The following is a 141,706-nucleotide window of genomic DNA, read 5'->3' on the forward strand; positions in this document are numbered from 1 at the left end:
TAACTGGCGGTGGGTCCGGGGTTCACCACTGGTCTCTTAGACCTCTCCTTGAATGGTATCCCCCCTTCTCCTTCTCTGCACCCTCTCTGGCGACAGCGCCCAGTGCCCTGTGGGTTCAGACACCAGATCCCCAGACCTAAGAACTGTTTGTTAAACAAACCATCAACGTGGGGCTTTGATCCAAGGGGTGGGAGCAAAGTGCTGGGAGGGCCTTCTGTTATTTGCCTGGTGCCTGCCTCTGTTTTGGGCCGCCTCTCTACTCGGTGCATTTGGAATTTTCAAAATCCACTTGGCCAACCCCCCGGATTACAGCCCACCAGCTCTGGGGGAGATGCTGGTGATGTTTGCGAAGATGCTTCCCGGGTGATCCTGATGTTCCTGTCGAGCTGAGAACTGCTGGTCAACCTCTGCATAACCAGGCCCTGCCTCTGCCCAGAAGCCAGAATTTAAAATTCAGTCAGCTCTCACCACCTACCCTCTTTCTCCCCATAGCCTCTTCAGACAAAACCCCTCGACTTCAGAAAGAGTTTTCCAAACCACACAATGCTTCATAGACCAAAATAGAGATTTTTATTTCCAAACATAAAGCAGATACATTCTTAAACACAAAAAGCAACAACAAAAACATCACGCCAGTCTTTGAGAACACAGCTCCTTCCAACTTGAACAACAGAAAGGGGCTGAGGACGTCAGTGGGACTTTGAAACACAATACTGAGAAGAGACTAGAAGAGGCCACGCGTCCCTCCCTCCTGAGCAGGGCAGGCTCTAGGCTGGTTGTGGACTTGATGTGAACCGAGATAAAGCACACATGTTTCAGGACACTCGCTTGGCTCCGATACTGCTTGCCTTCCCAGAAAGCTTAATTTATTGCAAATGCGTGTTTTACAATCACAAATAATATGATGAGAGTGGATATGGTCCCCGTGAATACTGTCTACATAATAGAACATTTTAAACAGTGAAGTTAGCTTGCTTTTCATGCCAAAACCCACTTACATGGCGTGCACGCGCACACACACACACCCATTCCACCAAGGCCATTCGCCTGGTCCACACTGCATTAACCAGACCAATCCAGCACTGTAAACAGCCAGTCAATGTCACGTTGCAAAGATGGGGCAGCTGAGGATCTGTCTGAGGATTTGTCTGAGGGTAGAGAGACTGCAGGGATGTGGCTGATGCCTCCAGGTGGGGCTCTGCAGAGGCCTGGACCCTTCCTTGGGAGAGGAGACAAGACACGCTAACGAATCCATCAAGTTTGGAACAAGGGGCTTGGTCTTTTGGACTTGAAATGACGGGAGAAAGCATTCATTCCTCCAAAGCCGGTACTGGAACCTTGCCATTTTTCCTGCCCCTGGCACCTTATGAACACCCGTGGCTTCTAAAACACAAAGACACAGACAGACACACAGAGTAAGAGAGACGTGGGTGAATCTAGGACCCCTCGAGCTAACTCCTCTTTCACAAGCTGTCCCAAGAGAAAGAGAGAGCATCACTTCCAGACCAGCTTAAGGAAATTTCCAGATGGCAGAGAATCTCAGGGGTCAACTGACATTGCCCTTTGTGTGGAGAATGACAGGGGACAAACAGCTGCTCCAGAAGAAGTATAAAATGCTATTATCTGAGGAAATGTCCTGGGTCCAGCACGGTCATCCTGAGGTTGCCAGAGACCATGGTGTGTCTGTTTTCCAGAAGCCCAGGGCTGGGAATCAGGCTGCCCCATCTGCTTCTGAGCAGATGTGTGTATAGTATATACACATCACATTCACACACACACACACCTGCCTCTGTCCACTTCTTCCTTACCTATAAAACTTCTAGACCATGCATGGCCCCAAGAGAGAAAACGCCTCTTTTTTTCTCTAGTAGAAGAAATCAGAGCAGCTTTTCGGGCAGTGATGTCACAAAGCCCACTCTGGTCCCCCCTCCGTGCCCCCCATCCCCACCCTGTGAGAGGCAGCCTGTCTCCGTTCTTCCAGGGGACACAAGCACCTGTCCCCAGCCTCTGGCACTCATCGCGGTGGTACCTGTTCCCGATGTCAGTGGGAGGTGAAGAATTCCCTGGAGGGAGTGGGCCTGGGGCAAAGCCCTGCAGCCCCTGCTCCGGGTCACCCTCTACTCGGTAACCGGCTGCCAAAGCAGCAGCCCATGGCCACCAAGAGCAGAAAGGCAGCTGAGGCTGGAGTTCCACGGAGAGGCCTGGAGCCCATCATCCCTGGGTTCAAGTCCCAAACGGGCCACTCACGGACTCTCTGGTTGCTTTTCGGCAAGCTGCTAACCCTCCCTGGGCTCTGCTTTCCACAGGATTGTGACCCATAACACAGGCTTTTCGAAGGAGTCAGGGCCCTCTTGTAGGCCCTCAATGGAGGTTTCTTCCCTCTTCTTCTCAGAACAGGCAGGGGGGCTGCGGGCCGGGGGCCTGATTGCTGACCTTAAGGGTCCGCATCCCTGGAAGGAAGCCCGGACCCTTTGGGGAAACAGATCCCTCTGTAGGCTCACTGTCCCATCTGGACAAGGTGGTTGGGTACCAACCAGTGAGCATGGGTATGTTACCATGACAACCAGCAGGCGGGCACAGGGTGGGTGGGGGATGCTCAACTGGCTGACTGTTCTCTAAGGCTCTGGGTGCGCTGCTGTGAGTTTTGTTTTTTAAATTCCCTTTTAAAAACAAGTTCCTCCTGGGGCAGCTGGGTGGCTCAGATGGTTAAGCGTCTGCCTTTGGCTCAGGTCATGATCCCAGGGTCCTGGGATCGAGCCCCGCATCGGGCTCCTGGCTCGGCGGGGAGCCTGCTTCTCCCTCTCCCTCTGCCTCTGCCTCTCTCCCTGCTCATGCTCTCTCTCTCTCTCTCTCTCTCAAAAAAAAAAAAAAAAAAACAAAAAACCCAAGTTCCTCCTTCTCACCTGGACAGACAGAAGGCATTTCTCTTGTCATTGAAACCGAGGGAGAACTGATGGCTGGTGTCAGTCCTTTGAATCTGGCCCTCTGCCAGAGGTGCCCATGGCCACCTGTGGATGTGTCCCCGTGATTTCCCTTCCCCTCTGCTAGAAAGTGGGGGGCTGGCCTGGAAAAGCTCAGAGAGCGCCTCTTTCCAGGATTTGCACCCGGGAGTAATTCATGTTCCAGAAGCAATGAAAGCAAATATGAATTTCCTGGGCTCCTTCCAAACACAAAGCTGTTCTCAAAAGCTTAGCCCCGGGTGACAGGGCCGGGACTGGGGAGGAGCACAGCCTGGGCAAGCAGGGGCACGTGATGCATCGGCCTGTCCCCAGGTCTTAAAAAAGGTGGGCCTGGAAGCACCCCGAGTGGGGAAGGAATGCCCAAAACACCTTGGGGAGGATAAGGACCCAACGGACCCAGAGAGCCCTGCCAACCGGTGGTGCAGGGGGTAGGCAGTGGCGCGACCTGTTCTCTCCTGTGACCAGGAGGCCTCCGAGCTCTCTGGTGGAGCACGAGACAGAGACACAGAGGATCCAGCTACCCACTCATCCACCTAAGGGCCACCTGAACCCACTCTACCCTCTGTCTTGCTGAGATGCCCGCTTCGCCGGGGGGCGTGTTCCTGGGTTCCTTGCAGGTGTCCAGGAACCATGTGACACAGTCTGACCAATGGAGGACAGAAGTCTCTGGGTGGAGCTTCCGGGAAGGAGGGCAGGTTCAGCTTGTTCATCTTCCCTCTTCCTACCTGGAACCCAGATGAAAAATCGGAGGTAGGGCAAGCACCTAGGGCCATGAGGTAACCACGAAGAAAGGAAAGAGAGCTATAGAATCCTTGGCTCTGACATCCCTGAGCTGAGCAAAGGATGCCAACAACTACCCGGCTAGATTTCTCAGGATGAGGGAAAAGCAAAGTCCCTGGTTGTTTAAGTCAAAGCTGGTGGGAGGAGGGATTCTGAGATTCTGGACTGAATCTAGGGATTTCCCACCACCATCTTCTGAGAATATCTAACATCTCAAGCAGGACAGGGGGTTCCAGGGCTAACTTCCCCTTTTATGGTTGCAGGGACCGTGAGAGGGTGCTCACCCAAGGTCACCCAGCTGTTAACGGCAGAGCTCCGTCTGCACCCTGTCCAGCACTGAGCACTGTCACTCTGTTATCTGATGCGGTGAGACCTGTCTCCAGCTCTGGACCTAACTCCCTGAGTCACTGGGTGGACAGGAGCTGCTGGGACCTCAGTTTGCTCCCCTGCAAAATGGGCACAGGTTGGAACAAGACAGTCTATAAAAGCCCTCCCACCTCTGACCACTAGAAAAACCAGGTAATTTAGCATTTCCTACTCCATTTTGCTTCCCTTGAAAGTTCGATCTGGTAATTCATCCCATTATCTGCTTTCTGGGCTTAGCTTGCATCACGCATGTACTAAACTGAGGAAAGTAATTTTTGATTGGGAACATCCTAATTAAAAAAAAAAAAAAAAAGGAGGCCAAAATTGAGTTTTCTGAGGGGATGGGTATCAGGTGCAAGGAGGTCAAACAGGTTTTTCTCGAATGACCAATGGATTGATTGGCAGCAGCTGCCTGGAGTGTTTTTTTTTTTTTTTTTAAGATTTTATTTATTTATCTGACAGAGAGAGACACAGCGAGAGAGGGAACACAAGCAGGGGGAGAGGGAGAGGGAGAAGCAGGCTTCCCGCGGAGCAGAGAGCCGGATGCGGGGCTTGATCCCAGGACCCTGAGATCAAGACCTGAGCCAAAGGCAGATGCTTGACGACTGAGCCACCCTGGCACCCCATGCCTGGAGTGGTTTTGAGAAGGACTCTGAGGTCCATTTGGGCTGGAGAGGGGGAGGGGAAGGTCTCAGTAATCTATTATCAGTGTCTGCCCTGGATGCCGTAAGAGCAGTAAGTATTTAGTGCTGGGCCTGTGCTGAGCTCCTAGTTCACGGCCTCACCACCTCTCCTGTACTGCCCCAGACTGGTGACAGTCAGACTGGCTGAGAAGAGTGGGGTGGGGGGAGGCCCGCTGGAGTAGCTGAGTTCCCATGAGAGAGGGAATTAGGGCACAATCCTGCCTGGGCCAGGGACCCAAGAGGCTTACTGGACATCCCTTTGCTGCCACCAGTGTGAGCCGCTCCTCAGGATTTACAGAACACCCTGGACCCCTCACCCCCGTCCCCCCCAGGCACAGCCTCCCTTCCTCCCTCGGGGGTCCCTCAGTGCCCCTGCTCTGGGGACTAACAGTGGGCAGGAGGTGGGGAGAGGCAAGAGCTTATCCTAATTCTTGGCCAAATCGATCACTAGAATGTTTATTTCCAACTCAGAAGATCTCCAGTGGGGAAAAGTGGGCTTCTCAGTTTGGTATTTCCAACCACAAATTCCTACCATGACCCATGGCTGCAGATGAATAATTGCGCCAGGAATAGAAGTGACAATAAACATGTAGCATTTGAGGGCTTACACATCCAGAGTAAAGAGCACCTACCAAGGGGCCGGGCACCTGCAAGCACCAAATGGAAGGCACTCTTGTTTTGGATGTCATTGTCCCCTCTGCTCCGAAGTGGAGCTCCTCTTGAGTCTCCCCTGCCGTCCGCACCCGCACATCCCACCCCTCACCCTCGGGTCCTGCATGGGACTTGCCCCGTGAGTTCAGACTAAGAGAACGGGCACGGTGGGGGGCAGCTGAGGAGGGGACCGGCACCTTTGATCATATTCACTGTTTTCCTCTCCCCCCTCCTCCCTTCCCCCCTCCTCCTTTGCCTTCCCTCTTCTCCCCTCCTCCTCTTCCTGCCCCCTCCATATTCCCCCTCCCCTCCTCTGCTTCCCCCTCCCATACTCGCCCCTCCTCCTCTGCCCTCCCCCTTCTCTCCTCCTCCTATCCCCTCCATACTCCCCCCTCTTCCCCTCTCCCTCTGCTTCCCACTCCCATACTCCCCCCTCTTCCTCTTCTTCCTTCTCCCCCTCTTTCCTTCTGTCTCACACACACACACACACACACAAACACACAGAGCTGGGCTGTGCCATGATATTCACATTTCTTTCCACGACTCTCACTCTAGGGACAGAGGAAAAATAAACACACAAGGTCCCACTGGGTCACCTTTCTCAAATGGCACTTGAAAGCTCTTTGCGGTTGTTGTTCAGGAAGCTGGAAAGTCATAAAAATCATAACTGTCTGCATCCACTTTAAGCAGAAGAGATTACACTTGACAAGCACCAGCAAGTGAGCTATTATTTCACAACTGTATTTATAGGAAAGTAATGAAAATATCAATTCTCTTTTAAAAAAGTTATGCAAACAAGCAGGCTCTATGGCCTCCTTATCAAAGTTTAAAAAATATGCAGAGACATTCTCCACTCCCGCCCCTCCCGGCCAACAGCCTGCACAGTGCAGATCCCCCCTTCCCGACGTGGGCCACAGGGGACACAGCAGCCTTCGCCTGCAGCACCTGCTCCTTGATGGAGCTCCTGACATGGGGGTTCCCGCTACAGTGAGCCTGGGGGTGGGGGTGCCTGGCTCTGTCTGGCCTTCCTGCCTCTCGCTGTGTGGCCATGGCTAAGTTCCTCCCCTCTCTGGGCCTCAGCCTCCCTGCCTGCAAAGTGGGAGCGTGGGAATGGAGATTGCTCGTAGGCCCTGCCATAGTCTGACCTTCCAGCACCAGACCCACACGGCCCAGTGAGCACCTGAGCTTGGCCAGCTGGGCCCAAGGCCTTGGCTCACTCAGCCCTGATTTTCCACGGCAGTGGTCCCTGGAGAATGGTCTTGTGGCTCGGTTTCCTAGTATCTGGAGAAAAGTGTGAGTGTGAACCAAGACCTCTCTGGGCAGTACCATTTCCCTGCCTGTGAATGTCCAGCTCCTCTGAGTTTCAGGGAAGCCTGGGTTCCGGCCCTCCTCGGCTGCTGGAGAGGGAGGAGCCGAGTGTGGGGGAGTGCTGTGGGGAGGGGCTTGGTGCCGACAGTCAGGACCCTCCTGGATCCTCCGTTTCCCTCCCTTTACAGGGCCTTTCTGGGTCTGGGCACTTTGTGACCCCAAAGGCCTGCAGGACCCCGTCTTGGTCTCCTACAGACGAAATCAGTTTGTAAAGAATGGGCACTAGGCGTTTTCTGAAAGGACACTTGGTGTTGATTGAGGAAAACCCCGATCCAGTTATAATGCACTTAGGAGCCATTCAAAATTCCCTGGGGAGGAAGGGACATGTTTCTGGCCTCAGGGCCCAGCACAGGGCCCCTCCCTAGAGGCTGCAGGGAGATTAACAGCCTTGCCCTGCCCAGAGGGAGCCTCCTTTGGGGTTTGGGGCGACCTGGGCCATGGCCCCTGGTGAGGCCATGTGTGGGACACTCGGGGCCCAGAAGACCCGCCTCTCTCTGAAGTCCCTTCTCGGGGGAGGAAGAGGCAGAGCCCCGCAGACAGGCTCAGCTCCAAGGTCCATCTCTGATCTCTGTCCTGGACCCTCGATCCCTGGTGCCTGGCCTCCCAGCTGCTCCCCTTCTGGCCCTTCGGCTTGAGTCGCAGACCGTGAAAAAGCAGAGAGCAACAGAAGGGACGCATCTTCCTGGGGGTGCTGCACACAGCGCGCTCCCCATTCTGCATGAAGACTCCCGCGACTAAGTTACTCTCCTTCCCTTCTCCTTGCACACAGCACGTGGGGCCCCAGCTCAGCGTGCCTTCCGATCAGTGTCATGGCCGCGGACCTCCACTGTCACTCTGTGCTATCGGAGGCTGGGGGGGGGGCGGGGGGTTGTGGTTAACGCTCCCGCCCCCCCCCGCCCACGGAGCCCCCTGCTGTGTGCTGTTTCATTGCTCTGGGTCTGCTCGCTATAGCTCTTCTTTTCCTTCCACTCTATTGTCACTTGTCACTTGTCAGTGCTGTCACCAGGTCCGCCTTCGATAATCACCGCTTCTGCTTCCAACCCACAGAGTCTAAGCTGCTGTCCTTTGTCCTCACTGTGCCTAAAGCAAGAGTAACCGGGCGCCGAGGGAGGGCCTGCGTGGCTCTTCCACGTCCGCAGCTCAGGGGTCTTCTCACTAACAGCTGGGCTCGGGGCTTGGCTTCCGGGCAAGCGGTGGCCATAAGTGACATGTTATTTGCTCCTGCTTTTCAGGGCGGGGGAGGAGGGGGACTGCAGACCAAGGCAAAATGCCACCCAATCCCACTGGACCCACAAAGTGCTAGGAATCCGCCCCCCACAAAGAGACATCATATATGAAACGATAAAGACTGAGCATCTACATACAGAGGCTATAAAAATTCTATCCAGTATCCCCTAGTCACACACAGGACAGCTTCTGTATAAATAGACTAAGACGACACCGTATAAAAAGTGGTTTTCTTTGGAGAACGTCAGTAGAGTGTCCGTCGGCCGCCTGCCTCCGCAGCCCCCAAGCAGTGCTGGGCAGGGCGGAGGGATGGAGAGGGGCCGCCTGGGGTCAGGTGGGCGGCGGGCCGCTGTAGCGGAGCATGAGCCTGAAGGAGCGGGCGAAGTTGTTGACCATGGAGCAGCTGCGGCTGTCCTCCCCGACGGGCAGCAGGAAGAGCAGCAAGAGCAAGAACAGGAGCTGCAGGGGGAGCGCCACGCGGCACACCTTCGGGAAGAGGGAGCGGAGTCCTCGCCACCGCGCCGGCCACCGCAGACTCTGCAGAACAAAGGCAGGTGTGAGTGGGCGCAGGGGCCCTGAGTGGGAGGGGAGGGCGAGGGGGACGCTAGGCAAGCAGAGTCCCTGGGCTGACTGACTGTCTGACCGCGCGGGTCTCAGTTTGCCTGACTGTGAAGTGGGGCTAATGTCAATTTTGCCTGAAACAAAGATCTCCGGTTTTCTCAAATCATTCAAGGTATGAAAGGTACCACCATGTTTATCATCATGCTCTTCAGCATCACTTTCTCCTCCTTCTTCATCACTACCTTCACCGTCAACACCACCAATATCACCCGAAGGCCAGGCACGCAGGTGCAAATGCCTAATGAACTTCCTTGCGGCAACATCCATGAAAGTGGCCAAAAGACATTTCCTAAAATCTAGAGGGACTGGTTGGGTTGTGGCCTCATGGGATGTCCTCACTGCCAAAGAGTACAGGCCCAAGAGCTGGGGACTCAGGGAAGTAGAGGTCCCGTGGCCAAAATACAGCATGGTGCAGGGCAGAGGCCTACCTCTTAGGAACCTGGCTGACTAGGTTCCAACATAGACTCTGTCACACAGTATCTACGTGACCTTGGGAGAGTCAATAACCTCTCTGAGCCGTTTCCTTCTCTGCAAGATGGGGATAAAACACCTACCCCCATTTGTCAGGCTGTAGAGAAGACTCAAAGTATATTTATGTACCAATTTAAAAGTATATAAGCTTTTATTAGTAGGACTATTATTGTAGAATATATCTTTTGGCCCCTGAAGAAACAAAGGGTCACCCTCCAGGAATCCAAAGCTACAGTCAAGTGATGGTGATGGTGGTGAGGAAAATGATGATGGTGAAGGTGACGATGGTGGTGGTGATGGTGAAGATGATGATGGTGGTAGTGATGATGGTGGATATGATAATGGTGGTGGTGGTGATGGTGACAGCATGAGGATGATGATGGTGGTGGTGATGGTGATGGTGAAGATGATGAGGATGGTGATGGTGAAGATGATGACGGTGGTAGTGATGATGGTGGATATGATAATGGTGGTGGTGGTGATGGTGAGGAGGATAACAATGATGATGGTGAGGATGGTGATGAGGATGGTGATGATGAAGGTGATGATGGTGGTGGTGATGGTGATAGCATGATGATGATGGTGACGATGATGGTGGTGATGGCAATGATAGTGAGGATGGTGAGGATGGTGAGGATGATGATAATGCGGTGGTGATGATTATGATGGTGAGGATAACAATGATGATGATGGTGAGGACGGTGGCAGTGATGGTGATATGAAGGTGATGATGGTGGTGGTGATGGTAATGATGGTGAGGATGATGACGATGGTTGTGGTGGTGATGGTGATAAGGTGATGATGATGGCGAGGATGATGATGGCAATGGCAGTGCTGATGTGATGAGGAAGCATGGCTGAATGGGGGTGTTCCTGGGGGGGTTCTGACCTGGGCACTGCTGACTCTCTAGCTCTCACACCTGAGTCACCTCACCTCCTGCCCCAACGATCTCCTCCAGGTTGATAACACTTGACCCTATGCCTCCAGCCTCAAGTGTTCTCACTCACCGAAGCCCTTCGACACTGATTTTGCAAAACCAGACTTCTTACAACCCACACGGTGGAGAGGCCCTCCTGGCTGCACTGGTATCAGCAGGGACTCTAGGAGTGGGGGAAGGTAAGTCACCTGAGCAGCTGAGTGAGCATGAGTTCCCACAGCTGCCGGGCAGGGTCAGACCTAGTTGGCCTGTGCTCTGTTCCCTGGCACCTGCCTGGTTCATGTGCGGTTGCCTCAGCCTGTGTGGACTCTAACTTGACTCCTGGACATGTCAATTGACTCTATCTGATTCCAAATCTCTGACCCACCCAGGAGAAAGGAAAAGAGAACAACATGCTGCAGGCCCACGCTAGCCTGGCATTACACTAAACTAAAACCCTATAATTAATGGTCTCCCAAATGCAAAATCTGTTTACAGTGTCCTGTTTGTTTACACCTGCATTCGCAGAGCTAGCATTCTGCTTATTTAAGTGAGGAACAGTGCCTTGGCCAGGATCCTCTGGAGAAAACATCTCTGAAGGTCCTAAGTGTGTTTGCATTGACAAGTGTTGACAAGGGGTGGTCTTTTTTCAAAAGACTCCCAGTGGCTGTTCACTTAGAGCTCACATTTTCACTTTGAGGGACCTGAATTCTGAAATGCTCTTTGAAATAAGAGATACATTTTAAAATGACCCTCAGATGTTTAGAAAACACACACACACACACACACACAAACACACAGAGGCATGAACTACCTTTCTAGAAGCCAACAAAGAAGTTGACAATCTCAGCTCTTCCCAGATCTGGAGCTGCTCTGTGCCTCAGTTTCCCCAGAGAAAGTACTACCTGTGTTCCACCCAGTTAGAACTATCCGAAAGAGAAGGGGCTTCCTCTGGAAGCAATACACTCCCAATCCCTTAGGGTATGGAAGCAGGGGGTCGACAGCACATGGTGGGGGGGAGGAAATAGGGTAGGGTAACTAAATGCTTGGAAGTCCTTCAAGATCTCACACAGACCTGAGACTCGAGAGTTTTGAGGAGTTCAGGCAAGACGAGTTTATCATAGTAAATGTGACCTAATCTTCTACCTTGGATGAAAGGTGACGTGGGGGGAAAGAAAAGGTATCAAGTTCTGGGTTCTACCCTGGCTCTGGCACTTCCTAGCTGTATAACCTAGGACAGGTCATTCAGTCTCTCTGAGCCACAGTTCCTTCATGTGTTGGGGAAAAGGGAGGGATGATGCCTGCCTACCAAAGTTAGAAGGATAAATGAGACAATGCATGCTATGCTCAGTAAATGCTCACTCCCTTCCTCCTCTAACTGGTGGATACTGGGGCAGATAAGCTGCTCCTACAGCCCCACAAGCTTCCCCCTCTACCTGGTGGTGCCAGGGATCAGGCACCACCAATCTCCTCAGGCCCATCAGAGAGAAAAGCACCACCTTCCTTAAATGCCATCTCTTGTCCCCTCAAAGGCCCTCATGTCCTCCCGCCACTGGGCCTTTGCACAGGCTATCCCTTCTGTCTGGAATACTAATCTCCCTCCTTTTCCCAATGCACCTAATTAGTTCCTACTGATGACTCTAGTTTCAGCTTGTGAGTGGCTTCCTCAGGGGCACCTCCCCTGCTGTAAACCAAAAACTAGCCCCATTATACATTTTCACAGCCCTGATACCTTCCCTTTGGATGACTGATTAAAGTCCATGGTCCCCTTGACTCTTCGGAGGCAGGGTCCACATTCATTTGCTCAACAAATATGTGCTGAATGAATGAAATAGGGAATGAAAGAGTCCTTCCCTTCCTGCATGTCTGACTGTCTGCTCCTCCCTTGGTGTCCATGGGGTAACCACACAGATCCTCGCTGACCCCTGGCTGTGGCTCTTCCCACTGTCCAGATGCTCTGCCATTGATGAACACCCTGGACACAGCCCCCAGGTCCAGCAGCTTTCAGTTCTCCCTGCCCCGCCCATTCCCCAGAGGAAGGAGCTGAGGCAACGGGAAAGGAACCAGGCCAAGGTCACACAGACAGCCTCCCTCACCACATCGTTCCACGCCCAGGCTCTGCCCACCATCCCACATGGTGTTCTCACAAGAAACAACTCAGCCACAACACCAACAACGAGAGTCACCCCAGGCCCGAGGTGTCAGTCAGGCTACATCTGTTGAATCTGGTCCCACCCCGAGCTGGGGCCCCCAGTGTGGAAGTCACGCTGCGTCAGCACCGGGGCCTTCAGGGCTTTCCTGGGTGGGGTTTCACCACCACAGAGATGCTTCCAGGCCAGCACCAAGAGGGACGGGTAGGGGCCAGCTTTCGCCCGGCAATTCAAGACGGCCACCACGAAGCCGTCACTAGCAATTTCTCCAGTCCCTGAAGGCACCACATGCTGGCTGGCTTCCTCTCCCTGGGTTTCCCTCAGAAGGGGGCCGTGTCTGGGGCCCACTGCATTTCCCCAACTGCGCCGGTGAGTCTTGGGGTGGCCAGGGTTTCCTGGGCCAGGGCCTGCTCGCCATGCCTGTGATAATGTCTTCACTGACTGCTCGCTGCCAAAGCACCGAGTTACAGCCCCAGATTCACTTCCCGTGAGACCTCAGGGGTTCTGGACAGTTCCACGCAGGGACAGGACGGCAGTGGCTGGGGTGGGGCTGGGTTCATTTTATCTCCTTCCTGAGTGGCTCTGCACATGATGGTCAGGCCACAGACTGTATCTTTCCAGAACCTTGAGTTGGTTTTGGAGAGAGATGGGAGATGACATCATCTGAGCTGGCCTTTTGGAGGTGGTTTAGTTAGTTGGTGGGAAGGACCTCTGGATCGACGACCGGAGTGAGGAGAGATTTTGTCATTACTCAAGTAAGGATGCGAGCCTCATTTGGGAGCAGATGTACGGGCATATGGCTCCCTTCCCTTCCCTTCCTTCCTTCATCATTCCTCATCTGAGATCTATCCATGACCAGGCTCTGAGCTTAGGACCAGAACCAAGGTTGGTGAGGGTCTGGGATGACCCGGAGGCATCCAGCTTGGGAAAGTGGGTGGTCATGATGTTTTTCACTGATATGGGGACTGGGGCTTGGTTGGGTGGGGGGAATACAATGAGGCTATCTCTGGACATGCTGAGTCTGAGGGTCTGTGGGACTCCCAAGTAGATGTCCAGCAGGTGGGTGGGCCTTTGGGACTGAAGTCAGAAAGGAGACCTGGACTGGAGAGATGGACCCAAGAGAGTGGGAGGCCTGGAGTCAGGAAACAAAGCCACGGCAGCAGAAGGAACTGCCCAGATGGCTGCAGAAAACCCCATAGATACAACCACTGAAGAAAGAGGTGCTGTACGTCCAGTGTCTCTCGCAGCCGCAGAGATGACTTATTAATTACAAAAGAAAGGACAGCACTGTATGGGGGAGAAGGCTGGCAGGCACCCCCTTAATCACGCGGTCAGACTTAGCATCAGCGATGTTGGGGCCACAGCGACACCGTGGGTCTCCCAGTAAGATGCGCCAAGAACATAGCATCCCTTCTGCAACATTCCTGCCAGAAATGCACAGCCCGATTGCAATCACAAGGAAATACCAGGGAAATGTGCCTTGAGGGACATCCTAGAAAATCTCTGACCTGGACTCAAGGTCAAGGTCAAGAAAAACGGAAGACTAGTTCTAGCCTAGAGGAAACCAAAGAGATGTACAAAGTGAATGCACTGGGTGACCCTGGACTGGATCCAGCATGGAGGAAAGAGGTCTATAAAAAAGACCAGAAGTGGAATATTAGTACGACAGAATATGACTCGGTACAAAAAGAAATGAGCTATCAAGCAACCCCAAAACCAGGCAGGAAACTTAAATGCATATTATCAAATGAAAGAAGCCAATCTGAGAAGGCTCCATACTGTCTGATTTCAACTCTATGATGTCTGGAAAAGACATAACTATGGAGACAGTAGAACAATCCGTTGTTGCCAGGGGCTGGGTGGGGGAGGGATGAGTAGGTGGCGCAGAAGGCAAGTGGGCTGGGTGACGGGAGGTTGAGGAAATAGAGCACATAGAGATGAACTTGTCTGGATTTCTGAAGTCAAAGACAAGTTTCAAAAACTTGATGTCCGAAGGGTTAGCATAGACTCTTTCCTACATTGGCAGTAGCTCGTTGCTTCTGGGCTTGGTGGACGGATGGACAGACAGGGCCCTGGGATAACACAGCACATGGGTGGAGGCCCGTCCGGGGCTCTCTCCTTTTCAAGGTCAGAGACTGCATGGTCCCATCCAAGCCCAGCCCTTTGACCAAGGAAGAGCCAAATTTAGCCCCCAAAGTTGCACAGTGAATCACACGGGGACAAAGCCAAGTGACATCTCCTCTGTCCCCATCTGAACTGGGCCCTTTGTCACATATGGAGAAGGGGCCAAGAGGCCACGCTCCTCCCACTAAAAAAAAGGTGGTTTTGAGTGGCAAAGGCCAGGCACGTGTGTGTTCCAGCATAGCACACAGGAGAGATTTTTAAAAAATCATACTTACCGAGAGAGAAAGTTACCATCTAACATGGAGAACTCACAAAGGCTTCCTTAGATTTAGTATCTGAGTTTTTCATCTGATCTGGGATGCCAATTGTGAGGTGTGTCATTATTTTACAAACCACTCAGGAAGGACAGAACCAACCAAGATGGGGCACCTGACGAGAGACTCCACCTAAAGCTGGGGCACCGAGGGGCCGTGCCTTCCCTTTCAGGGGAAACGAGGAGTAATCCCACCTCCCAGAAAGGGGAAGCAAGGAAATATGAGGTATGATCTTGGCACTGGGTGAAGCGAGGGGAATTCTTCTTCCCTGCGAATGTGAGCCATAGGCTGGAGCTCCCAGAGGCCGGGTGCCTGAGTTTACACAATCAGTGTGAGCCAAAGGAAAACAAAACAGGACACCACCTGCAAGCAAAGATTTTCCATTTAGAGAAATCTCAGGTGGAGAGCGTCCTGGGTGGCGGAGGGAAGCAAGCCCAAATCCTCGCTGAGAGGAGTAGACCATAGTAAGTCGCCCAAATTCCAGAAATGTGAAAATGTGAAAACTCACTAGTCTTAAGACCTACACAATATGATCAAGGAAATAAAATGCAACTTTGGGTCGCTCAGCATCTGGGGCTGCACCAGGGTCCACAGCGTGCACGGGAGGCGTTTGCTCTCCACTCCTGCAAAACGGGGCACTGGCCCTGCTCCAGCTGACCCAAGCCACCAGAAACCCTTGCAAATCTGCTCTTCAACGCAAAGTTTGTCACAAGAAGGACTGCACCCCACTTCCCCGGGGCCAATGCAGAAATTCAGGCGACTCGCGGCCCAGTTGCAATTTAAAAAGCAATTACATTTCATGTGTCTGAAGGCTGCAGGCACGCGGATCCGGTGGCATTGAGCTGGCAAGTGTGTAGGAAGCTGCAAATTTAATAAATCTTAATTATTGTGTTTATACAAACAAGCAGGCTGAAGCCATTGACGTCGCTGGAGCTTTCAATGACTCGGTGCACGCAGAGAAAGAAAAAAAGTGTGGAGAACCAACTGCTCATAAATAATTAGCTTTGGGGCAGGTTTTTTTTCTTTCTTTTGGATTAAAAATCACATATGAAATGTTTTTAGGTTGGCAAGATTACAACGCCTGAAGACAGAGTCTGTTTTCTGCCTGTCAGGCCTGCGTGCGTGCGTGTGTGTGTGTTTGTGCATAGTGCACGCACGCACATGCCCACACACCGACCACAAGAACCAAACCGAAGGGAAGAATCCCCCCACCCTCAGAAGCGTCACTGCTCCCTTGGTTTGCAGAAAGATAAGCAGGTGCGGTGTCCAAAGAAGTCTTTGGGGCCTCATTTACATGGCAATTAAGAACCTACTGGGCGCAGTTGTTACAAGAACTCTGCCTCCTCTTAGCTCGGTGGACCCTCATTCTGTTCTGTGCAAAACGGGCTGAGGGATTCGTCAACAGGAACACACACTAACGGTGGGTCCTAGATTCAGATCCAGGGCGTGGAGCTGTGGTTCTCTCAGAGTAGAGACTCAGCGCCAGTGAATCAAACACCCGGGGTGGGACCCAGAAATCTGTGCTTAAGCTGTCACATAAGTGATCCCAAGATGGCCTCTGCACACTGGCTTGTAGGCTGCTTACTTCTCTGCAGCAGGCTTCACAAAAGCCAGCCAGCAAGCACCGAACTCAAATTTTCACACACCCAATTATTTTACCCAGAGCCCGAATAAGCACATTTTTTCTTAGCCATGTAGAACCTGCCTGTTTTCCAGACCCTACAAAACTGTGCCCAACCTCTGCTGGTCACGGATAAGACAACACCTGTTATAAAGACCCGAATCCGCCGTTGCCCTTTGGGGCCCCTGCCCCAGAGACACACCGCTGTGCGGAGCACCACCAGCTAGACGTGTGAACCCTTCCTCCCAGGCACCCTCCACCCAGCTGGGACACGCAGTCCACTGGGGTGGGTCTCTGCTCTTGTGCTCACTGATGGATCCCAAGTGCCCGAATCAGTGCTTGGCACAAAGTCGGTGCTCAGTAAATCCTTGTGGAATGAGTGAATGAATGAATGAATGACAGACAGCAAATGAACACAAGGCTGTGGACACTCCACATTCAGCCAATCACAGGCTGCCAGGAAACTGAGCCTGCTCTAGAGGCCTGGTGCCCCCAGCCATGTGAAACATTCAGTGAGCACTCACCGTGTGCAAGGCATCAGGGGACCCAGACATGACTCCCACTGATTCCACCCAGGAGCTCCAGATCAGATGGGGGCTCCCCAGGGAGGGGCTTAAAGTGTGGAGGCCACCAGGAGCCACGAGGCTAGACTGTGGGACCCACCCCATCCTTCCTGATGCTCTTCCCCATTTCTTGGGGGAGGCTCTGTGTTATTCTAAATTGGGGGGAAAACCAGGCCTCTAGTCTCTCTGAAGAATTCTACAAACAACCGTTCACATGATCTTCCACATTCATACATGAAGGAAGGAAAGTCAGCATTGATAATTCCATTTTCCAGATGGGGAACGTAAGCCCCGAGAGGCAAAGCAACTTGCCCAAAGCCACAAGGCTAGTTGACGCCGGGTCCAAAGCATAGCGTTGGTCTTGTGACGGCCCCACCCAGTCCAGGGGACACCCACTGCCCTGCAGATGTGAGACGTGAACCCCAGCTGGAGACCAAGAAGAAATCCTGGTGTGCAAAGCACCTGGAAACAGATTCCATGGCATTAGGGATCTTGAGGAACCCAGAGCTCTTTGGAGCAGAGCACGCCGAAGGCTCACTTCCTTACGGGCCAGGGCTTGGCAAGGAAACAAGTGTGTTCTCTTGGAAAAGGTGACTTCAACTTACACTGGGTTTTCCCTGAGGCAGGGATACCCCCCAGGCCCCCAGGATGCCGTCTCCAAGGCACAGTGTGGAAAGTCAAGATGTGGGCTCTGGAGCCAGAGGCCAGAGACCACCCAGAAGCCGCACGCCTGGGCCGAACGAGGGATTCCAATCCTGTCGTGGCTCCGTTTCCTCGTGCTTAAGCGGAGGGAGTAACACCTCTTGAGCGTTGATGGGACAGTTAAATGAGATGCCCTGACCATGATTTAGCACGGTTCCTGGCACAGAGTGGACGGGCACTACCTGGCATCTCGAGTAATAATAATTGTTACTCATTAGCATTATTAATGCTGTTACCGTGACTGCTTTGGCCTGCAAGCACCACGGGAGTGGCTCTGAGCACTTCTCAGCGGGCCCGAGTGCAAACACCTGCTGGTAGGACAGGAAAGGCACAACTCCCTCTTCCTCTTCTGTCCCCCCCGCCGCCATGCCCCAGACGCCCGTCACCACTCAGGGGGCCGCACGATCCAGTGTGCCCGGAATGGTCCGGGTTTCCTGGGACAGTCCTGGTGTACACCCATTGTCACCACATAACCGTCCATTCCCCACCGTGTCCTGGTTTTGCATGAAAAACTCCAGGGTCCCTCCTCTATCATGGGAGTGTCACAGCTGAGTACATTCTGCACCCTCCTGGGGCTTCCCAAGGGCCCCGGGGCCCAGCACAGGGCAGCCCAGAACTCACTGCCCATAAAATGTGCCTCGGACCTCATGGAACCTTCCAGAAAGCCCAGGAATCTGGCTTCAGCATCGCAGGCCTACCAGCCTCCAGACGCCCTGCCCTCTAGCGTGTGCAGCAGATGGCAGACACGGTACCTTCTGGAATCCAGTCGGCTCCCCTGGAGAACTCTGTGTCTGTTATTTTCGGGAAGGAGAGGAAAAGGGGAAAAAAAGACGTTAAGTGAGTGAAACTCAAATCCCAACAGAGCCTGTAATGGAATATTCATTCTGTCAGGGGAGTGTTTCTTTAAAACTTCTGGTCATCTGGATAGGCTGAACCAGCAGGTGATTCGATTTAATGAGCTTTTTAACGCACTTCAGGCCCAGGTGGGATTCCGTCTGGGAAGGCCTGGGCGGGCGGCCACCAGGCCGGGGCTGCACTGACACCTAGTGGCCAGCATGGCTGTTGCAGGGACCGCGGAGCTGGAGCGCCAAAGCTTGGCGTCTGGGGAGGCCATCTCAACGGCCCCCCATCTGGGGCTAACCCTTGTGCCTCAGTTTCCCCGTCGCTTCTCGGGGAATAACAACAGCATCTCCTTTATAGGGCTGTTACGAGGACATCGCACTTCATAAAGGCTCTCATGACTATTACTATTGTTTTGTGCAAAGGGACACGGGGACCCCAGGGCCATGCTCCCCTCTATCACGCCTTCCCCAGCGGGGCATTCTGAATGCTGGCTTTGCTGCTTCCCAGCTCCATGACTCCAGGAGTTCCAATTCTCAGAGTCTCAGCCATCACCACCCCCCCGCCAGCCCTTTGGAGACTGGAGACAGGACTGAATGGGGTCCTGAAGGTTTCAGCTCAGAAGGCAGCAAAGCGCTCCTGAAACATTAACCGGGACGGCTCCTGCCATCGTTCCTGGAGCGCCAGCCACATGGGGTGGCAGGACGGCCACGTGACATCTTAAAGCCAAGCACTAGGACCCGTGAGCATGGCCCAGCTCTGTCTCCCCACATGAACCTGGGCTCAGCCGGAGTCCCATCCCCGGGGCCTGGGGCCCGCGCTTCCTTAGCACCTACCAGCAGGTAGCCAGAGTCCTTGAGCTTGGACTTGTACAGCATCCACTGGTAACGCAAGTCCTCCAGCTCGTTGGAGGTCCCCCTTGCTGGCCCGAGATGGAGGAGGTTCTCGAAGAGATGCTGACCTTCTGGCACCCGAGCCTCCAGCTCCTGTGGGGGAAAAGCAGTGTCACATGTGCCCTCCAGATGGCCCAGACGGCCCCACCGGGACGGTCAGCAGGAGCCTGTCAAATTTCACTTGAGAGGAGGCTGGCAGAGCCTGTAAAGTGAGAATCCCATCGTGCAAATCCACGGGCAGTCGCTTTCTGGAACAATACAGAATGACCTCCACGGTCACTTCCATCTCTGATGTTCTAGAACCAAGTCCTCTGGAGGGCTTGACATAAGAGTTGCCATCATTATAAAAAGCTATGACTTTTCTGTTGGCATGGTTAAGCCTGGGCATGTGCTATTGGGATTGGGCAGATTATCTTCAGGACTCCTGAGCCGTAGTGATGTGGGGGTAAGAGTGGGGCTCTAAATCGGAGTGCATGGGTCTAAATTCTGGCTTTGTAGCCCTGCTTTCACCCCATCCTGCTCGTAGTGTGATACGGGCAGTTTGCTTAGCTTCTCAGAACCCACTAGAATGAGAGCTGTACAAGAGTAAGGAGGCTTAACCTGGGGCAATTGCAAGTCGTCTCTGATACGGCTGGAGTTGGGCAGTGATGGCGAGAAATGAGTCGTGGCCAAATGTGAGGTAGGAGGTCTGCGGGAAGGACTCCCTGCTCATAATCCCCTAGGTGATTGGACCAAACCTCTCGAGAGGACAAAGTATTAAAAACACTTAAAAGGCATCAAAGAGTTGGCAAGAGGGCGAGGCACATCAGGCTAAAATCTGGGAAGTGATGAAGCCCAGAGAAGTAAGCCCAGTGTTCAGGCCTGCTTTTGCCTGCAGGACACCTGCCGTTCTGGAAGAAACATTTGTGAAACAGATCATGCTTTTGGCAGCCTCATGGGGCTATGGAGACAAAGGTCAAGGTCTGGGCTCTGTAGGGGTGGAGACTCTCATAACCTGCTCCCCCTGTGGCTGAGGCTCCTAAAGGTGAATCCGAAATAAACTCACACCCTGTGTGGACCGAAGCCCACTCCAAGTCACCAGGAGCGCAGGGAGCCTCCAACATTGAACTTCGATTCCCTGGCTTCAGAACAAGAAAGCCCTCCTTGCCTGGAAGCCACAAACAAAATCCCCTCTGGAGAAGAGATGATCCTCAACCTCAAATGACCCCCATAATACCTCTATCACACATAATCAAAGCAGCCCCAGGGCGCCTGGGTGGCTCAGTTGGTTAAAGCAACTGCCTTCGGCTCAGGTCATGATCCTGGAGTCCCGGGATCGAGTCCCGCATCGGGCTCCCTGCTCAGCGAGGAGCCTGCTTCTCCCTCTGACCCTCTCCCCTCTCATGTACTCTCTCTCATTCTCGCTCTCTCAAATAAATAAATAAATCTTTAAAAAAAAAAAAAGGCAGCCCCATACATGCAAGACACCGACAACAAGAACAGGCAGAAACAACACGCAGAAAAAACGTTCCTAAAATGACTTAAGATATTAGAATTATTAGACACACTCGTTATTAGACACACTCGGTAAAACAGGTCTCTTTACTAGGCTCAAAGAATTAAAAGCCAGGCTTAAAAAGTTCAGCAGGGATCTGGAAGCTACGAAAAGTGACAGAGTGGTATTTCAAGAGAACTGGGTAGAAATTCTAGAACTGGGGAATATAGTATCAATAGTTGAAGGCATAACAGACATGTGTAATAGTGAATGAGACACAGCTAAAGAGAGAATTAGTAAACCGGAAGGTAGGGTAGAAAAACTCTCCAGAATGCAACAGGAAGAGACTGGAGGATGAACAAGACACAAGAGAAGGGAGGAGACATAGAACCCACAGTGAGAAGGAATACCATGTTTCAGCAGCAACACAGAAGGAGAGGGGAAGGGAAACAAGGCGATATGTTAAGAGGCAATAAGTTAAGAAAGTATCAGAGAATTTTCCAGAAAGACTCTAGACCACAGATTCCAGAATCCAGGTGAATTCCAAATAAGAGAACTGAAAAGAAATCCAAACCCTAACATATCATAGTAGAACTGCTGAGAAATTAGGAAAAAGAGAGGTAGGCTGGGGCTTGGTTGAGAATGACCTCATGTGATATGCTTAAGGTGGGGGTGGGGTTGGACTCTATACTGAAAGGTTCTCGTCAAGGGAAGAACAAAGCCAGATTTATGATGCTGAAGGTCACTCTGGCTGCAGAATTGAGCTGTGACCTGGATGGGGGCCCAAAAGGAAGGAAGGAGGCCAGCTGAGAACCTACTGCCATAAATCAAGGTTAGAAATGGTAAGTACCTAGATTAACATAGTGGTAGCAAGAGGGTGCAGAACAAAACACACCCAGGAGGTGGAATCCAGGAGGGGTGGGGGACTATTTAGATGTGGGAGTGGAGTAGAAAGAAGACTGGTGGTAGAAGGATGGCAAAAATGACAACGATGCTCCCATCCCACCTCCCCCCGCCATATCCATTCCCTTTGTACTATGACCTCGAGTCCTTCCCTTCAAGAGGTGGAGTCTGTTTTCCCTCCGCATGAATCTGGCTTGGCCTTGTGATTTTCTTTGTCCAACAGAATACAGGGCAGGTAATGCGGCAGTTCCTACTCTAGGCCCCAGAAGCCTTGGGTGCTCCCACTCGCCCTTGGACAATGCCTCTGCTACTAGAAGCCTGGGCTGCCCCACAAGAGGAGAAGAGATGTGTGGTCCATCTCATGCTCATCTCCAGCAGCCTGCCAACCCCCAGAGTAGAGCCACCCAGCCAACCTATAACTGACAGCAATCAGGGAGCCCCACAAAACCAGAAGCATTGCCCCGATGGGCCTAGCCTAGAAGCCCATGCTTCTGAATCATGAGTTAAATGAGCATGTGCTGTCTGAAGTCACAAATGGTTGGGATGATTTGTTACACAGCAACAGCTAACTGATTTCAGAGTCGTGATTAGTAGTGATATTTTCCAAGTTGGGGAAATACAGACATAGGCTGAATGAACGAATGGTTCTTCTAAAATACGTGAACCAAAAAAGTTTAAGAACTGTTATTTATACACAAGTAAAAATGGCTCACAAGCCATGTGTGTGCTCTTTTTTTTTTTGAAGAACTCCCTGGTGGCAAACACATCCACGGGGGCAAACCCTGTGGACAGAGGGCCTTTCCGTGGGAACAAACCTGTAGCTTTGTTTCCCTGGTCTTCAGATCCTTGGCGGTGGCCGTTCTCATCGCGATGATTCTAACCAGCTTGGCATTTTCCACCTCTAACCACAGCTCGAAGTCCCTCAGGAGCTGGGAGAAACCTTCATGGCTGCCGTCTTCCTGGAGCGGGTTTGCCTGAAGGAACACGCAGCAGCACGACCAATGCATCAGAGGTGAAACAGCCCCCTGGGCCCGCATCCTGGGGGTCTCCTCTGAGGCAGAGGGTGGGGATGAGGATGCCCAAAGGTAAGGAGAGAGGCCTGGGTGGGAGGGGGCACGTCTCTCCATTCAGTGTGGCCACGTTAGGAGTTTAATTCTGATTCAGGTCCGGGGGTCCTGTGGGGTTGGGGTGGCCCAGGGGGTCAGTGTGGGCTGGTGCTCAGGGCGCCCTGGGCCCCCCGGGGCTGTGCCGCAGGACCTCGTGGATGGGTGCCCGCAGACCGCGCAGGATCACTGCACTTTCAGCCCCGAGCTGCTGGAGCTGTGACAGTGGGTCATCGTGGTCACCTGCTGTCTCCTAGTGGCAGCCACCACCATTCCTTGCCAGGATGGCTATAACGGTGGTCACCCTTGCACAAACCTGTCCCTCTCCGGGCTCTGCAGCCAGAGGGAGCCGTCTAAAATGCAAGCCCGTCCAGCAAGGCTGTCGGTGTGGCCCTCTGAGAGCCTCAGTCCTGGCTCTGCTGGACCCCATGCCGCCAACCACCTTCCCGCCAACACCCCCACCCCTGGAGCCCGAGCCCCAGACACCTCTTGACCCCTGGCACTTGTGCTCTCTCCCTCTGTGTGTCTCACACCGTCTCCTCTGCATGGGACACACCCCTCCTCTCCTCTCCCGGACTCCCGCTGGGCCATGAGGATTCCCCTACATTTTCCCAGGAGGCCTTTGCTGTCTCTGAGCTGGGTCCCTGTCTCTCTGCATCAGCTCCTACAGCTTCTGCCCTCTGCCCCAGCCCACTGCCCTTACTTAACTGCCTGTGGTTCCCACTTCCTCGCTCCTCAAAATGCGCTCCGAGGCCTAGCAGCCCGGGCGTCCCCCTCCAGCTTCAAGAAATGCAGAGTCCTGGGCCCTGCCGAAGCAGGATCTGCGTTTTCCTACGCGGGGAGCACACTGCAGTGTTAAGAGGCTCTGCCCTGGGGTCTGCGTTCCTGCGGGTCAGAAGCGCCTCCGCTTCGCCCACAGCTGGCCCCGGCCCCGAGCGCAGGCCTCCGGGGACAGCCACGCTCCGCAGGTGACTCGGGAAGGGGCAGTACAAGAATACAGGGGAGACTGAGAGCTGGCGTGTGGCTTCTGAAGAACGAGGAGGGAACGTCTTTTCAATGCGGTTCCTTGTTTTAAAAGCCGTCAAGAGAAGGGATGGACGACACTAGGTCATTAGGCTAGATCTTTTGGACAAAATACAGCTTATGGCACAAAAAAGGGACCCAGCCTGCATGACGCTCTCAGCCCTGTAGGGCCGGCTGGCTACGTCTTCTCCGAGGGGTGAGGACCTGTCTGCCCGAGGGACGCTTCTGACCTTCCCTGTGGCCTGGGTCTGGGGTCTCCGGGTCCCTCTGTGCCGTGGCACAAGGAGCAGGGACAGGTTCACCCAGGATGGGACGTGGCCGAGTCCTGAGCTGAGCGTGTGGCCCCTGGAGGGGAGGGGGCTTTGTTGAAGACCACCCCCCGCATCCCTGACTCCGGCCCCAGCCTCCCAGGGCCCAGGGAGCCCCACTAGGCAGACGCACCTGACGGGGACGCCTGGAAACAGGATCCATGGGATCGATGAGAAACCCAGCCTTTGGGATGTTGTTGGTGAAAATCATTTTCTTCCCTGAATCCACTTCCGTCTTTTGCAGCTGCCGGTTTCTGATGAGGCTGAAGAGACGAACGAACGGCCCAGTCACTGCGGTGATGCAATGGGGACTCACCAGGTCACCGGGGCATCACGTGGCAGGAGCCGATCTTTCGGGTCGACTATCCTTCAGGTTTGTCAGAACGTTCCCCAGGCACGTGCATTCCCAGTTTCCCACTGGAGACCCACCTTATGCTGTCATTAAAGTGCCTATACCCATCGATGCAGGCGAGGCCCAAGCCAGCACGGGCTGGAGGCTCACCCCCCACCGCCGCCCCGCTGGGGCGCTCCCCGGCTTCTACTGCTCCCACTAGAACTGTCCTTGGGCCAGAGCGGAGATGCACGGAGGCACCTGGCGCCATGCTCGGCACCCAGCCGAACCCCAGCCTCCTGTTCTAAGGGCACCACTGAGCTCTCCCCTGCATGGAAAGGGGGTGTTGCCTGAGACCAGGCTCAGAGCCGGGGACCCCCTCACATCAGCAGGCTTTCCTCCAGCTGCCTCAGGGCCTGCCACGACTCCATCAGCTCCTCTAGCTCCTCCTGGATCACGGCAGCCCCTTCTGGAGAAGACTTCTTCATCACCAGCTGGCCGTGCGCTTCGACCAGGGGCAGCTGGGCCTCCTTCTCCGGGAATTCAGCCAGCAGCCTCTAAAGGACACACATGCGAACACGCAGCCCCCACAGTGAGCTCTCGGGGCAGGGGTCTCTGCTCCCCCGTGTGGAATCTTTGGCCTCCCAACCTGCCTTCTGGGAGGCAAGTGAGGGAACTGGGACAGCCACCTTACCTCGACTTTGACCTCTTGGGACTGGGCGTCCCATGGGCCCGCATCCTCCTGGTGTGATTCCAGCTTCTGAGTGACCATGGCAATCCACTGTCGCAGCTCCAGCAGCTCGTGGTGGAAGGTGCAGTGTTCCCGCACACTCTGCTGGCTCCTGTCCGTGAGATCCTGTAGCACAGCCCCGGGGGGCCCAGGGCGCTCTGAGCGCTGGCGGCCACTGGGACTCCGGGCCCCTCCATTCTGCAGGACCCCCGGACCTGCCCTGGGGCAAGATGCCCGCCCCCGCCAGGGCTCCCCACCCAGCAGGAACACAAGAGGTGAGTCCTCCCTTCTGCCCAGGACAGGGAATTTATTCTGGAAAAACCAACTCTGGTTTAAAGTATCTCTAAGCCTGTCTTAACTTTTATAGACGGTACCATGTCTGGATGAGGGTGTGGGCAATCGGAGCTCCTGCCCACCGCTAGTGTGGGTATCAGTCATACCCCACTGGGGGAAACCCTAGGTCAGTATCTACTACAACTGAACACAGGCATCCCTATGACCCAACCGTTTCACCCTGGGTGTCTACATAACAGATACAAATATATTTTCACCAAAAGGCATGCATGTGGTGTTGCTTCTGATAGCCCCAAACTGGAAACTACCCAAGTGGCCATCAACAGAAGTATGGATACGTATGTTGAGGTCGCTTCAGGCAGTGGAATATTTTACAGCAGCATGAATGAGCAATCTACGCAACAATCTAATACATTATGAATGAGTGGACAGCTAGAAGCCAGAGACAAAAGAAAACGTTTCTGATTCAATGAAAATAACGTATAAAATCAGGCAAACCCAATCCATGGCGTTCCAAGTTGAAAGTCAGGTGCCAGGAGTGGTGGGCAGTGACCGTGGGGGGCATGAGGGGCTTTGGGGGCTGGATGAAGCCACTCTTATTCTGTGATTCTGTGTCGTGATCTGGGTACTGGTAATGTGGGCAGTTTTAAAAAATTCATCAAACTACACACTTAGATGTTTGCTTTTCTATATCTGATTATACTCTGATAATTTTTGAAAATGGTCTTGCTTCCCCCCCCTGCCTCCTCTGGGTCAGCCACTCTCAGCTCTCTGAGGCTGGGGCCTTGTTCTTCTGTCTTCAGGGAAGGAGGGCCCCTGTCCTCCTGGTCACCCAACCTGGGGCCCTCTGAGCCCTCCCTCTCAGCCCACTGCAGAGCACTCAGACCCCAGGGTCTCCTGTGATCCCTGGCAGTGGCCATCATGGGCCCTGCCCTCCTGCATTCCAGATGCTGGCTGACACCATTGGACGCCAGGCCCACTAGAGCTGGGGATGCAGAGACAGTGCATCCCATCTTCCTGCAACAAACCAGTGACCAGAGCCTGAAGAGTCACCTAAGACTCCACTTCTCCACAATGTTGCCACCACCACCACCCCTCCTGTCCCCTGCTCACCAGCTCAGACCCCATGCTTTCAATAGCCTCGGGTCGCTTAGGGGGGTAGGTGCCCCCCAGGGGGAGACAGGAGGATCACCTGGGCTGTGGGGGAAGGACTTATTAGCACTTATTAGATTTAAAAAGCCATGAGTACCACAGTAATAAAAGGGGGGCACGACTTCTTTGAAGAAGTATGTAGACAATAAATGAAGAGCCACGAGAGCGTTGGAGTATCAGCATTCCGCCAGCATTAGTTCATCTAGACCTTAGGCATCACTTAGATCAATGGGCATCTACAGGTGAAGCCGTGTTTCCTGGAAGCTCATGGGGCGGGGCGGAGGGGGAGGGGGGTTTGATTGTTGTGACAGTGATGGGGCAGGGATGACACCTGCAGATACAGTAAGAGCGACAGGTGTTGCCATCCTGCTGCCCCACGGCCTGCAAGGTTTCCTCGTGCCCTGCCTGAATCCACAGTGCTGAAAACCCTGCCCATCATGACCCGAGCTCGGACACTTTCCCCAGATGAGGGACAAACACAGAGGTTTCTGCAGTTCTAATAAACACGCTGATTTTTCCAGGAATGCCTCTATTTCGTCAACTGATGGAAGACTGTGCTTTGGTGTGACTGAAACTTCACCAAAGGTTGTTCACATTTTCAGAGAATCTCATAAAGTAGAGGCATTTCGGCTGTCACCCAGGCGGGGCGCATCTTCCTGTGACCACCTTCAGCGCTTACATGAAAGACAAGCATTTTATTCTAACTTGCCCTTTTTCTTTCCTATTACAGGAAGGGCATTACATGCCATTCTTAAATTGTGTGGGTCACTTATACTCTCTCTGAGTTTCGGGATGGCATGGGATGTTGGGAACATTTGTTATTAAAATAGGCTGGGTCCGGTAGAGTGGAGAAGCCCACCTTAGACCAAGTTCTCTTGAGGCATGGCTGCCTGACAGCCAGCTCCACAATCCCCAGGGTACTCGTGACAAAGGCAGACCCAGGCCCCCATCTGAATCAGCCGCTGAAACTTGTCCTCAGGCCAGTTTTGAAGAAGCCTGCACCCCATTCCATTCCCAGGGCTCAAGGGGCCATCAGAAATGTGCGTACCCCACGGAGCCCCAGGCGGCCGCTAGAGGGCACTGCAGAGGAGGCTCCACGCAGCCGCCGTACAACGTTCAGTTGCCCTTAACACAGCCAATGCCCACTGCACCCCAGGGCTGCTGTGGGGAGCAGAGCAGCCTGTTCTGTTCCTTGGCCTCCTGGCACGCCTGGATTTGTATCTGAACCTGCTGTTTTGCTGACTCATGGTCCATCTACCCACTAGAATATAACCCCCCAGGGAGCAGGGGCTTTGGCTGTCTGGCTGGCGCCCAGAACACTGCCTGGCATACAGGAGGCGCTCAATAATCATCTGCTGAATGAATGAGGAAGAGAAGAAAGGAAGGGAAAAAGAAAAATGGAAAGGTTTGAAGGGAAAAGGAAGAAAAGGCAGAGAAAGACCCCTGGAGTGTAGGATCCCAGGTGCCCAGGTTTACCTCCAGAGACCTCTGCAGGGCCTGGTAGTCGGTAGAAATCTGGTCCATTTTGTGCTGGTGGCCGGGGTTCCCTTGGACGAGAGGCCTCATGGCCTCCATCTGTGCCCCCAGGTCCAGCGCCTCTTCCTGCAGCCCCTGCAGGAAAAGCAGCAAGTGTGGCTGTCCTGTTTGCCTCTTGTCATGGGAGCTGATCAGGGTGGGGGCCGCCTCTGAGTGGGGGGAGCTTGGGAGGGTCCTGGCATGATGGGGCTACCCCACCCCGAGAGCTGCACCATATGGCCATCTGATGGGCCTCCTCTCAGAGCTGGTGAGATTTTTAAAAGGAGACAAAAATATTCTGGGACGGGGCGCCTGGGTGGCTCAGTCTGTTAAGTGTCTGCCTTTGGCTCAGGTCATGATCCCAGGGTCCTGGGATCAAGCCCTACGTCATGCTCTCTGCTCACCGGAGAGTCTGCTTCTCCCTCTCCCTCTGCCTGCCACTCCCCCTGCTCGAGCTGTCTCTCTCTCGTTCTGTCAAATAAATAAACAAAATCTTAAAAAAAAAAAAAAAAATTCTGGGACACCAGCCTGGAAGGCATCTCTGGGGAGCAAACTCCCATCTGAACTCTTACTTGATGACCACCTCTCTTTGTGAAGAATCACACCCCAACTTGAGTTTCAAAGCCCCCGAATGCACCATTTTTAATGTCTTCCCAAGAACCCTCTTAATGTATGCATGAGCTATGCTGGAGTTTTAAAATAATTGTATCGCACGCATTTAAAATCTTGCAACTCCTTATCAAGCCGATAATTATCAACAGTCAGCCTGTGTGCAGTCTGCATGTGTTTTAAAACATTTATTCTTACTTTCAAAATCCGATTATTTAACTGGACCTCTGTACTCATGAGGAACACTTAGCAAAGCAATTTAAAGAAAAATGAATACACATGTTAGACTTTGGAATCACAGAGTAAACATCATTTTGTTGGGCTCCAGAATCAGCAGCTGCAGGTACTAAAGGTCTCTCAGAGGCCAGAAACCACCAGATAAATCAGCAGCGATTCAGACGAAAGGTCAGCTCAGGTGAAGGGGCTCGGTGGTGGCTGTTTGGCCAGTTATTGCTGCCGGAGGGGAGCTGCTTCTGGGCGCAGCGGAGAACCCGAGCCAGGCCACTCGGGCCCCACCAAGCCCTTACCTGCAACCTTGAAAGGTGGGCCTGTTTCCCAGGAAGGTCCTGCTGAAGCCCATTCTCAGCTTGGACCCTGCCATGGAGGTCTGAGAGCTTCTTCTGGAGGGGCTTAAAAGCAGCCCCAAAATCTTTGTGTTGGGCCAGCAAGCTCTGCGGAGACACACAACGGGCAGCACAGAAGTTAAGAAATTTCCTCACAGGCACCTTGTACAACCTGCCACTCACAACAATACGCTCTTTCTTCAGCCTTCTCCTGGCTGCCTCATACCCACTCAGGCATCACCCCCTCCAGGAAGCCTTCCTGGAGCCCTTGCGGGGGTTGGACGCCCTCCTTGGAATCACCGTGGGGTCCTCACATGACGGCTGTTCTGCTTTCTAGTACAGAACTACATCTCGTAACACATCCACACCAGGTCCCACCAGAGGCCTGTTTTTGGAAATAAAGTTTTATTGGGACACAGCCATGCCCACTCCTTTACAGCTGCTCTCCAGCTCCAAGGGCAGAGCTGGACGAGCTGCCGCAGAGACCCTCTGCCCCACTGACCCTCAGATGTGGGCTGAATGTTGACTCCTTGGGTGAGACGGATCCCAGATGTGAAAGAAGCTCCCGGCGAGTGCCCGGCCCCTCTCAGAGCCCCGTGAGCAGCTCACGCTCAGCTCATGTCTGTTATGTGAAAGAATACACTCCCCATCACCCGCCACCTTACACCTTAACTTCGGGGTCGTCATTCAGAAATGTGTTCCTAATAATATTGGTGTTCAGCTCTATGGTGGTTTAATTTTACAGGCGATTTTCTCTGCGTTTTCTCCTTTGACACCCGCCCCACCCTTCTGGGGAAGCCAGTTCTGTGTGACACGGTGTAGAGGGCGGCTTGGAGGGGGGCAGAGGTGGGGGCGGCAGGTGCCTAGGACACCAGTGAGAAGGCTCGCTCGTTCACTGCACCCGGTGTACGGCCGAGGAGCTGAGGCCGTGGGGACAGAGGGAGAGGGCAGGCCACCCAGCGGCCAGTGGTGCAGCTGAGGCAGGAATGCAGGTCGCCCCCCTCCCTCCCAGGAAGGCCCGGGACACCCACCTGCAGCTTGCTTTTCCTCTGCAGAAGGCTGTTGTGCAGCAGGTCCCGGTCCCGCACGGAGCTCACCACCTGCTCCAAGAGGGCCGCCGCTCTGTCCTGGCCGAAGATGCTCCTCAGCAAGTCTTTCTTCAGCTGCAGCACTGTCAGCTGCTCCTTCAGGCGGGAGCTTTCGGCCAGGGCCGCCTACGGCAGACAAGGCGTCCGGTGAGCCCAGGGCCCCGGCAGGGCAGGCCCGGGCTGGGAAGCTGTCCAGGAGCGCATCTGTCCTGCTGCATGTGCCCCGCGGGACGCACGCCTTTGTGCCGGGGGTGGAGGCGGCGGCAGGGTGCATCAGGGAGGCCCTGCATTTCAGGGTCAACGCGATTGCTCTCTCGCCCCCCACTTCCATCTTATCACCAAAGCCTGGGCAAGAACTCCACCTCCTCCCTAGCCACCCCACTGCCACTGTCCGGTGATCCTTTCCTCAGTGACCCCCCCCCCATATCGCTGACAGCAGTGGGACTACCCCTGGGAGTGCTGTTGAGGACATTCTGAAGGGGCTGGGGGCCCAGGGGAGCATGGTCAGTGGGAATTCAGGAAGGCCCCCCAGAGGAGGTGACACGTGCGTGGAATCGTGATGTGTAGGAGCTCGCCAGGTGAAGGAAGGACCTAAAGGAGACTTATGTGATGAGTAGCTGGCTCCCACGCAGCCGGAACTCAGCACAGCCCAGGTCCCACCTCCTCCAGGAAGGCTGCCCTGACCACATCCCCAGCCTACACTCCCTCTTCCCGCCCCAAAGCCCTGGGCCGAGCCTCGGGTTCCTGCTGCTTAATTCGCTGCTTGGGGTAAGCACGTCTTGCTGCTCTGAGGGCCCAGGGGCCCGGAGGCCAAGGGTCTTGTCTTTAGCTGGCCAGAGTCCTTCCATTTTATACATGTGATGTTGCTGAGATACTGAGCTAGCTACAGAGCTGGGAAGGAAGAACAAAGACCCCCAGCCAGGTAGGTAACTATAATTCAGGGCACAAAGTGATCATTTCCCTTAAAGTTTCGACGGAGCCCTATGGGTGTTCAAGGCAGAGCGGAACTCTCCTGGTTGGGGAAATCTGAGAAGGCTCCCTAGAGGAGGCAATTTTGCCAGCAGCCCTGGGAGGGCAGAGAGAGTCCCCGGAGGAAGGGCAGCACAAACATGGCAGACACAACTGAATTGGTTTAACCTTCCCACGAAGGCATGTGGCTTGTGATCAGCCAGAGAGAGGACAAGCCTCTTTAGGGAGAAGGTGCCCTGCACTCCCTTTTCAGCAAACCTGGACACAGGAGTTAAGAATTCGGCCTGGCCATCGTGAGTGTGAATTCCGTACTAGCTGGGAGGCCTTGGGTAGTTCTGAGACTCAGTCTCCTTATCTGCAAAAAACAGGCGTAGTCACACCCAACTCATGGGGCTGTATGAGGCTGACATGAGGGGAGGCCTAGACAGCATTTAACATGGTGCACATCCCACAGCGAGCACACACTAACAGACGGCCCTTCTCTGCTAGGGTCATTACACCAGCTCTTACGGGATGAACTGTGTCCCCTGCAAAAAGATATGAAGTCTTAGCCATCATCCCCCACAACTACCTCTGAATGTGCCTTTATTTGGAGATAGGGTCTTCACTGAGGTAACCAAGCTGAAATGAGGTCACTAGGGTGGACCCGAATCCAATGTGACCCATGTGCTTATTAAAAGGGGAAATCTGGACCCAGACACACACACGTGGAGGGAAGAGAAGGGGAGAAGCTGTCCATGTGACCACAGAGGCCGAGACTGGAGGGATGGGTCTACAGGCCAGTGAACACCAACAACCACCAGCAAACACCAGGAGCTAGTGGAAGCAGGGAAGGCTTCTCCCCTAGAGGCTTCAGAGACAGCATGGCCCTCCCGACACCCTGATTGTGGCCTTGCCGTCTCTGGAACCATGAGAGAATGAGGTTCTGTTGCTCTAAGCCACTGAGTTTGGGCACTTTGTTACAGTCACCTCTGGAAACGAATATTTCAGCCACGTCCAACGTTGGGACCTAGTGTCTCAGTTCTGGAGGAACTTTGCAAGTCCATAGGCTACCCTGAGGCTAGGTGTAGGAGCTGAGCCAAGACGTGTAGAAGCTGAGCCAAGACGTATCGGGCTGGCAGCTTGAGCTTAGCCCCTGAAAGCCATCCTTCCTGGGAAAGCCTGGTGAGCATAATCCAAGACATGATCCCAGCAGCAAACAGCATTTAAACATGGACAAACCCAGTCCTGCCCACTTTTCCAAAACACTGCTCTGCGAAACTCCTGTCCTGGGAGTCCTGAGTCACATTCTAGGAAGACAGTACCTCTCCCTCCTGCCTGGTACAGGTCCTGGTTAGCTTTCTGCTCCAGTGAGAAGGACAGGACGGAAATGCAATTGTGATCCAGCGGGAAAAGCACCTGCCGCCAAGTCAAACAGACCGGGGTCAAAGCCAGCCCTGACACTCAGTTGCTGTGTGACCTTGAGCAAGTGCCTTCCCCTTTCTGGGACACGGTTTCCTTAACAGTCAAAGGATAATAATAAAATTGTCTTGCCTTGCCTGCTTCATAAACCTGTTCCCAGGACCCAGTGTGAAAGCAGGAATAAGAATATAAGAGGAGAGGCTAGAACCCACCATTCTGGCCTCAGCTCTGCCTCTCAAGTGGCCTGACCTTGAACAAACGCTCTAACTTCTCCCTGGCTCCGGTCCCTCATCAGCAACATGAGGAGGAAAATGATGGAAATGGAGATCAAAATCTGTGTACACAGGTATTCAACATATACAACTGATGACAAGGAAAACTGGAAACAACCTAAATATTGTAAGAATGGAAAGCATATTATGCAGCCATTTAGAGTGATGACTTTTTGGAAACATTTTATCTTTTTTCCTTAAATTTGTAGTTGAAGTATAATAGACATATAACATTATATTGGTTTGAGATGCACAACATAACGAGTCGATATTTGTATATGCTGCAAAAATGATCACCACAATAAATCTAGTACCATCCGTCACCATAGAAAGTTAGAATTATTTTTTCCTAATGACAATGAGAACTTTTAAGATTTACTCTTTGGGCAATTTTCACTATGCATTACAATATTGACAATAGTCACCATGCTGGACCTGACATTCCCATGACTTATTTATTCTATAACTGCAAGTTTGTACCCCTTGGACCCCCTTCACTCATTTTGCCTACCCCCGACACCCCGCCCCATTGGCCACCATCATTCTGTTCTCTGTGTCTACGAGTTTTGTTTTGTTTGTTTTTTGAGATTCCACATAGAGGTGGGATCGTGTGGTATTTGTCTTTCTCTGCTTGACTTATTTCACTTAATATAATGCCCCCAAGATCCATCCATGTTACTGTAAGTGGTAAGATTTCATTCTTTTTTATGGTTGAGTAGCATTCCATTATATATGAGATATACATATATATCACATCTTCTTTCATCCATTCATCCATCAGTGGACACTTTGGTTGTTTTCAGGCCTTCACTATTGTAAATAATGATGCAATGAACATGGAGGTGCAGATACCTTTTCGAATTAGTGTTTTTTGTTTTCTTTAGATAAATACCCAGAAGTGGAATTGCTGAATCATAGGGTAGTTCTACTTCTAATTTTTTGAGGAACTTTCATACTGTTTTCCACAGTGGCTGCATCACTTTATATCCCCACCAACAGTGCACGAGGGTTCCCTTTTCTCCATATCCTCATTAACACTTGTTATTTCTTATCTTTCTTATCTTTTTGATACTAGCCATTCTGACAGGTGTGAGGTGATATCTCATTGTGGTTTTGCATTTCCCAGATGATGAGTGATGTTGAGCGCCTTTTCATATGCCTGTTGGCCACCTGTATGTTTTCTTTGGAAAAGTGCCTATTCAGACCCTCTGCCCAGTTTCTGCTGAAAAATCTGCCTATAGTCTCCTGAAGGTTCCCTTGTATGTAACACATTATTTTTCTCTTGCTACTTTTAAGATTCTTTAAGTTTCGACATTTTAATTATCGTGTGTCTCGGTATGGGTCACTTGGGGTTCATCTTATTTGGAACTCTCTGAGCTTCCTGGGCCTGGATGTTTGTTTCCTTCCCCAGGTTAGGGAAGTTTTCAGTCTTTACTTCTTCAAGTAAGTTTTCTGCCCCCTTTATCTCTCTTCTCCTTCTGGGACATCTATAATGCAAATGTTATTCTGTCTGATGTTGTCTCCGAGGTCCCTTAAGTTATTTGCACTTTTTAAAATTCTTTTTTTCTTTTTGCTGCTCTGAATGTGCTCCAGTACCCTGTCTTCTAGATCACAGATCCCTTCCTCTGCCGCGTCTCGTCTGCTCCCGAACCTTCTAGTGTATTTTTCAGTTCAGTCACTGTATTCTTCGGTTCTATGACTTCTGTTTGGTACTTTCTTGTATTTTATTTTATTTATTTTTGTTGAAGTTCTCGTTGTGTTCACCCATTCTTCTCCCAAGATCAGTGAGCATCTTTATGACCATGACTTTGGACGCTTTATCAGGTATACTACTTATTTCCATTTCATTAGGGCATTTTTTTTTTTTCCTGAGGTTTTATCTTGCTCTTTCATTTGGAACATATTCCTTGTTTCCTCATTTTGCTTAGCAATCAATGTTTGTTTCTATGTATTAGGCAAAGAAGCCACCTCTCCCAGTCTTGAAGGAGTGGCCTTGTATAGGATATTAAACTTATTGCTCAACCTTGCCCTAGCTCTTGGTTGTCTCTGAAACTTTTGTGCTTGTCTGAGCAGCCTGTTTTTGTTTTTTTTTTTAACATAAGCTTTATGCTCAACATGGGGCTCGAACTCATGACCCTGAGCTCAAGAGTGGCATGCTCTACCGAATGAGCCAGCCAGGCACCACCAGCCTAATTTATTTCTAATAGCTCCCATTGTTGAGGGAGTACCAAGACCTGCCAGTGTGTGGGAAAAAGGAATCAATCAACATCCAGTTTCAGGCTGATTAGAAGCCAGACTCTCAGGCAACAGCTCTTACGTGAATATATATAGTTCTGTGGGACCACAATTGTAAACCTTGCTGGTCTCCAGGCCAGGTGATCTGGAGGTGTCTGTCCCCTGTGCCAAGAAAAAGCTCAGATGTGCCAACTAAAAATCTCAAAATATACAACTATATAACATGATCCCAAATATGCGAAAATTGTCATGAATTATTTAAGGCTTCTGTCTGCTGGTGACCATATTGCATAGAAATGGCTAGATGGATTTTCATCAGATATAAAGGGTATGGTATTACTTGGGATTGTCTGAGCTAAAATTGATTTTTCTGACACATGTAAAATCCTCAGGGCTCCCCAAAGTGAATTTTACATGTGTTGAAGGGCCTCCCCAGAAATACCAGGTTGGATAGAAAATGTGATGTTGTGTCCCTCCACATGTTAACAGTGGTCCTAAGGGCTTGTGGGATTTTGGGCGTTTTTTGTTTCCTTCTTCATAAATCTTTACATCTCCAAGCAGGCACGACTTTCATAACCAGAATGAAAATTAATATAAAATGAGGCTTATAATCTGATACTCTTTTGTGTCTCCTCCCACTCAGTATGTCTTAGACTCGCTGGACCTGAAAGTATTTTATGGACGTCAGAGCTCCACAGGATACCATCAGGCAGTGTTGACAGGCTAATCAGAGCCTGCCTGTTGATGGGCAGTTGTGGTAGATGCCACCGTCTCCTCACCCAACATTCATTCCTCCTTCTTGCTCACCTAACAATGAGCAGTGTGTCCAGATGGCAAAGTGCCCAGTCACAGGTGTCGAAATAAATTTCTAGGGTCAAGATGGGGCTGCTTCCACCCTGGATGCCAAGCAACAAGTGAAACTTCCAGGTAAGTTTTGAGTTCTCGTAAATGCTCTGCTTGGCCAGAAATGCATTATATCTAGTCTGCGATCCCCAAACATCAAGCCAACTCTCGGCCTTCTCAACCCAAACAAGGCTGGCCATTGGCCAATCAGATATTTTCTATCTGTTTTTTCCTTGTTCTTTATTCCGTATCCTATGAAACCTTTTGGCCGTCTGCCCCATTTTGCAGTTCTCCAAAAGGAGGCTGTCCACTTCATGAAGTGTTAAATAAAGTTTGTTCGTATCATCTAAATTGTCTTCTTTGATCACATTTTAACACAGGGTTATGTCTATAATCCATATAAGCTGGTCCTGGCAATCCCATCATTCTCAGCCAGTGATTGGCCGAGGGACAGTCATGTTACCTGGCCAACACTAGGTAAGGAATCTGCTTGGGCTTCTGGGAAGGAGGGTTTGCCTCCCTGTTCAAAATGGTGAATAGAGAAAGCCCTTTTTGCCCCCTTGCTGTTCCTTCTTGAACAAGATGTTGTTCACGTGAAGATGCAAGCTTGCTGTGGTGGCAGCCATCTTGGGGCCATGAAGGGAGATGTGGCTTGGAGCTAGAAAGAGCCTGGGTCCTAGAAGATACTGCTGAGCTATGAAGCCAGCCCTGAACCACCTGGAAGCCTCTGGATTTTAAGCTGCCATTGGTCAGAATTTCTGTCACTTGTCACATGATCCTTCTGTCACTTGTCACATGCATCCTTTACACATGCAGTAAAGGTAATGGCCTCACATGTTCTCCCTTAGAATTGCTCATGCTTCCCCCAGAGGACCATCTGCAGGAGGATCCTGGAGGGAAAGGGTGTGGGAGGGTCAGTACAAAGTCCTGTGGTCCACCCAAGAATTGAGGATGACCTTTGTCACTGATAACATTTCCTGTGCCAACTCAGGACTTGCCAGGCAGGTGCAGCGAACTCTACCCAGATTCCTGGAGCACCCAGGAACACGCCTGTCCCTGGAAGTCGGGCTACAGTGTCATGTCTGGCTGGGGGCCTTCCTCCTCCCCCCGCCCCCACACTGGTCAGCCCTCCTGGCGGGACCTGGTTACCTCGATCTGGGGCAGGAAGGTGTGAATGGAGGGCAGGTCTGGCAGGCTGGCGGTAACATCCAGGAGCCTCTGGGCCAGGGCCCTCCACAGCTGCAGATCCTGCAGAGGCCGCTGGAAACGCTGCCACAGCTCCAGCCCTGTGGCATTGCGAAGCTTGGTGCTCTTCCCCTTCATGCTGCAAGGGGGAGAGAGGGGTCAGTTCAGAACTGAGGCCTCTACCGGGACCCCGAGGGAGCCCAGCGCACACTATCCCCATGGTGGGCTCTCCCCCATCCACAGGCTGCTGGGAGTGGCCATGGGGCCTCAGAGGTCTCCCCCTCTGGATTAACGTGCACTGGAAGTAAGCCAGTTCTCAGACAGACTTGCAGCCCAGCCTCATGACCAGAGAATCTCAAACGTCGAAGAGGAATCATGGACCCCCTAGCCCGGTACTGCCTATCCCCAGGCACCTCGCAGGAGCTAAAGCAAAATCGAAGAGACCATCACCCTGGGCCTCAATAATTTCTGGAAATAATCTCTCAACTACAACTTCCAGTCATGGGGAGCCAGCACATAAAACCTCAACAAGAGAAGCTGGATCCGGGCCCCTGCTCCGAGGTATAGACACACAGCAAGGGGGAGCCCCCCAAGTTCATTTGGAAGGAAGCTCTGTATCAGGCGGAAGGACGCAAGGTGCTCTGGATACGTGGACAGTTGCGCTGTGTTCACAACACCTCTGAGGCTCATGGAGCAAAAATAGCTACAGGTTGCAAATTTACACTGTGCTCAGCTCCAGCGCGGGTGGATCTTTGATCTGCTGGTGTTTGCTGAGCTAGACCACTGGAGCCCCGGCTCTGCCTGAGCCCAGGGGCCGAGGCGGAGGTAGAGGCTGGTCTGAAGACAGGCTCGGATGCTGAGTCAGCACCATCTGCAGGCAGCGGGGTGGTGTTTGGCTCCTGAAGAGCCCTCCCTTTGGGCCATTACGTGGTGGACGCCTCCCCATTGTGATGCTACACAGAGACGGGATGGAAGTCGGTGAATGAGCCACGCCGCATGGAACAAAGCTAAGTCCAGTCCTCCTTCTGGGAACAAAATGCCAGGGGTTGAGGGCGCCAGAATTATGTTAGAGTTACCAGGTGTGATGGCCTTCGATGAGGTCAGAAGACCCTTTGAGCGTGAGGTTCAAGGCACAGCCCGAGTCCCACCTCCCTCAGCCCGGATACCTCTGGAACTCCTGGAGGGCAGCGACCACGCTGTCGGAGAGAGGCTGCGGGTTACGGGAGAGGGCGATGAGCTCCTTCAGCTGGGCCTGCAGCCGGGCCACCCGGGGCTCTTCAGCCACCAGCGCTGTCCGCGTTGTCTACGACACAGGGACAAAACCAGAGGGGCGTGGGAGAGTCAGTGACCGGGGGACGAGTGTGGCAGGTGGGAGTGGGCTAGCCTGGGAGAAGCCCGTCACCCAGGGCAGGGACTGGGGTCTCCGGAAGCTCAGCCCTGCTCTCCCGCTCTGTGCCCTGACCTTGGCATTTGCTCTCACCAAGCTGGTTTTTCTTTTATCACTGACCTCAGTGTTGTCCTGAGGGCCCGCACCTAATAATACAAAGAACGAGTATCTTGGGAACACTGCACCACGCTGAGTGCTCTGGGTGTCCCATTCACTGAAGCTGGGCAAAGACCCTAGGAAGTAATTCTCCGTGTCCCCATTGTATACCCAAGGGAACTCTGGCTGAGAGTTTCCTGACGGTTGCAGGGCAAGTAGACAGTGGACCTGACATGGGAGCTGGGCCCTCTGGCTCTTAGACTCTGCGGCACTAAAGGAAAAAAACAATCTAAGGTGCTTTGTGAATCTGGTTCGTGTATTGGCAGGCCGAGAGGATATTTCCCCTGAGCACTCTCGAACCACTCCACTCGCTGGACTGCATTCTGACACCAGACACAGCCCTTTCCTGCTGTCCTAGGAAGTGCGGAATTTGACCTTGACCTTGACGCTTGCTGGGCCCGTGCTCAGTAGGAGGTGAGATGGGGTAGTGGAAAGGGCTGGGCTTTGGCATGACACAGGCTGTCCGGGAAACTCCCTCGACCCCTTCCTAGCTGGGCAACCCCGGGCTGTTCCCTCATTGGTAAAATGGGGCCACCCCCTTGACCAGGCACTGGGTACAGAGCAGGAGCCTAAGTTGTGCCCCTCCCCAGCTACCCCCACGCAACCTTGAGCCTTGGTCCAGATCCTCCACTCACAGGGACTAGTGAACCAGCCAGCCTCAGTCTTGGGCGAACCACAAGTGAACTGGGACCAGCGTGGAGCTCAAGGGCGCAAGCTCAGATGGATGGGAGGCAGCCGCTAGGGGCAGGAGGGAACACCGTATGGGCAGCGGGATGCGGAATCTGTCCACATTCAATCATGAAGCAAATGTAATGAAATCCGTACAAGTTTTCATAGAAGAGGAAGACACAACTGGTGTGTGTGAACTCGCAGTTTCCAAACCATTCAAAAGTAAGCCCCGCACACCCGCTCCCAGGAAGGCTGGCCACGCTGTGGACAAGAGACACTTGGCCTTCTGCACCCATGATGTGGGCATCTTGAGTTTCTGGATTGCTGGGACGCCCGGGAGGGGGGCCGTGTGAGGCAGCTGTGGTCGACGCTGCGTTAGTCACAAAACCGCTCTGATTTCAACCTCAGGCACAAAAAGTCTCCCTGAAGCCGATGAATGGTCCTGCCTGGTCTGCAGGGGGATGCCACAGATCACTCCCTGGCCCTGTTCTCTGTGGGGGAGGGTCTCGGGACTGGGACCGAGAGATCAGGACATCACGGCCAGCCTGAGCTCCGATGTCCTCGCTCCCGGTCCTTGCTTCTCACTGTGCTAATTTGCTAAAGCTGGGAGTCTGAGCTGTTACAGTGGGTTAGAAGCATGTGCTCTAGAGTTAGACTGTCTAGGTTCAAGTTCAAATCCCTGCCTCCACCTGTAGGGTCATAACCACAGGCACGTCTTCAACTCATGAGTGCCTCAGTTTCCCCATCTATAAAAGGGGATCATGGCAGTGCCCCCCCCACCCCCCGGCAGAGGTTTGTCCAGCACTCAGCACATTGCATGCCAGGTAAATAATAACCGGACTGTGTCGGTTTGAAGGTGAACACGTGGCTCTTTCACCTGGGGTCCCGACACTACCACCTTCTCTGAAGTAGGCCTGTTTCTCAAAAGAGGGAACAGTCCACATTTCCTTCTTGGTGCAAGATGGGATACATGCCCTCTACCTTTCCCCTGCTCTGCTGGGCCACGGCTGCTCCCGGCCGAACCAGGTGGGTTTCGTGGGCCTCGTCCCAGGGCACCCTGCCACTCCGAGGGCTGGGTTGGAGGAGGTCAGCTATGTGTATGCCTGCTTCCTCCTACAGAACGCATAGTAAGTGCAAACAACAACCATGTGAATGCTCCCCTATGAACAAAAGTCAGAAATTCCACACTTCCTTTCATTGATTGCGGTTAGTCCCAGCTTGACTGTAATTGAGAAGACACTGGAACCAGGTGGGGCAGAGTTCGTAGGGAGGTGATCAGCCCCCTGCCTCAGGACAGGCTTCCTGACACACAGCCGGGCGCAGGCAAGGAGCTCTCATGATGGGACAGAGGCAGGGCTTTCTAGGCTTTCCCTCCCGACTTTGTCCTCTTTGAGAACCGGCTTTGGCAGGTGCTATGCCAAGCACTTGTTAAGCTTTCATGGGTTCATTCCTGTTCTGCATACAACTGAGGTTTAAAGCACCTCTCCCAGGACCACGCAGTTAGCAAGGAGAGAATGCTGGACCTGCGCCCAGGCAGTCTGACCCGAAAGCCCCCGCCCTTGACCCCTGTGCTCTCCACCTCCACCTGCGCTGAGGCGGACAGTCCTAAAGAGGAAGCACGTTCCCTCTGGGCAAAGGTGGTTGCTGCAGTGGAATCTGGGCTGCTACGAGGCTCAGTGAGCCCTAAACACTATGTGCCTTGTTTCTACCCACACAAAAATATTTTTGCAGATGGGCAAGCATTAGAAGGAAGAGAAAAAACAGAACAACAATGCAGACTGGAGGTGGGATCTGGGTAGTTTTTCTTTTAGACATTTCCCCTAATGGCGCTAATGTGGAGCTAACCCAGTGAGTTAGTAAGTAAAGATAGGAGTGGGGGAGGATGTGAATCCTTATTTAGAAATCTCTCTGTCCATAAGTCAGACCTCCTGAGTGTGTACACGGGTGGGAGGAAGGCAAATGCACTCTGCACGCTGTGTCTGGGTGGGAAGCCACCCCACCCTCCCAGGATGCGCATTGTCTGCTGGGTCTCCCCCGAACCCCATCATCTCTACACTGAAGAACTTTCCCTCTGACCTAACTCTCCCTGCTCTGGGCTCAGGAAGTCCACCCCACGTCCCACCACTGGGCAAGGGAATGGCAAACTCAAAGCCAATCCACCTCTGGTCTTATTTACCCTCTGACTCATCGTTTGATCCTGGGGATGTTGGGGGTGGGGGGAGTGAAATCTCTCCAGGCCTCAGTTTCCTCATCTGGAAAATGGGTACAAACACCTAACTTGCGTATTACACCCAGGGAACTCAGGTTACCAAAGATCCAGGGAAACCAAAGTGAGTGTACTTAAGGCTTAGCTTGATTCACGCCCCCTGCCTCCCCAGGCAAGGGAGCTCCAAGTGGTGAGGCCCCGAGGCACACAGGGCCCCTGGACGGTCCATGTCTCAGCCAAACGCTGCTTACCGAGTAGAGTCTCCAGCGGGCCACCAGCTCGTCCTCGGTCCCCGCCTTTGCTGCGGGCTCCAGGGCCTCCTTGGCCAGCCTCTGGAGGTCCTTCCTGAACTCTCCCAGCTCGGCCTCCAGCTGCTGCCACTGCTGCTCACAGGCCCCCATGGACCTGAGCAGGCCCTGCAGCCGCTCCTCCTCCTCCTTCCAGAGGACGCACAGCTTCTCCAGAACTCTGCGCATGTCCTCCAGTCCCTCGGTGATCCTCTCTGCACCCAGAGGAGAGGTGTTCTGGATGATGCCCACAGCCTGTTCCTCCAGCCTCCTCAAGGACTTCTCACCCTGGGGAAAATCATCGGCGATGTCCTAAAGGGGGCAGGGGGGTGGGGCGGAGACGGAGAAATGCATGAGGGGAGAGAGAAAAGATCTGCTGCATTTTCCCGAGTCCCGGGGAAGGTCATGCTAAACACCCATCCCTGATTCCCAGGTTAGAGTCCAGGGCGCCTTTCCAAGGAGTGGACTGTCTGCCTTCGTTAGCATTGACTCGCAAGGTGAGGACAGAATTCCCTTCCGGTGTCTTTTATAGCCATTTGATTAAGTCAAGGAGAAAATCTCTGTTGGGTCTATCTTTAACCCTCTCTGATGTTTGTTGATCTTCCTTTTTAACGAGGACGGAGGCAGCCTCAGGCCCGGAGCCTTCGGCTGGCAAAAGGATGGAGCCAAAGAGAGCCTAGTGACCCCATTTGGTTTCATTATATTTATTTTATGGTTCTCTACAAATTAGGAGTGAGTGCTGGTTTTCCATTCATGACAATGATGTAAATTTTCCCTTCAAATAAAATATTCATCCACTTTTAATTTAAAAAATTTATATAAACACCTTTAAATCTATTTTGTTTGAAAGTGCCTTCAAAATATTTCACTTTTTTATTGAACTGTCAACACATGGAGTCAAGTATATAGATCCTAAGCACTACTGTTCAGATGGTTTTGAGAAATATTCACACCCGTGTAGTCCACACTGTGATCAAAATGTAGAGCATTTCTAATATCCCAAAAGCTTCTAGAACTCCACATATCTGAAATCATAGAATATATTAGCTTTGGAAACTGGCTTCTTTCAGCAAAATGCCCTTTAGATTCTTCCATGTTGTTGTATATATTAGTACTTTATTTTTTTATTGTGAGTAGTATTCATATATATATATATCTCCTGTTCACATATATATATATTCATCTATATCTATATCTATATATATATATCTCCTGTTCCACGATATGTTTATCCAGTACTCTGCTGATTAAAATCTGAGTTTGCTTTCAGTTTGGGACTATGACAAATACAGTCTGATGAACATTCTCATACTAGTCATGTAAGATGTTTTTGGGTCATTGTTCACTGGTTTTTTTAAAAAAGAGTCACCTTAAGTACAAATATGAAATAAATGGTACAGGGGCTGTATATCTATGGCAAAACTTATAATGTGGTCCTTGAACTACTGACAGTAACTAACACTTCCTTTACAGAGGACGTCAGAAGCTCATTCAAGGTCACAGCCATTCAGGAAGGCCAGAGTGGACCAAGCCTCTCACCACCGCAGGCCTGATGCCTACACCAGGGTTCCTTACCCGAGGCATTCTGACACCTGCAGTGGGGTCACTCCATTGTGGGGGCTGCTCTGTGCATCACAAGATGCGTCGCAGCATCTCGGGCCTCCACCCACTAGATGCCATTAGCATCTCCACCCCCTGCTGTAACCACCAAAAGGTATCTCCAGACATCGCTGGAATGTCCCCTATTTGAGACCCACTGGTCCAGACCATGCTGCCCCCGCCTTGGGTTTCCAAATGCCCTGCTGGCTCAGAGATTTCCAGAAAGCAGCAGAGGCCCCAAACATATCGCACTAGATTCCACGCTTCTCATGTGGGGTCTGTGTGCCTTGGATTTTGTATCTCGTGGCCCCCAGCACACCCTATTAAACAAACGACAACACAGAGCCCCCATATCTGAGCGTTTCCTCAGTGGCCCCCTCTGACAGAGACACAGCCCAGTTTACCTGCAGCTTGGAGAGACGGTGCTGGGTGGACAGTCTGCAGCTCCGTCCCACGCAGCTGCTCACCTTTTCCACCACCGCCTTCAGCCACAGCTGGAACTCGTCCACATCTGCCTGGAAATGCTCATGCTCCCGGGTCATCTGCTCCAGCAGACTCACTCTGTCCTGTGGGAGGGGAGGAGAGTCACCACCTAGGAAGGTCCCCAGCCCAGAGCGCCCCTGGCCTTCAAGGCCTGCCTCTGTGTGTGTGTGTGTGTGTGTGTGATGCACTCAACCGTCCGTCCTTTTGCCGAAGATACAGACATCCCCAGATGCTCTTCTCTACCTTATTAGAGTCAACCAAGAGACTCTTGGTCAAAGCATGTCCACACTGGGCCTGTCAACGACATGTTTTCCTGCCATGTCCTGGGGGTAGCACGCAAGACGGGGGCATTGTAACAACTCCTGCTACACAAAGTGATCACTGGAGCACTCGCCAAGGTGCCAGGACCGCTTGAGGAACTTGAGGTGCATTACCATCCCATTGAGCTCTCCTGCCCACGCCATCAGCTGACACTATTATTATTATCCTGGTTTGACAGATGGGGAAACTGAGGCATGGAGCGATGCCTCAGAGAGCACTTGCCCCAGGTCACCTGGGTAGGAAAGCACCAAGATTCAAACCCAGAAGGCAAGACTGGGCCAATGGCATTTGTGGCCCGAGCCAGCCGTGTCTGCAGGGCATGCAAATAAGCAGCAGGCTGCCCCCATTTCCTCACAGGTACGGTGATGTTGCTAGCATGAGCTGGAGTCACCTCGCTTTGCAGACAATCCCACTCTCGCTCTCACCACTCAGGGACAAGATGGTGTCCTGAGGGCGGCTGTCATGGGGAAACAGCAGTGTCCCTGTTATAAGACCTGCACCCCCAGGGACTCTGTTTCTCAAACATATCCCTGATCACACAGCCTCATTTCTCTAAAGCCCTCCATGGCTCCCCACTGCCCACAGGCCCAGATCTCAGTGCTGCAGCCTACAGGTCAAGGGCAGGGCCCTGCGGTCAACACCCTGGGCTCGGGAGCCCACTGCCCACAGCTTGAACCCTGGCCTGCCTCGTGCCTCAGTCTCCGCACCTGTACCTACGGTTAATAATAACAGTCCCCCACCTCATTGGGGTGCAGTGGGATTAAATGCAGAGCTCACACAACCCCAGAATCACGCTGGGCAGCTAGTCAGCACCTAATACCTGTGAGCCTTTGATTCCTGTCACTTGCTGTCCCCTGTTCTCTCGTCACACGAGCGGGAGTGGGCAGGTGAGCAGCTCCACCCAGATACACTGACCTCCAGGCCCCACCTCCTCCAACTTGGCCCGCTGCCCCCAGGCTCAGTGAGCAGCCTTCCCTCTGTCCTGTGCTTTCCTCCTGGCCTTGCCCACGCCTTGTCATCCGCGGGGGGAGCCAAGGGCTCCCGACGCACCGGGCTCTGGTTGACTTCCTCCCCAGGCCCCGCGCAAGGTGGCTCTGTGAATGAACGCTTCCCTAAAGGCAGGGAGAAATCAACACGGAGTGTGGCCAGCAGAGAGAAGTTTTCAAGGAGAGCCAAGAAGAGCGAAAGAGGGGACTTCCTTTTCATAAGCACACGCTATGTGCCTAGAACCCTGGAACATGGCAAGCACGATCTTAATTTTCCCAATGATGCCAAGCCCGCCCATTATGCAGATGTCCAGGCTGATGTTGGGAGGTCACGTAACTCTTGAAGGGCCTTCTAGACAAGATTTCAAGTGGCCAGTGCCCAATTCCAAAATCACGGCTCCGATCCAGAGGTGGGCTGACTAGACAGTGGGTGTTTCTGGCTTTATCCGCCCTGTGGTGTCTTGTGCAGCCAGTTAAGGTGCTAGGTTGTGGCTCACAAGCTGCCAGAGGCAAACCCGTAAAGCAAGCTGTATTCCCATAAAACTCAAATGTGGACACTGGAATGTGAATTTCGTATCATTTTCACATGTCCTGAAAGATTCTGCTTTTTATTTTCCTCCCTTTAAGGAGGTAAAAGCCATTTTCAGCTCGCGGGCCGTACAAAATCAGGAGATGGGGCAAATTTGGCCCACAGGCCCTTGTTTGCTGGCTTTAGCTCTTACTTAGCCGGGGAGCCGGCTGTGTCCAGGAGGGCGCTGACCCCCTCCAAAATGGAGTCAAAAGTTCTCGAATGGGAAGTGTGGACAGACATGTGGATTCAGAAAACTTCCTTGCCCTTTGAGAAAGTCCTCACCACACCTGAAAATATGAATATTAATTCATTTAGACCTTTGCAACAACCAGGACAGGGAGGAGAAAATATCCCCATTTTAGAGATGGGGAAACCAAGGCACAGGACCAAGTCCTTCAGTGAAGAGCTGGGAGCCTCCCACGAACAGACTGAGCCTCAGAGCATCACCAGCAGCGCACAGCGGCTGCCTGAATTCCAAACGTGGACCAAGAGACCATGGCCCTCTCCATCACGCCTCCCGTGCTGGCTCCCTCTTCCCACAGGATTGTCTGCATCCATCAAAACCCTTCCAGAGCTGCCCCTGTCCCCGGGAAAGCCTCATTTCTGAAAGTGGGTCAGGAATAACAAGCAGAGAATAAATGCGGGGCCCCTGGTTGACGATGATGGTGATAAATGTTGTAGCAAAGCGAAGTCTCCCCCGGAAAGTGCTGGCCGGAGGCCCTGCATATGAGCAATGAGGTGCTGGCTGGCGCTTGGGAAACGCAGAGTAAATAAAAGCCTCCATGAGAGTGAGCAGACGCTCGGAGCCCAGCACGGCCGAGCGGGGCAGGCGTCCAGACCCGCTCTGTGCCAGGCAGAACGATCACAGAGCACAATTCAGCCTCGGCCAGGCCGGCTCCGCTGCAGGATGACAGGGGTGACAAATGGGGGAGTCCTCAACCTTCCCTCATCAGACTGAGCAATTAAAACATCGGTGGCAGGCAGAGTTGTCAGGAATGTCAAAACCCAACCAATTAACAAGGGCAGCGTGGATTGATGCCTCTGCAAGCCTGCGCCAACCGCTTTGATTCATGGCCCAGATGCCAGACGGCCACGCCCCCTTCGAGAGCCGCCTCGGGAAGCGGGGGCGGCGGGGTGGGGATGCTGCTGGGCGCCTGGCCCTTTCACAAAATGTAATTGGTGGATTAAAAATAAAACTCACAATAAACAAGCAGGACCCCACTGGCAACCAGGCTGCTCTATTCTTGACTCTTGAGGTCTGGGGTTAACAATATGCCATTGCTCACCCCAGAGCGTGGCCAGCAGATCGAGTCCTGGGACCTCCCTCCAGGGGTTGGCCGCAAAGGCCACAGTCCAGAGGTGGCCCCCACAGTGCCTCTGTGCTCCTGTCCCCCGCAACACCAGTGGCTTTGCTAATGAACATATTGGAAGTCAAACATGGATTTTCAGGGGGTGAAAACTATGACCTGCTAACTAGCTTGAGAAATGCTGAAATGGACTCTTCGTTGGGGAAAGGCAAGGGACTAATACAAAGCATGTCCGCTACAGACTGAGTTGTGACCCCCCGATTCATAGGTTGAAGCCCTAACCCCCAACGTGTTGGCATTTGGAGGTGGGGCCGTTGAGATTAGGATCACTTGAGGTCATGAGGGTGGGGTCCCCAGGATGGGATCGGTGCCCTTATAAGAAGAGACAGCAAAAGCTTACTGTCCCCCTCTCTCTGCCATGAGACCAAGAAGGCAGCCATCTACAAACCAAGAAAAGGCCCCTCACCAGGGGCTGAATCTGCCAATACCTTGATTTGGGACTTCACAGCCTACAAAACCATGAGAAATACATTTGTGCTGTGGTGTTCTGTTATGGCAGCCTGAGCGGACTAGGACAACGCCACGGAGACCCACCCTGAGCACAGGCCTGGGTCCCTGGGGATTCTGACACGGCCCTTGACCTGTCCCTGGGCTAGGAGCGTTTCAGCTGCCTGCCCTGGGACGGTTTTCTTATCTGCCTTGGGAAAGCCTTCCATGCAAGGTGAGGCCTTTGTCCAATGTCCAAGGCAGGTGCCCAGGAGGTATCTGGACTACGAAGGATCTTCAGGGACCCCAGGACATGCAGCGTTCCCCACCTTGCTTAGGATAGAGCTCGGGTATTTTCCTGTTGTCTAGGGCTGGAAGGCTGGGCTGTGTCCCAGGGGGTTGGTGTGTGTTGGGGGGCTATATCCCATTTCACTAATGAGGACCATGGGGTTGGACGTTAAATCTCTTACTAAGGACAGTGCCAAAGTTTGATTTGCTCAGTAAATTCTGTCTTTGGAAGCTCATGCCCCCCTCTAGAATCTGAAGGAAGCTGTAGTTTTTCTCCCCAGCAAAAGGCACTCATACAGGTTTGCATATGACTTCAGAGGGCTCGGAGGGGCCTGCCCCGGCCCCTCCCTAGCCGGCACCTCTGGTCTGCTATGGCCCAGTCCGGGGGAGACAAGCAGCAGCTCGGTGGCTCACCAGCCCCTCCCCGTCCATGGGCTGACAGGGCCCCCCATGAGTAAGAACAGAGCTCCCAAGGCTCTGGTGGCCAGGAAGAGAAAATCCAGTGTCTGTGAGCTTCAGCCAACAGCTGGAAAAGCCAAACTGAATTTACTTCTCCACGCAGGATCAGGTCACCCTGCAAACACGGGCACCCCCACGCTCCTGCCCCGCAGACCCTGCTAGCTGGTCTCTGCCTCCTGGGAACCCCAGGAAGCACAGTGCTCCCTCCTCCAGGGGCTCTAAACCTCCCACTCACTGCTGCCTTCCACTTTCTCAGCGTGACCCTCCCTGATGGGCACGGGGCCAGGACCTGAGGCACTGCTGAGGGTAGAGCTTACCCTGAGCGTCGCCTAGAACCTTCTGAGTCTTCCTAGTGGGACAGTGGGGCCTGCCACTTAGATGTTTGTTTAAGTCTGCAAAATGGGCCCAGTCAAACCTGCTCTATCTACCATACGAGAAGGCTGGGAGGACCAAATGAGCCCAAAGACATGAAGAGACTTAGAAAAGATAGACGCCGCCAAGAAGAATCGTGCTTTATGAGCTTTTGGATCCAGTGAGGGGAGGGTCCCCCGGAGGGACCTTGAGGATCTCTGAGGTGATCATTTCCCCACGTGGGCCAGGACTGGTGCTCACGAGGGGCCCCCGGCACGCCCCCTCCACACATGCGCATGCACACACACCCACAAGCCTAACTACTTTCCATTTCCTGTCCTCTGCATGCTGCAAAGGCTCTCTGCTGATTGACAGGAGCACCTGTTTCCTATAAAGTCACAACAAGGAGGCCACGGGGGCAGGCACCTTCTCTGCCTGGGCCCCAGGGGCAGACCTGGAGAATCATGATCCTTGCCACCACTCAGGACTTGGGGAGGGCCAACTGGCTATACATATGAGAGCCAGGCTCCCTACCCACGTTGCCCCTCCATTCTGGCCCGGACATAGCTGCCCCACAACCTCCTGTCCCTTCCCTCCGGGCCTTGGGAACTGTGCACCACCAAGCTGAAGGGCGGGGCTCTCATTCATTCAACAAACAGCTCCGGGCACCTGCTGTGTCTCAAGCTCCATGGTGGTTGCTATTTATTCTCATTGCTATTGAGGGTAGAGGTAAATTTCTACTGGGAGGCCATCTGGCAGTTTTCAAAGGGCTCACTTGTGAACTCATTCAGTCCTCAGCCTGGTTGCAGGTAGGGCGAGCTGCCCCGAGGCCATGCAGCTGGGAAGCAGCAGAGCCTGGCTTGAACCCAGGTCCCTTCCCAAGCAATCAGGGACCTCAGTCCTGTTCTTGTTAGTGCATTCCAGGATCCCTGTTTGTTATAGGCCTGTTGCCCTTAAACTGTAATCAGGAAGGACCCAGCAATATGGTGGGCTAGAAAGCCTGAATACCCTTCCACGACCGACAGCCAAAACTACTGCACAAAATTTAACAAGCGTTGTTTAAACGTAGGCCTGTGTGTGCACACATCAAGGGAAGAGACATGGAGTGGACCACAAGCAAAGATTAGAGATTGCTAAACTCACAGGTGTGCTTGAGGTTTTCCTGGGTTTAGTGCTCAGGCTCGTGGAGGAAGTAAGACTTTGGGCCCAGAGGAGGCAATGCCAAATGTCAGAACCCTTAAGGGAGAACTAGAAAAATCTCCCCATATGCAAAACACAAGAAAGAAGTCTGGGTTTCAGCTTGGGCTCTGGGATAAAAATAAAACCAAAACAAATGAGAAAAACAATCACCTTTCAGAGTACAGAGCCAGGGGCCTCTCACAGAATTTTGGCTTGGGGTTCAAGTTTAGAAACAGGAACTCCCCAGCGAACACACTGATATGAACAGAGGACTCATGAAGGTGAATTCCTGGGGAAGCCTGGCTGAAGCAAACACAGGCCACTTGGAGGGTCAGGCCCCAGCCACAGAGATCTACAGATAGTCCTGCTCGGCACAAGCTCAAGCTCAAAACTACAAAGGCCCCAAGGAAATCATTCATCCCATCAGGAGACCCAGTGGACATCAGGTCAGGCTCTGGACTTCAGCTACCTGAACAATCTGATGGAGATTGCAAACTATGTATACTTAGAATGCTTACAGATGGAGCCCCTATCTGGAAGGAGGGCAAAATTTATACAATGAGAGAAAGAACAATGGAGGTAATTAAAAAAAGAAAAATTAGAATTTCTTTAAAAAATACTCGTAATGGAAATTGATAACTCAACGGACTGGTTAAAAATCAAAGATATATGGGCCCGTTGGACTCCGTGCTCAGAGGGAAGTCTGCTTGAGATTCTCTCTCTTCCTCTCCCTCTGCCCCTCCTCCTGCTTGCACACTTCCAATAACTAACTAACTAACTAAATAAATAAGATCTGTAAAAAAAATAGTCAAGGATATAATGAGGTGTGGGTATGGGGACAAAGAATGGGCAGAAGGATTGGGGGAAGGTCAAAATCGAGCAGAGAAGGAAGGGCTGGAGGGTGGTAGAAGGGAAGGAGGGGTGGGGGAAGAGGAGAGAAGCTGGGCAAAGGCGAGCATCACACCATCAGTCAGTGCACACGTGCTAAGCACCACATGTGTACTCAGCACTAGGCGGCACCAGGTGTATGGATGGTACACCATATAGGCTGACGGGTGGGTGAAGGCGGAGGGGTGGGTGGGTGAGTAGATGGAAGGCAGATGTGTGGTAGTGAGGGGGAGGGTGGGCGAGTGCATGGACAGTGGGTGAATACGAGCTTGGTTAGGCTGATGGGAGATGGCTGGATGAGTAACAGATGGCTGGGAGGGTGGGTACAGAGAGATGGTTGGGGGGTATGGGGATGGGTAGTGGGTGGGGGGATAGCGAATGGCAGATTGGGTAGTTCAGTGGGGAGACAGATGGGGAGTGGGTAGGAGGGCGAGCAGGTGGATGCATGGTGGTGGCCGGTGGGTGACTGGGTATTGGGTGGATGAACAGTAGATGGCGAGTACGGGGCGGGGGTAGATGTTTAGGGAGCGAACGTGTAGCTGCATGGGTAAACAGTGGCGGATAACTGGATGCAGGGGCGAAGCTAGAGCCCACCCCACCTCACGCACCTGGGCTTTGGCCTTCACCGCACTGTACTCTGCCTTCATCTTCTTCTGGGCATCTTCATCCACACTGGGGTCTCCGATCCTGTTGAACAGGGAGGCCGCCTCCTCCAGCAGCCGGTCCAGGAGCACGGCCTGGTTGCCCACGTTGTGCAGCAGCACCTGGGCGTGGCTCAGCTGCCACTGCTTCTCCTTCAGGCCCACCTGCAGCTCCACGGGGGCCTCCAGCACCACCATCATCTTCTGGAACCAGCGGTAGAACTCATCTCGAGCCAGCAGGTACTCGCTCCAGTGTAGCCACACCCACTCGATGCGGCTGCAGACAGAGAGCATGGGGCCATGATCCCCCGTGTCTAATAGTGTCCAGAGCGCAGGAGTATCTGGGGGCTTGTCCCCGGCTCAGAGGGGCAGAAGGCTGGGGGCCTGTGTGTGGGTTCCAGAGGTGCCATGAGCTCGCTGCCTCTCCCTGCCTCCTCGCCCACCTCAGTTTCCCCGTCTGTAACATGGAGATGGCCCTGCCTATCCAGCCCACATCAAACCACTTTGGAATTCTAGCAGACACCACTGGGCCAAGTCACCCCAGCCCTCAACATTCTGGTTTCATAAAGATGAAGGGGACGCTGGCGGCTCCCGTGTACTGAGGGCCTACTGTGCCTTGCCCTTGACATTTGTTATCCTCTTCCATCTTCTCGACCACCTTCAAGGAACACTTGATGACACCCCTTATCCAGATGAGGAGCCTGGCGCTCAGAGAGGTCAAGTAACTTTCCCAAGATCGCACAGCAAGTAGCCAGCACAGCAAGGGGCAATCTCAGGTCTGTCTAACCCCCATCCCTCCTTGGCTCCCAGGTCTAGGCAGAGATCTAGGCTGAATTGCTGGCAAGGCAATTTTCACTCCAGAGCCACTCTGCCATTCTGCTGGAGGACGAACACATGGCAAGTTACTAAGAACTAATTGTTGGCAAAACACGAGGGGGCTCCCACTGCCTATTATCATCATTAAGCTTGATTATAATTAGAAAGAGGCAGGCGGCGCTGGCCAAAATCCCAAGAGAACATCCTGTTCCCGGCGATCCCAGGACTGGAGAAATGTCCCTTGGGCGGAGGCCCCAGGACAGTGTGGCGGCCAAGGAGGGTCCCCAGCAGCTGCAAAGGCCTGCCAGGGTCCCCAGCCACCCTACCTGTGACAGTGAGTCATGTAGGTGACCGTCTCCTCCCATTGGGCTTTGATGTCCTTCAGCTGGGCCAGGATCTCGGGCTTCTGGTCCTCACGGCAACACGCCAGGAGGGTTTCGGCCACCCGCAGCACCAGGTCCACCTTCACGCGCCCCTCCGGCTCTAGCTGGCATAGTTTCTGTCGTGGACACAAAAGCCAGTTTCCAGGGGTCAGACAAAACACAAGCGGGCAGAGCCTTGGCAAGACAGTGGCATGTTGGCAAGAGCCAGGACTTGGAGGCCAGAGGGGCTGGGGTTCTCATCGGGGCCCCTGCATCCTTCTCCCGTGACTGTGGGTAGCCAGCTAACGGCCCTGAGGTTGGAAGCAGGGGGCCTCGGAGACGAGCGCACCACCACAGAGCTGATGATGTAACTTCCTTCCCTTCCCTACTTGGCCACTTCCAGCTCTGTGAACTCAGACAGGTTGCATTATTAGCAGCCTGGCACCCTGGACTTGGTTTTCTCATTTGTAAAATGGGATCATTCACAGTACCTAGCTCCCAGATTTTTTTTTTTTTTTCAGTATGAAATGAGAAAATGCAAGGTGCACGTCACGGTGTGGGGCTGTGAGAATCTGCCTCGCAGGTCTACTGACGGGAGTGGGCTTGACCCAGGGCCCCTCGACTGCTCCCTCTAGTGACCAAGCAGAAACACCAAGGCAGACCTGTTCCTATGGGCTTTTGGGCTCCTCTGACGGGTGACTGGTCCAGGAGGCTCCACGGCCTGGCCAGACTCCCTTAGAACCAACCCTAGTCCCAGACACTCCCTGATCTCCTAGACTGGGGGGTCGGACCTGTATCAGACTGACCTCAACCCCCCAGCCTCATGGGGCTCCCAAATCATTTTCTCTCACAGACGTTTCCCTATCAAACATCTTGAGATTTTTAAAAAAAAATTTTTTTAAGTTAAATTCAACTTAAGGAACATATAGTGTATTATTAGTTTCAAAGGTAGAGTTTAGTGATTCATCAGTTGCATATAACACCTAGTGCTCATTGCATCACGTGCCCTCCTAAATGCCCATCACCCGGTTACCCCATCCCCCCACCCACCTCCCCTCCCGCAACCCTCAGTTTGTTTCCTATGATTAAGAGTCGCTCATGGTTTGTCTCCCTCTGTTTTCTTCTTATTTTATTTTTCCTTCCCTTCCCCTATGTTCACCTGTTTTGTTTCTTAAATTCCACATATGAGTGAGATCATATGATAATTGCCTTTCTCTGATTGACTTATTTCGCTTAGCAAATACCCTCTAGTTCCATCCACGTTGTTGCAAATGGCAAGATTTCATTTTTCTGATGGCTGAGTAATATTCCATTGTATATATATACCACATCTTTTTTATCCATTCATCTGTCGATGGACACTGGGCTCTTTCCATAGTTCGGCTATTGTGGACATTGCTGCTATAAACATTGGGGTGTACGTACCCCTTCTGATCACTACATTTGTATCTTTGGGGTAAATACCTAGTAGTGCAATTGCTGGGTGGTAGGGTAGCTCTATTTTTGACTTTCTGAGGAACCTCCATACTGTTTTCCAGAGTGGCTGCACCAGCTTGCATTCCCACCAACAGTGTAAGAGGCTTCCCCTTTCTCTGCATCCCTGCCAACATGTGTCGTTTCCTGACTTGCTCATTTTAGCCATTCTGACAGGTTTGAGGTGGTATCTCACTGTGGTTTTGATTTGTATTTCCCTGATGCCAAGTGATGTTGAGCATTTTTTCATGTGTCTGTTGGCCGTTTGTATGTCTTCTTTGGAGAAGTGTCTGGGCATGTCTTCTGCCCATTTCTTGACTGGATTTTCTGTTTTTTTGGGTGCTGAGTTTGTTAAGTTCTTTTAGATTTTGGATACCAGCCCTTTATCTGATAAGACATTTGCAAATATCTTCTCTTATTCTGTAGGTTGTCTTTTAGTCTTGTTGACTGTTTCCTTTGCTGTGCAGAAGATTTTTATCTTGATGAAGTCCCAATAGTTCAGTTCTGCCTTTGTTTCTCTTGCCTCTGGAGACGTGTCTGGCAAGAAGTTGAGCGGCTGAGGTCGAAGAGGTTGCTGCCTGTGTTCTCCTTTAGGATTTTGATGGATTCCTGTCTCACATTTAGGTCTTTCATCCATTTTGAGTCTGTTTTTGTATGTGGTGTAAGGAAATGGTCCAGTTTCATTCTTCTGCATGTGGCTGTCCAATTTTCCCAGCACCATTTATTGAAGAGACTGTCTTTCTTCCATTGGACATTCTTTCCTGCTTTGTCGAAGATTAGTTGACCATAGAGTTGAGGGTCCATTTCCAGGCTCTCTGTTCTGTTCCATTGATCTATGTGTCTGTTTTTGTGCCAGTACCATGCTGTCTTCATGATTACAGCTTTGTAATAGAGCTGGAAGTCCGGAATTGTGATGCCGCCGGCTTTGCTTTTCTTTTTCAACATTCCTCTGGCTATTTGGGGTCTTTTCTTGTCCCATACACCTTTTAGGATTGTTTGTTCCAGCTCTGTGAAAAAATGATGATGGTATTTTGATAGGGATTGCCTTGGTAGCATCGACATTTTAACAATATTTATTCTTCCAACCATGAGCATGGAATGTTTTTCTATTTCTTTGTGTCTTCCTCAATTTCTTTCATAAGTGTTCTATAGGTTTTTAGAGTACACATCCTTTACCTCTTTGGTTAGGCTTATTCCTAGGTATCTTATGGTTTTTGGTGCATTGCATGTAATGGGATCCATATAATTTGGTGCAATGCATATAAATGGGATCAATTCCTTGATTTCTCTTTCTTCTGCTTCATTGTTAGTATATAGAAATGCAACCGACTTCTGTGCATTGATTTTATATCTTGCAACTTTGCTGAATTCCTATAGCAGTTCTAGCAATTTTTTTGCTGGAGGCTTTTGGGTTTTCTACATAGAGTATCATGTCATCTGCAAAGAGTGAAAGAGTGATTTCTTCTTTGCCAATTTGGCGCCTTTTGTTTCTTTTTGTTGTCTGATGCTGAGGCTAGGACTTCCAGTACTAAAACATCTTGAGCTTTTCATCTCATCTTGGCACCGGCCTCTTGGAGGACCCAGACTAATACACCATGTTTAGCAATTAGTACGCCTCTGATTAACATCAGCTCTTCTCCTTATTGATTGGTATTATTTACTTCTTTGGCCACTAAAGCGTGGTCTCTGCAGTAAAAGTACAACTGGATTCCAATGCCAAAGCCACTCCTTCCTACCTGCGTGACCTTCATCATGGTACTTAGATTCTCCGGGCCCGTGAAATGTGGGCCTTACGCCACCCAGGGTCATGGTCACATTCCCTGACGCAGGGAGAGCCCCGTGGCACACCGCCTGGCCACGTTCCACTGTCAGCCACTAAGTAACTGTCCACTGTTAGTACTGTCTTTTCCCACCTTTGATCCCTGTTCACTGACAGCACATTTGCTTACAGCTCAAGCTCTGTTGCCCAGCCTGTCTCCCTGGGGGCTGGCAGCCAGCCTTCTCAGTATGAAATCCCAGGGGGCTGGCCGTCTCTGACCCTTCTCTGTGGTTGGCACCGGGACCGGCTGGGGGGAGCCAAACGGTTGAGCTACGATGTAGATCCTTTTCCAACATGTGCAAATGGGCGGTGGTGCCAATCCTTGTCACCTCACAGGAGAATGGTTACCGACGATGGTGGTGATGATGATGATAGAGAGGGGCTTCCCCTCCTCCCTGTGTTATCAAAGAGAGACATTAAACAAGCTCCTTCCACAGGCTGTCTCTGTGGTCGATGAGTGTGGGGGTGGGGGGACGGGGAGAGTGGAGCGCAGGGAGCTACCCCAAGATGGGGAGAGAGGTTTTGTTTCCTTTTGGGCCTGGCCAAGCAGTGGGAGAGAGCAGGGCCCCAGAGGGTCATGGCTGCAGCAAGAACCCAACAGAGACACCGAGTCCCGCTCGGCAGCAGGGAGTGATGTGGAAGACAAAGATACTCTAGTGATTAGCGTGGACCAAAGATCCAAGGGCCCCTGCGGAATGTTCTGGCCGAGCAAGACTACCCACCCCCTGCACAGAACATTTCACATCACTCAGGAGCAGGGGTCCCACAGTGAGGCTCGGGATTTCTTACCATCCCATGAGCTTTAATCTGATGAAGGACCTGAGATTTCTGACCCCCGGCGTCGAGGAGTAGACAGAACGTGCACACCCCAAGCTCACAAGAGAGGTGCCACGGTAACCACAGTTTTATAGAAGAGGGCACTGGGAACCCACAGAAACCTGGAGCTTTGGGGGACAGTTCTCTGCAGCGGTTGGAGCGGTCTTCTCATACCTGCTGCCCAAATGAGGCTCCGTCAGAATCTAGCTCCATAAACCCAGGGAGCCAACAGCTGTGGGGGAAGACGCTGAGCTCAGTCTCTCCGTCACCCCCAGAGACAGCAAACCAGCCAGGCCTGGAAAGTCCCCTTGAGGACAACGGCCCTTTTCCCACAGCCTAGTGTCCTGACTGTGTGACCTCCTCTAGGCCTCTGGCCCTTTGCTTTCCTGCCTCCCCTGCTCAGACAGGTGCAGGCTGGATAGAGGGGACATGGCAGACCCCCTGATCCACTACCCTTTGCAGGGGAGTGAGTCTGTGGCTTCCCTACCAAAGAGAGGAGGGCCAGGCCCAAAGGCGGACAGAACACCAAGCCCCTCCTGGCCCAAAGCAGAAACCTCTGCCCCCAAACCAAAATACCAACCAATGGGATATTCGCTGTCGGCCTGGGGCCAGGAGGCTGGGCCTAAGCTTTTAAGAAGAAAATTCCACTTTTCTTCACTGCTGTCATGATTACGCTCTCTCGCTGTGCGAGGTTCTTTTATAGCTGATGGAGGGCAAGATCCAGGAGTGCTTGGCAAGAGGGACTAGCCAGCTGGGAAGGGGTACTTGACCTGCAGCCACAGAATGATCCTGCTTGGAAGGAGCCAGTGAGGGCCACATTCAGGTGGGGGTTGGATGGAGGGAAAACCGCAGGGGAGAGAAGAACAACTAAATCAGGAAGGCTGGAGGAATGGGGTTAGTCAGAGCTTTCCCCAGTGCAGCCAAGATGAGGCAGGAACTGTGCTGGGTACTATGCTCAGTACTATGCTGGGCACTATGTGCAGTACTGTGCTGGGTACTGAGTTGGGCACTGTGCTGGGTACTATACTGGGCATTGTGCTGGGCACTGTGTTGAGTACTATGTTTGGTATTGAGCTGGGCACCGTGCTGGGTGTATGCTCAGTACTGTGCTGAGTACTATGTGCAGTACTGTGCTGGGTATTATGCTGTGCACTGTAGTGGGTACTATGCTGGACAGTGTGTTGAGTACTATGGTACTGAGTTGGGCACCGTGCTGGGTACTATGCTCAGTACTATGCAGGGTGTGGAATTGAGCACAGTGCTGGGTACTGTGCTGTACTATTCTGCGTACAATGCTAGGTACCATACGGGGTACTATTCTCAGTACTCTGCTGGGGACTGTGTTGGGCCCTGGGGTCCAGGATGAACAAGTAAGGCCTGGCGCTTGCAGGCTGTGGTGGGGTCTGCAGCCGAGAGCACAGAGGACTGCAAACGGGCCACAGACACCGCAAAGTAATGATTGGAGCCCCAAGGAGGAATGTGGGGAAACCCAGGGAGGCTTTGTGAGGAGGTGGCGCTGGCACCAACTCTCAGCGACGTGGCAGCATCTGCGACGGGGGCTTGAGCAGAGGCAGAGAAGCACGATGTGTCCGGCACTTGGAAGCCAAGTCCTAGGAAATGCAGCCTGTCTCGGACCACAGAGGGGGCGCCTGGAAGCCAGCTAGGAAGCAGCCCGGTGGAGGCAAGGCCCCGAGTGCAGGGCCACGGAGGCTGGGAACCAGAGGGCAAAGAGATGAGGTGCCGGGACCTGGGGGACCAGCTCCTGGAGACTCGGGCACAGGCGGGGAGGGTCGGCATGCACCTATCCCTGCATCGAAACCACGAGAAACCACCCCAGCCACTGGGCCAGCTCTGCCAGGGGGGCCTGCAGTTGGCCAAGGGCCCCAGTAAGTCATTCGCCTCCACGTTCCGTCCCTCCCGCTGGGTGGCTACCTCCACGCCCACCTCCAGCCCAACAAGCTGAAGCTCCAGGTGCTCCAGAAACTCTCCCGAGGCGCCACGGCCACGCGGGAATTCGAACCCCAGCCTGCCAGAGCCCTATTTCCCAGAGCAACACTCTCTCCAGTCTCCCTTCCCAGAAGGCTTCCACTACCCTGAGGGTCCTTGAGCTGCACAAGGGGGGAGAGGGCTCTTCCCGCACTTTGCAGGAGGGCGCAGGACTTGCTCCTGGCCACACAGCTATGAGGCATCCCAGCTGGATTGGAACTCACGTCCTGGCTGCTCTAGCAAACAATTACCAGGAACGCACATCACTGAGCTGGTGGGGCGGGGGGCGCCCACAAGGGAGACCCCCAGGCCCCAGAGAGGGGTCCCATGGATTGGAGAGGTGGAAAAGTCCCTAGCTGCTCCCTTCACCAGATGGCAAGAGCGAAAGGTTTTCTTTCTTATTGCGAAACTGGTTTTGAAATGTCAAAGCCCAGAAAAGAGCATGCCTGAGCCCTGTGGGAGAGCCAGCAGTGAAGGACCCAGGACAGGATGCCTCCGCCTAGGCTCCAAGTCAAGTCCCTGGGCCGGGCAAGGGCTCTTCCTAAGGACCACCCTCGCCTCGGAGGAGGGTAATGACCTGCTGGTGTAAGGGTCCGAGGTCCAAAGGCCCTGAGAGAGTGAGTACATATGCAGGGCTATGGTGCTCTGAGACGGAGAGCATCAGGAGCTGGGGCACGGTGAGGGGCGGGGGGCGGTGCTCCATTTCACAAGCACACCCACACCCACACTCAGTAAAGGGCATTCCAAGTAGAGGCAAGAGCATAGGCCAGAGGCCTGCTGAGAGGACAGCTAGGCCATCTGCCAACAGGAGAGGACTTGTGCTTGCTGGTGGCGGGGGCGGGGGGGACAGTGCTGGAACAGCTGAGGCCAGAAAACAGGGTTGTGCAGGGTGTGGCAGACTTTGATACCAGGTGAAGTTTGGTTTTGCTTTGGTGGGCAATGGGGAGCCATAGAAGGTTTTAGAGGAGGAGAATAACATCGATAACATCAGGACACCCTTGTGTGCTGTGGATTATGTGCATACCTGTCCCCCTTTATGTAGTGAGCCCTGGAGTAAGGTGGACCTTGCCTGCCTCCACTGCCCCGGCCCCCGCGTGGGGATGGCCAGTGATGCTCTGGACTCAGCCCTGGGTTCAAGCCCTGACAAGATCAATTTCTGGAGTTTTGGCTCATCACTGTGTCTAGGAATCACATTTTGTTACTGAAAAGTAGGGACAATAAAACCACATTCACAGGGCTTTTGTAAAATTAAACATGAAAGCGGAAAGGGCAGCGCCGAGCACGTAACAGGTGTCGAATGAACGTCGGGTCCCCTCTTTCGGTGATCTGGGAGGACTAATCATTGCATAAATGCCTCCTGGTGGCAATAATAATGCTGCTGATGAGAAAGGCCAAGTCTGACATGGGAAGGGGCTTCGGGCTGCCAACTCCTCTCCAATGGGAGAATCCTTTAACTCCTGACCATCCGAATTTCCAATCCATCATCCCCCTGTTGCAGAACAGATGTCCAAGCCCCCTGGCTTGCTGTTCCAGGCTGTCACCCTCTGACCCCTAACCACCTCTCTGGCCCTGCCCCCTGCTTCTGCCTGATGCTCGGTGCTACCCCATCACTAGCCTTGTTGGGGCTCCAACCATGTGCTTTGGGCTCTGCCCACCTCCAGGCCTTTCCTACACTGCTCCCTCTGCCTGGAGGCCCCTCCTCCCCACCCTCACCCCTGCATCCCCCCATCTGACTACCTCCTCTGTATTTGAGCTTCAACAGTAAAGTCACTTGTCCCCAGAGGCCTCCCTTGGTCTCCCAGGCTGGGGGACGTGACCTCCTCGGGGTTCTCCAAGAGCCCTGGGTTCTCTGCTCACTTCACTGTCCAATTGGGAAGCCTCTGATCACATGACTTAAAAGTCTTCCCGCCTTTCTGCTATGATGGTCACTTGGTGGGGGGACTTTAACCAGCCCCATCAAGCACTTGTTCTTGGTTGTCCTAGGAGGACACATGGCCCAGGATGGTGAGTGCTCAGATGGCGCTCCACCAGGAGGCAGGCAACATTCGCCACTGGGAGAGGCAGGGCCCTCCACGCCTACCTTGCAGGAGCAGGGCTGTATTTAATTAAGGTGTGTGTCGGGAGCAACCTGAGGGCAGGGGACAGGAACGAACCGATTACCTGGGGGTCCCAAGGTCATGGTCCGAGGCCTGACACAGGGGAGGCTAGTGAAAAATGTGATTCCACCAGAGTGGAGGCATGAGAAGCACCATTCTGAGATAATTAGCAGCATCCCCTTCTAGAAGGGAAGTAAATGGAAGACCAACAGGGTCAAATGACTTGCAGGGACTCACACAGCCAGCAAGAAGCAGAGCTGGGATTTGAACCCAAGATGTCCAGACTCCATAGCCTGTCCTCACTCAAATCCAGTGAGCTGTTCTATTAAACAGAATGTCCAAGAAACCAGAACACATGCTCTCTGCCCCGCCAGGCACAGTTTTATTGTGAATACCTGTCTCTGGTCATTGAGGAGCACATGACCCTGTAGGGAAGCAGAAAGCTCATCTGACAAGGACTCAGAAGATTCAAATTCCAGGAACATCCCAATGGATGTGACCCAAGAAATGCATCAGTCCTGGCTTTGCTCACAGATGGGAAACAGAGGCCCAGAAAGGGGTAGGGACTTGGCCAAGGTCACACAGCACTTTAGCATCCTCATGGAGACTATAACCCAGGTCTCTGATTCATGCCCGGGTTCTTCCCCCTTGTCCCCTGGCCTGGAACAGATGTCCTTGGATGGGGGCCCCATAACGCCAGGCCCTGGGCACCAGCTCTTCTAGTAGGCCTAGCACCACAGGCCCTGAGCCCTGCCTTAGGGGGAGCAAGGCCAGACCCTGGCCCTGGGGTCACTTCTCACTGGGCAGAACCCCTTCTCCACCCTCCTGAAGGCCGAACTGGACCCACCCCGACCTGGCAGGGACCTTAGGGTCAGGGACGCAGGGAAGCAGGAAGACACTGGGGACCCACCTGGCCACATGGTGCCTCTGCCGGGACAGAAGAACCAGACGGCCACTGAGAAAGTGTGGTCCTAGGACCAGCAGCAGGGCGTCACCCGGAGCATGTTAGCGATGCCATGATGCGGCCCACTCTGACCTCCTGGATCAGAATCTGCACTCAAACCCAAATCCGCAGGAGATGCCAACACATCAAAGTTTGAGACACACCCCTTCCATTTAACAGCCTGGAAACCTGAGGCCTGAAGGGGGAGCGACATGGCCGAGGCCACGGAGCTACGGAAGCCACGGAAGCCATGGAAGCCATGGAAGCCACGGCCTCTGCATACCTCGGTCTCCCGCAGCCTGGCCTCCAGGGCCGCCCGGGGCCCCTGGGTGTTGTCGTTGACCTGCAGTCGCTCCTGCACAGCCTTCATCCACGCCCGGGCGTCCTCCACGCTCCTGTCGAAGCCCTCCTGGGGTGGCTGAGTCATGGCAGCTGCAGGGGCTGAAGGTAGGACCACATGAGATCAGGCCGGCAGGCGAGAACGTAGGGCAGCGTGGGGGGTGGGGGAGGCGGGGACCGACGCTGGGGACAGACCCACACCCCACCAGTGCCCCTCCTGGTGCTCCCACTCGGCTACACTGTCCTCCAAAGGACCACGGAGAACAGGTCTCTCCTGTGGCTGAGCAGGGAGAGCTGGTCCAGGGCGCTGGGCTGGCAAGGATTCTCTCCGGCCTCTCAGCTTCCCTGCTTCCCACTCACCCTACCTGGGGACTCAGGACCAACCCTCTTCTGTCTGTGTGGGTTGAAGCGCCTCCAAAAGAGAATCCCAAAACACATACAATCTGAGATGTCCGTGATGCATAATGATTCATGATCTGAATGGATCAAGAAGCCTCAACTGAAGAAATAATTTTTGGCATCAGCCATGCGGAGTCCAGCCCCAGAACCTCACCTGAATATTACGATCTCAGGGCTGTGGACGGCCAGGTTAGCAGCAGTCTTGTTGCTAGTTTGCCACCAACTTGGGTCCACAGCGGACAATCACTGGTGTCTTCCACTGAGCCACAGACCACCTAGCTTGCGGCAGCCATGGACAATCAACTGACCTTGCACTTGAGATAAGCCCCACTTGCTCTGCCACCTTCGGGGAAGCCCTCCTGCTGGCCTGGATCCCCCAGAGAAACCAGCCCTCCTCTATGCTGCCCTCCACTCCCTCGCCCTTACCTTTTAGCCGCAGGCACAGTGGCTCAGATTTTCGCCCATAACTTTCTTAGAATCCCATTAAGCCCAGGCAGAACTATTCTGTATTCCAGTTCTAGTTGTCTCCTTATAGCAGTGATAACCGACTTTGGATTAAAGTTATTTATATCTGCATCTTATGTGAAGGGATTGTGTATAGCTTATCCTCAACCTCCCATAACGCCTTGCCCAGAGTCAGCCCTCCGCTGTGGAAACATCCCAGAATTGCTATAAAGTTTAATGCACCAAAAAACGAATGTAGCATTGGTTAAAATGGCAAACAAAGCAAAACTAGAAACAACCAAAATGCCCAATGGTGGGAGATTAGTTAAGGGAAGTATGGTACACTGCATTTCGGGATATTATGCAGCCCACAAAAAGTATGCTTAAAATGAGTGGGTGATGGAGAATTCTTATAATGATACCAAAAAATTAGGCAAAATTGTATATTTAGTAGTTACAACTCTACACTAAAAGCAAACAAAACCACAAAAAACTACACTCCTAGGGAAAAGTTGGGCAGTCTTGCCCTGACATGTCCACTTGACTGACTGCAGGGGGCGTGGCCCGAAGTGGCTCGAGCCACATCCCACGTGACCTCAGGCTGCTCTTCCTGGCACAGTGGCCTTGGAGGCCACTTGGTTAAAGATGATTTGCCTGTGGATGGTGGAAACACACAGTCGGAAGCTTTCGTTTCCTTATTTTTCCACAGGCTCTCTGGGAATTTTCTAGGAAGAGCAACCATCACTTTAAAAATAAAAATTAAATTAAAAAAAAAAACTGGTTTGTTGGCCCTTTCTTCTTTTTCTTTTTTTAAAGATTTTATTTATTTATTTGACAGAGAGAGACACAGTGAGAGAAGGAACACAAGCAGGGGGAGTGGGAGAGGGAGAAGCAGGGTTCCTGTGGAGCAGGGAGCCCGATGCGGGGCTCGATCCCAGGACCCTGGGACCATGACATGAACGGAAGGCAGACGCTTAACGACTGAGCCTCCCAGGCGCCCCAGGCCCTTTCTTCTTGATCATCAGCTGGTGGTTCAACAAGCATTGACTGAGGACCTGGGGCTCTGAGGCCCCCACCAGGGCCGGCACAGGGTGGGCTCTGCCCCCAGATTGCAGGGGACGGATGCTGTCTGCAAGGGGGACCTGGGCCTGCAAATCAGAGCTCAGTCGCCCACCCTGTTGTTTTCCTTTCAGAGCTGTTTTGATTTTTTTTTTTTTTAAGATTTTTTTCTTTATTTGACAGAGAGAGAGAGAGAGAGACATGGCGAGAGACGGAACACAAGCAGGGGGGAGTGGGAGAGGGAGAAGCAGGCCTCCCGCTGAGCAGAGACCCGATGCGGGGCTCGATCCCAGGACCCTGGGATCATGACCTGAGCCGAAGGCAGATGCCCAATGACTGAGCCACCCAGGCAATTTTTTTTTTTCTAACAATTTAATATGTTCCCCGAAGCCACTCCCTGTCTTTGAGTGCTCCGTTTGTAAAGCTCATTAGAATGTGCGGGCGTTTAAATTGGTTCATTGTGTCTTTAATCTCCCGTCTAGTGTGGGACTTGATTGGCTTCCAAAAGCAAGGCATGGGAGGGACAGAAAGGAGTCTCCCAGAGTTTCTGAAGGCAGGACAGCGAGGAAGCACTGTCTTAATCGCCAAAAGGCCAAGAGAGGCTTGGGAGAGCCCTCCTGGCGGCAAATGCCCAAGGCCTGTGAGGCAGGGTGGTCTGCAGACCCCGAGGTACACTAAATGGGACATGTGGGGTCCAGCGGGGTGGGGCAGGGCTCCGCCAAGGGGTCTCACTAAGCTGGGCTCAGTGAGCCTGCAGGCAGAGTCCAGGAGACCGGGGCAGCAAGGCCCGTTCTGCCAACCATTTCGTTCCCAGTCAGTGCCACACACGCTCCCAGCTAGGCCTGTCTCAAGAAGCTCACAGGAGAGGGGCACCTGGGTGGCTCAGTGGGTTAAGCGGCTGCCTTCGGCTCAGGTCATGATCTCAGGGTCCTGGGATCGAGCCCCACGTCAGGCTCCCTGCTCAGTGGGGAGCCTGCTTTTCCCTCTTCCCCCCTGCTTGTGCTCGCTTGCTCTCTCTCTCAAATAAACTTAAAAAAAAAATTTTTTTTTTAATTAAAAAAGAAGCTCACGGGAGAGAAGCTGAACCCTGAACACGCGTGGGCCGCAGATGGATGAGCTCATGCCAGGGTGGGGGTTTTGAGGGAAGCGGGACAGCTTTTAACTTCTGTGGACTTTCTCTGAATAAAGGCTTGAAATGCCAACAATAAAATGCAAAGAATTACAAAGGAAACCAATCATATGAAAACATAGTTATCGGGGGACCTGGGTGGCTCAGTCAGCTGAATGTCTGCCTCTTGGTTTCAGCTCAGGTCATGATCTCAGGGTCGTGAGATCGAACCCCGAGTCGGGCTCTGTGCTCAGAGGAGAGCGTGCCTGAGATTCTCTCTCTTCCTCTCCCTCTGCCCCTCCCCCTGCTCTTGCTCTCTAAATAAATAAATAGATAAATAAATAAATCTTTAAAAAAGCCAGTTATCAAAAGACTAAATTAATGAGATACACAGGCACGCACACACACTTTTTTATTAACACATTAAATCACAAGAGCTAACAATGGGGCTGATCACTCTCTTAATTTTGAAGCAGTGACGGGCAGGAAGGACATTTCAAGATACCTACAACCGCAATGCAGCACAAAAATATCGGTGACAAAGTTACCAGCGCTGGTAACGGAGAGGGGGCTTTGCTTTGGTTCTGCCTCCGGCATGAAGTGCAGGAACCGCCACCCGCTAGAGGTTAGCAGCAATAAGACTCCAGTTTCCCATCCAAGTTTTGGCCCCTAAATGCCCCCAGGAGCTCCCTCTCAGTACCCAGACCTTGGGGGGTGGGGGGGTCTTCCTGCTCTACACCTTCTCACAGCCAGCAGGAAGGAGAGCCTGTTTTGTGATGCAAGGTTGAGAGTTTTTAGTTAAAAATCCAATGGGCAGCTCAAGAAAAGCCCATCCACCCTTGATTTAAGGACCAGGAAGGCATCCCTCACTGCAAGCTTAGTGGGAAGCTCATGGACTTCCCTTTGTGGAAGCCAGGGGCAGAGGTGCAGCTCTGGAGTGGGGAGGGGGTAGGGACAGACCCACGTGAGCTTTAAGAGGCAATGGCCATAGGGCCGCAAAGGAGGGCTTGTCACCTGATCTGGAGCAGGTGGGCTGGGTGGGAGGTGCTGCTCCCTGAGGGCAGTGGGGAGGCTCTTGCAGGGAGGGGGCGGGGGGATGGTGAGGCTGGAGCATGGGAACAGGGAGGAGGTGACCAGAGGAAGCTGGGCTGGGGGCAGGGGTGGAGGGTAGGGGGTGGGGTGCAAGGGCCAAATCAGAGGCTCCGGAGCCATGTCCAGGCCCTTGGGGGACAACAGCCAGCAAGGGTTCATGTGGGGGGGACACGACCATTTCTGAGCTTCCGGCAGGTGACCCTGGCCAGGGAGGGTAGAGGGGGGACGCCCTCACAGGGGGTGGGCGGAGGCTGGGGGTCAGGGCGGAGAGGGGCAGCTGCAGGAGGGCCCCTGAGGGAAGTCTGCCTGCCGGAGGAAAGAGAGCGAAAGCAAACTGCCCTGGCTTCCAGCGTCCTGAGTGGTTACAAACGACGGCTGGAAGAGAAATGACATTTTGGCCTTGACGATACACAAGCCGGGCCAGGGCGTGGGAATAAAGCCGAGTCAGGACAGATCATGTGCTCAGATGGAACTCGGGGCAAAAGCCGTAAGTCTGGGAGGCCAACACATTTGGAGGAGACTGGCAAGACTTGTGGGATCAAAAGGGGGGAGCGTAACTAGAGCTGAGGGGGCAGGCACAGGGCAAAGCGAGGGGCCGAAACATGGTCAGTAAGTGTGCGGTGGGTAGAGCTTGCTGGAAACGGGATGTAGCCCAAAGGGAAGAGAAGGGCACGAACAGGGCTGCCATGATAAACGGCCTACACCACGCTAGGCACTTGGCCTCGAGGCCCCAGGGGCCCCCCGACCTGAGAGGGAGGTGACACAGGGGGTGGCAGAGGTAGAAGCCCGGCTTCCCCTCGTGCTATGCACTGCGGCTGCTGGGTGGTGGGGGGAGCTCAGCCCAGCCTCCTCCTCTCCACCAGCACCTTCCTCTTAGAACATTGTGGGGACTCATCAGGAAAGCAGGGGCTCAGAGGCCAGGGCTGCCCCCACCTTCTCCACTCGCAGATAAGAACACTGAGACTAGGACGTCTGGGGAGCTCAGTTGGTGAAGCGTCTGCCTTCAGCTCAGGTCAAGATCCCAGGGTCCTGGGATTGAGTCCTGCATCGGGCTCCCTGCTCATCGGGGAGTCTCCTTCTCCCTCTGCTGCTCCCCCTGCTTGTGCTCTCTCTCTCTCTGACAAATAAATAAAATCTTTGGGGAAAAAAAAAAAAAAACAAACAAACACGGAGACTAGACACAGACCCACGGCTTCGGCACTGAGATTTGAACCTCCTTCTGTCAGATTCCGTAGTCTATGCTTGTCTCACGGACCACACCACCTCCAAAACCCAGTCCAACTCCCTGCCCCCTGGGGCATCTGACAGAAGTGACCCAGGGCAGGCAGTGACCCCATATTGGACAGGATCCAACCAGGTGGGCCGAATCCACTCAGTCCAGCCGCAAACCTCGGGGGCCTGCCAATGCAGGGGTGCGGCAACCGAGAAGCTGCCAGGAGACAAGAGGGAGCCTGGAGATCGGCCACTTTTGCCACTAAACTGGAGGGACGAAGGGCTGGGAGCCACTGAGCAGCAGAAGCCGGGTACTGCACCAATAAAACTGCCTGATACTGACTGTCCACCGGGGCTCAAAACCCTATCTTCTGAAGGGTCAGTGGGCCCAGACCCCTCCTTCCCCTTCCTGGGACCCGCAGAGCTGAGGCTGTAGGGAGGAGGCCCCGACTAGGCTCTGTGGTGCCACGGGTAAGGGGCAGACACCGTAAGGACCAGGCTGGGACAGTCCCCTGCCTCAATCCCTCCAACACGTTCTCTGGGAATGCGCAAACACTAGAATACAGCTTGCCATTTGGTGATCCAGACGCCGTAAGCATCCTGCTTCGGACCTAACCAGATTCCATTAGGGAACACCGTACAACATGACACCCAACGAACCCCTCCCATGCAGAGAGAGGGGCAAAGTCAGGTTCACAGAGTGGCTGTTATGTGGCTGGACTTATTAGATAGAGACAGACTCAGAAAGGCAAATAAGCCTGCCAAAGGTGTGGCGGATGCAGGATTAAGTATAATAATCGTAATAGGCAACAAGTATCTGCCACTCTGTGTGTGCCTGACTCTAGGATGAAGGGCTTATGGCTATTAACTCATTTATCCTACAAAGCCCCGGTGAGAGACTTGTTATTACCCCTACGTTATTGCTGAGAAAACTGAGGATCAGTGATACTAAGAACGTTGCCCAAAGTCAGAGGGATGTTAAGTAGAAGGTGCAGGACTTGCCTTTGCTCTTTAAACACCATGGTTCTATGCAGCTTCCACGCCCTTGCCTGTGTCCCCTGAAGCCCCACTGAGGGCTGCCCACGCAGTGCAGGGAGCCTGGGGCAACCAGCCCTCTGCGGATCATCTCTGATGAACATCTAAGCTCCAAGAAGGCCACTCCAGGGGGAAATCCGGGCCTCTGCTCAGAGATCTGGCCCCTGCTGCCAGGCAGCCTTGGTCAAGCAGTGCCTGGCCACTGGCATTCCTTCTGGAGCCTAGAAGCCTTCAGCATGCAGACCTGAGTAACCCCTGGCCCCTGTGGCAGGCCCTGCAGGCAGGGACAGCCCACGCCTGCTCCACGGGCCTGGCCAGGGGCCCCCGCCGCACGCTGACCCAGAGCCCGGGGAACGGGGTGCGCGCCCCTTCTGTGACTCGCCTGGCTTCCCCGTGACTCATTCCTGCCCTGCCACAGTTTCCATCCTTACTCATTCCCCGCTGCTCTGTGGACGCAGATGGAATTTCAGGAACGGAGCAGGCAGCTGGTTTTAATCCCAAAGCTTATTTCAAGTGGATTCTGGGAACACACTCTTTTGTTTACGTCCAGCCGACAATGATGTGGCCCGGCCACCGTTCAGGGCGTCGTTCAGAGCCCCGGGATGTCCCTGGGGGGTTCTCTCCTGCCTGGCGTGCGCAGAAGGTGATTCTGAGAGCAAAGCGTGAAGAGCGGGGACAGAAGTGTTACACCGTCTTATTTCATCTTTCAACAGCCTCCAAGGGGGCTGAATCCAGAGCTGGGAACCTATGCTGGGCTTTATCCCGTCTCAGAGGGAAGCACAGGCTCAGAGAGGCGAAGGGACGGCCCCAAAGCCACACAGACGACAGGCCGCCGCAACCCACCCTCTGCCCGCCGCCTCGAAAATGCTGACACCGGAAACCCCGGATCGTGCCAGGGTCGTGGGGTCCACTTTACAATTCCAGCCACAAAGGGGACGGGCCAGCGACGGCCTTCACAGCAAGGACTCTGAGAGCGATTCTCAAACGGCCGCCCATCACGGATCAATGGTAGCTGGCGGTGAACACCGTTCTCTGGCCCAGCTCCCGCCCCAGACACTGACTCTAAAACAGCATTTCCGAGTCCTCTCAACGGACTAAAGCCAAGCTCTCCATCAGATGGCACGGCCCGGAGGACGTCAAGATTTCTGCCCACGGTCTAAGCATGGTCAAAGGTCAAATGCAAATATCTGGGAGGGGAGAGAATGCACGGGGCAACTCAGAACTGGGGGGGGGGGGGGGGGAAGGGGGTGTGGGCAGAATGCATCCCTGGGGCAGGGCAGGTGGCTCAGGGTGTGGGGCCACAGCTCCTGGGCACAGGTGTGCTTGGCTCCGGCTGCCGGGGGAGGGGGGGGTACCAATCAGAGGCCTCGAAGGGGAGGGCTCCTTGTAGGGATCTTGAGGGTGGGCGGTCCTGACAGGCACCCTGTCCCCAGCGTCATGGTCAGCTGCTGGCGGTGTGGGCAGGGCGGTCAGAAGACAAGCAGGCAGGGACTGGCCATCAGATGCAGGTCAGAGAGCGCTGGGCAGTGCGTCCAAGTACCAGTCCGACCTGGCTGGGACACAGAGCCTCAGACCACAGGCACGAGGTCGCTCGGGCCAGTCAACGTGGTCCTCGTGGCTTCTGATTCAGAAGAGAGCGTTAGGTGGGAGTTGGCTTTTCACACCGCAGGCCGTGACTCAATCCCATGCTCCGGCGGTAAAAACACCACTCACGCTCCCAAGAACCCCATGGATGACATCTCCCAAGGCTCTGACCCAGGAGGACAGTGCTCCTTCTGGCCTGCAGCAAGGCCAGCCCCAGGTGCTGCCCCAGCCTCCAAGGCCCCTGCCTGAGAAGAGCTGGCCCAACGGGATGGAAGCCAGGATAGGATGTCAGCCCTTTGTCCCTGCACCTGCCCTGACTTCCCTTCCCAAGGGATCTGTGACAGCCTTGCCGTGACAGATGTCCCCATGCTCCTCCTCCAGGCCTCTTACTGGCCCTGCAAAGCCGAGGCGCAAGTCAGGTCCCCAGGGCCTCACGCCTTCTCTCAGGAAGGAATCTTCCCCGGAGAGGGGCAATTCCCACAGTCATCCCCGAACCCACCAGACCTGCCTGACCTTCTGCAGCACCTCCCCCAGAACTGGCACCCCCTCCCTGCACTGTCTGGACTGATAACACCGTACGTAGCCCATGGGAGGAAGTCTGGCCACAGCGACGACGCATGCCTTGCCCCCCACTTCTGGCAGCTCCCTGATGGAATAAGGTGATGGCAAACCTCTAAAGGAAAAATCATAGCTGCATATAACACAGTCTCAGAACCCACTCTTAGCAACATGGACTTTAGAAATGAGAGCTTTCTGCTAGGTGAAAATTTCGTCTCTCAATTTGAAAGCATGGCCCCACATGTACAGTTTTAACTTTTAATTTGTTTTTATTAGACAAAAATTATAAAACTTCTCATACAACTTGTGGCCCCCAGAAAAATCTTCCTCAGGTCCCAATTTGAGAAACCCTGGACTGGCGGATGAAGCCAGTGCTCCTCGCGACCCTCAAGGATGGAGCTCCCACCTTGTTGCACCACACTGTCGGGGTTTCCAGGAGCTTCGAGTCTGGGTGCTGCCCCCTCCTCCAGCTTAGTTCTGGCTGGTAAGTCCCTTCCTACTACACCCCTCCACACCTCCTTCCCACAGACTCTCCCCTGTTCTCCTTTCCAATATCCACTTATAGCCACTGAGAGGTGGGGACCTTCCCAGCTTCCTCCTTCCCTGCACAATGACCCCCTCCCTTCCTTGGGTGCCTGTGGACCCTGTGCATGCTTTGCTTTTATTACAGGTTTACTAAGCACTTTCTGTGGATTTCCCCATGTTCTCCTCCCGACCTAGGAGGGAGTTAGGATCACTGGTTCCACCTCACGGAAAGAAAATTGGGGGCTTGGGGGGCACGGCATGGTTAGTAAGCCATGGACCCAGTATGGGACTCCGCAGCTGGACCACGCTGTTCCTGTTTTACTGCTCATATGTGTTGAGGAGTTTGCCGAAGGAGGGCAGGGTCAGACTCATCTTATTGATTAACTGACTGGAGATGGGGTTGCCTTCATTTTTAACAGCTTTCCTGGGAGTCTAATCGATGAATAAACGCATCGTTAAACGGTACAATTTGTAGGTTTTGATATGCACACCCATAAAACCATCACCCCACTCAAGACAAAGACACATCCATCACCCCCCAGGTTCCTGATCCCATTTCTGATCCCTCCCTTCTGCCCACACGCTGTCCCAGGCAACCGCTGATGGGCGCACTGTCGCTGGAGATGACCTGGTATTTTTCTGGAGGATTTCACATAAATCGAATGATGCCCTATGTATGTATTTATTTCTTTTTGGCCTGGCTTCTTTCACGGGGCACAACTACTTTGAGATACCTCCATGCTGATGCCCATATTGACGGCTCATTCCTTTCTGCCTTGAGTAATAGCCCCCAGTCTGCGCAGACCCCACGGGTGGACAGTTTTCAGCTTTTATGAATAAAGCGGCTCTGAACACTTGTGTGCAGATATTTGCTTTCATTTCTCCTGCAGAAATACCTAGGAGTGGAGAGCCCAGCTCATATGGTAGGTGTGATGTTTACATTTTTTCGAAACTGCCAGGCTGTTTTCCAAAGCGGCCTCACCCCAGTCCATTCCCACCAGCGCCGTGTGAGCGTTCTGGTTCCCGTGCATCCTTCCACGGCCAGCTTCTCAATCTTAGCCTCTTCTAATTGGTGGGCAGGGATAGTTTATTATGGTTTTAATCTGCAGTCCCCAAAGGCCAACCACCTGATGGACTTGCATCTGTACTTGGGGTGCCCTTACTAAGCTCTCCGGCTCTGAAGAGCGCTTCCCAGGCCCCTCCTCCTTTAAGGCTCTCGATGGCTCAGCTCCCAGCCTGGCCCGCGGGCTGAAGGCCAGAGGAGTAAGGAGCTGAGTGACAGGGGGACACGCAGCCAACAGGAATCCGCTCCAATTCCAAGGGCTGTGCCAGCCGACTCCTTGAACCGGTGGTTCTGAGGCCCAAACCCTGAACCAACAGCCAAAAGCATGTAATGTGCGACGGTCTCTCTGAGCTCTGAAACAGGGGTTCTGGGGGGGGCCCTATTCTGTGCTCCTGGAGCTCCCAGACGGGCTGGGCTCCAAAGGGACCTGGATGCCTGCACACAACTCAGCTCACTCAGTGGCTGCCACAGGATGAAAATCAACAACTTCCCCAACAGCACTGAGCTCTCCGCCCATTCTCCTTTGAACGTGAACTTGCATATCTGAGCCTGGCCCTTGCCTGTCTTGATCACTGCTCTCTTGATCAAGGTACCTGGGATAGACATCGACACACAGCAGGTGCTACGAATATTTGTGAACAGATAGGTAAATCTGGAAATTATAAAGAATAATATTTACTCCCACTGGCACTTAGCAGGTACTTGATAATTATTAGCTCAGTTCTTTTTTCGCTAAAAGGAAGAAGTATGGAACCAGAAGGAGCATCTCTCTGGCTGTACTGGTCCTTGATGGACACATGCTGCAGGTTCAGGGAAAATTGGAGAAAGGCAGGGATGTGGGAGGCGGGACATCAGCGACTCTGCTAACCCAGTATCAGAGCCTTCTCTTGGGCCACGTGGGCCCCAGAATGGGATTAGGAGACCCAGGTTCCTGTGCAGACTGCCACCAACCAGCTCCCAAACTCAGTCTCCTTGTTGGTAAAGTGGAAGCAATAGTCGCCACCTGACTTCCATCCTCTCTGGGCTTTAAACTAGAAGGTTGTCACGAAGGGAAAGGGCACATCCGATTCACCTTGGGACTTTTTCCAACAGAATCACTCTTAGTAAGGGAATTATCTGTGGCCAAGAAGCCCCGCTCTATCCAAATGCACAGGACTATAATGATCATCTTCTGTGCTGGAGACGGAAAGGCTAATTTTACTTTGTTGCCAGGTCACAACATGCAAGAGCCGTGGGTTATAACAAGCCATTGTGAGGCCCGCCTAGCTTGCGGGAGCAAATGCTACATTGTTCCAACCCACAACTCCAACCTGTCAGAGCTGGAGACCTTCCTCAGAGCTAGCTCTCTGCACTGTACCCTACAAAGGAGATGCTATTATCAGCCCCCTGTTATAGATAAGGAAACAAAGCACAGAGATCTTAAATAACTTTTCCCAAAGCATGCAAAGCTGGAAATGGAACTTTGACAGTTTGGCTGACTGGCTCCAGAGGCTTCTTCCCCTTAACCAGAGCACTTTACCTGTGGACAAGTGGTCCGTACTACCTGGCTGGCGTGTTAGGGAAGGTTGGAAAGCCAAAGGTGTCAGTAAAGTAACAGCCGCAGCTAGGTGGTGGATGAAAGACCGTGAATGTCCTGTACAGCTCAACCTAACATTCTCCAGATACTTCTTAGCGCGAGTATTGGCATTTGGGCCAGGCCCACGGCCTTACCAGCTGCCCCTCGCACCTGCAGCCCCCGGTACACAGCACCCACCAGCTCGCCCCACTGGCTCCATGATTGTTGTTGATGCGCCTACCTTCCCATTACCCTGTCGCCCTCGAGGGTGGAGGCCATGTCTCATCTGCTCAGTACACACAGGCCTGGAGCATCGCTGGCACGGAGGATGGCAGTGCTGCTTACTAACTGAGCAGAACATCGATGTTCTCAGGAAGGCAGGCTGGCTTTCATGGGGCCAACCTGGGCCAGGGAGTCACTGAAACTGCCCTCAGATTTGAGACTGGCTCCAGATCTCAGGCTGCAGGGCCGAGCTCACAGGATGATGGGTTACCCCAAGGAGCCAATGAAAGATTCTGCAGAGACCTCCCTGAGTCTCAGTATGTAACAACTGGACCACTTTTTAGGAATCCTCTTAGCTAGCTGGGCCATTCTATAGATGAGGAGACTGAGGCTTATAGCTAGAAAGAGACCCACCCAAGATCCCGCTCAATGGCAGAGCTATGGCCAGGATTTATCTTGGTATAAACACCTTCTATGTAATGCACATTTCTTCAAATTGACCCACTGATAAAGAAACAATTAGCTATCATAGTTACAGTTAATTTTCAACAGGGGTGTCAAGACAATTCAATGAGAAGAGAAGAGTCTTTTCAACAAATGGTGTTGGGACAACTTGATATCTACATGCAAAAGATAGAACTTGGATCCCTACCTCACACCACAGACAAAAAGTAACTCAAAATAGATCAAAGGTCAAATTGCAAAAAGCCAGATTATAAAACTCTTAGAAGGAAACATAAGCATAAATCTTCCTGGCCTAGGACTAGGCATGTTATCTTAGATGTGACACCAAAAGCACAAGCAACAAAAGAAAATTAGATAAATTGGACTTTATCAAAATTATAAACTTTTGTGCCTCAAAGGACACCATCAAGAAAGCGAAGAGAAAACCCCACAGAATGAAAGAAATTTTGCAAATTATTTATCCGATTAAGGGACTTATATCTAGAAAGACAAAAACCCAATTATAAAATGGGCAACAGATCTGAATGACATTTCTTCAAAGAAGATGTATATACAAATAGCCAATAAGCACACTGAAAGATGTTCAACATCATTAGCGATCAGGGAAATGCAAATTAAAACCAAAATGAGAAACCACTTCCCACTCATTAGGATGCTTAGAATCAAAAAGATAAATAATAACAAAGTATGGGGCGCCTGGGTGGCTCAGATGGTTAAGCATCTGCCTTCGGCTCAGGTCATGATCCCAGGGTCCTGGGATCGAGTCCCGCATCGGGCTCCCTGCTAGGCGGGGAGCCTACTTCTCCCTCTGCCTCTGCCTCTCTCTCTCTCTCTGACTTTCATGAATAAATAAATAAATTAATTAATTAAAAAAAAATAATAACAAAGTATGTTCGAAGATGTGGAAAAAGTGGAACCCTCATACATTGCTGGTGAGGATATACAATGGTGCAACCACTTTGAAAAACAACGTGGCGGTTCCTTAAATGATTGAACACATAGTTACCAGAGGACCCAGCAATCCCTAGATATCTACCCAAGAGAAATTACAACATGTCCCCACATGAAAACGTGCACACAAAAGTTGGGAGATAAGGAGTCAAATCCAAGATCATCTGACTTCCAAAAAAGCAGAAACAACCAATACGCCCATCAACTTATGAATGGGTAAATAAAATGTGTTATATCCATACCATGGAATATTATTCAGCAAGAAAAAGGAACGAAGCAATCATGAAGCCGTAATATAAATGCCCCTTGAAAACATGATGCTATGAAAGAAACCAATCACAAAGGACCACATACCACATGATTCCACTTATATGAAATGTTTAGAACAGGCAAATCTATAGACATGGAGGAGGATGCGGGTGGTGCAGGTTTCCTCTTAGGGTAATAAAAATGTTCTAAAAATGATCGCAGTAATGTTTGTACAGCTCTGTGAATGTACTAAAAGTCATCAAATCGTATACTTTAAGTGGGTGAGCTGTATATTGTGAATTTTATCTCAATAAAGCTGTTTTGTTAAGAAACAGCATCCAAAAACTAAGAGGGCCAATCAAAAAGACCTTGATTATGCACCCATTTTTGCTTGAATTTTCTTAAAAATATGCCCATCAAAAGGCCTCCAAGACCCTTGCACACCTCCAGTGATGGGTGGCTCACTACCTATTCCAGGCAGCCCATCCTCTTTTTACATAGCTCAGGGGAGAAGAAAGTTCTTCCCTCCAGGGATCCAAACCCTGCACCTTACCAGTGGTATGCCCATATGGGAGGAGCTAAGGGGCTGCTGGAGATCTTTTTCAAAATGGTGAACCTGTACCTTCCATCCACTGAGCCCACATTAGGTGCCAGTCAACATGCCCCTCCCTCTCCGGGCATGCATGACCTCACCTGATCCTTAAGATAACTTTGAAGGTTGTTATGATAGTCCCTACTGCAAAGATAAGGAAACTGAGTCTCAGAGAGGTGAAATAACTTGACTTTAAACTCTCAGGGGCACCTGGATAGCTCAGTTGGTGAAGTGACCGACTTGATTTTGGCTCAGGTCATGATCTCAGGGTTGTGGGGTCGAGCCCCATGTTGGGCTTCACAGTAAGCGTGGAGCCTGCTTAAGATTCTCTCTCTCCCTCTGTCCCTCTCCCCACTCACTCTCTTGCACATGCTCGCTCTCTCTCAAAATTAAAATAAGGGGGCACCTGGGTGGCTCAGTTGGTTAAGCGACTGCCTTCGGCTCAGGTCATGATCCCGGAGTCCCAGGATCGAGTCCCGCATCGGGCTCCCTGCTCGGCAGAGAGTCTGCTTCTCCCTCTGCCCCTCTCCCCGCTCATGTGCTCTCTCTCATTCTCTCTCTCTGAAATAAATAAATAAAATCTTTAAAAAAAAAAATAAATAAATAAAATAAAATAAAATAAAATCTCCGAACTGGTCACTACTGTTGCCCAAGAAGCACAGCTGGGATTTGAACCTGGGTCTGTTGGACTCCAGAGCTGCAGCCTAGCCAGCCCCTTGGGCCAGACTGCTTCTGAGAACCTGACACCAAGCCAGCATGCAAAACGGGCTTACGGACATTATATGAGTGGCATGAAACTTTCACATCCCACAATGGAACAAACAGAAAGCAAACTCTGCCACCCCAAACAGGGGCTGAAGGCAGCCCAATGGGCTGAGCAAACTCAGAGGAGCAGAGTGAGGCCCTGGGAAGCATTCCAATGGGCTTGCCAGGGTTTGCAACTCAAGGACACATCCCTCGGTACTGGGAATTCCTGGGAGGAACAAACCCTCCCTGTGAGAAGTTACTCGATGCGACAGGTTTTGCTGAGTTAATCATAAAAATATTTTGTTATACTTGACAGTTGGGTCTCAGGAGCCAGTTCCAGTTTATAGATGAAGACACTGAGATGGAGAAGTCGCACGGCCTGCCCAGAGATAGTAGTTGGGAGATAGTTGGCCCTCAGCCGCCAAAGCACCCGGCCACGCACTGTGGCCAACGCTGTTTGGTGGGTAACAGGTGTCCGGCCTGCTCTACTGTCCCCACCTCAGGCTCATCTGTGGCCTACAATTGCCCTGGGTGGGTGTCAAGTTTACCATGGAGCTTGACCTTTGGATGCCAAAGGAAGCTCCTGTGGGTTGGGGGAAATGTGAGCAAAAGTTCCTACATGGGAGGCCCCCTGCTGTGTGCCAGGCATGGGGCAGATGCTGTGCATCCCTTATCCACCGACACCAAGGCAGGAGTGACTGCGCCCCTTTACAGATGGGGAAACTGAGGCTCAGAGGGACCAACTGTCCTGCCCAGGTCAGACGGCTGCCGAGGCACAGAGTTGGGAGCAAGCTCAGGCCTGTCGGCCCCAGCATCCATGCCACGCTGCAGAATGGTCAGCAAAATGAGGAAGTGAGTCAGGAAGGCAAGAGAAGGGGGGTTCCTTTTTGAGTCAGAACAGGATTTCCCATCACACACCCGACTGACTGCAGAGGCACACACAAGCTCGGGGGTGAACCCCAGCAGCTCAGACTGACAAGGCGCCCGGCCGAGGCCAGCCCCACACGGTGAGCGCGGCTGAGATGGAGACGAGCCCGAGAGGCCTGCATAGCTTGAGGTTACCGCTGATGGGCCTGGTGATGCCTCCCCAGTGGGTCTCCTGGGTGTACGGCTCAAAATCAAGCAGGCCAGACAGGACACCGGTCGCAGCTCTGGGGGGCCTTGGGCCGGGGGTTCCAGAAACTGAAGGCTGAGAAAAACCAGCTCTTAACTTCCCCCGCCTTGTGCCTTCTCATTCCACCCAGACAGGCCAGGGAAAGAAGCAGGGCAGGCTCTCAAAGGACCCCGAGTGAGCAGGCAGAGGTTTGGGTTGGGCTCATTTCATCTTCTAAGTGAGAACCACACCGGGCCTGCCTTCCTTCCGTTCCAAAGCCTGGGAGAGGCTCGGCGCCTTTAATGGCAAATCTTGTTTCAACGCCTCTACTCTGCACCAGACGCTGTGGTTGTCGGTTGGCGTGAAGATCAGAGAGGAAGTGAACCGACCAGGTCCTGCACCCTTGGATGGCCTGCCAACTCAGTCTCCCTTCTCGCTTCTGGAAGACGGGCATGGCATCCAGCGTTCTCCCATGGTCTCCCTCCCACCCCCGATCTCTATAACACGGCGTTTCTCAGCCTGAGACCTTTTGCAATTCACCAGTTCACACGTCCTGTGGGAAGCCCTCACTGAATTCACCTTTCAGAATGTCTCTGTGAACCAGGGATTTTAATCAGTCCCCCGAGACCCTCAAGGGTGGGCCACGAGGGCTCTGTGAGCCTGGAAATGTCATGTCGCCTTTTGGGCCTGCCTATCCTCCTGGTGAGGTCTGCAGGTCTCATAAGCCCCCTGACTCAGGGAAGACTAACACCAAGCCTGCCACACACCACCCATGGTGTTAACCATTAACAGTTCTCATTGTAAGTGACCCAGAACATTCCACGGGTGGATGTCACAAACCATCCTTAGCCGTTTCTGTTTTGCTGGACAGTTACATTGCATTTTTGGTGGTAGTGTTCTCAGTTTGACTAGAGAATTTGCAAATTTATCGCTTACTTAACAACTGAGCAAGCCCGGGACCCCTCTGGCCACAAAGCAGAGTCCCTGATCTACTCTTGCTGTTATCACCCACGTGGTATTTTCCTGACCGCGACACATCCTTTTCTTGGCCCTGCCTTTTCTTACTCTTCAGCATTGGCGGCGAACCCCCCTTTCCACAGAGAAACAAAGCGTGTGGTCACAGGGCCCTAGCTGCCTGGCTTGTGACAAGGAAGACCAGAGAATAGCCACACCTGGGTGATGTGGGGCAGCTGGGCTGGGCAAGGAGTGCAGGACAGGGCTCATCTTGATGAGTCACTGCCCTAGACCCCCACTCACACCCAGTCACAAAGGCCTGCCTCTTCTGGATACTTCCTAAAAGATGCTAAGCTTCCGGAGCTAGCCTGCTAAGCAGATTCAGACCTAAGCCAAGTGGATTTAACTTCTCTGACTTCACTTTCTCGTCTATAAATGGGAGTAAGGGGGCGCTGGGGTGGTGCAGTTGGTTAAGCCGCCGACTCTTGATTTCAGCTTAGGTCGTGATCTCAGGGTCATGAGATCAAGCCCGGCATCGGGCTCCGCACTCAGCTTGGAGTCTGCTTGAGATTCTCCTTCTCCCTCTACCCCTCTCCGCTCTCCCTGCTTGCTCTCTCTCTCTAAAATAAATAAATTTTTAAAAATCTTTAAAAAGGGGGTAATAATAATATGAACCTCCTATTGCTGATCTGAGAATAAAGTGAGTTCTATCGGTAAAATGCTTAGAACAGCGCAGGTAAACAGCAGGTGTTATGTAAGTGTTTTAAATACATGATAAATTGACAGATGAGGAAAGGAGGAAAAACAAAACAAAACGAAAGCAAAGATGCGATATAACAGTCCAGCAAAGAGGAAATGATGGAGAAAAGTGTGTGATATCATTTCGTGGAATATTCTGGTTCGTTCACAATGAAACAGTGCGAGGGTTCACACCGTGGCATAATGCTGTAGCTAACAGGAGGAAGGGCATGCTGAAAGACTCCGTGCATTCTGGAAGAGGGGTTGGCAAACTTTTTCTGGAAAGGATCGGGGAGTGTTCCAGCCATATGGTGTCTGTCACAACTACTCAGATCTGCAGTTGTGGTGTGAACAGTCAAGGGCAATGTGTAAACCACCGGCATGGCTGTGATCCAGCAGCTTTGTTTATAAAAACAAGTGGCATTTGGCCAGGGGGCTGTAGTTTGCCGACTCCTGCTGGTAAATTATGCAAAAGCTGTGTCGAAAAAAAAAAAAAAGATAAAGATCGAAAGGAATATGGAAAAAGACAAGGGGTTCTCTTACAGCAGTGGAATCACAGGTACATTGTTAAAATTCGATTCCCTTAAGGTGGTAGTCACAGTTTAAAAAAAAAATTAAAGGGCTTTAATGTAACACACTCTAATAACACATTAAGAGATTTCGCGGTTCTGCTAGACTTTCAAAACAAGTTCAAATGAGTATTAAGCCCAGCAATCACATTATGCTGCACAGAAAAGGTAGAGACTTTGAAGTATGGCCACTCTGGGACTGAACCTGGCTGCTCCATCTGTTTGCTGTGTGACCTTGGGCAAGTTTATTAACCTCTCTGTTCCTCAGTGTTCCTCAGTTACAAAGTGAGGATAACAACAGCATCAACAAGCACACAAAAGCCCGGCACTGAGCCTGGGGCACAGTAGGGCTTGCCTCTCAGACCCACCAGGACCCACAGGGACCCACGTGGGCCAGATCCCACTGACCCTGGGCCTGTGTCATCACCAAGAACAAGGCAGGTTAGAAAGCCTGGCATTCTTTCCAGGTAAGAAAAATGCCCTCCCGTGGTTTTCAGGTTTGGTTTAGAAAACAGAACAACCTGAACATCACTTTTCAATTAAGAAAAGGCACCTCCCAGCTGTGGGATGAACAGCCCAAGGAAGGCAGTGTTCATTCCAGATGGGAGTTCTTGGAGGGAGGCAGCGCTGGGGGCTGTGCTCACTGAACCCTGGGGAGACCCTTGGCCCTGCAGAGCCAAAGCCGTGCCTGGTTCCCAAGCCTTAGGCACCGGAATGCTTCAACTCCTCCCCCAGAAGCCTGCTAGTCTTTTTTTTCTTTTTTCTTTTTCTTTTTTTTTTTTGAGAGAAAGTGAGAGAGAGCACAAGCAAGGGGGAAGGGCAGAGGGAGAGGGAGAAGCAGGCTAGCAGGCCCTCCAATGAGCGGGGAGCCCGATGGACTCGGGACTCGATCCCAGGACCCTGGGATCATGACGTGAGCCGAAGGCAGACGCTTAACCGACTGAGCCACCCAGGTGCCCCAGAAGCCTGCCTGTCTTGCAGGAGGCAGAGGGACCTGAGTCCTCTCTTCTCCGCAGAAGAGGGCATGCAATGGCTCAGGGTCAGGGCCTTCCTGACTTTAACCCTTCAGTGCTCCGTATCCCCTGAGAAAATCCTCAATCTTAACAGGACAGCTAAAGTCCTTCTCCATTTATCTCGGCAGCCTTACCTTCCACCACTTCCCACTTCCTTCCCAGCAACAGGAGCTCCCTGGGGCTTCTCCCCTCTATGCTCTTCTTTCCCTGGCTCCATTTACCCATCACTGCCTCCAGGAAGCCCTCCGGGATTTTTCAATGGGTAGAGGGCTGGGAACTAACATTGCTAAATACCTACTAGGTGTCAGGCACTGCGTTGGGTGTTTATACACATTCAGCTCTTTGAGGTCTCTCACCTACTCTCAGACCCACAGCAGGAATGATTGGCTTTTTTTTATAAGGAAGTCAAGATTCAGAGGGGTTACCTAACCTGCCCAGGGTCACACAGCAAGTAATCTTGCTGGCTTCTTCTCTCCTCTTAGCAGAGCCCAAGAGGTTTAAAATCGTCCCCGTTCTGCTGAAGCTGCAAGGAGATATCCACTGGACTATACAGAAGAGTCCACACCCTGTATTGTTAACACCTGCCTTGTATTTGCAAGCCTCAGAGCACTCTGGAGACATTCCCTCCAGGGAACCCTCACCTCTCTGGAGTCCAAGGTCAACTGTTCACAGGCTGTGCTGATTATAATTAGCTCATGCCTGTTCCTGCCAGGGCTTCAAGATGCCAGGTTTAGGATGTGTCTGTGGGAAGCCAAGGGCACCTGGCTTGTGGACTGACTTCTTTCTGTTCCTCGGTGCTCTGGCGTCTCAGCGTGAGGGTGTTACCCCCAGAGTGACATCCTCATAGACTAAGAAGTGCCACCCGAATTGCCCGGACCACAGCACCGGGTCGAAGCCATCCTCTGGGGCCCAGGGGAGCGGCGTGTTTCCCAGTCTCAGGGCGCTGTGGCCCTGCACCCCTCCTGGAGGGCCCTGTGTCTGGGCTTGAGCACCCCGTCAGCCCCAGGGGATAGCACTCCACTGTCAGGGGCAACCCATGGCAGCTGATGACGCTGTCACCCTCCGTATCCCCCTTGGCCCTCTCCCTGGCAGTCCCCTGCCTGGGGCTGGAGCAAGACTGATCCCTTTCCTCCTGGAAAAGCCTGGGCACCTGGGTTCTTGCCACCAGTCCCTTTGGGAGCCCATGTCCCTTCTTGCTGTTGCCCTGGCAAGGTCACCCACCCAGCGGGGGGTGGGGTGGGGAAGGGGGGAGAAGTGTGGCCAGCATGTGAGCCTGGTACTTGGTACTCCCACGCTGAGGAGAGGAGCAGACACACACTCAGCTCCCGCACGAGGCACAGGACACCATCTGACTTTCCCAAATATGTTTTCTCCCCTGCCTCACACAATGCTGGCTTTTACAGATTTCCTTGAAGGGACTGAGGGTCCACATGCCACCAACCCTGAGTTGACAGCACTGCACAGGAGGGCTGCCACCACCCAGGGGAAGGTACCTTCTTTCTGCCTCCATGGGAAGGCACCGCATGTGCTAGGCCTGAACCATCAGCCGCCCCCTCCATTCCCAGCCTGTTGGCAATTGGCAGGGGCTCAGTGACTTCCCTTCTTCTTTGCATTTCCTTCAGAGCATATGTGATCTTCTGATATGGTCTGTGCAGTTATTGCCTGCTTGTTGAATCTAGAGGATTCTAGATCTTTCTAGAATGCACGTTCCATCAGCGCAGAGACTCCGCTAGTCATGCCCACCGCTCCCAGCCCACTTCCTGGGACAGCGTCTGGCACACAGGAGGTCCTCAGCAAGGAATGCATGATTCTCTGCTCTACGTGTTCAGTGTCATTCATTCCTTCAAGAAACCTTTACAGGGCCTCCAGGTGTCAAGTGCAGCAGAGGAAACACTACTGTGGGGACCTTCCCTTGAGGAGCTCACAGTGTATGGGGAGAAAGATGCAGAAACATAGAAGGCCAGTTAGGGAGCTGAGTGAGATTCAGCTCAGAGGGACACAGTGGGGGTGGGAGACACTGCTTGTGAGGGGCCAAGGGATGGATGAGTCACAGAGGTGGCACCCAAGGGACGGGAAACAGCATATGCAAGGTGGCAGAGCATGAACGAGCATCTGAGTCATTTGCCCCAGCGTGGTGGAGACCCTCAACCCCCAGCCATTCACCCCATGGCATTTCTGAAATGCTCTGTGCTCTGGGACCCGGACCTGCAGGGGTGGCGGGTGGGGGTGGGGCTGGTTTCTCCCGTCATGCACCCACAGACCCAGGGGACAGCAGAGTTGGTGATTCCTCATGCACAGGGGCTCTGAGCAGACCCTGATGCTCAGGGGAGAGCTGACTCCTCCCACACCGCCCAGCCATGACCCAGACTGCCCAATGCCGCAGTCAGGGTGGCGTGACCGACTGACCAAGGGGGACCGATTGCTCCAGTTTGCTCCAGACTTTCCCTGTTTCTGCCCTGCAAGTCCTGTATCCCAAGAAACCCCTCCATCTAGGACACACTGGGGACAGTTGGTCACACCTGTGTCCATCTTTCTTTCTCTCCCAAGACCCCTTCCCCCCACTCCTGACACCCCTGTCCCCACCCCAACCTCTCGGCCACTCACAGGTGGGGGCTGGGTTTCCAACAGCCTGGGTCCAGGCCGCTTGTCCTCAGGTAACCAAGCAGGAGATGCTCCAGGTTACGGACGGGGCAGCTGACCGGCGAGTCCAATGTCCGGGTGTCCCGGCTTCTCTGATGAAGCCTTCAGACAAGAGCAAGGGGTGCAGGAAACCCAGCCCGGAGCCTAACCGCGGCTGGCCCAGATGCACCGATCCTGCCACAGTCTCCCTTGCCTGGGCTTTATCTCCAGAGGCCTCCATAATCCAAGGCCAGGCTTCCTCCCCAGCCTTCTTTTGTGCATTCAGAGCAAGGCCCACTGCAGGCTCAGGCAACAGGCCACTAATGACATTTCCGTCCCCATTTTACAGAAGGGAAAACCGAGGCCTAACACCGGTTAGGAATTCACCGCCAGTATGTTTCCTAAGACCCCGATGATTCCATTCTTCAAATGCAGCTACCCCGAATCCAGTCTTCTAGAACCTTCTAGAGCCTTCCCCACTAACCCCACAGAGACTCAGACATCACAGATGTTCTTGCCCAAGAGGGTCTGATAAACTTAAAGACTTCCCCAGATGCCTGTTTCCAGGCTGGGACTTCTAAACTAGAGCTCTCTGCAGAATGGCAAAGTTGCCCCCCTAAGATATTTACAGAAAACCCTCAGCCTGGAGCCCCCTACAAGCTGCTAGAAGTCCGTGAGGTCCCCCCAAATGATGCTCGTCCCCCCAAGAACTTGAGGCACAGCACAGAGGAGTTACAAGAGCCTGACTGTAAAAGGAAAGATGCTGATTACATTAACAGCTCAGCAAGTACATAGCTGAATTAGATTTAACCCCCCTCTGGTCCCCTGCAAGGACATTGCATGGAAAGAGCTAGGTCCTTCGAGTTACACAGTCTTCTAGATCTACTATATATATATATATATATATATATATATATATATATAGATCTAGATCTATTTATTATCAGCTGTGACCTTGGACAAGCTCTGTAACTTCTCTGGGCCTCCTTCTCCATAAAGTGCCAAGATCTACTGTGCAGGGCTGCTGGCTGAAGGAAAAAAGTACTCCCATCCACCTGTGCTCCTGAACTCATTGCAGAGGGGAGAGGACATAGCTGACCTTCCTGCAGAGTTGTGCCATGTGCCCGGTATGTGTTAAGCCTTGCATTGATCATTCCATTGACGTGGTAGGTCCCACTATTCTTGCCTCTCCAGATGGAAGAAGTGAGGCTCAGAGAAGCTGAGCCACCTGCCCAAGGTTGCACAGCCAGCACAGGACAAGTTTTCTCCCTCCAGGTTCCTCTCCTCCTCGCCACTAGACTTAAGGTTTAGCTGAATGCGGGAACTAAGTCACAGACCCACGGTTCTATTTTAAGCATCAGGCTTAAAAGATCGGGACCTATTTCAGAACTAGTTTTCAGAACTGAAATGATTAGAACAACTTGCTCCAATCTGCAAGACCCACCCTCCCCTGCAGCGGGGGCTTCTAGAACAGGGGCCTGCAAACCATGACCCATTGAGCGTTCCAGTACACAGAATGATGATTCTGTTTTTAAATGGTTGGGAAGGGGTGCCTCAGTGGCTCAGTCAGTTAAGCATCTGCCTTCGGCTCAGGTCATGATCCTGGGGTCCTGGGATCGAGCCCCGCATGGGGCTCCTTGCTCAACAGGGTGTCTGCTTCTCCCTCTGCCTGCCCCTCCCCGCTGCTCATGCTCTCTCTCTCTCTAAGTAAATAAAATCTTTAAAAATAAAAAAACAAATGGTTGGGGGGAAAACTGAAAGAGTAATACTTTACGATAGGTACAAATGACAGGAAACTCTTAATTCCAGCATCCGTAAGCCAAGCTGTACTGGCCTGCAGCCACAGCAGGGTTACATACAACAGAAGAACTGAATAAATCACAACAGAGTCTGTGCGGCCCATAAGGCAAAGATAGTTACTATCTGTCCCGTCACAGAAAAGGTTTGCTGATGCTATTTATCAGCTCAAGAGAAATACCTCACCCCACCCCCACAGATCAGCACAGCATTCCTGAGAGGTCTGGAAATGAGAAGACTCCATACTATTCCTTTCGGCAAGAAGTCTGCAGTCCCTGATACCCAGAGTGGGCTGACCAGTTAAAAGACAACAGGAACCTCACACAATCAGGAAAGGAAGGCACAGGGGCCAGCTCGCCGGTGGCAACAGGTGGCTCCCCCCAGACACAGGCAGGAAAAGCAGGCTGGGGCCAGGCGGGGTCTGTTCACCTGAAGTTCCATTTCTATGTCCCTTCCGGATAGTCTAAGCACTGGGGGCGAGGGTGAGGGCCCTCCTCCATCTGAGAAGTCAAGGCCTGGGGCCGGCACTGCTAGTCCCTCATGACCTGATTCGACCATGTGCCAGGGCGGGTGCCTGAGTCCTATGGAGTCAGATCCTGGTAACTTTGCATTCACTGGGTTTATGCAGCAATGTCTCCGGTGGGAGGGGGGGGCGGGGTGTTTTGGGGGGGAAGCCCCGAGTGCTGCCCAGGGGGCTTCCCAGCTGCCACTATGATCCAGGAGAGGTGGAGACCCACTGCAACAGAGAGAACCAGCTGGCCTGTTTGGGGGGGTGGGTCACTGAGTAAAGCAAGAGGGGGACACCTCATGTACCATCGCCCCCGAATCTGCTAACCCTGTTTCCTCTGGGTCCAGGCAGCTGGTGTGAACAGTCTGGTCTATCTGTCCGTTTTATTAGGCCATCCATGGTGAGCACCTCCCGGGTCCATCAGGACGTGGGGCCTGAGGGTGCCCTTTGAGGTCACCCAGTTACAGTTTTTACACACTTTGGACATCTGGGCATCACATCTGTGATTTTGGCCACATCTAGGGATGCCTGGTTTTATTATTTTTTCTCATTAGTGTTTTTTTTTAATTCTCCCCATTTACACTTAAATTTCTTTTAAAAGGAGAATTTTTATCTTTACCTCAAATAGAAAACCAGAGTGAGGATCGATTACCGTGTGCAGAACATCATAAGGGATAAACACTGTGCGTATAAACCATTTACTTAACTCCATCTGAAGCTCTTGCTAGCTTGTGCCCGAGGCCTGCTCCTAGTTCAGAATGGGTCAGCATCAGAGGCAGACAGGTGCCCCCGGAGACAGAACCCAGGGGTTCTCAACCAGCCCTGTGCAGCAGGACCACCCAGGGAGCTTTTAAAAAACACAGACAAGCAGCCTGAGGTCCAGAGATTCCTACATTGGCCTAAAGTGAAGCCCAGGTGATTAGGAAAACATTGCATAACCAGAAGGATAAAGGGGAAAAGTCAAAGGGAAGATAGAGAGGAAGATGGAGAAAGGAACGACTGTCACCCCCTGCTCTGAGCACATGCCACCACACTCATCCTGTCTGTGACCAGTAGCCCCCAGTCCAAACTCAGACCTCAGACCTCGTTTACACCCTCACACTGTACTGAGGATCCCGGACTGGGATAAGACCCGAGGGCCCAGTGGGGTGACACTGACTTTTTCCCATAGGCCATTCTCTAAAAGAAAAAAAGTCACTCTGGCCATTAGGGATGGCCAGGAGCCTGGGAGGGAAATGAGTGATCAAGATACACAGTCTGCACCCTATACCCCAATAAGAGTCTTCCCAAGGAGGGGCAGGCTCTGCCCATTGCGCCCTTGGGACCGGCCGGAGCATGGGCCCCAGCCAAGAGCACCTGAGCCGAGGGCTAGCTCCCCAGCAGCCGTGTGGATCCAACCACTGGGAGTGCCGGGGAGGAGGCAGGCGGAAGTGGCCAGCTCCGTTGCACATGAGCCATGCTGCCACCGGACTCACCTCCCCAGCTAGGGAGCACCCCGGGAAAAGAGGGAGTGCTCAGAGCAGCTGAGACCAAGCGCTCACCTGCAGCTGGGACTCCCTCATCCACCTGTGACCCTATGGCAGGGAAGGTGTGACCAGGTGAGCTGGTGAACTGGCCTGGCCCATGCAGGTGATGTGACTTGCCAAGATTGCACTCACCCACCAGGCTCGTTCGAACCACGGGGCACAGACGTGCTTCTGGAGCCTTCCTCCCCTGTCCAGCTCAGCTGACGTCAGCATGCTGAAGGAAGGCGGTTGCCCAAGGCACAGGGCTTCCAGAGCCTAAGGGCTACATCCCAGCCACAAACACGTGCCTCTCTGGCTCCCCCAGCAAAGTGGCTCCAGCAAGGGGCCTGCATGACAAACCCCGCTGCTACCTAGAGGGGACAAGTGTAGGGACTTGCGGGGCCACCCCTTCGCCTCGCCAAAGGAGCACACGAACAAGCAAAGACTGCTGGGAGCATCTACCCCCCCCACCCACTCAGCCATTCAGGTGGTTTTACCTAGAAGCAAATGGGGACAAGAGATACCACAGATGGAATTTTTTACAAATCCATTTTCTTTTTTTTAGATTATTTATTTGAGAGAGTGAGAATGAGAGAGAGAGCACATGAGAGGGGGGAGGGTCAGAGGGAGAAGCAGACTCCCTGCCGAGCAGGGAGCCCGATGCGGGACTCGATCCCGGGACTCCAGGATCATGACCTGAGCCGAAGGCAGTCGCTTAACCAACTGAGCCACCCAGGCGCCCCTACAAATCCATTTTCTGCAAGTATTTCTGAGCCGAGCTGAATGTGAAATCAGCAAACAGATAAACATGCAAATTACATAAGCCAGGCTCCAAACTGCTGCCCAGTCCCGAATAAAGGAATTGAACCTGACAGCCCCAACTGGCTCACATCCAGCCTACAACAGGCGGCTTATGGCCACCCACTTCTCAACAGCGAGTGAGCAAGCCGCAGGCGGAGCTCCGGGACCCGCGGGAGGGAAGGGTGTGGGCGGGGTGGTCAGGGTGGGGCACCCCAGGGTGGGCCCCGGCTCTGCCAAACCTGTGGCATTCCTGGACCCATGTGACACTGGCCCCACAGAAAGGATTTCCTCTGAGGAACGGCCTGTCAGTGTGACAGACACTGGGGGTTGCGGGGAAAGAACTCGATGCTTGGGGAGGAGGCCTGAGTTCTGGGTGTGACTCACCGAGTCCTGCCCAGCGCGCTCCCAGCATGGAACCGTGAAAAGGCCAGTGAAGGCGGGCGGTTCCCTGCATGAGCTGTGGGGTCAGAGAGTTGGAGCTAAATTCTAACTCTGCTGCCAAGTGGCCGAGGGCAGGTTGCTGAACGTCTCCGTAAAGTGGGGACCCTCAGAGCCTGCCTCCGGAGCTGTTGGGAGGATAGAGAGGGGAAAAACCCAGGGAGGCATTCAGAGTAGCATGGCCACTCCTAAGTGCTGAGCAGACGCTAGCCATCACGATCAAGTGTGCCAGACCCCTGGGGGGGGGTGGGGCGGGGAGCAGGCGTCAGCGCTCCTTGTTAGTTTCTACTTCCATTCATCCCATAAATAGGGACTGAGCACCTACCACCATGGCGAGGCTCTGGGGACAGAAAAAAAAGTCTTTGCCCTCATGGAGTTGACGTGCTAGCAGGGGAGATGGATGATAAGCTCAAGAGCAAATACGTACGTAGGGTGATTTCAGGTAGTGATAAGTGCAAGAGAGACTCAGAGAGGGAATGAGTGTCAAACGTGAGCTCCAGGGGGGCCAAGAGATGTCCGATTTCAGACAGGCTCCAGGTCCAGCGCCGGCCCCAGAGAGCCCAGGAAAATGGACAGCTCTCCAAGAGGACAGTCTCCAAAGAAGGCCACAGAGGGAGGTGACCAGCATCCCTTCTCTCCCCAGCCTTGGGTCATGACTCTGGAGCCCATCTTTCTCCTCGGTGTCCTGGGAATCACTAGGATCTGCCCTGTCCACTCCAGTTGGGGGTGCTCATTAGGGTTGCATCAACACCCCTATATTTGTAAGATCTGATTTTAAAGTTAGAGTCTTTTAATTAAATAACAACAACGAGGGAATGAAAACCCCTGTATCTCTGCCCTCAGGGAGGTCCCAATCCTCGGGGACTCAAACACAAAACCTGAAGTTTAAACACCAAAAGGAAAGTACACTGGGAAAGGAAAACAAACCCCCAACCCTGCATGGTGGCCTGAGGAAGCCTTCCAGGAGGAAGAGCTATCTAGCAGGTGTTGGTGGGGAGGATCTGGGGGAGGGGGACAGTGAGGCAGACGTCACAATGGGAGGGCAGGTCTGGAGGTGGGGAAGTCCAGGATGGGTTTGTAGCCTCATGGGACCAGGAGGTAGCCCAGGTGGTAGAAAGCACAAAAGGCCAGACGGGTAGCCTGGGGGCCTGGGACTTAGTCCTCAGAGCAAGGGGGAGCCTTGGAGGGGATAGGCAGGGACTCACCTGCTTACGTGAGCTGGCCTCTCCTAGGGTGGGCAGATTGCAACGGGAGACTTAGAGTCTCCAGACATCTCCTCCGAGGCCCCTTCGAGCTCTCCTAATTTCAGACTCCCATTCTGAAGGGCAGGAAGCTGAGACTGGCCCAGGTGAAGGTCAGCGTGCCTGGTGATCCGCCAGTGCCTCCCATCATCACAGAAGGGCCAGCTCTTTGAAACAACAAGGAAAGAGGCTACCCCCAGTGAGTCAGCCTGCTGTATTATTTCAGCAAATGTCACTTGGGAGGGGCTCAGCCCTTTCCAGGCCTCAAATAAAAGTCTTGGCTTAATGAGAGTTCAACAAGTGACTCCAGGGGCCCACCTCTTCTATGCAGGCCTTGGTGATGAGGCCCGAAGACAAGTCTCTCTACACTGCACGCCCAGCCCGCCTGGTGCCACAGCATGAATGTAGATGAAACAGACTTTTAGGGAAGGTGGCTTCGAGGGAAGAGGACTGGCCAGGGACCAGAAGACACCATCTCAGATCCCAGATTGGCCTCGAGGCACAGGAGAGACCTGGGCCAGGCACTTGCGCTAGCCGAGACTAGGTTTCCCCATGGGTCAAATTAGAGGCTCAGAGGAGATGAAGTCAAGGCTGGCTCTTACTCTCCTGCAGCTGTCACTTCCAAACCCTTCGCGAACACTGCACACACAGTCTCCGCGGGCACATACAGGGAGGGCTTGTTTCCCAGTCTCTGAAAGCTGCCTGGCTTGTGCATTAGCCCTGCTCCGGGGGGAGGCACCACCAGCCCCATCAGGCACATGACAAATGGGGTCACGGTGTCGCAACTGGCCCCAGGACCCAGGGCAGGGGGACCGGGCCCCGGGCTCCACTGCGCAGGTGAGCTCATGGGCTGGGCACAACAGGAGAACGACCACTGAACACATCCCCTGGCACCTCGAGCCCCATTGGCCTCTGCAGAGGGAAGGCCCAAAGAACACCTGTGATTTGGGCAGAAGGAAGGTGGCCCGGAATTGAAGTGAGCGTTCAGAGCACCAGGGCCAAAAATGCGATGGATTCCCCAAATCTCAGCACCCCGCTGCCCTGCTCGGTCATAAGGAGGAAGACATGGCAGTGAGAGCCGTCAGCTTCCAGAACCTTCTGCGATCTGACAGGTGGACAGACACCACCCAACTACGCTTGATCAGGGCATGTCCCCATGACCCACCAGCTGGGCTGGGCCACTGGGGATTGCAGCTTCTGGGGAGGGAAGGGTGCGTTCACAACACAGCGCTCGCAAAAAAGTTTCCTGTCTTTTCAGTTCTTCCTCGGGGTGGGACTCCTGCTCTAGCACTTACCTGCCCTGGGATTTGGGGCAAGGCATTCAACCTCTCTGAACCTGTTTCCCCAACTGAAAAATGGAGGTAACCATACCCAGAGCAGTAAGTTGTTTTGATAACTTATAAGTAGATCAAGTGTGCCCCATGAAGACTGGGGGGAATATGAGGGGCTGTCCCAGGAGGGTTCTGTAGCAAAGGGGAGTGCGGAAACAGCTTATGTATGGCGTTTGATGATGTTTGTGTTCATGTAAGTTCTGGAAGTGTGTGCTCATGGCACATTGTAGTTTTTTTCTGACTTTTTAAAATTAAAATGATCGCGTTAGTTTAGCCTCGAATATGGAGGTGTGGCAGGTGGTGTCCCAATGAGAGTCACACAGGTGTGGCAGCCCAGAGTGAGCTGTCTTCCCTGCCCATGTGCCTAATGCTGACCTTGGCTGAGGCACTTCTATTAGCCATAAAACCAGCAGGTTGGTCCAGGTGACCCGAGGTTCCTCCCAGCTCAAACATTTCAGGATTTTCTGATTTCTGAGCATAAATCATAAAGCATAAAGCATAAAGCATTACAGCGAGACCTTAAAAACTCCTGTTGATAACCTGAGATTGCCGTGTTCACACCATCTTCCGGCTGTTATGACTTCAGAAGAGGGAGATGATTTCTCCAGAAGAAGAAGCCATGTGTCTGTCTCACACTAGGATTTGTGTTTGTTTTATTTCTTAAATCCAGCCAGATTAACATCTGAATCCATGGCAAGAGTGTGATTTCCTAAGAGGGCTTTGTGAAATGTTTCATATTTCATATTACCTTTTAATTTTATTTGCATGTAAGATTTGATATGTAAAATGGAATATATGCATGTGTGTGTGTATGGAAACAGAGATTTGTAAATGATGAAACATAAAAATATTTTAAAATAGCACCCATGAGCTAGAAGAAACAGAACATAATGGGTGCCACCGGGGGTGGAGGTGGCTCCTCCCTGACCCTGTGCCCTCTTCCCCACCGAAGATAACCACCCCGATTTGGGGTTACCATTCCCTTGCCTTTTATAAAACCTGCTTAAATCTGTGGAACAGGATCTAAGTAGAGAGGCGCACAGGAAACATACATATCCTTACAGATACTTACAGGGTGAATTCCTTTGTCGCAGACCCCATGACCCTCCCAATCCCCTCTTACCCCCCATACACCCCCACAATGGTCATCTCTGACTCATTAAAGGTGCTCACTTCCCCCATTTTGCCATTGCTTTTTACTTCCCATGTATGCAACGCTTAACAACGCCTGGTTAGTGTTTGCGTTTTGAGCTTCATAATTAGCAGCTCTCTGCCCAGCCTTTCAAAGCCATTTCGGAGATGCTAGGATTCCCTGCCCAGAGTCTGCAGCCTAGAAATCCAGGCAAGAGGAGCACCCCGCAGCACATTGTTACAGTTACATTAGGAGGATTAGTAATAATAAAACCACCGTAACTCCTCCTATGATGTGTCCCCAGCCTGCAGGGCATTCTGCTGAGCCTTGTCCCCCATTGTCTCATTTATCCCCCACAGCAACCCCAGAGGGAGGTGTGGGGGCCTCTTATCTCTATTTTAGAGATGACCAAACTGAGGCTTTGGCTGCTGGGACGGTCCCCCAGCTGCTTCCTAGCTGCTCAGCCCCGTCCCCAAATCCTGAGGCAAATCTCCATCCCCTGGCGGGGTGGAGAGGGTCAGCAGACAATTCCAGAACTTCCATCTCCTTCTCCCAGGTTTCTCTCTCGGCCCTGTTGAGCTACGTTTCGATGTTACAGGGAGAAAAAGTCCAGAATCCATTCTTTTCCAGGAAATACCAATGTCTTAGATAACCAGGATCCTGCCTCGTCAATACTGTTCTCCTGAAGATCAGCGGATAACATGGTGCTTCTATCCTCTGAGACAGACACGCAGCCGGGTGTAACGAAGAGCAGCAAGTCAAAAGCCCGGAGGTCAAATCCTGACTCTGCGGCTCCTGGCCTCTGCATCCGTCTCCTCATCTGTAAATGGGCCAACAGCGGCAGCATTGGCTGCCGTCAGGGCCGTAGGAGAGACAGGAAATGCTTCCTAAGAGCCCACAAACACATGGGGTCCCCTGGCAGGCCCCTCTCAAATCTCTCTGCCTGGGTCGAAGACCATCTTTCAGGGGTGCAAAGGCTCCAGGGCCACCTGCCACTGGACAGACACGGGGATTCAAGGCAGAGAGGAAAGGGCAGAGCTGCGCTGGGCAGGGGGGACTCAGGTGTCCCCCACCTACCGCCCCTGGCCCCATCACCATAAACTATGATAGCTGCTTGCATGTGCTGTGTCTGGCCCCGTATAAAACGCTCTTCATGGAGCGTCTCATTTAATGCTCACAGCACCCAAGATGGGGGCACTACGGTTACCCCCCCTCTCGTGTGGAAGAGGATCCAAGCTCTGAAAGCTGAAGTGACTTTTTCACAGCCAAGGCTGGCCTGGACCCAGGTGGTCGAACGTGGCCACCCCCATTCTTAACAGCTGGGCAACACGGGAGGCCCCACCGCCCTCTTGGCTCTCAGGGGCTCCAGGGTGTTTAGGGGGGTTGTGCTGGACCTGTCCAGTCTTACCTCCCCAGAGCGGAGGTCACCCTGCAGCTAAGCCAGGGTCCCCCAACTGTCCCGGCCCCAGGTTTTGGCATCACGAGGCCCAGCGGCCACCCAGGCAAGGACAGGTCTGCAGTGGTTACAGATCATGCAAAGCAGCTGGGAGAGAGGGTTGGTTGTTCCCACGGAGACTGAAGGAGTTCAAACTCACCCCGAAGCGGGGTGCCTGCAGGGGGCCAGCCTGCACCCTGAGGCAGAAACCAGAGCCTAGATTCTCAATCCTCCCCGCAGGGCCACCAGCAAATCCTCAGGCCTCCTCAGGACCCCCAGCAAGACAGGAGTTCCAGAAATAAAGCCTTCCCAGCCCACTCCCCCACTCCAGCTGCCCTCAGAGGGGCCTCCCTAGCTGAAAACGGCGCCCCGGGGCCAGCAGGCTTGGCACAGCTGTGACTGTCGGCAGCCCAGTGCGGTCCTGCTTGAGGAATGTGCAGACCCACACGTGTCAGAGAGCCTCGCTGGGGCACGGTTACAGGAAACAGAGTAAAACAACCCATTGGCACCAGCCGGTCCCTCCCGCCTCCCAGCTCCTGACCCCTGGGGGCAGTTGGCTGTGCAGGAGGCAGGGCCTGACCCTTTGAGAGAGCCAGCTTCTGTTCTTGGTTGTGCCGCTCTGGGCAAATCACTCCCCGTCTCGGGGCCTGCTTTCTCTCTTCTTGGTGGATGAAGGAGGCTGTCCCACCAAGCTCAGAAGGGCAGTGATTTTGTGACATGCTCCCTTTTCTGGGAGGACCGTCTCTTTTCCCCACTGTCTCCTCCTGCCCTCTCTCACCTGGGATGGGGCATGCTTCCTGGGCATGTCAGGCTCCTCCACTGGAGCCAGGAGGAAGTCCCAGGGCAGCCCTGGGCCAGAGCTTTTGGGCCCAAGTGAAGAAATAACATTGATTATCACCCCACTGCAGCCCTATAGTTTTGAAGCAGAGGTCGGCTGCGCAGGGTGCGGCACTCACGGGCTCCTAGGTTGACCATTGGGTTACCTCCACCAGGTCCCCTGTCTAGAGTCAAGATCTCAAGACCCTAAGGGGAGTCAGCATCCATCTGGGGCTGGCTCAGGTCCTGCAAGAGATCTTCGGCCTCGCTACGCCCTCCTTGAGAGTTGCGGAATGAGGCTCAGAGAGGCCGAGGGACTTGCCCAGGGCTGCACAGCCAGGAGGCGTCTGAACGAAACCGAAGCTGCCTGGGGCGACCTCCCCCGCCCAGCGCGCGGGCTCTGGGCTGTCGCGGGCGCTCCGAGGCGAGCGCGTGGTCGCCAGGACGGGGTATTCCCGCCCGCGTTTACTGCCCAGGCCCGGGACACGCGGCGGCGCGGGCCCGCGGTGACAGGTCCTCTGGCCCCAAGCAGAGGCTGAGCGAAGATTGGAGGCGGCGCCCGCCCAGCCGGGGACGCGCTGCCCAGGGCTTAGGGGCTTTTTCTGGGGGGCGCGCCTCCAGGCTTGGGGAGCAGAAAGGCTCCGGGACTTCGCAGGCGGCAGGGAACGGTTGGGTTTAAACTAAAAATACCCGCCGGCCCGCAGCTGTCATGCCAGGGCCCCCGCCCCCGCGCCGGGCGCGCCTCCCCGGGGCCCCTCGACTTTCGGCGACCCACACCCCTGGGGGACGCGTCGGGGCTGGGCTGGGGGCTGCGGCCCCGACCCTCACGGCCCCAGCTCGGCCTCCCGGTCCCGCGCCACTTACCCGGTCCCGAGCTTGCAGGAGCACGGCGCCGCGGGCTGCTCCGGCCCAGCCGCCCTCCTCCCTGCGTCCCCGGCGGCTCCCGAGCGGGGCGGGGCCGGGGCGGGGCCGGACACTCGCCCCCCCAGCCCCGCCCAGTCCCCTCGGGGACCGGCCGCGGGAGCCGCCCCCGGGCCCTGCCACCCGGCAGGGTTGGACAAGGACGCGCCCGGCTCCGCGCGCTCGGCCGAGGCCCCCGGTGCACTGCCCCAGCCCCCCGGCGCCCAATCGCAGACCCCTCCGAGGGAGGGAGCGCTGCCGTGGGGTCTCCCCATCCTCACCCCCGGCCCCGCGCCCAGGGCTGCACACTCCGGCCCGGGAGCCGCCCGGATCCCCGCACCCCTGCCTGCCTCGGCCGGGGTCTCATCCTTGGGGATGACACGGAGCTGCCTCTCCCCCGGGGAAAGTTGGATCGGGGAGGGAGTTCCTCGGGCGTCCAGATTTGGGGAGAAGGCTAGGGGGTTAGCAGGTCTTGCCCCCCGCGAGAGCCGAGGCGGGGCCCAAAGCCAGGGCACTCCCCTGAGGCGCGAAATCCAAGAAGGAAGTGACACCTATCAGCTGGCCTGACAGTGGGGGCACCCCATCCGGTCCCTCCCACCCCAGAGTGCCTGGAGCCACGGCGCGCGGGATCTCTGGGCCCCAGGCTCAGAAGGGAGTCCCCCAGGATGCCGAGAGGGGGCGTGAGCCGCAAGGAATGTGAATTCTAAGCATAATCTGGACCTCCCACCCACGCAAGGCCCCCGGAAAGTGTCTCCCTTTTCTCCCAGCGCCACACTCCCACCCAAATGACACACCCTCTCACCTTGATCTGCGACTCCACCAACTCTTAAACCTTGCCGCAGAATGTCTGAATCTTATCGCCTCCTTGCCTTTGGCTCCCAGCGCACTAGGGCCCTTTGAACTGTCTCTCCACCCCAGCCTTGATCTTTGTCAGAGTAATTGCAACATGTTTGCCTGATTGGTTCTGTCTCCTCTGGATGGGAATGAGAGTCGCTAACGACACAACTTGTGGAACTGTGTACCATGGGGACTCCAGTCTTCACGATTTAGGTGTCAGTGACGCCCATTTTGCAGATGACACCATGGAGGCTGAGCTTGAGGAGTTAGGGAGCTGGCCCAGATCTACCGCTTCCCAGAGGGTGTTTTCCTCTTTTGTTTCTTAGTGAGAGCTTATCTGGTCCTCTATCCATATTTGTTGAACAAATCAGTGCCGAAGACAAAGATTAAATTGTAAAACAGGACCAGATAGTAATAGTGTGTGTGTGTGTGTGCATGCTGCGCATGCATGTGTATGGGTGTGTGTGTGTGTGTGTGTGTTTTCCAAACTGAGGGCAAAGCAGAAGAATGCCACAGCCCAGAAGTAACACTGGGGTAGACCTAGCTGGAGTTAGAATGCCAGTATCAGCCACACCTCCTAACTCAGAACTCTGTTCATCAAGCTGTAATTATCCACAGGGTCATAGGAGATGCCCACGAACGGCCTCTCCCACGCTTCCCCTTGACCGGTTCTAGGTGTCCTATTATGTTTCTCATTATCATCCCGCCTCCATCTGAGGTGCTGTCACAAGCCTTGGGGTTACAACAGCCAAGTTGAAGGTGCAGTCAGCAATGACCAATTATTATGATACTTGGCACTTGGATAACGCTCTTTGTTCTTCCAAATGCTTTCATGTGTATCTCCTCATTACATCTCTGCCAAAGTCTTCCAGGGGGTTAGGAAAAGTTCCATTAGTCTGTCTTAGGCTGGAAACGAAGGCACACGGAGGTCAGGTGCTTTGCACAAGGAGGAAGATGGTCCCACCAGCTCTGCTGGTAAGGTGAAGCAGCGGGCCATCAGAAGTCAGCTTCCTGCAGTGAGAGATGGTTTGGCACAGTTGGGGCAAAGAGCTCAAGCTCCAGCGCCAAACTTCGAGTTGGCAACTTTCTCTTCATTACTCATCTTTGGCTTCCTCTTCAGTTACATGTGCTCAATAGTAAGAATCCATCTTGAATGATTTTGCACCTGATGGTGTGAGCACCCCGCTCATGTGAGTTGTTCTGGGTAGAGCATGATCCCAACAGGTTCTAGTACACAGCTATTCAGTCTTTCATCAGATATTTCCTGAGCACCTAGTACGTGTGAGTCCCTGGGGATATGGAGAGTGAGAAACAGAGGACTACTGCCAGAGGTCGAGGTCACAGTGCAATGATTCTGTGTTCAGGGGGTTGTCTCCTGAACAGGGTGGTGGTGTGCATAGAGATGCCCTGACCTCCCCCCAACCCCCCCAAACCCTCCCAACTCCCAGCTCATGCAGCACAGAGCACCACCTCAAAGCTGTGAGACCCACACTCCAGACCCAGCTCTGCTCCTTCACTGAGTGAAACCTAGCAAGCCATGTGACTTCTTAGAACCTGGGTTTTCTCATCTCTTAAGTGGGCATAGCAAGAATACTCCATAGGGGAAAATATACGTGATAAAAAATATTTTACATGCCGATATTAGTAGATTTATTGTCATAATTAATATTATCTTCATCTTTACAGGGCTTGGTGATTTGTGACGATGCTCTCCCGTTGCTCTTCTCGAGCATGACGTAAGCACAGGGCGTGACTTTTTGTTAATTCTGTGCTAGTCTTCTGCCACTCCAAAGTAGTCCACGCTGAAGGCGAACATGTTGAGTAATCAATGCGGGAGAGGGGGCAGTTTGCCGCTAGGAAGCTGTAAGCCTTCACCTCCATCTTCAGTCTTCAGCATTACCCACGGCTACAGAAAGGAGTGGAAACGAAAACTGCTCTGGAAAGAAAATTCTGGCAAAGGATGGGGGTGGGGGGTGGGGAGAGAGCCCCTCCAGCATCTCTGGAATTGAGCACAGGAAACCCCGCCCTGAGGCCTCCCTTTCGGAAGTGGCCCAGAGAGGGAACCACAAGGAGGCCCTAAAATTATGCCATTCGGAAATTCTGACTCATTTGGCAGTGGGGGCTGTTTGTGCAACGTACAAAATGTCTCCCAAAAAGTGAAATTTTGACTGCTCCTTCCCCACGTTCCTTCCCTGCAGCCAGCATGGGGAAGCAGGGGCTGATTTAATAAGCCCGGGGAAATGATTCAGGTCTGTTACACATTTGCCGTTGGCTAGCCATCTGTATGAGTCTTATTTTGCAAGCCTGATTTTTAGTTGTTTGTTTGCGTGTTTGGTCTGTACAGGAAGCTCAGAACAAAAGCTAGAGCCACTCTTCTGGCTAATCCAAACCCCCTTGTTGTATGAATGGGTAAACTGAGTCAAGACGGCAGGAAGGAGGGACCATGCCCAGGGTCCCAGGTGGTAATTGGTGTTCTGGAAACTTAGGTTTCCATTTCTCTGTCCCTAGCTTGGCTTCCCCCCTTCATGATGACTTAAATAAAGGCCACTGGCCACACAGTGATGAAAAGTTCACACTGGGGTGGCCATTTCTGGGGTCCCCCATAAGAGAAGCCCTGATCTGGGCGTGGAGAGCTGGTTCTCATCCTGACTCTGCTCCCAGCTGCTTCTTTCTCTGTTTGCTTTCTAGCCAGTCCTCCGAGTGTTATTCTGTCCTGTCCCACTCTGGTCCTATTATGTGCTTGGAGGGTGAGGGGTCCACCAGCCTGGTTTGGTCTCAGAGTAAGTTGCTGTCCCCACCAGCAGCAGCCATCCCATGAATGGGCAGGGGCACCCCTGCTGGAGGGCAATGAGTCATCTCAGGTGCTAAGCATGGACACCAGGGTAACTCAGGATATTAATCTAGATCCACTAATTGTGCTGCATTTATAAAATAAAAATACAGAGTGGTTGGAAGCACAGGATTGGATCCTGGGATGACTGGGTTCTAGTCCTGGTTAATGCTGCTAGTTAGCTGTGTAACTTTGGGCCACTTCTGAGTTTCTGAATCTGTGAAATGAGACAATTGGAAAAGATGATCTCTCAGTGACTCCTGCCAGTTTAAAAAAACCATGTGAATCCGGGGCACCTGGGTGGCTCAGTCGTTAAGCGTCTGCCTTTGGCTCAGGTCATGATCCCAGAGTCCTGGGATTGAGCCCCGCATCGGGCTCCCTGCTCAGCGGGAAGCCTGCTTTTCCCTCTCCCACTCCCCCTGCTTGTGTTCCCTCTCTCGCTGTGTCTCTCTCTGTCAAATAAAAAACAAAAACAACAACAACAAAAAACACCAACCATGTGAATCCTGATGGTATTAGACAATAATGTCGCTTAGCATGACTAAACACTGCTATTAATATTTCCCAAGGATCAAGTACTAATGGAAACAAAAATGTTAAGTACAATCAACAAACTTCCTTGCTAAAAAATAAAGCCCTTCTAGAAGAGGCTTGCCATATTTCTCCCATCAGTGGGCAACCCAGTCTACTCTTTCTGCTTCTGCTGGGCATGCCGTAAGTGGTTTTTTAAAATTCATTTGATTTAGGGGCGCTTGGGTGGCTCAGTTGGTTAAGCAACTGCCTTCGGCTCAGGTCATGATCCTGGAGTCCCGGGATCGAGTCCCGCATCGGGCTCCCTGCTCGGCAGGGAGTCTGCTTCTCCCTCTGACCCTCCTCCCTCTCATGCTCTCTGTCTCTCATTCTCTCTGTCTCAAATAAATAAATAAAATCTTTAAAAAAAAAATAAAAAAATAAAATTCATTTGATTTAGAGACAATTGTAGATTATGCAGTTGTGGTAAATTATACGGAGAGATCCCTGTACCTTTTACCCAGTTTCCCCCAATAGTGATGCCTTGTAAAACGATATAGCACGATAACAGGACCAGGATGTTGATGCTGAACACTATCAAAATGCAGGTCTTCCCCATCCTCCAAGGGTCCCTCATGCTGCTCCTCCCCCCTGTCCTTGTCCCCTCCATAACCCTTGGTAACCATTAATCCATTCCCATTTCTACATTTTTGCCATTTCAAGAATAGTACATAAGTGGACTCATATGGTGTGTAACTTTTGGGGATTGGCTACTTTCACTGTATCAAGAGTTCCTACCACTTCCTTGCTGGGTAGTGTTCTGTGGCATGGAGGGACCGCTGTTTGTCTAGCCATTCGCTTGTTGAAGGGCGTCTGGGTTGTTTCCGGTTGGGGGTTGTTGTGAGACAACCAGCCATAGACGTTCAGTATGGGGGTTTTTGTGTCTCTACAAGTCTTCCCACTTCGCGTGTTAGCTCTTGGCTGTAGTACCCGTATATAATACCACACCACAGATTTGTTCCTACTTGTTTATAGTGATGCACACACTCCAGGGATGTTTATGTGTCCACTGGTTGCCCAGGACAGGGCTGTGCGTTGTAGAAATCCGGCAAAAGTAAACTACATGGTTCCTAGGACCAGGGATTTACAGTCTATTGAGGATGCAGCATTAAGACTCAAACATTGAAATAACACTGAAACCACAAGACAACACTGCGTGTCATCAAATACTAGACTGCACGGTACAGAATTGAACCTTAGAGGAATCTAGAAACGGGAGGCGTGAAGGTCCAAGTGTTTGGGGGAAGGTGTTCTGGGTAGTAATGATACTTAACATTGATTAAGGGCTTACCATGTGCCAAGCACTGTATTAAGCCTTTACTTACATTAACTCATTTAATCCTTATCACCACCCTTCAGGGTAGCTACCATTATCTAATTTTTACAAAGGAACAGAGAGGGTGACGACTTGCCCATCATCACACAGCTATGTGGGACCGGATACAAATCCAGGCATCCTGGCCTCAGGCCACGCTTAATCCCTGGGCCTTCTGTTTGTCTGGTAGCAATAGGGGAAGACCATTTCCTGGTCACGATTCGATCCCCAACCATTTCTTAGGTTATATTTTTACACGGAGTTACGTTGAAGCTGAAGCGTTCATCTCTGGCCTCATTGGTGTGATGGGTTCCTTAAGGGTCAAGGTGATTGATGAAAAATTAATTGTGCTTTGCAAAGAACTGCACTGGCTTTAGTAACAGGCGAGCAGCCTGCATATAATACATGTGCCACGACAGGGAGAGCGCCAGCCTGGAAGTCTGTCCTGTGTGAGTGTGTGGAAACAGCAGGACTGAGCGCTCTGGTTTTGTTGACTACCTGTGTATGCAGCAAGAAAAGCTTCAAAGTTCCCGCTTCCTACCATAAAACACCCAGGGCTGGCTGAGTGCATTTCCGATCATGAGTGGTTTCGTGTCTTCTGAATTACTCTATACGAGGAAGGCCACGTCTGCCCTCGGCTCTCTCCGTGGCTGCCAAACACGCCAGTGGTGTGGTTTCTCTTCAATCACAGCATCCCCTGCCGCTGACCCTTACAGCTTCATCATAAAATGACAGGGCATCGGGGCGCCCGGGTGGCTCAGTTGGTTAAGCTTCTGCCTTCAGCTCATGATCCCAGGTCATGATCCCAGGGTCCTGGGATCGAGTTCACATCGGGCTCCCTGCTCAGCGGGGAGCCTGCTTCTCTTTCTCCCTCTGCTGCTCCCCCTGCTTGTGCTCTCTCTCTCTCTGTCAAATAAATAAATAAAATCTTAAAAAAAAAATAAATGACAGGATACCAGCAACCTGGCTTATTTGTTTGTTTTTGTTTTGAAACCTAAATGCAGCCTTGAGAGTGTCGTGGCGGCCAGCCCTGGTGTGGACGGGCAGAGTGAAAAGCTCTGGGTGAGAACCTCTGGACAAGGACCTGGGGTATCTCTGGGCTCTGCATCCCCCAGCTGGCTGAGCCGGGCGGCCCCCCCCCCACGTCTCCACATCTAGAAAGTGGGGGCGCAGTTTCACCCTGTCTTCCCTGTAGGAGCTGTCTCGAGGGTAAGGACGATGAGCATGTGCTCACGCTCCTCGGGGCCAGTGTGCGCTGTGGGAAATTAGACCCTGCAGTGACGGTGCTTGCAAACATACCTTCGGGACCGACTCCAAGTCAGGAAGAGGCAGTGAGTCAGGAAGACTTCTCCACAGAGGACGCAGAGGAATCCTTTGTCCTTTCGCTCCCTGGAGACATGTTTTTGAAATCGGCTGCGGTGTGCTCTGCTTGCTCAGGGCAGGCTTGGCAGGTCTGGATGCGCAGTACTGTGGAAGTGCTGTGTGATAGGTACCGCGGAAGTGCTGTGTGATAGGTACCGCAGAAGTGCTGCGTGATAGGTACCGCGGACGGGCTGCGTGATAGGTACCGTGGAAGTGCTGCGTGATAGGTACCGTGGCCGGGCTGCGTGATAGGTACCGCGGACGGGCTGCGTGATAGGTACCGCGGACGGGCTGCGTGATAGGTACCGCGGACGGGCTGCGTGATAGGTACCGCAGATGGGCTGCGTGATAGGTACTGTGGCCGGGCTGCGTGATAGGTACTGTAGACGGGCTGCGTGATAGGTACCGCGGAAGTGCTGCGTGATAGGTACCGTGGAAGTCCTGCGTGATAGGTACCGTGGAAGTGCTGCGTGATAGGTACCGTGGAAGTCCTGCGTGATAGGTACCGTGGAAGTGCTGCGTGATAGGTACTGCAGATGGGCTGCATGATAGGTACTGTGGAAGTGCTGTGTGATAGGTACCGTGGCCGGGCTGCATGATAGGTACCGCGGACGGGCTGCGTGATAGGTACCGCGAAGTCCTGCGTGATAGGTACCGCGGAAGTGCTGCGTGATAGGTACCGTGGAAGTCCTGCGTGATAGGTACCGTGGAAGTGCTGCGTGATAGGTACTGCAGATGGGCTGCATGATAGGTACTGTGGAAGTGCTGTGTGATAGGTACCGTGGCCGGGCTGCGTGATAGGTACCGCGGATGGGCTGCGTGATAGGTACCGTGGAAGTGCTGCGTGATAGGTACCGTGGCCGGGCTGCGTGATAGGTACCGCGGAAGTGCAGTGCTGCATGATAGGTACTGCAGCCGGGCTGCATGATAGGTACTGCGGAAGTGCTGTGTGATAGGTACCGCGGACGGGCTGCGTGATAGGTACTGCAGATGGGCTGTGTGATAGGTACCGCGGAAGTGCTGCGTGATAGGTACCGCGGACGGGCTGCGTGATAGGTACCGTGGACGGGCTGCGTGATAGGTACCGCGGACGGGCTGCGTGATAGGTACCGTGGAAGTGCTGCGTGATAGGTACTGCAGATGGGCTGCGTGATAGGTACTGTGGCCGGGCTGCGTGATAGGTACTGCGGACGGGCTGCGTGATAGGTACTGCAGAAGTGCTGTGTGCTGTGGAAGTACTGTGCCCAGGGGGCCGGGAGGCCTCGGAGCCCCGCCTGGCCAGTGGGTGGTGGAACCCGGGCAGGGCATTCGGGGCACGGGGGGGTACCCTCCAGCAGCGCACGAGCAGGCGGGGCTCTGCTCTTTGGGGAAGCCCACCCTCAGGACGCTGTGCTTTCCAGCCGGAGGGGCTTGTGCCTAACAGGTCCCCGGTCTGGGTGACACCTCAAGCTCTTGAGGACAGTCCTTGAGGGCCCAAGGCGATTCCCCAGCAGACGAGGCCCTTTCCCTAAAGGAGCCTCGTCCACAGCGTGTTAGAATTTTGCTGCAAACGGCTGAGCCCAGACGCACGGATCCGGTGCTTTCTAGACGGACGGCTGCAAGTCCCTGCTCGGCAGGCGCTGCACCCGGCCCAGGATTTTAACGAACTTCCGTCCTCCACTTCTCCTTTGATGTTGCAGAGCCGGCGTGCGGAGAAGGATGGCAAGGGCTGCTCACCGCGCCTCCTGGCCAGTTAAAAAGCGGGACTCGGCAGACAGAAGCAGCCCGGTGAACAGGTGGGAGAGAAGGCAGCACACACATCTCGGTGTCCTTGGGTGTTTGAAAGGTCCTTGCTGGCACGACGCCTGGGAGTCAAGGCTGTTCACCATCCACACTGAAATGTTTGCTTGTTCACGGTTGAATCGGGGCAAAAGGACTGGACCCCATGTGCTTGGCTTACAAACCCTCCGTTTGCCTGCATACGCAGAGGTGACGGCCAGAAGCCACCTTCCACATCCACTGGCCTGGCTCCTTCGTGTTCCAGAGACCCTGAGAGGTCCAGGGGACACCCTGATCGCTGCGGCCCACCACCATGCTTACCTCAGTTGCCCGATCGTCCAGGCGACACTCCGGTCCTTTCTGGCCTCTCCTCCTGCCTCTTCTCAGTCCCATGGCCTGTCCTTCCCTAACTGCACATGTTCTCCAGGTTCTTCTATTGTTCCTTTTCTCGCTCTCCCTGCCCAAATCTATAGCCCAGACTTATAGAGGCAACAATCTGAGTGTAACATGCCCCCATATTTTATTTTTTAAAAGGTTTTATTTATTTAACATAGGGTGAGAGAGAGAGCACAAAGGGCGGGGGGGAGAAGGGCAGAGGGAGAGGGAGAAGCAGACTCCCTGCGGAGCAGGGAGCCCGATGTGGGGCTCAATCCCCGAACCCTGGGATCATGACCTGAGCTGAAGGCAGACGCTTAACCGACAGAGCCACCCAGGCACCCCGTGACCCCATATTTTAGATACAATCTAATGATTTTGAGTCCCTTCAAAATGTCCGGAAGCATTCATGACTTGCCCTTCAATCCCCGCCCCCCTTCTCCCCTGTATCCCAAGCCTCAGCAAGGAGGAGCCACGGGCTGCCAAGCCAGAAACCTGGGGATAAGCCTGAGTCCCCGCCTTTCCTTCCCAGCCCGCTCCCCACCTCCGGCCAGGCACCAGATGCCGTAGGTCCTAAGGGAACCCCTCGTTCACCCCAGTCCCTGCCTGGCCCCCCTCAGCCAATCTGCCGCCTCCCTTTCATCCTCAACATGCCTGTCTGGGGCAGCTCCCCAGAGCTCTGCAGCTTACACTCCTTCGGTGACCTTCTCCCACCCCGGGGAGGAGAGCCCAAGGCCCTCAGCTGTGTCCACATTTCATTATCTTCCCGGAGCGTGCGTGGGCCTCAGAGCCTTTGCCCTGGATCGTCCTTCCCTTTCAAACAGCGGCTCTCCACCCTTCTTTCGACACAGTTCAAGCACTGTCCCCTCTACCAAGCTTTCTCTGGCCTGACTCGCTGTACTGTTTTCTTGCATCTGTCCCCATCATATGACTGTGAGGCCCTTGGGAGTGGGAGTGTCTCACTGCACGCTGTATCCTCCTTAGCATCCATGCCAGAATGTGTCTTCAAATCCTGCAGTATCTGTGGTCGGGTTTAGGAGTTTCGTGCAATCTGGGATTGCTCACTGTGGTACGTGTTCTTTACTCCAGAATTATGCGTGGAGCACATACTAGGTGCCAGGTACAGGGCTAAGGACCAGGGGCAAAATAATGAATTCTGTTGGACTAGAAGCTGATGGTCTAGTGGCGGGGAGGGGGGCAGAAAAAAATAAAACTGTGATCCACACACAGCCTCTGAAGGGCTTGGCTCCCTACAGCAGGGAAGTAGGGGCTGGGCCGTAGGACGCGAAGTGGTTACATTCTACGATGCCTCTAGGTGCGCATTCCAGATTGCGCTTTACAACAGCATCCAGATGTCGTATGGATGGCCGTCTCTAGGCTTGCTGTTGGCCGAGCTCTCTCAAGCCCAACATGTGGTTCACAGTTTGCAAAGATCCAACCGTATGCCAATATCATTCAATCCCTTACCATCTAATTAAACTTAGTATTTCTAAGGGGCTTACCATGGACTAATAGGAGGTACCTAACAGATGTTGGATAATATTGTTTATCTGGCATAATGATGGAAGACAGTATTCCTTTGAAGTTTGTTTGAGAGAGAGAGAGAGAGAGCAGAAGGGCACACGCACGCAGAGGTGAGGAACAGAGGGAGAGGGCGAGAGAGAATCCCAAGCCGACTCCCCGCTGAGTGCGGAGCCCGACACAGGGCTCGGGCCCAAGACTGTGAGATCATGACCTGAGCCGAAACCAAGAGTCAGATGCTTAACCGACTGAGCCATCCAGGCACCCCTGAAGTTTATTTTTTAACACAACCCCCCCCTTTTTTTTTTAAGATTTTATTTATTTGACAGAGAGAGAGAGAGAGACAGCACGAGAGGGAACACAAGCAGGGGGAGTGGGAGAGGGAGAAGCAGGCTTCCCGTGGAGCAGGGAGCCCGATGCGGGGCTCCATCTCAGGACCCTGGGATCATGACCTGAGCCAAAGGCAGACGCTTAACGACTGAGCCACCCAGGTGCCCCTAACCCAACCCATTTAATGAAGCCACGTATGTATAATTAGTGTAGGCAATATGATATATGCTGTTTCCCCGACTTCTTCACCAAAGCTTGTGGAATATAATGTTCTTGGTGCCTTGGAATTATTTTATGAGGCTCTAAAGAGCAAGGCATAGTGACATGTGAGGGCTGTTTGCCCTGCTTACATCAAATGCTCCCAGAATGCTGCTCTACCAAAAAAAAAAAAAAAAAAAAAAATCCCAGAGAGTCTGCTTCTTCGTTTGTACAATCTCCTGTTAACCTGGTTGTCAGGGCTTCTTCTTGCCCTTAGTCTGAGCCTTTCGAGTTTACTGCTTCTCATGCGTTGTGACTGTCATGTTAGAAAAGTTAGCCCGTCCCTAAAACAAGAGCAGGCCTTGCAGGACTGAGGGCCTCTCCCTGGAATCCGGCAAGGAGATGACTTCCCAGACACCTTGTGCAAGGACAGGGAGAGCTGCTGTGGGCACCCGCTGTCTGGCTTCCTAAATAGACTAGTGCCCCCTACAGGCCGTGCAGGGAAAGGCGGGTGCTCGGGAAGTGCTCCAAGTTTCTCAAAAGACAATGATTTTGAAAGACACGCGCTACTTCTGAACATGAGCAAAAATCCCTTCAAGTAAAAGGATATTATTGGCCTCGTCCCCAACCAGCAGCCAGCCAGCAGGGTGTGTGCTCTATCACAGGGCTGCAGCTGCATGGGGTGAAGGGAGATGACCCAGTGGGACACAGACACTCAGCGCTGCGCAGACACAGGTCCCCGCAGAAAAGAGAGTGCCCGGTCACTGCAGATCAGCAGGGCGGAGACGGCCTCAGATGTGTCACCTTTTCCTCAAGGCTTTTCATACACGATTCTCTTGGTCACCCAATTTTTGCAAAGCGCTTCCCCTTTTTTTCTTTTACAGAGTATGATTGGTTTATAATGTAGTCTTTTATTAAAACTCTCAAACTCCAGCTTACAGAAATCTGATATCAATTAATTGTATCTCAGGAGGCTACACTCTCAAAAAGTATAAAGTTTAGAATTAACAAAAGGGATTTTTCCGGCCATAAAAGAAAAAAAATTACTTAAAATCCTCCAATTTTTCCCTGTAAAGGAAAACAAACAGTTAACGTCTCCTCCCACTTCCAACCCGCCCCCGCTTCTCTGTCAAACGGGGTGATTTCCCATCCTTGGCTGGAGGGGTTGTTGTAGAAGGCTGGGGCAACGGAACCCCACCCACCGATGGCCAGATTTAATTGAGGGCATGAAATTATTCAGACTCAAAGGCTGAAGTACAAAGTGAAATTCTGACTCATCCTAGAGTATTTATGGCCCTGGCAATACATCTTAGCAATCATTCAAAAGAAAACAATGAAAATTTTCTAAATGTTCCTCCGGCTGCAAACTCGGGTGATCATCAGAGGGAGACGAAACCTTCTGCTAACAGACAAGTCTTCATACAGGCTTGACACACAACAGCACGGGCTGCTTGATTTTTACACCCCGGGGTCCAGACACCTTCTCAGAAGCTGCTGGCATATAGTAACAGTTTGAGCTATGGAAACTATCTGCTGGCAAAAACAAACAAACAAACACACACACATAATGTAAAACATGAAAAATTTCATTAAACAGACAGTTGAGGAAAAATCAACTATTTTATCACATTTAATCGAGTCTTCACATGGTTTCTGATTACCACTTACTTCTTAATATTTTAGGAGGTTTTGATTGGGGTTCTTTTCCTCTGAATAAAATGAGGTTCTCAATAGAGCATAGTCCAGCACATGCCTGATTTTAAAGGCCTACAGCAGAGTTCGAGCCTTAATGCAGAAAAGCAGCATGGGGACAAAGGACCACAGAGCTTCCGAAGTGAAAAGCTATGTTGATATTTTTTTCTGGGGATTTTTGGGCTGAAACTGTTGCCATTTTAGTTTCAGAGAGTCTACAGATCACATCTGTATCCAATAGATACACACACAGCGAAGATAATTCAGGAATATTTGATTTTCTGCAGGACTTGCTGGTGATTCAGCAGAAAAAAAAAGTGCTTTGAAGGCAACACAACACATAGAGGAACCCAAAGTGCTCGGTCTGCCAAAAGATGTTATAAACAAATGCTGGAGAGAGAACATAATTTGGGGACCACTGGAGTTAATGAAAGGTTCAAATGAGTTCATGTACAAGAACACAATGGGATGCTGCACATGCAAGATGGAATTATTTGGGGGGTAATTGTTTAGGAGCAGAAAGGAGTATAAATGGGTTTCTTAAAACTCTGCAGCCCTCATATAAAGACATCTTGGAATAGACATAAACTTTTGCAGACATCACAAACACAGTTTTCACAAACCCAGGAAGCGGAAGAGAGGAGGGGTGGAAAATCCCCAAGAGAAGGAACTGATAAGTCTAAGTGATGTCAGCACTAGAACCCAGGCCTCACACCTCTGCCATCCAAATCCCAGGACAGAATCAGGTACTGCTGTGGCGTCCAGGCTTCTCATAAATGCTTCTTCAGCTGCATCTCCCAATGTCTGTCTAGGCTCAGCTACCCCAGTTTACAGCACACCATTCCTCTTCATTTCACCCAGAGGAGGAGAGCGGGACCCATGGGAAGGGGCCCTGATGAGGCCTGCCTTCCTGTCTCTAGGCCGAGCCCACGTGAGGTGGAAGAGAGATTAGCACGACTGAAGCCTCTCCCATGGCCAGAGGAGTATTTAGAAAACCAGCTGTCTCGTCAGAGAGGAAGTAAGAATCCAAAAGGCATTTCTATGTTGGCATGACGGATTGGCAAAAATGCTCTCAGGGGGCTGGGCATTGCCTTGGTTTCTCACACGTTACACTATTTTTAGGGGAGCTGGGGAATCAAGCTAATTCCATGATTGTGGTGATGCTCTAAAATTACTGGATAATAGCTAAGGGCACCACTGAGAAAAGGGTTCAAGTTCCGGCTCACGGCTATGGAACTCTGGGTCTCAAATGTTATTTTAGCTCAGGAATGTTGGGTGGCTCAACCCCCGGCGCAGTCCAAGCAGCCACTTTTCTCTTAAAATGACACTTAAGAGAATGCTCTGGCCAGCTCAGGCCTCCCATGTCTGTATCATGTATGAGAAGCACAGAAATACACCCTCTTTGCAGGAATGAAGCAGGGATTTCAAGACTGAAGTCAGGGTATGGACACATATAATCCTGAGTGTTCAAATAATGGATCCTCTTGGGCTCAGTAATCCTGACTCTTCATTGAGGGCTGATATATAGGAAGAATCTCACACTTGTAAGGTTTTTAACCATAGGTTCAATGATGAATTTGCTTTTGGAGGGGTGGGTATATAGTAAAACCTTATCTATAAATAAGCACAGGGAGAAAAACATTTTTAGGATGCTTGAGTCAGCATGTTTATTCATGGCATGGTTATTTAGTTTGCGATCTAATTACACTTTGTGATCCAAATCCCAGGATCCAGGAAGTTTCTGTGTACTTCCCAGCCCTACCTTCTCACTAATGTCCAGGTGGGAGAGATCACAAACTGATAATGACTATTGACTTCTGTGTTCAACACCCAAATACATTGGAGTTTAAGTGCAGATTTCTGACAACTGTTTAAGAAGTCTATTTTTGTCACATTTTCATTATAGAATTTTTTTTCTCTTTTAATTCCAGTATAGTTAACTCACAGCGTTATATTAGGTTCAGGTATGCAACATAGTGATTCAGTCATAATAGAATTTCTAAAGAGAAACCTCAAAACTAAAATGCCAAATTATACATAAGAGTTTGATGCTTTGGGAGAAATATTTTGAACACCATTTTTTCCACTTCTTTCTTTCTTTATTTAGAGTGTGCATGAACAGGGGGAGGGACAGAGAGAGAATCTCAGGCAGACTCTGAGTAGAGCCCAACATGGGGCTTGATCTCACGACCCTGAGATCCTGACCCAAGCCGAAATCAGGAGTCGGACGCTCAACTGACTGAGCCACCCAGGTGCTTTTAATCATGTTTGGTGCCAGTACTCCAAGAGTGGCTTTTAAATTAAATACAGAAAAGAATATGTTCAACATACATAGTATTTTATATTTTTGGTTGCTTTAGTAAAAACTTAAAATTTAGATCTATAGTTTTAAGTTCTTTGGTTTAGCTACCTGATTTATCTTCCTGCCTTCGATCATGCTATCAAAGCCAGCCACTGAGCGTCCTCAAGGAGCACAGACAGGCTTTCCTAAATCCTGAGGTTTCACCTATGTTCTTAGTCTCTACCGCACACAGCAACTCTACTTACTGTAGGTTTGAAGAACACAGGCTCCGTATTCTTCCTGCTCAAGGTTTACTCGTAATCTCTAACGACAGCTCTATTCTCAATTTAATAAAATGTCTGATAACTAAGAAAGACAACTTGGCTTCCAAACCGTCGTTACACACTAGGGAAGAGATACACCACTCCCCGTCACTGTCCTACGTCTCTGCCTCTTCAGAATATAAGTCTGTGGGCTCTTCTCTCTATTCCAGTCAATACAAAAACAGATCAGACAGTTTAGAGTAGGCAATGAACAGCTGGAGATTTTCAGGAACAAATTACCAACATTTATTTAAAAACAAACAAACCAACCCAAAGTTACTATAACATAAGCCTGAGGGAAAATGAGGTGATTTGGGAAATAATCTATTCTCTAATGTAAGTGCACCAGACGCAGGTCTTCTGGAACGCCTGGGCTTCAGCACCCCCACACTTCCTATATATTTCTGTTCCTCTGATTTACCTGGAATCCATGAATCTGGGGGAGAAAAAAAAGGATTCTGTAAGGAGCTGATCAATTTTGGGTCCCCCATTAGAAAACTATCACCCAGCCATAGCATCAATGAGGATGAAATAAATAGGTCACTGAGGAACACTTCTGAGTAGTATCTTGAATTTATTCTCAGTCTACTAAGGTTCAAGTTTCATGCTGAATGATTACTTGCAAGAGTACTTGCTAACAGCATCCCTACTAATTTTCTGGTTTTAAATCTGAGAACCGCGGAAACAAAAGCCCGTCACCTCCAGCAACAATTTTTAAAATACTTAAGGCTTTTGTTTTTTAAAAGTAACCTGTAGCAGTACTTAGTGTCCAACAGAAACCACTCCGTCTGTTAAACAATATCTCGACTGCAAAGCTTCTCTTACTGTTGGTCGATAGATAACGACATGGCGCAGTCGTTATCACCGTGGCAACAGTACCCAGGACTATCAGAGGAAAATTGCACATAGAACCGCTGGCTCTTGAGCAGTCATGCCTCAGCTTCCTCCGGAGTATGCTTTTTCTGCAAGTCTGGTGTGCCCCAGGGTACCACCAACCCAGCACGGCTCCAAGACTACAGATGGATTTCACTCGAGTCCCGATCTTCCGCAACTGTTCATTCCACCAACAGGCACACCTGCCCGGTCCCAAGCACTGCTCTGGGTACTGAGGATGCAGCAGCGAGTTAATTCCAGCGCCCGGGAGGGAACTCAATAAACCAGCTAACGACTGCATGTCAAGGTGCACTGCGCACAATGGAGAACAGAGAAAGCAGTGAGCCCTCCTTTGTACCTGCTTCTCAGTTCCCCCGCTGACGACCAGCTTTGGGCACCCAGTCTCTCTGGACATCCCGCGCTGGCACCGTGCCCGCCACGCAGCAGCAGCCCAGGGAACGTCTGTCCAGCGAACCAGTTCCCTCTTAGCTCCCCATTCAACAAAGCTTTCCTGGGCCATAGGCCAAAGGACTTAAGTGGGCTGCAAAGTCCACGAAGCCCCAAACCCGGAGGGGACCACGCAAACAAGGGAATCTTACACACTTTTTAAATAATAGTTGTTTTGGAGAAATAATCGTGCGCTGGAGACGGAAGCCCTGGGGCCGGGTGTGGGCCTCTGCTCCCACGCGGGCGGCGGGGCCGACGGACGGCCGACACGTGGTCCCCGCCTTGACGCGGGAGTCCCGGCCGCGAGAGCCCGGCCCCGGCCCGTCCCTGCCACGAACGGCCGCTTCCGGCCGCGGCCTTACGGAGGCGCCGGGATCGCTCACCTAGGCTGCAAAGGCGGACCCGGGCCGACTCCAGCCCCGCCGCCGCCCCTGATGCAGGAACTCGGCGCCCGGCTACCGCGTTGCCACGGCAACTCAACCACCGCCTACACCGGAACCGGAACCGTCGCCTGGAAGTGACCCCTTCCCGGCGTTCCGCGGAAGGCCGAAACCCGCCCACTGCCTCCCCCAGTCATCCGGGAGTATCCCAGCAGGCCCGTCTACCCTCCGGAGGGAAGTCGTCTTCCCCCTCGTCTCGCCTCTCCTTGCATCGGAGCGTGACGCTGATGGACATTCACTCTCTCCAATCAACTGACAAAGCGATTGCCAGCGGCCAATAGTAAGCTGTAGGATGCGGCTTAAGTTTAAGGACCGCCTCCAACTGTCGGGGGCCGGACGAGCCATATGATTGGTAGAATCGAGTAAGTGCGGGCTAGCGTTGTCCAATCACGGGGAGAAGTTCGGAGCCAGCCCAATGAGATCCTCCGGGGGGCGGGCCGAGCTGCCGCGGGCCCGGGGAAGGCTACGGGGCGGGGGCGTGGGGGGGCCGAGCCGAGGTCCCGGGCCGACGAGGGGTCCGGCGGACGTGCGGGGATGAGCGGATCCCTGAGCCGGGCGGCGGCGGCTCTGCTCCGCTGGGGGCGCGGTGCGGGCGGCGGCGGTCTGCGGGGCCCAGGCGTGCGGACGGCGGGCTCGGGCGGCGGCGGGGGCAGCTCGGCGGAGCAACTGGACGCCCTGGTGAAGAAGGACAAGGTGGTGGTCTTCCTCAAGGGGACTCCGGAGCAGCCCCAGTGCGGCTTCAGCAACGCGGTGGTGCAGATCCTGCGGCTGCACGGCGTCCGCAACTACGCGGCCTACAACGTGCTGGACGACCCCCAGCTCCGGCAAGGTCAGGGCCCTCCGGGTGAGGGGCGACGGGCCGAGGCCGCTCGGCGGGGCTGGGGTGAGCCGCGCAAGCTCTGGGGGGGGGGGGGGGTTCGAGCGGGTCGGGGCACGGGCTACTGCTCTGTATTCGGGGTCGGGTGGGGGCATGATTGACGTGAAGTGGGTCCTGAGGATCTGGGCATCTGGTGCTCTTGCCAACTTGGGCATTGGGTAAGTCCTAGCTCTTCACCGGTCCCCACGCTGAGCCGAGAGAGGCCTTTTGGGGCCAGATCGCTCAGGCTCGGTCCGAGGGAAGTGGTGGGAAGGGATACGGTAAGAACCACTAAGGTAGGCACTTTGGGGGACACGTTGAGGGATTGGCCTGTCTCGTGGTAAGGAGCTGGTGCTGTTGATGGTAGACGGAGGGCCGAAGTTGCCCTTGTCAGAGGCTGGTGGGGTCAGAGACTAGCCTGGTGCCTCAGGGCTGGGGGTGTCAGGAACCATCCTATGTTGTTGCTGCGAAGAGGGGGTGGACACAGCTTTTGGACTGGTCTTAGTGGGGATCACTTGGTGTTGAAGAAAAAGACATGAACTTTGTTTTTAGATACTCGAGGACAGGGCCGGATTGGGGGGGGGGTGGGGGCTAGGGCTTGGAGAGGCTTGTGGGGAGAGGGATGAAGAATGACCCCTGGGCCTTAGCTAACTCAAGGGTGGAGCTCAAGGAACCTGGGGCCAATCAGGGTGTGGGGCCAGATGCAGCAGGTCCTGTGGCTTGTCGCTGGCTCATGGGGAGGAGGGAGGGCCCTGACAGCTAATAGTACCTTTTATGCTGAGCACCGTGCCAGAAACCTTACATGTATCTCAGTGGGGGAGGAGGACAGGGCCAGTGGAGTACATGGATCTGCTCCTTGGCGAGCGTCCTTCCTTGGTCAGAGTTGGTGGAGAAATGGGGAGGCTGTGCGTGTACCTCCTAGCGGGCGGCTTAGTATCCTGCATTCCAGTTAGAGACCTCCAGTGACCGAGTCCTGGCATCTATCTCCCTGAGCCTAGTGCTATTCTTTAGTTACAGTGTTCTAAAAACAGTTTTACCAGGCACCAGGTTCCCCGTTACTCTACATTTAGAATTCCACAGTTTGTTATTACGTACTTAGGACTGTTGTTCTCCGGTTGGAATGATAGTCCTAGTCCTCCCTCCAGACAGGCTGGTGTGGTGGGAAGGCTTGGGGCTGGAACCTGGCTGCAGCCAATCAACTGTGCAACCTTAAACAAGTCACATTACTGCATTTTCCTTTTCGGTAATAGGAAGATAAGGAAACCAAACTTGACAAAAGTTTTATGAGGAAAAATAGAGAAGGTAAAACTTTTTAGAAAGTGCCCATCATTTCATCTGGAACGCAGAAGGCACCACTCAATAGGAGCCTTTTTATCACTTGGAATCTGTGGTTCTCAGAGTCAGTATTTTTTTCCCCAGATTAATCCCTGGGAAACTCTTGGGTTTTGGTGGGTGGAAACTAGGAGGAGGGAAGGCAGGTTAACGTTACCAGCTATGTGTGATATTGCCCTGTATTAGGCTCCTAATCCTGTTTGTTGTTTCCTGCTCGAGTGCCACTAGGCACCAGGTATCTAGAGTGTTGCTAGGCCCTGGGGTGTTTTTCACACACACATACGGGGGTGGGGGGGGGAGCTGCAGTCTTCACCCAGCAGCAGGCTGCTCTGCTTCAAAGATAAGATAGCGGTGGGGAGGGTATGTGCTATGGTGAGTGCTGTTAATTGTGCAAGACTGTTGAATCCCAGATCTGTACCTCTGAAACAAATAATGCAATATATGTTAAGAAAAAAAAAAAAAAGAAGAAGATAGCAGGAGGGGAAGAATGAAAGGGGGGAAATTGGAGGGGGAGACGAACCATGAGAGACGATGGACTCTGAAAAACAAACTGAGGGTTCTCGAGGGGAGGGGGGTGGGAGGATGGGTTAGCCTGGTGGTGGGTATTGAGGAGGGCACGTTCTGCATGGAGCACTGGGTGTTATGCACAATGAATCATGGAACACTGTATCAAAAACTAATGATGTAATGTATGGTGATTAACATAACAATAAAAATTTAAAAAGAAAAGATAAGATAGGGGAAACTACTCTGCAGTCTTTCTGCGGGGACCTTACCACAGGTACCCTGCAAATGTCTGGTAGGACTGTTAATAAAAAGTCGCATCATTGACAGCTTGCTTAGTATAAGGTTTTGAGGGTCTTTGGTTTGTGGTTTCTGTTCTGTTTATTTTTTTCTTAATTTTTTTTTTTAGGATTTATTTATTTATTTTAGAGAGAGAGAGAGAGCACAGAGGGGAGGGGTGGGAGGAAGAGAAATTAGGACCTGAACATATCTTCTTAGGGGGCACAATTCAACTCACACCACCAGTCTTTTCTTTTTTAAAGATTTATTTATTATTTATTTGAGAGAGAGAGCGAGCGAGCGAGCAGTGGGGAGGGGGCAGAGAGAGAGGGAGAGAGAGAATTCTCAAGTAGACTCCCACTGAGTGAGGAGCCTGACTCAGGGCTTGATCCTACAACCCTGAGATCGTGACCTGAGCGACTGAGCCACCCAGGCACCCCATGTTCTCCCGTTTAACATAACTGGACATGGGGTATACTGGAATATAAGAAGAAAGTAGGAGCAGAAGTAAGAAGGTTTACTCATAGCACTTAGGTCCCTGTCTTGCGTGTCATGCGTGTCATGCGTCTGGTTTCCAGTCTCACGTTCAGGTGTTTAAGCAACAGCAGCAGGAATTTCGCCCTTAAATTTCTTGAGCGTTGAGTTTCATCATTTTCATTCCCAGTCTGTTTCATACCAGATTATTATCTTGGTCAATAAATATGTTGCATATATATTGGACATAACACACACCTCTTTGGTGGCTTACCAAAATAAACATGCATGCAAGTATTGACCTTCAGACTGGGGCAGGGTGGTGTGAGCACGTTCCCATAGTGGGGATTAGTTTAGTCAGGGTAAGACTTTATAGAAACACGACGACTCTTCATCTCTTTGCTCTCTGCACCCTTGAGTTTTACCGAGAGAAGCTGATAGGCTGTCCGATGCTTGCTTTTGGTAGCCACAGATACATCTGTGCACCTTTCCCAGACCCAAGGTCACTGCTTGTAACTGGAGAGGGGCTCCTGCAAAATTGCCTTTCCTTTTTTCTTGTGTCAGAGCTTTACGAAGGGCCTGAAGCCCGAGGAACACCCGCAGACGCTGTCTTCTTGTCCCTGACGTGTGATGCAGAGAGGTCTCAGCCTGTGACCCAGGGAACAAAGATGACTGTGAGGTCTTTCTCAGGTCTTTTCTTTTTCCTGTTGATCTGGAAGACACACAGAAGGTGGCCACAGAGGGACTGGGTCCCAGTAGACAGATGTCAGCATATCCTAATCCTGGCCTAACAAAGAATCTCTTTCATTTCTCTGTTGTAAATGTAACACGCTCATTGAAGAAACTTGGAAACACTGAAGGTAATAAAGAAAAGGGAAATTACCTGTAATTCCATATCCACCATTATTAACATTTGGATCTAGCTTCTAATCGTTTTTTTAAAAAAATGCATTTGAGATCATGCGTATCTGGGCATAGTATTTTCCCTCCCGAGAGCAGGGAACATGTCTTATGCCACTGCCTGAGTACCTTGTGTATTGCTTATGCAGAGCGAGCTTTCCATGATTTTGTTTTAAAAGATTTTATTTATTTTGAGAGAGAGCGAGTGCGCATGTGCACATGACGGGGGGAGGGGCAGAGGGAGAGAGAATGCTAAGCAGGCTCCTCACCCAGTGCAGAGCCTGATACGGGGCTCAATCCCAGGACCCTGAGGTCATGACCTGAGCTGAAACCAAGAGTCAGACACTTAACCAGTCAGATGCTTAACTGACTGATCCATCCAGGTGCCCCTCAATGATTGTTATAATGAATAAGTAAATACTATTATTTGTCATATCATCAACTCTGTTCCATGCTCTTAAAAACATAAACACTCTTAAATTTCTGCCTCTTCAGATCACCATTGTGTTCCTTGCATCAAAAGCAGTGTCTGTTGAATGAATAGCCATTATCCTATTGTTGAATGTTTATTAAGCATTTGAAAATGTGCGCGGCCTTTTCAGTATCAGGGAGTTTAAGGCAACAGAAACAAATCTATGACACTGGCAAATGTTAGAAGTCAGATTAACAAGTGGTGTTTCTGGGCTGGTGTGGCGGATGTGTTACATGCTGCAGATGAGAGTATAAAAGGGTACTAACGCTTTGGAGGAGTAACTGTCAGTACCGGATCGGGTTGAAGGTGAACGTAGCTGAAGACCCAGCTGCTTTACTCCTGGGTATACGGTCTAGAGTGGGGGTTGGCAGACTTCCTTTGTCAAAGGCCAGAGAGTAGATACTTCAGTCTGTGTGGATTCCACTCTGCTGTTGTGGCGTGAAAGTAGTCAGAAGGTACGTAAATGGATGGGTGTGGCCGAGTCCCAATAAAACTTTATTTACAAAAACAGGAAGTGGACCACATATGGCCCAATGGCCATAGTTTGCCACCCCTTTCTCCAGAGGAAGACCCCCTGTATTTGAGTTAGAAGACAGATAAAAGGGTATTCATGGACGCATTGCTTGTAATAATGAAAAATTGGCAAGAGAGGATCTTGGTCTATTAGCAGACTGGATGAACAAACTGTAGTGTAGTCATGTGGTGGAAAACGAAGTTGTGGCCAAAACTAACTAGATCTAGATGGATTCCATGTGACTGTATCTCAAAGAATACAATGTTTAGTCATGAAATAAATTGCAAAAAAGGTAACTATGGCACAATTCCGTTTGTGTTAAAGGTGTGAAACAGTCCCACGTGTTGTGGATACACATGCAGTGCGAGTGTAGTTCATGGGCAGGGGTGACATGCCAGCCACAAGCCAGAGGCCACCTCTGCCGGTCTAGAACCTGGCCTTCAGACTCCCAGAAACCTGGATGGAAATCCAGGCTCCACCATTTGCCAGCACTGTGACTTTGGTCAAATACCCTCCCTGAGCCTTGGTTTCTTCATCTGTAAAATAGAGATAATTATGCACTCCCTGTAGGATTTTTGCAAAGGTTAAGTGAGGTTGTATATGTAAAATACTTAAGAGTATGAAATTGAGTAACCCTTAGCTCAGCAAATGAGTATTTTCATGCTGCACGGCATACCTGAGTGGTATTTTTCCTTTATTCTTCCCCACTGCGTGTATTTCTCAGAGGAGCATGCCTGAAGGGTGGTGTAGGGGACATCGTGGTGGAGAGAATATCCACCTTGTACCTGGAACTGTGGGAGTTTAATCCCTTCACTCATTTCATCTTCATGTTAAATCCATGAGGCGTATAGTTATTCCCACTTCAAGGGTAGGGAAACTGAGGCTAAGAGATTAGCAGATTTATCTGATGCTGCATTTACAAGCCGGCAGGCCAAAGCCGGCTGACCCTAAGCGGGTGCCCTGTTCACTCTGTCACTGGCCCCTTCCCTTGCTCTCAGCTCCGATGATCTCCTGTGGTACTGACGTCATTCTCTGTGCTAGGAAGCTAGAGGAGGGGAAGTGACTTGCCCAAGGCAGAATTAATCTGCATCAGAATGGGAAGCTCCTCCTATGGTGAAAATCTACCAAGAAAAAAAGAAAACTATAATTATGGTGCTCCTATAATTTGTTGTCCAAACTGGGAACAAAGTCTAATGTTCTGAAATGTGATGAATTTTGAAAAGTCCCTTTTGAAAGTTTTGGAAGGGAACTTTCTAATACCTCCCCCCCCCCCTCTGATTTGATGCTTTGGAATATTCATTTTTTTGGTGGGGCAGTAGGTATCTGTAGACTGATTTTATAAGACTGCCTCCTTTCTTACTCCCAGTTCCTCTTATTACCCTGTTACATAACTTAGCAGTCAATATTTTTTGTTCCAAATTGAATCATTGTCATCTGTCATCTGTAAAATATGATTACCATTAAAATCCATTTTTGGATATCATTCCCTAATTTTTAAGAGTTTCTCTCTCTGATTCTGAATTATTCGGAGTGAAATTTGTAAGAACTATCGCTGTATGTTGCAGTTTTTGAAAATTAAAAAGTGAGAGAAATTAGCTGTGTCTAAACAATTAATATGTGAATTGACAGGATTCATTTTCATTTTCAACTTATGAACAGTGGTCTTTTATTATTGGAAGTTACTTGCTTCATGCTGTAGGAATCACTTGGCTATGTCTTTAAATATTTAAACCTGTCATCGGACTTCTAAAAAATGGAAACCAGTATTTTTTTTGACGAGGTCAAAGCTCTTTGCCTTGATACCAGCTGCCTGTGAAGCTTGTTACCCTAAAACCGAAGAAGCAGGTAAGTTTACGTTTGATAAACTTATCAGCCAGTAGGCACCATGGCCTCTGTCACAGTGCCATCATGGGCTTGGAGGCCGGTTCTCCTGAGTTCTTGTTACAAGTTATTCGGCAAGAGAGCCTGGCCCCAGGGTCTAGAAGGAGTCTGTGTCCCCTGCTTGTGCCTGTATGTGTCAGATGTTCAGGATGGTTGGAAAGCCCACTTGTTTGGTAGTTTTAATGTAACAGTGGATCCTGGCGGCGCACATCCTCTTCCCTCCAGTCTGGACATGTGACCTGTAGCAAGGTGAAGCTTCATGAACGAGACGAGCCTGAAGCTTTGACTGAGTGTGGTACCGTAAACATGGTTGACGAGAGCAACGTATTCTTCTGCTTTGCAAAGATTTTATTTAAAAAAACTACTTGGTAGGATTGGATGTGTGTCGTTTGGGGTGAACCTCAGATGGCAAATTTATTTTCATATTTGGGGTGTTTCAAAAACTGGAGGCACTCACTGAAAGAATCCATAGATACTCATTGTCTTGGAAGGCTTAACGCAATGTATTACTAATTGAAAAAGACCCAGATATAAAACCATGCACATAAATGGTTCATGCACACAATATGGAAGATATTTGAGGAAGTTTCAAAGAATTAAAAGAAATTCATACTTACTTTAAACATGCCTTAATTCCCACCCCCACTCTCAGTCAAAAAGATTTATAACTGGCTTTGTTGTGGAATAAGTTCTGATAAACTTATTTGAGGATAGAGCTTTTAAATATATATATATAAAAAACTTAAATGCTGAGTCATCTATGTAACATCAAATATCAGGATTCAGGATGAAAAACTTGATCAAGATATTCTAATATATCTAGATATTTGGTATTATAAAGATATTCTGATGGTTAATGGAATTTTCCCTTTATTAGTAACCCCCATACCTCTAGCTGATTTTTTTTTTTTGTAAGACATCCAAAGTGGCTTAGAAAGTGTGCTTTTCTGGGGTTGTAGTGTACAGCATGGTGACTATAGTTAATAATACTGTATTGCATATTTGAAAGTTTTTAAGAAAATAGATCTCAAAAGTTCTCATCACAAGAAGAAACCTTTGTCACTGCGTATGGTGATGGATGGTAACTAGACTTACTGTAGTGATCATTTTGTAATATATGCAAATATCAAATCATTATGTTATAGACCTGGAATAATATAATGTCATATGTCAATTACACCTAAAAAAAAAATGCTTTTTGGGGCCTACGATATTGTAGCCCTTTCTCCATAGGGGAAGTCTGGAGGAGAAAGATAAAGCCCTCTTTTGGGGGGGGCCTTCTCTAGTGTTCTGGTTTAGAACAAAGTCATTGTTTTTTTAGAAGGTAGTGACTTTTAAAAGAGAAAACACATTGCATCTTAGGACTTGTGATTGAGTCCTATGAGTCATTGGTGATTTTATTTAGAAAATAAATGTTTGATAATAAGTGATAGGGTATCAAGGACCAGTTTTTGTATTTTTAGTTTGTTTACATGAAAACCACCACTTGAGCCATTTCTAATTTGCATAGTATTGTATTTTGTTTGAAGAATCTGTTGACTTTTCTGTTTTATTTTGTCTGCTTATTTTGGCCACTTAAAAATACCTACCTATCTGTAGAAGTATAAAAATAGCAACTATGATCTATAGTGATTAATTGTCATATGTCATGATTTTGATCATCCTCTGTTTTTAATAGGACCAACACAGATGTTTTATGGATGGATGGATATATTTTTAAAAGTGTCTCTCATCTGTAGAAAGGAGGTGGAATGGTGTGGAAGAACATGAGGAAAGAGTAATCTTTTGTCTTAAGACTGAAACCACATTTTCTTCCTACTGTTTTGTTAAGACCATCAGCCCCATGGTCCAGAACTGAACAGAACAATCATGTGGCTGCCCTGTCCTAGGAGGCGCCTCATCTCTGTGTGTCCTCAGAACGTTTCGCACACGGGACCAATCACATGAATGCTGTTTGGTTGCTCTGAGCTCTTGAGAACAGGGAGGGGGTCTCTCTCACCCCATGGCCCTGCACCTGGCCCAGGACATGGGCCTTAACCGAGCTTCGGGCCTTTCCTTGCTTTGACTCAGTCCCTGCAAGTTCTGTGCTAAGCCAAATCAGCCTGCCCCACGGAGAGCCCACCCGTGGGGCTGAATAGGGTGAGGGCTGCAGTCTGCCATAGGAAAGAGATTGTCCTCTGGGTATGAGGATTATTAAAAATAAAACCCAGTGACTCAACATCTTGGTGCTGTTCACCAACCCAGCCAGGCACGAAAAGCCTGAGGTGAGGCCTGCCTCATCTGGCAGACATACTGTGATGGACCCATGTTAAGTAGTCCATTTGTTTTGTTTTTTTTTTTTAAAGATTTTATTTATTTATTTGACAGAGAGACACAGCGAGAGAGGAAACAAGCAGGGGGAGTGGGAGAGGGAGAAGCAGGCTTCCCGCCGAGCAGAGAGCCTGATGTGGGGCTCGATCCCAGGACCCTGGGACCATGACCTGAGCCGAAGGCAGACGCTTAACGACTGAGCCACCCAGGCGCCCCTTAAGTAGTCCATTTGAAAATGAAGTCTTAGCATTTAAGTTTTGTTTCACGGAATCCATGTCTGGCAGATGAAGGGAGACTATGGCTTTGTACCTCTGGCGTGACATACTTCCACCAGTCGGGTTGTCCGCCATTGGTCTCTGTTGATGGTCTGACAGCTGTCGTTGCAGGGCCTCACCTCCCCGGTACTCAGGAGAACCTCAGGAGGTGGGGGTGGAAACAGGTGAGCAGTTGAGTGACTTGTGGGAGGCCTCACGGTTGGTAATCAGAAAAGGTAGCGTTTACACAGTGATCCAGTTGACTCTAAAGCCCCCCTACTCTGTGGCAGACCCGTGGTTCCCCAAGGATGGGGGGGACGCAGGGGAGGGACACTGGGTGTTGTGCTAGGAGCGGGTAGAAAACAGATTTTGTCACGAAAAGTTCAGCTCTGAGCATTTAAATGACACCTAAATGTTCTTTCCCTACAGGCATTAAAGACTATTCCAATTGGCCCACCATCCCGCAGGTGTACCTCAACGGCGAGTTCGTGGGGGGCTGTGACATTCTGCTGCAGATGCACCAGAATGGGGACCTGGTGGAGGAACTGAAAAAGCTGGGGATCCGCTCGGCCCTTTTGGATGAAAAGAAAGACCAAGACTCAAAGTGAGGGTGGCCCGGGGCCTCCCCGAGTAGTAGGGGGCTGTCGGCGCCGAGCCCCGCTGCCAGCAAAGCCGTACCGATTCTGATTTTTGCTCCTCACGTGGCAGCTGCTTGCACCGATCCCTCCCGTTTGTAAGCAGTTGGGTGATTGTAGTGTGTCTGGGGTTTGGGCTGCGCATATTCAATTGTGAACTTAATTATAACCACTGCACTGTAATGATTCAACGTTGTATTATGATATTGTTGTAAACAAAATCTGTTCTTATATTGTCATTTGCTCTTCGCCTGATTCAGGAGTACAACCAGGAGCTTTTGAATCATCCTTACTCATGAATCCTCTGCAAATGTGTCAGTTGGCAAAGATAATATATCCCCCCCACCCCCCACCCCCGATTTGTCATAGCTGCTTCTGTTAAGAAAAATGATGGCCGAGGAAGATGTGGGAACTGGGGCGTTGTTTTTTACAATAAACTGCCAACCCAGGGATTCTGTGCATGAGTTGTTAGTTCTGAATGGGAGAAAGTCTGTACCTCAGTCTGCTCGGGGTGCTGTCACAGAATACCACAGACTGGCCCGCTTATAGTCCACACGTGTTCATTTCTTAAAGTTCTGGAAGCTGGAAGTCTAAGCTCAAGGCTCCAGCAGATTAGGTCTCTGGCGAGGGCTGTGCCTGCCTGGTTCATAGGCAGCCTCTTCTCCCTGTGTCCTCACGAGGAAGCTATCTGGGCTCGCTCTTGGAAGGGCACAAATCCCACTCACAAGGACCCTACCCTCCTCATCTACTCGCCTACCAAAGGCCCCCACCCCCACCCCCCAAACCACCACTCTGGGGGTTAGGTGTCAACATAGGAATGTTGAGAGGACACAGACCTTCAGTCTGTAGCAGTCTAAGGATGTTTAGTGCCTGTGACCTCTTTTTGGAAATTAAGAGTGATTCTCATACTCCGTTAAATTTGACATAGAAATTGCTATCAAGCTATGGTCTAATTTCTCGAGAGGAGGTAAGTGTTGCAAATGCTGAGTGGTGTTGATGGTGCAGTTGGAGGCTTGGGTGTCGTGCCCAGAAGTGAGGTGGCTGAGGCTAGGAGAGGCAGCCCCGCTCGCCCCCCTCTGGAGTCTGCTGCTCGGCAAACTGCACTGCCATCAGCTAGGGAGAAGTCACTGGCAGGCCTCCAAAGAAAGGAATCCACTCAGCATTTTCTTTCTTAAAAAATACAGTCTTTACATGATACTGTATAGCGAAAACCCTAAAGATACCACCAAAAAACTACTAGAACGGATAAAGGAATTCAGTAAGGTTGCAGGACATAAAATCCGTTGCATTTCTAGCCACAGAAAGAGAAGTTAAGAAAACTGTCCCATTTACACTTGCACCAAAAATAATAAAGTACCTAGGAGTAACACTTAAGCAGGTAGGTGAAAGATTTGTACTCTGAAAACTCTTTAAGACATGGATGAAAGAAATTGAAGACACCACAAACAAATGGAAAGACATCCTATGCTTACGGGTTGGAAGAACAAATATTGTTAAAATGTCCATGCTACCCGGGGCGCCTGGGTGGCTCAGTCGTTAAGCGTCTGCCTTCGGCTCAGGTCATGATCCCGGGGTCCTGGGATCGAGCTCCACGTCGGGCTCCCTGCTCTGCGGGAAGCCTGCTTCTCCCTCTCCTGCTCCCTCTGCTTGTGTTCCGTCTCTCTCTGTCAAATAAAGTCTTTAAAAAAAAAAAAAATGTCCATGCTACCCAAAGCAATCTATAGATTTAATGCAATCCCTATCAAAGTACCAATAGCATTTTTCAGAGAATTAGAACAAACAATCCTAAAAAGTTGTATGGAACCACAGAAGACCCCAAATAGCCAAAGCAATCTTGAAAAAAAAAACACAAAAACTGGAGGTATTACAATTCCAGATTTCAAGTTATATTACAAAGCTGTAGTAATCGGGGCGCCTGGGTGGCTCAGATGGTTAAGCGTCTGCCTTCGGCTCAGGTCGTGATCCCGGGGTCCTGGGATCGAGCCCCGCGTCGGGCTCCCTGCTCAGTGGGGAGCCTGCTTCTCCCTCTGCCTCTGCCTGCCGCTCCCCCTGCTTGTGCTCTCTGTCTGTCAAATAAATAAATAAAATCTTTATAAAAAAAACAAACAAAGCTGTAGTAATCAACAATATGGTGCTGGCATAAAAATAGCCTCATAGATCAATGAAACAATAGAAAAGCCAGAAATAAGCCTACGATGATATGGTCAATCTTTAAGAAAACAGGAAAGAATATGCAATAGGAAAAAGTCTCTTCAACAAATAGTGTTGGAAAAGCTGGACAGCTACATGCAGAAGAATGAAATTGGACCACTTCCTGTCATCATACACAAAAATAAACTCAAAATGGATTAAGTATCTAAATGTGAGACCTGAAACCATAAAAATCCTAGAAGAGAGCACAGGCAATAATTTCTCTGACATCGGCCTTAGCAATATCTTTCTAGATATGTCTCCTGAGGCAAGGGAAATAAAAGCAAAAATAAACTTGGGACTACATCAGATTCTGCACAGCAAAGGAAACAACAAAACTAAAAGGCAACCTACTGAATGGGAGGAGAAGATATTTGCAAATGACACGTCTGATAAAGGGTTAGTATTCAAAATAAAGAACCGCTACAACTCAACACCCAAAAAACAAACAATCCAATTAAAAAGTGGGTAGAAGACATGAACAGACATGTTTCCAAAGAAGACATCCAGATGACCAACAGACACATGAAAAGATGCTCAACATCACTCAACATCAGGGAAATGCAAATCAAAACTACAATGATCCATCACCTCACATCTGTCAGAATGGCTAAAATCAACACAAGAAAGAACAAATGTTGGTGAGGATGTGTAAAAAAAAAAGGAACCCTCTTGCACTGTTGGTGGGAATGCAAACTGGTGCAGCCACTGTGGAAAACTGTGGAGGTTTCTCTAGTTAAAGATAGAACTACCTGGGCGCCTGGGTGGCTCAGTTGGTTAAGTGACTGCCTTCGGCTCAGGTCATGATCCTGGAGTCCCGGGATCGAGTCCCGCATCGGGCTCCCTGCTCGGCGGGGGGTCTGCTTCTCCCTCTGACCCTCCCCCCTCTCATGTGCTCTCTCTCTAATAAATAAATAAAATCTTTAAAAAAAAAAAAAGATAGAACTACTCTATGATAATCATAACACTGGGTATTTACCCAAAGTATACAAAAACACTAATTTGAAAGACTATATGTACCTCTGTGTTTATGGCAGCATTATTTCCAAAAGCCAAACTATGGAAGCAGCCCAAGTGTCCATTGATAGATGAATGGATAAAGATGTGGTATATATACAATGGAGTATTACTCAGTCTTAAAAAAGAATGAAATCTTGCCACTTACAACAACATGGATGAATCTAGAGAGCATAATGCTAAGTGAAATAAGAGAAAGACAAATATCATATGATCTCATTAATACGTGGAACTTGAGACAAATACCATATGATCTCACTAATATGTAGAATTTAAGAAACAAAGCGGGGTGGGGGGGGGCGCGGAATGCCTGGGTGGCTCAGTCGGTTAATCATCTGCCTTCGGCTCAGGTCATGGTCCCAGGGTCCTGGGATCAAGTCCCACGTCGGGCTCCTTGCTCAGCAGGGAGCCTGCTTCTCCCTCTGCCTGCCACTCCCCCTGCTTGTGAGCATACACTCTCCCTCTCTCTGACAAATAAAATCTTTAGACAGATTCAAGTTCCTATGATCTAAAAAACAATAAGCATACAAAACTCCATGTCCTCTCTTAAAAAAAAAAAAAGAAACAAAGGCGGGGTGGGGGGGTGCGGGGAGACAAACCAGACTCTGAACTATAGAGAACAAACAGATGGTTGCCAGAGAGGAAGAGGGTGGGCGGTGGGTGAAATAGGTGAAGGGGATGAAGAGCACACTTCTTGAGGAGCACGGAGTAATCTGTGGAAGTGCTGAATCACCATATTGTACACCCGAAACTAATATGACACTGTTAACTATGCTGGAATTTAAAGAAAAAAAATTTGGCACATGAAAGTAAAAAATAAGGTCTTTACAAAAGGAATAACTGGAATCACAGCAGATATTCTTCCAATATGCAGTATCTTTGTGTTTTCTCTTAAATTAAGATTTATTTATTTATTAGAGTGTGAGCAGGTGGAGGAGGAGGGAGGGCCCGTGGCTGAGAAGCAGACTCGCAGCTGAGCACGGAGCCCAACGCGCCGACTCGGGGCTCAGTCTCACAACCCTGAGATCACGACCTGAGCCAAAATCAAGAGTCGGTCACTTAACTGCCGGAGCCCCCCAGGGGCCCCTACAGTATCTTTTTACACAACTCAGCGTTTGTCCTTCCTGAGACTGCGGAGGCGGAGCTGGAGGTGAAAGCCTGACCTGTCACCAGGTGCTTTTGGATCCCCAGAGGCCTTCATTCATCTCCGGGGCCTGAAGCAGGACATCTGTTGGAATTGCATTTTCCCAGGGGCAGATGTAAGGAAGAATGCAGTTTTTCATGAGCAGACCAGGAGTGACAAGGAAGGAGGGAGGGCTCATTCCCCAGAGCTGTTCTAGAGGCTTGTTCTGTGTACTTAGTCTGCTTGAGTGCCTCTTGAAGAAGCTCTGAAAACAGACGGACGTAGGTAGGACTGACCTGGGTTCCTGCCACCATCCCTCCCCCAGAGGCTTTGGGATCCAGAAGAAAGGACAGTGGGAACCCCACCCCTGATTTACTGGAGACAGCCCCATCAGGTTAGAGGACTGCTCCTAGCCCGCCAGAGCCCAGGGCTCCAGAGAAAGAAAAGCAGAGGGTTCTCACAAAAAGTTTTTTTATGACCTGAATTCTGCCCTGCATCCCATCAATACCTTGGTGTCAGCTCTAAATTAAGAGTTTCCTAGACCCCTAGACGAGGCTGGGGCTCCGACAAGTGACCTTGTTTTGCAAATGGGAGTGTGGCCACTGGAAGGAAGGCTCAAGGTCTCCCCTGAGCTGTGGTAAGGAGGTGAGGGGCCAAGGTTGTGACCTTAGCCTCTGGAGAGAATATCATTGACAAATCACTTCACACGGTTGCTGGATGAGCACCAGGCGTGGGGCACACACAGGACTGCACAACTCTTCTTGACCTTCATTTCTGACGTGTAGTCGGTACTTTAACATAATTTTGCCCTTTTTTTGGCTTTTCCTTAGATCTGCCTACATGCCCTTAGGGTTCATCTGAAAAATGAAACGACGAGAAGATCATCAGGGAAATATCAGTGTAAGAAACCCCCCCAGAGGGTGCCTGGGTGGCTCGGTTGGTTGGGCGACTGCCTTCGGCTCAGGTCATGATCCTGGAGTCCCAGGATCGAGTCCCGCATCGGGCTCCCTGCTCAGCAGGGAGTCTGCTTCTCCCTCTGACCTTCCTCCTCATGCTCTCTGTCTCTCATTCTCTCTCTCTCAAATAAATAAATAAAATCTTAAAAAAAAAAAAAAAAGAACCCCCCCCCAGAATAGTAGGACTAGGGGAGGGCTGCTGACTGAAGAATCTCACTCACGCTCATGAATCACAGTGACATCCTACCCGTCGCCAGAGCTTCAATGTTTAAGGAATCACTGAGGTCTACAGAAACAGAAATGTTCTTTCCAGAAGTTAATTAATACTTTTTTTCCCCTATATGCTTAACGAGTCTTTACCAAGTGGAAAATTGAAGATGCTATCTCCTGTCAGTCTGAATAATTGTAATGATCTGCATAATTAGAATTCACTGTGATAATTAGAATGGTGACACCAAAGTTCCTTGTACAAACAGCGGTATCACACGCTATCTGAAAATGCAAGGTCCGCTTCACAGCATTTCAGCACAGCACGTTCGGCTTGTATCATTGTGATTTATTGGTTTATTGTCACAGCTCCAAAGTACTGTGTTAATAGACCCATTAGAAATAGCGGAAGTCATTCTAGAAGCTTAAACGTTTGCATGATTTCAGGCAGTTTTTGTTTCCTGAGTTGGTAGTTATATACATGTCATTGCACTTCATTTAAGCAATGAGTGTTGGAGATACTTTGGGACAGAAGGTAAATTTTAAGAAGTCTCTGGGGCTTGGGGCGCCTGCCTTGGCTCAGTTGGCTCAGCGTCTGACTCTTGATTTCAGCTCAGGTCATGATCTCAGGGTGGTGAGATTGAGCCCCGAGTTGGGCTCTGCACAGGGCATGGAGCCTGCTGGGGATTCTCTCTCTTCCTCTCCCTCTGCCCTCCCCACTACCCCACTCTCTCTCTCTCTCTCTCTAAAACAAACAAAACAAAACAAAGAAGTCTCTTGGGTTTGTTATTATTGGCCCTGTTGAATTCACTTGTGCAGAATCTGGGGCATCCAGCTTTCCTATAATTAATAAAGCCACAGCAGCTAGCTTGAGAGAGAATTCTTGGAAATGCATTCAATAGCTTATTTAGATATTTAGAAATTGTATCTTGAGAGGGTGGGGTCCCAGGAGAGATTGTGCTCGCAGTTCAAGGGGAACAACCTTTATATTGGCAAGGTTTTGCTGAAGTAAATATTTTTATTTATTTATTTATTTATTTGTCAGAGAGAGAGCACGAGAGCCCAAGCAGGGGGAGCAGCAGGCGGAGGGAAAAGCAGGCTTCTCGCTGAGCAGGGAGCCCGATGCGGGACTCGATCCCAGGACCCCGGGATCATGACCCAAGCCGAAGGCAGACGCTTAACGACTGAGCCCCCCAGGCGCCCCTGTAATGGCCTTTTTCTTGGCTTCGCTCAAAAAACCCTGTAGAACATGAGCCAAGAATTCTTTCTCCAATCCTTTTGGACAGGTCACAACAAGTGCTAGGTTATGGGTTTACCAGCCTACCCTGGGCAGCGAGCGGTAAGGTCACACTTCCTGGGATCCCATCCCGACACTTGCCGGGTATGCGACACTTCAGACCCATGAATAACCTCCCCTTCCCACTCGACTGAAGAGGAGAGTAGCCAATGCCACCTGTGTCAGGCTTATTAAGAGGCTCAAATGTGAGAGTCGCCCTCAAGAGCATGGCCCACAGTGAGCTCTCAGGATAAGGTAACCCCTAGAGTTCCCCTGGACCACATGGAGACTTCATATTGTGGTATCCTCTCCACCAGCATTTTAAGACCTAAGGGAGTATAGATAAATCCATATTTATCAACAGATCCTTGTGAATGGTTGGTTGCCCCGGGAGCATGGCGACTCGTCTTTTAAGGTAAATGACAAGATTTAATACTTGTGACGATCTGCTCCGTGGAGCGCATTTACCCCAGGGGATGGGAGGGCCTCAGACAAAGAATTCCCTGCAAATTACCTTCCCAAGATTACAGTTTCACTGACTGCCACAGAAGTTTTTTTTTTTTTAGTCCATTTTCCTCCAATATTTTATTATGAAAATGTTCAAATATATAGAAAAGTTGAAAGTGAACTCTCATTCAGCCACCACATACTTTCCATAATTGTTAAAATTTTGCTAGACCTGCCTTATCACAAATCTATCCCTCTGTCTACCTGTCCACCCAATGAAGTTGGCATCTAGGTTAAGTTGCCAACATCAGTGACCTTCCCCTAAATGCCTCCGCATGTGCGTCATTAACCAGAGCTCAGGATGTGCTGGTGGGGATTTTTAGGTAAAACATACATGTCGCACTTGACTCCGAGGCACACCATTCCACATCAAGATGCACAACATTCCGTTACCTTAGAAAGTTCCCACCCACACCTCACCCTCACCCCCACCCCACAAGCAGGAGCTATTGATTTTTTTTCTCCCAGAGTCACAACCCACTTTTGCTACTTATATCTTACTATAGATTTTAAATATATTAACTTTTATTTCATACAGTGGGAAGTCTTAACTGATGGATTATGCTTTTTTTTAATTTTTTAATTTTTTTATTTTTTAAGATTTTATTTATTTATTTGAGAGAGAGAGCACATGAGTGGGGGGGAGGGTCAGAGGGAGAAGCAGACTCCCTGCCGAGCAGGGAGCCCGATGCGGGACTCGATCCAGGGACTCCAGGATCATGACCTGAGCCGAAGGCAGTCGCCCAACCAACTGAGCCACCCAGGTGCCCCTGGATTATGCTTTTATTATGCGCAGTTATTCTTGAAAGAACACCGTTGAACCCTGAGTCGATTCTAATTTGTTAGCAGCAAGGATTGTGATACTGAGTTGTCCTGTACCTAATTAACAGTTTTCACAGGGATCCATTTTGCCAGAAAAAGAAAAAAGAAAAGAAAAAAGAAATGACCCCCGGTTCATAGGCACTTAGGTGTTGAAGTTTAGAAAGTATTTCCAGATGACTGGTGTCTGTCACTAGTCCTGAGCAGGCAGGGGTTTGGTGATCAGCAACCACAGATATACCAGCCCCCCGAGGAGTTCATGCTGAGCCCCCAACTCTGCAGGGGTATGTCTTCCTGCCCTGGACCCAGGCTGGCCGGAGCGAGCCTTCTGCTGGGAGTCAGGTGTGGCGGGGCGGGGCCTGACATGGGTGTCCGAATACTTGGCATCTGAAGGGGAACTTGGCAGTGATTCAGTGCTTGGACAAGGAAGCTGGAATCCCGAGAACCTAGCATCGCATTTCCCACTATGCTGGCCTTTTTTCATTTTTATTTCCTTAACTTTACCCCATAATTCCTTAGCAAAAGCTCTTTAGAATGATTTTTGGGAGAGCAGAACACGATTTCAGAGGAGAGAACAGAGGATGGTTTTGGTCCCACCCGTCCAAGCCACTACAGGCTGGGTAGACTTTCGAAAGGCCTGGTTTGGCAGTCGGAACGGGGGAGCCCCAAAGGTGCCCATGTCCTAACCCTGGACTGTGTGACTGTGTTGCCGGGGGCTTTGCAGATGCGGTCCAGTTCAGGATCCTGAGACGGGGAGAGGACCCTGGATGATCTGGGGGGGCCCAGTGCATTCACCCGTGTCCTAGGAGAGGGAGGCAGGGTCGCAGGCAGAGAGGAGGTGGGACGTCAGCGGCAGAGCGAGGAGAGGTGGGCTCTGCAGATGGGGAAGGGGCCAAAGATGTCGATGGCCTCCGGAAGCTGGGAAAGGCAAAGGGAACGGCTTCTACCTTGGTTGCACCCCCTGCCCCCTGCCCTGCCGCCTTGATGTTTGGCCCAGTGAGACTGATTTCAGACATCTGACCTCCAGAACTGTAAGAGAAAAACTTCAGGTTGTTTTAGGCCATCACGTCTGTGGTGCAACAGGAAACGGATACGACTGGCTACCTGGATTTTTATGGGAGGTGCCACGTGGTATGAGTGGCCTGGGGTCAGGGGACAAACATTTAGTGAACCCCTACCGTGTGCCAGGCATTTAGACCCCTAATAGACTCGTCACAAAAGGCCTGCAAATGTGGGATAGGATCTCTGCCTCAGATGACAAAGCAGACTGGGACGGGTGGGGTGACTTGTCCAAGGTCACTGCCTCGCAAGTAGCAGGGCTGGGACTTGAGCGGAGGTCCTCATACTGTGTCACACGTCAGAGGCCTGGCCAGATAGTCACGTGGCTCAGCATGGTGCTGGCTGGGTCTAGGAGGACCACCCTGAGGAAAGCCGGCTCCCGCTGCTGAATTTGGTCTTCACTTCCCACTGAAGCCCGTAGTGGGGGAGGCCGGGTCTTTTGGGAGACCCTCCCCGGCCATTCACGAGTAAGTGTGCGAGTATTTGGACTTCTCTCCTCTAAGGCCACACAGCTCGGGGTTGTGAGCCTGTCTTCTGATATGCTCCCCTATGGCCGACACTCAGGATCTCCTTACTGATGGACAGACAGGGGACAGGGGCCCGGTTCTGAGTAAGACAGGGACAGGATGGGGCACCTGGGTGGCTCACTTGGTTGGGCGACTGCCTTCGGCTCAGGTCATGATCCTGGAGTCCCTGGATCGAGTTCCGCATCGGGCTCCCTGCTCGGCGGGGAGTCTGCTTCTCCCTCTGACCCTCCTCCTCATGCTCTCTGTCTCTCATTCTCTCTCTCTCAAATAAATAAATAAAATCTTAAAAAAAAAAAAAAAGACAGGGACAGGATGACCATAATGACCTGGTGTCTCAGGCCTCACCAGGGCGTCCCCAGCCCAGGGGGACAACCAGGCACAGAAAGCAGCCTGCAACGAGGCCGAGGAGGCTGGGGCCCCCCTGGTAACCGGTGTGCGGAGAGCAAAGATTGAGGGGCGTGGGAGAGGCAGGGGTGAAGCGGGGAGTAGTGGGACATGAACCTGGAGGGGTCCTAGGAGCAGCCTTCATGCCACCCATGGCTGTTGACTTTTCATGGGGGAGCAGAGGGGAACTTTGGGGAGGCCTAGGCAGAGGCTCCAGCCCGAGTTGGGGTGGCTCGCTGAGAAGCCATCATGGCTGAGGACACTCTAGGGGTGCAGAGGGGGCCGTGTGCGATGAACAGCACTGATGGGAGCTGTCTGGCCGAGGAGGGCTGGGCCCGCCACCTGCCCTCCCTCCCTTGCTGCTAGAGCCCAGGACACCACTCGGCGTCCTCCTGGGGCTCTACTTGGGCTCCTGCGGTGACTGGCAGCCCTCCAGGCCCCTGGGACTCCTGTCTGCTGGGAGTGTGTCTGTGCGCCTGGGGCCCCGGGGTCTGGAGACTGAGGGGCTGAGGAGTAAGCACCCGCACCGTGGACCTCCAGTAAAAACCCTAGCACCCAGCTCGGCTGAGCGCAGCTGGTTGGCAGCCCTCGGGACATGTCACATCTTTGCTGGAAGAATCAGGTGCTGTCCCTGCGGCTCCCCTGGGGATGGAAGCTGGCACTCCTGACCATCTTGCATGGACTCTGCCCTGGTACCGTCTACCTTTCCTTTCCAAATGATCTCTATCCTGTCACTGTACAAACCACATAACAGCTTCCGTAAGTCCCGTAAGTCCTGCGAGGTGGTCCTGGGGACCTCTGGCCCTGGGGAGGATCTCCAGCTGGCTGGGTTGGGAAGCCCCAACACTTTTCTCGAAGAGTAACCGGACCTTGTTAACTCATTACAGATTACCTCCACCATGACCAGCCTGACCTCTGGACTCGTGGACCCACGACTCTCCCCATGGTGGGGCCTTGAGCATAGCTGGGTCAAGACTGGGATGTTTAGGCAGAGACTTTTCTAAAGACTTGGGGAACAGGCACACTCAGAGTAGACAGACGGGCTCACGGGTACAGCCTCTGAGCCTGGCCCTGGTCACCGTGGCCTTCCTTCCTGGGCCAGACCCGTGATGGTCCCCGCCCCCAGACACTTACACTGGCTCTCTGCACCTTGCAAGGTCCAAGCCAAGAGAGAAACAGGTCTAAGCCCTTTCTTTTGTCTCCCTGGAGCCAGTCCCTGAGCTGGGATTTCCTGTCTGGGTTCCAGCCTCCTCCATGCGAGGTGTCCCCTGGGAACAACCTCTGACCGCTGGCCAGTTATCCACCCCCTGGAAAGGGCCCAGGCGGGGGGTGGGCGGTGGGGGGCGGGGATTGTTCTGCAGAATGACCTTGGGCAAGCTGCAACTTTGCTGTGCTTCTCAAAGTCACCTGGGTTTTCTTCTATTCATTTAATGGATTGTTTACATTTGAAGACTTTACGCAAGTGTTGACTGAGGTTAGAAGAATGGGTGGGTGAATGTAAATACTGCCTGAAAGCAGGGACTTGGGCTGAATCCAGCTAAGAACTGTGAACTGAAATGAGCGACCCTAGCTAGCTGTATTCCAACTTGAACGGAATCACTTTGTGTTTCCAAATACTCAAATATATTAAATATACATACGCCACAGCTATCTTAATTTTAACGTTGATTTTTTTAAAAGATTTTATTTATTTATTTATTTGAGAGAGAGAGAGCATGAGCTGGGGGAGAGGCAGAGGGAGACGGAGAAGCAGGCTCCCCGTGGAGCAGGGAGCCCGGTATGGGGCTCAATCCAGGGACCCTGGGATCATGACCTGAGTCGAAGGCAGATGCTTAACCGACTGAGCCACCTGGGAGCCCCAATTTTAACATTGATTTTAAATTTACCAATGAGGGTGGGGCGCCTGGGTGGCTCAGTTGGTTAAGTGTCTGCCTTCAGCTCAGGTCATGATCTCAGGGTCCCTGGATTGAGCCCCATACCGGGCTCCCTGCTCTGCGGGGAGCCTGCTTCTCCCTCTCCATCTGCCTCTCCCCCTGCTTCTGCTTGCTCTTTCTCTCTCATATAAATAAATAAAATCTTTAAAAAATATAAATAAATTTACCAATGAGAGCACTGAGGCATAGAGAAGTTGAGTGGCCTAGGGACACACAGCTGAAAAAAAAGTGAAAGAACTGGGTGATAAGCTCAGCAAGCAGCTCCAGGGCCCATAATCATAACTGCTACACTGTTAATTTAGTTACATATAATGTATTATAAAACACGTATTTAGGAATATTGCTTTCCCCCCCACTGTTTATGAAACACTATTAAAACACTCCATCTGCATTTTCAATATCCATGTCTCTGTCTTCACTAGAGCACATTTTGAGCTCTGTACCAGCTTTTCTAGAGCTGAACTTCTCACACTTTGTGGGCCATACCAACCACCTCCTGTAGGGATCCTGTTCAAATGCAGGTTCCAGTTCCAAATTTCTTTTTTTTTTTTTTAAGATTTTATTTATTATTTATTTGAGAGAGTGAGAGAGCATGAGCAGGAGAGAGGGGCAGAGGGAAAGAGAGAAGCAGACTCCCACCTAAGCAGGGAGCCCGATGCGGGGCTCGATCCCAGGACCCCGGGATCATGACCTGAGCCGAAGGCAGACGCTCAACCGACTGAGCCACCCAGGCGCCCCCTGATCCTCTGTCTTCATCATGACATCGGTCAATACCTAAACCGAGCCTGTGTATGTATGTACATATGCACGTGTGTACACGTATGTGTGTAGGTAGGTCTGTATGTGTGTGTGTGTGAGTGATGGAATGGCTGTCGTGTACCAAACGCAACTTCCAAAAGGGCAGAAACCAGGTCTGTCTTATTTTATTAGGTGCTCACATAGTTAGCAGACACTCGTTTTGGTTTTGTTTTAAATGCTAAATGGATAAAACCACTGCATAATCTCAAATTCAGCTCCAAAGAGTAAAATACCGAGTTAGCTTTTGATGTGTCTTGGAGATGCTGTTGTTCCGATGTGTTTGGTCTCTTCGGTCACAGAGCGCGTCACACGACGGACATCCAGCAGATGGCGCCACTTCCCTGGGACTGAGCCGCTCCACCCGGGGGTAGCCGGGCTGGGCTCCTGACCCTCTGTCCCGTGACTCAGGCTTACCCACGCGGAGCCAGATTCTGATCTTCCTGAAGAATCCTCTGTGTGGAAAGCAAATCAGGCAGTTTACACCTGTCCCCAGGTACAGCCCCGCGTCCCCCACATGCCTCACTTCCTCCCACGGAAGGGGTCTCGCATCCTTCCCTGGGCCTTCAGGGGTGCAAGGGGGTGTATGTTGGCACCAGGCAGTCTAATCCTATAGGGAAGCCCAGTGGGTTTGGAGTCCATCCCTTCCCCTCCCCTGCAACAGGCCAGAGGCGGGCAGTGTGGTGTTCTCGAGCTCAGAGCCATCCAGCGGGAAGGATGGCAGGAGGGAATTTGGGGACTGAAGACCAGGAGGGGAGTCCTAGCTCCCACTGAACTCAGACAAGCCTTCTCAGCTCTCTCTCAGTTTCCTCCTCTGTCAACTGAAATAATCACTGGGTCTCCTATCAAAGAATAAATCAGCCACAGGTAACAATTAGCACGTGAACTTGCTTCTCCACGGGGGAAGCCAGCAAAGGGTGGATGTCCCTGCGGCCAAGGCGAAGGCAGGGTCCTTCTATCTTTGGGTGAGATGCTGAGTGGCTGGCATCGCAGAGGGCGATGCCCTTGGCCCGCAGATGGGTCATCAAGGAAGCGGTCTGACTTGCCCATGGGTCTCCAAAACCCTTGGGGCTTTAAGTGTGCCACATTCAGGACAGGTTGTCCCTGCATCTGTCCGTCAGGGCCATCGACAGCCCCTCCATTTCCCATGTTCCACATTGGCATCATTTCCCTTCTCAGGAGGGCTCTGTCCTCCCTCCTGGGGTGGCCACGAGGCTGGACGAACAGAATGGGGCGCCGCACACACATGTCACACGTTATGATCAGGCTTGTTGTCTGAATCCGCCTTCCGATCAGTGGCTCAAACCAGACACTCTGCTTCTGTCCGGGGCAGACAGGCCTGTGCGTGTCTGCCCTGAAAACCTCTCGAATCCATTCTCATCTCTCCACCCCCCATGACCGTGTCCTCGTGGTACCTAACCCACCCTGCCTGTCCATTCTCCACACTCAGAAAGCCACAAGCCCGTACTCACCCTGCGTGAGAGCACTCCGTGATTCCCGTTGCCCAGGACCCCCAGGGCGCCCCTCGCAGGGACTTCTGAGCACCCCCTGGCCCCGGTGCCCTCTGGCCACGCCTCCATTCACGCTCCTCCTATGGTCTGAGCTGTCCACTCGGGAGCTAGATAAAGTACTCATCCCACGGGCCTCCCCCCTTCTTCTTCCTAGAAGAAGCCACAGCCCCCTGGTCCCGGCTGGTGCCTCCTGGGACCCTTGCTTCCTCCCTGCCAGCTCTTGGGTTCTTACTTGCCTCCATCCCTGAATGTAAGCTCCCAGGGGGCAGGCACACATCTCCCTTCTTCCCCAGAGCCCCTCCAGCACCCAGCACAGTGCCTCAAACACAGTAGGTGCTCAGTAAATGCCAATTTTAGTGGACTCTGCACTGTACTTCCTTGGAGGAGGGCCACTCTTTCTCGAGTTAGAATCATGGGCATTTGTGAGTGGAAGGGTAATCTCACCACTATAAAAAGATGCTGGGTGGGAAGCCAGTCGGAAATGGTGATAAAACCAGTTTGGAGTGGTAGAAAAAAGAGTCTTATTTTTTATAAGACCCCAGAGTTAGGGGGCACTGTAGTGTGTTAGCAGAGAGCACAGGACTGGGATTCAGACCGCCGAGCTTCTAGTCCTGGGTCTGCATTCTTGTGCTGTGCAGCTTTAGGAGACTCACTTTTCCTCTCTGGGCCTCCGTTGCCCCAGCTGTATATATAAGCACTTGGGCTGTGTGGGTCCCTGGCCTTTGCCGTGTCTGACGTGGTTTATAACTGACTAAGGTTTATAACTCAGAAATCACCATCAGGGGCTGAGCAGTAATCACAGCGGCAGGCTATTCTCAGGCGAGACGATTAAACACCCCCTGGTCGATTTTGGCCCCGAGCTCACTTTTTCAAGCCCCCCAGAGTAGAGCTCACTGATCACTGATCTCAGATGGCATAACTCCAGGTTTTAGGTGAACGTGTGTGCTTTCTCGCTGTGCCCGCTTCCCTCAAATACCGTTTCTGACAAAGCGTGCTGAGGCTGAATTGCATTCGAAATGCATCATGACCGTGGCCTCAGAGGCATGGCTGGGACGGACGGGTGCGCTTGCAAAGTGAGGAGCCTCCTCCCAAGTTTGCTTTTGCCAATCTGGACTTGTGTGCATTGGATTTGCTCCAAGGGGACCCCACCCGTGTTGGCTTCCCAGGACGGGGGCTGCTAGCTGGCAGATCGCTGCGTTCTAGACCGGGGCTGGCAAACTTGTTTTGCAAAGGCCCTGTGTAAATATTCTAGGTTTGGCAGGCTAGAGTGTCCCTGTCACCATTCTTCGACTCTGCCATTGTCGCTTGAGGAAGCCATACATAATATATAAACAAATACGTGTGGCTCTGCTCCAGACTTTATTTATGAACACTAAAATTAGAATTTTGTATAATTTTCACATGCCCTGAAATACCATTTTTATTTTGTTTTCTTTTTTTTTTCAACTATTTAAAAAAATAAAATCTGTTCTCAGCTCACCAGTACAAGAGAGAGGTGGTGGGCTGGATTCGGTCCCTGGGCCATAGTTTCAGACCCCTGTTCTGGACCGTGGTGCAGAGGCTGACCAGCAGGATGGACCTGGATCCAGGACGGGGCCTGGGTCTCCTGGAGGAGCTTAGAGGATGAAGCGGGGGCCTCGCTTATGTTCCAGGGGAACAAGAAAGTCAAAGCAGATGTGTCCTATGCTTCATCAGGGAGTGGTAAATTCTAGAACCCCACAGCAGGGAGAGGGGGCAGAGAGGTGCCACTGGGGCCTCTCCATGTTTGAGGGACCTGTACAATTCCCACTTAGGTCTGACCGGGGTTGACTGACCCCTTGAGTCCAGCAATACCTTCTGCTTTCAGGTTTCTGCTGGGACATTCTTGGAAGGCCTGAGGGACACGCAGGTGGCTCATCGCCATGTGGCCTCAGGGAAGGGGCCTGGTGCCCATTGAGAAGGGACGTTTGTATGAATGTCCCTTTGTTGACAGGAATCGCATGGTTACTTACGTACCATACGTTTGAGGAAGGGACAGTTGGGACACAGAATGTGACCTTATTTGGGAGTGGGGTCTTTGTAGACGGGATTTGTTAGGATGAGGTGATGCTGGATTAGAACAGGCCCTCGATCTCACATACCTGATGTCTTTATAAGAAGGAAGAAGAGGAAAGGGCATCACTGGTTAGCCCGGTGACGGGTATTAAGGAGGGCACGTACTGCATGGAGCACTGGGGGTTATACGAAAACAATGGATCGTGGATCACCACATCAAAAACTAATGATGTATTGTACGGTGACTAACATAATAAAATTAAAAAATAAAAAATAAATAAAAAATAAATTTAAAAAAAGAAGGAAGAAGAGGCACAGACACAGAGATTGTGAGGACAGAGGCGGCTCAAAGTCAAGGACAGCCAGCCGCCACCCGAAGCTCGCAGAGAGGCTGGGAAGGGTTCTTCTGTAGCAGCTTCCGTGGGCGCAGCGCCCCCGGGACATGGATTAGGGACCTCTAGCCTCAGAGCTGTGAGAGAGTACGTCTGTGGTTCTGTGTTAGGGCAGCCCAGGGCATGAATGCAGCTCCCGCATGGAGATGTCAAGTTGGGAGCTGGGGATGTGGGTCTGTGGTTGAGAGGAGGGAGTTGTCCCTCGGGGGGTGGTGATTCATGCCCCTGGGAGTGGCTCAGAATGTCGGGGAGTGAGTCTGAATCCAGATGGGGAAAGCACACGCCTGAGCCCTGATGCTCTCTGATGTTGGCAGGGAGGGGAGAGAGGGAGAAATCAGCAAGGGAGGGAAAAGGGCCAGTGCGCAGGAATAAACCAGCGCTTCCTGAGTGTCTCCAGCAGGAGGGAGAAGGCAACTGGGACAAAAGCCCTGAGGGGGTCAGGTGAGATGGGGCTGAGACCCCACCATCAGACTTAGCTACATGGGGGGTCACTGGGGACCTGGACCAGAGCAGCAGGGGTGAAGGGGTGGGGTGGAGGCCTCTCTCCTTGGCTCTGCCGGCAAATGGAACTCTATGTTGCTTCCTCCAAGAAGTCCTCCCTGACTCATCCATATAAAAATGCTATCTTCCTGCTCTGGAAGGCTGACCCTCTGTGAAAGCAGCCCAGTGTTAGGCTGGCTGTGTGTGTGTGTGTGTGTAGTTGACATGACTAGCCATATGGCCTTCAGGAAGGGACCCTGCCCAGGGAGACGCCGCTGTGTGCCTGGGTTCAAATCCTGACACCCTTACACACGAGCTGCATGACCTCAAGCAAGTTACTTATGTCATCAGAGATTCCTCAGGGTACAAACGAGCTCATAATCCCTGCGGTGAGGACTAAAGACATGATACATAAAAGCATCCAACACTGTGAGTTCTACACATGCCCTTTCCCCTCGTTCACACAGGAAGTGGGGGTTAGGCCTGGCTTAGGTACTCAGAAAGCTGATGAATGAATACAAGAGTAAAAAGAAAGTCACAGCAAATCGGCACTTTTATTTGGTGACACAGGCCTTAATCCGATGCCCATTTTATAAACTGAGGCTGGGAAGAAGGCGTGTCCTGTCGAAGGTCCTCCAAGCAGGTCCGCACCCAGCTCTGTGCCCACCGCACACCCGTGGCCACAGGTCCACTGTAGGCTTGGTGGTGCTGCTGTGTTCCCAGAGAGGAAGGGGCTAGGTCCAAGCCTGGCTGAGGGAAAGGCCCTGCACATGCATTCATTCATCCCTGCATGCATGCATGTGTGCATTCATTCATTCATTCATTCATTCTTTCCCCAGCTTTATTGGGGTATAACTGACAAACATACTTGTATGTATTTAAAGTGTACAGTGGGGGGCGCCTGGGTGGCTCAGTCGTCTAAGCATCCTACTCTTGATTTCAGCTCAGGTCATGATTTCAGGGTCATGGGATCAAGCCCCGTATCGGGCTCCATGCTCAGCTGGGAGCCTGCTTGAGGAT

General features: G+C 51.9%; 2 protein-coding genes, 1 long non-coding RNA gene and 1 other non-coding gene across 7 annotated transcripts; 2 read left to right on the forward strand and 2 right to left on the reverse strand.

Moving 5' to 3' along the window:
• Positions 1 to 6,165: 6,165 nt before the first annotated feature.
• Positions 6,166 to 96,008, reverse strand: SYNE3 (spectrin repeat containing nuclear envelope family member 3). Of its 2 annotated transcripts, XM_045901473.2 has the most exons (18): positions 95,877 to 96,008; positions 62,107 to 62,264; positions 52,655 to 52,827; positions 51,480 to 51,789; positions 43,957 to 44,118; positions 41,918 to 42,265; positions 38,415 to 38,551; positions 37,213 to 37,387; positions 30,287 to 30,469; positions 29,220 to 29,363; positions 28,045 to 28,179; positions 25,087 to 25,248; positions 24,777 to 24,949; positions 24,195 to 24,324; positions 22,443 to 22,601; positions 19,194 to 19,343; positions 18,270 to 18,308; positions 6,166 to 8,572 (listed from the first exon to the last, which is right to left on the reverse strand). In XM_045901473.2, the coding sequence occupies exons 2-18, from the start codon at positions 62,248 to 62,250 to the stop codon at positions 8,366 to 8,368; spliced, it is 2,931 nt and encodes a 976-aa protein (XP_045757429.2). In that variant the 5' UTR covers positions 62,251 to 62,264; positions 95,877 to 96,008; the 3' UTR covers positions 6,166 to 8,365. The 2 variants fall into 2 exon arrangements, 1 of the variants encoding a protein (XP_045757429.2); XR_010405306.1 differs by lacking the exons at positions 6,166 to 8,572; positions 18,270 to 18,308; positions 24,777 to 24,949 and having other exon boundaries at positions 19,208 to 19,343.
• On the forward strand, positions 69,408 to 71,648 carry LOC135361642 (uncharacterized). Its single transcript, XR_010405307.1, has 3 exons — positions 69,408 to 69,683; positions 70,477 to 71,137; positions 71,324 to 71,648. It is a non-coding gene; the product is annotated as an uncharacterized LOC135361642 (long non-coding RNA).
• Positions 96,009 to 112,052: 16,044 nt separating the features above from the next.
• Positions 112,053 to 112,326, reverse strand: LOC123862747 (small Cajal body-specific RNA 13). The gene has a single exon (XR_006795417.1). It is a non-coding gene; the product is annotated as a small Cajal body-specific RNA 13 (non-coding RNA).
• A 1,191-nt stretch (positions 112,327 to 113,517) lies between these two features.
• Positions 113,518 to 123,925, forward strand: GLRX5 (glutaredoxin 5). Of its 3 annotated transcripts, none has more exons than XM_045901476.3 (2): positions 113,518 to 113,893; positions 123,270 to 123,925. In XM_045901476.3, exons 1-2 carry the CDS (start codon positions 113,599 to 113,601, stop codon positions 123,446 to 123,448), a joined length of 474 nt encoding a protein of 157 aa, XP_045757432.1. In that variant the 5' UTR covers positions 113,518 to 113,598; the 3' UTR covers positions 123,449 to 123,925. The 3 variants fall into 3 exon arrangements, with proteins under 3 accessions (XP_045757432.1, XP_045757431.1, XP_064427606.1); XM_045901475.3 differs by lacking the exon at positions 123,270 to 123,925 and adding an exon at positions 117,074 to 120,133 and having other exon boundaries at positions 113,526 to 113,893; XM_064571536.1 differs by having other exon boundaries at positions 113,529 to 113,947.
• The last annotated feature ends 17,781 nt before the right edge of the window (positions 123,926 to 141,706 follow it).

The sequence above is a fragment of the Mirounga angustirostris genome, unplaced genomic scaffold (genome assembly GCF_029215605.1).
Source record: "Mirounga angustirostris isolate CCGP_5_RB_7025 unplaced genomic scaffold, mMirAng1.0.hap1 SCAF_9, whole genome shotgun sequence".
Classification (NCBI taxonomy): Eukaryota; Metazoa; Chordata; class Mammalia; order Carnivora; family Phocidae; genus Mirounga; species Mirounga angustirostris.

Bases quoted from the DNA above. Each gene is read 5' to 3' on its own strand.
- GLRX5 (XM_064571536.1), top strand. From the start codon at position 113,599: ATGAGCGGATCCCTGAGCCGGGCGGCGGCGGCTCTGCTCCGCTGGGGG. The intron at 113,948-123,269 runs GTGAGCCGCGCA...CTTTCCCTACAG, and splicing joins GGCCGCTCGGCGGGGCTGGG to GCATTAAAGACTATTCCAAT.
- SYNE3 (XM_045901473.2), bottom strand. From the start codon at position 62,250: ATGACTCAGCCACCCCAGGAGGGCTTCGACAGGAGCGTGGAGGACGCC. The intron at 44,119-51,479 runs GTGCGTGAGGTG...CCCCTCCCACAG, and splicing joins CGGTGAAGGCCAAAGCCCAG to GACAGAGTGAGTCTGCTGGA. The intron at 38,552-41,917 runs GTAAGCAGCGTT...CCTGTGTCGTAG, and splicing joins CCCGCTGGAGACTCTACTCG to ACAACGCGGACAGCGCTGGT.